This window comes from Mercenaria mercenaria, chromosome 12 (assembly GCF_021730395.1).
Source record: "Mercenaria mercenaria strain notata chromosome 12, MADL_Memer_1, whole genome shotgun sequence".
Lineage (NCBI taxonomy): Eukaryota > Metazoa > Mollusca > Bivalvia > Venerida > Veneridae > Mercenaria > Mercenaria mercenaria.
Window position 1 is genome coordinate 8,513,378 of NC_069372.1, and position 144,179 is coordinate 8,657,556.

At 34.0% G+C, this 144,179-nt stretch overlaps 2 protein-coding genes across 7 annotated transcripts; one reads left to right on the forward strand and one right to left on the reverse strand.

Annotated features, from left to right (window-relative positions):
- The first annotated feature begins 4,307 nt into the window (after positions 1–4,307).
- On the forward strand, positions 4,308–82,783 carry LOC123533809 (cGMP-gated cation channel alpha-1-like). 2 transcript variants are annotated; one of them, XM_053519138.1, is made up of 15 exons: positions 4,308–4,390; positions 36,948–37,947; positions 40,813–40,833; positions 45,098–45,156; positions 45,576–45,637; positions 49,659–49,747; positions 56,564–56,663; positions 74,304–74,458; positions 76,198–76,284; positions 76,671–76,767; positions 79,130–79,941; positions 80,280–80,411; positions 80,766–80,910; positions 81,528–81,638; positions 82,195–82,783. In XM_053519138.1, the coding sequence occupies exons 2-15, from the start codon at positions 36,977–36,979 to the stop codon at positions 82,690–82,692; spliced, it is 3,339 nt and encodes a 1,112-aa protein (XP_053375113.1). In that variant the 5' UTR covers positions 4,308–4,390; positions 36,948–36,976; the 3' UTR covers positions 82,693–82,783. The 2 variants fall into 2 exon arrangements, with proteins under 2 accessions (XP_053375113.1, XP_053375115.1); XM_053519140.1 differs by lacking the exon at positions 40,813–40,833.
- Positions 82,784–99,041: 16,258 nt separating this feature from the next.
- LOC123554108 (uncharacterized) lies at positions 99,042–107,419 on the reverse strand. 5 transcript variants are annotated; one of them, XM_053519143.1, is made up of 5 exons: positions 107,261–107,419; positions 106,699–106,798; positions 106,145–106,194; positions 105,605–105,689; positions 99,042–104,991 (listed from the first exon to the last, which is right to left on the reverse strand). In XM_053519143.1, exon 5 carries the CDS (start codon positions 101,439–101,441, stop codon positions 99,573–99,575), a length of 1,869 nt encoding a protein of 622 aa, XP_053375118.1. In that variant the 5' UTR covers positions 101,442–104,991; positions 105,605–105,689; positions 106,145–106,194; positions 106,699–106,798; positions 107,261–107,419; the 3' UTR covers positions 99,042–99,572. The 5 variants fall into 5 exon arrangements, with proteins under 5 accessions (XP_053375118.1, XP_053375119.1, XP_053375117.1 ...); XM_053519144.1 differs by having other exon boundaries at positions 106,135–106,194; XM_053519142.1 differs by having other exon boundaries at positions 106,096–106,194.
- Positions 107,420–144,179: the final 36,760 nt, after the last annotated feature.

Sequence of the window (144,179 nt, forward strand, 5' to 3'; positions counted from 1 at the left end):
ACTGCGCATACACAAATAAGAACACGTATATCAACATAAAATAAACATCTAAATGTCGTTTCTAAAATGATGTATAGAATTTTTATATTCCGTCCACAATTTTTTCTGTGTAACCCTTACTTGCTTTCATGTAAATTTTTAAAAGCGAAACTATCTGACAGTTTGTAAAATCAAATTAATCATAAAGTTAAACCAACGTCTATTGAAATGACGTCATTAATATGATGTAAACATTTGGAGTACCATTCACAAGACTAACGTAAATTATTTTTTCTATATATATAGCTTCTTTTTATAAATAGATATTGTGTGTTGCATTTTGTTTATAGTTTCTAACGAATGGAAACATTTCTAAATATATTTATCAGTATTAAAGTTGTTCGCCACAATCACTTAATTTATGTAGAAAGAAAAGAGCTGCCAAAGAGTCATTTATAAATCTTTAGTTGGCAAAAGGAACTTTACTGCCAGCAAACGACTTATTATGCCAATTTATCGTCTGGAATTTTGTTACCGTTTCGTTCCTTGTAATTACAGCGTGCTTTAAAGTCTCGAGAAATGTCACTTTGGCGAGACTCAAAAGATATTTTTGGTGGGAAATATTTATTTCAAGAAAAGTTCCATAGTGCAATGCATATCTTGTCATTTTAGTTCACAAACTAATTTCCGAATAGAATATTTCCGACTGCAGTTTCTTGCTTTTTATTGGCAATAAAATCAATCAATTTGCTCATTCCATAGATCAATGTTCTTTAAAAAGTGTGAAATCTTAAGATAGCGTGGGTATTTGTAGAAATATAACTTTAGAGTATCGACCAGTTAAGCAATAAATAATTAGTGTTTTTCTTGTCATCAAATATTGTCGACAATGATCCTATTTGCAGCCTCTAAAATAAAATCCTAGTGCTTCTCAGTGCCACTACTGTTACCCGCTGAGAATTTTGACAGCGAATATTCGCCAAAATATTTTTTGTAATTTTGTTTTGTAAATCCAGTAAACTACCTATTGCCATTATACGAAATTTATCTGGGACACTTTGTTGCCCTCTACGATAAAACGATACTTAACGACACTGCAATATTTATGCGGACAAATGAAGTAATAGTAGCATTATTTGACTGTTATATCGTAAAAACACAGACGGTATACATTTAATTCTCCCGTAAAATATTCAGAAGATTTTTGTCCGTTGAGAATAAAGTTACATAAGAAAATATGTAATCTTAAAAATAAAAGGCAGTCGACATCATTTTGCGAAAAAAAAAACAACAATTTACCTTATGTTTTCATTGAGAATTCTTAAAAAAATATATTGGTGTGAGAAGATTATATTTCTGTTTCAAATACCTAGATTTAGCCATAATACTAAATTTTTGCAAATTATACCGAACAAAACCCGCCATTTGCTATTTTGCCAGTATGCATAGAACTATTTAAATTGCATTTTTTTTTTAATTTGGCATACATTTAGATTAATATATTCTTATGATATAACAAAATTTTAAAATTTTCTTATCATATCTATAGATATAATTTTATTCATTTTACTACTAACCCCACTTGAAAAAAGGTCACAAAACTACACGAGGAAGTACGAGTGAATATCATCTAGTATTCGAATACAAAGGGTGCAAATTTTGATTTCATACAAATCATACAAATATTAAACGTTCATTTTAAACAGGGCATAACAACAACGTTTTTGCTTTCGTTGTCATTTCTTCCTAACAATGTTTTCCGCTAGTTTGTAATTTCTGGATATTTTAGTGTTTTTTATAACTTTCCAAAAATAGATTGAAGTCTTTAAACGATGGTATTATTTGATTTTTATTAAAATTTTGAAGTGTCATGGGCTTCATATTGCTCTGAGCTTCAGCTAACTCAAATAGAAGTACTTTAAGAGAATCGTTTTAAGATATTGGTAAAATAACAGATGGCGGTTAAACTGTTGTGTACATTATGTATTTATAGGAGATATTACACGAGTTGAATAAAATAATAAAATGCGAGACTCTGCCGAGCACTTTATCAGTTTTATTCAGCGAGTTTAATAAATTCAGTGTGGAAAGATACAAATGTAATCATTCTTTTTATCACATGTAACTTTTCCCCTCTGAAATATCAAAATTTGATCTGTTTAACCGATTATAAATCACGTAAATTCGAACGTCTCCCATACTTAAAACGAATTCAACGTCAACTAGTTTATTTTATGCTAATTTGTGAAATACTGAAAATTATCAGTGAAATATTTCCCTATATCACTCACAGTGCCGAACTTTTTTTTCAGGAGAAATATCTCTCTTGAAATATAATCTTTAGTTACCTTCCTTTGCAGCCTTTAGAAATAATAGGTACATGTAGTAATGTTACCTTAGTTGTTTGAACTTGCCATTCATGCATGTGCATTCATCTGTTTGTTATCGTTAGGAAGATTATACTGGCGACGGCACATTTAGTTGGTTGTTGTCTTAGTTAAATATCAGAAGACATCAACTCAACCTTACGTAATATGCCATCATTTTCGTCGAAGTATTTTCCCAGCCAGTTGTCAGTTGTGTTCTATCCCATTTTCGAGACATAATTTGTTATGCTATGCAGTTTCTAGATCAATATTTCCTAGTTATTTTTGTTGAATCCATGATAATATTTAGTTCTACAGCTTGATCTTCCTTGGCCATTCGGTTATTCCACAGATGTTCATGTTTTTCGTAAATCTGACCTTCGGCATGTGCTTGAGTGCTAAAAAAAGCAAGTTTCCGTTCCGGCATTGACCCGTAAAAATGGAAATATTCATACATTTCTATTGACATTTGCCATTATCTGTTAGCAGTGGATGATGTTTTTTAAACAAAATATTCAAACGCAGTTTTTGTTTCTTTTTAAACCAAATGGCGTCGTGTTGATTTCACGGACCTAATCACCAACATTCGATATCAGGATATTGGATATTTAGCGGATGCATCATTATGTAACATAGTAGCCTAAACAAAGCCGAATTTTGACACTAAGTATCGGTCTCATTTGAATAAGTAAACATGTAATAAACAGAAAACTTGTTGATATTCACCAGTTAGTATAAAATAAAAGGAACATTTATTTGTTTTCAATGAGAAATCGAAATATATCTTCACCGATAAGGGAGACAATTCTGATATTTTCATTCAGGCTCCGCCTTCGAGAAAATACTGAATTGTCTTCCTTATCGGTGAAGATATATTTCGATTTCTCATTGCAAACAAACAAATATCCTGTATGTAATACCAAAACTATTTAAAGGCTTTGTTTCCCTCCAACGACGTCAAACATGTGCTTTAGTACTGTACAGTTTATCATGAGAACTCGTTACGAACAAACTGGCAGAAATTATAATTTTACCTATACGATTTTCCAAATATTTTTTAGATTCGAATTGATACTTTCGTTCATCTTTTGTAGAAGAATTAAAAATTTCAGTTTTTCTCTCTCTCAAAAATATTACCGTATGAGCGAAGTCACATTAATTCATTTACCTCTGCATCGAACAGCTGATATTTGATTCTGATTTAACAATATAAAATTGACATTAGTAAAAACATTGCAAATTTTAATGTTTACAATACATAAATGAAAATTAGAAAATTACATGGTTATTAATAACAGTCCATTATCAAAGTGCACATATAAATGTGTTTTAGCTCTTGGGACCACAAAAAATTAAAACGAATATCAGGTATCAAAGTGAACACAAAAATTATTTTCTGGCACTTTATGTCACGGACCTTTGAGTATTAAGATTGCAAGACGTTATTTATTTGCATTACGGAGTCATTAGAGTTTATTCAAATTAAGTTCTGCTTTGACATTATTTTTGCAGAGGAACCCGTTTAAGTTTCATAATATGCAATTGGTTGAAGACATCTTAATGCATTTCTGTAATGAATAAAAACTATTTGCATTAAGCTAACCGTTTAACGTTAAGTGTATTTGTACCATATCAATTATTACCTCGCTAGCTTGAAATTATAGCACTTTTTGACGTTAATCGAAAAAAGCAGCCTCCGTAGTCATTTATTTCTTCTTTTGGTAATTTTGTTTTTTTAAAAAGCGTGACGTCGTACATTCAATATGCACTTCATAGTTCAAAATACTAACATACTTTTACAAATGAAAATATTCAGAACATATTTAAAGTCGTGCTTGCTCAATACTTTTAAATATTTTTGTCAAAGTGATTGGGTCAGAAAAGGAATACGGAGTGAGTAAATACGATTAAAGTATTTTATCAATAACAACAAAACCTATCAAAATTTGTATTATACAGATGATTCGACAAATAAACAAATTTCATCAGCCAAAAAGAAAGCACGATACAGACTGGGGACTACCTGATTTTGAAGACAGAAAAACGTACATCATAGTTTAAAATGATAAATCCATTCGAGCCAAGTTTTATTACTTTCCTTGTGTTATGCAAACGATATATGGTACAGCTATAAGACACTTGTATGATCCGTACTTGACTAAAGCCCTGCAGATTATTAACCCCCAATTTTACAGACTATATTATCTCACTTTTAGATTTTAGAACATGGTTAACAATTTGCCTTATTCGCCGCCCTAACTGAAAAAGGCGAAATTTCAAGTTTCTTCTAAAGCACATTAAACAGCTTGTAAGCTTACCAAAACTTTCAATGCCCCTTCGATAGCTTGATTGATATCGTTCATAATTCTACTTGTACATTTGTCAAATTTTCTAGCCATTTAGACAAGCCTCATGTAATGAACATATGGAAATTTCAACAAAATCAATTTTTGCAAAGGTGCAAGGACACCATTTCTTTCATATTACAACCTCTACCATTTATAAGGAATCAGAGGTGTAGATATTGAATTTTCACATATATTTGTTCAAATATTAAACCAAATGTAAATTTTAATCAAAAGGAATAAAAAACAAGAGATTGTTTTGTACCTGTCATGACTTTCCTTCCTTGAAATGAAATGTGCTAATTTTTAAATATGATATATGTATTATATGTCATATGTATGTATTTGTTTGACTTTCTAAAGCTGCTCTGAAAGATATTGCCAATAATATCGCGGGACGTTAGAAGTTTGGATTAATATATTACACGAGCACGCTTTTTGGAAATCATTAAAAATAGGATGGGGTCTCAGAATTAGTATTTCTGACAATGCCATTTCAGTTGTAGACATCTTTAATCAAACTCCTGCTCAGAATGTAATTTGTAGACGTATGAATAACTTATAGTCAATATCATGGGCAATTTGACTTTGGTTCAATTAACACTCGCATAATATTCAAACATTTTCAAAAATCCTGTTTTCCCTCATCTGATAAAAAAGAGACCCCTGTTCATCAGACTAGTCAAGCGCTTTTAGGTTTCTAAATGCCTTGAGATTATATAGCCACAGTATTAATGATTTCATTGTTGCCACATAACACCACTTTCCTATCATATTTTATGTTGAATGCGCTAAAAATCATAGTTTTCGAAATGTACCCATTAAATGCGTATTGCACGATATTGTATGAATTTGCCATATAAAAGCAAGACTAAACACTGATTGTTTTTGTTTTATTAAGTGATACCTGAATTACAAAGATATTCTTTTATCGTAAAAACGAGTGAATAAGTGAATTTTTGCGAGTATTTATTATCCTATTTGTTCTGATTTTAACAAAGTAAACTGAAACTGTGACAAGTTTATGCAACAAAATCACCGTTTGTCATCAAATGTTATTACGTCATGGCGTCAAACATCATTTCGACGCGATAGAAAAGAAGACCTCACAACACAGTCAAATTTTTGGTGAATGTCGTCAGGAATATACATGTATAAATATTGCTTGGTTTCGTGTTAGAATCAAATTAATGTAACTGTTAACATTTTCATTTTTAATATTTTTTTCTTGTCGCTCAGGTGCGTAATTATAATTATATCACTCGTGTTGATCTCTCGTCCGAAACTTATTCAAAGATGAAACCAATAAATCAATGGCTGGTATATAACATTTCGTAAATTAAACACCCATGTTGTCTGTAAAATATGTAGACTTTAATCATACAGTTGAAATGTGAAGTAGAAGAATATGTAGTTGTTATCATGTCGCTATATGTTGTTTTGTTTTCTTTGAAATTGTACGCTGCTGTGGTTTTCCGTGATGCATATTTATCGTTGTTATTTCCACTTTACAGAACATCCTCACCCTTTCATATATCCCTTACTCATTTTTGTATTTTGCATATAAGTAAAATATACTTGTTGTTAGATTTTCGAAGCAACCCCTCTGCTATATTTTTCCGCTACAGTTTCTTTTTGTTGCGGGTCTGCTGTGATGCTTCCTTCCGGGAAATCTACCCTTGCCTCCTTTTTTTACATCTTTAGGCATATCCAGATAACTAATGTAAAATGTGACAGAAAGATACATCCCATATTTTTGAGTCACTTGGTTTTCTGGTTAATTAAGTGAAACGGAAGTTGTCGGTATCCTCATTTGATTGGTCAATATCGGAAGCTCATTAATATGGACCTCTTTACTGCTTTCGGAGTCTGTGACTGTGTGACAGGTACTGAAGAATAAGAAAAAGTAGAACCTTATTTCATGGAATTTTCGAGAATGTTTGCGATTATTTATCAAATGGACATACATCTAAGAATGAGAGCATCCAAAAGTTTTCTGCATTTATAGTTGTATCTGAACAAGAAAAGTTATTGTAAGCTGCGTGGAATAAAAGGAAATATTTATTTATTTTGTCCAGGCCTTCAAGTATGCATTGCTAAAAGCCAGCAAATAAAGGTGGGAAATACTTTATCTAGGACAAATATAGATTGAAAATACTCTATCTAGGACAAATATAGATGGAAAATACTTTATCTAGAACAAATGTAGATAAGAAATACTTTATCTATGCGCAAACAAAAGTCCCAGTAGGAAAGTTTCAATGCAAGTTTTTAACACCTGTTGAACATGTAAAAAAATAAAAAAGAATAAAGGTTTTCGATTGGGTATTTTGACCTTTTTGACGGGTTTGATGAACTTGACTTTGTTGGATTTCAATTAATGATTGTGGAGACCCCTATCAAAAATGGCAAGAATATTGAAAATGTGCGTTCGAACTCGACCATCGAGCTCAGAGTCGACATCTTCAGCCTTTTGATACAGATAATGAATTCTTGAATATGATTGTAGACGAGACAAATACTTATACCCGAAACAACAAAAATGACCTCTGAAAACGGACACTAGACGATGAATAAATAGTGTGCTTATGTTGGCTTTGATATGTATTATTCACGTTAGAATTAATGTTTCTTTTCTGAAAATAAGAATTGATGTTAATTGAGGCATTCAGACGTCTGGTTGCCAATTTCTATAAATGTACATTAGTCAGGCGTCGACCAGACATCTAAAGAAAGCACAGAAATGGCATTCTGAGCTAAGAATATATTTCGAAACAGACTTTTGAACATTCTAAGTGAATATAAACTCTCTAATACTACTGATCACGGATATCCTCTCAGGATGATGGGTTTGGCAACATATATACGTGCAGGTAGACTTAAACTTAAGTATATGACTGTACGCCTTGACATTGTTGCTCCATTACAAATAAGCATTGCTTACTTTGCACTGCATATTCCTAAAAAAGCCCGCATACTCTTTCACAACTATGAAAACGTCCTTAGGACATTCTTGGTCCTTTGATTATGTAATTTAACTGCTGATGATGTATCAAAATGTCCAACTACCCAGTTGCTAGCTTGCTGATTAACACTTTTATTGTTCATCTGCCAAAGAACATGTTAAGGGTAGAAAGTTTCCTTTTTCCACATAAAAGTCACACAACGCACGCACGAACATTATGTGCGTGAAGATGATATTACTAAACATTCAGATCATTTTCTTGAAACGTATTTTGAATTTGATGGTATAGCAAATCGTAAATCTGAAAAAGCAAATGTTTTTTCTCTCTCCAAACATTACTACATTAAACAAAGTATATGTCTGTGCTGGTGTTTCTTTTTCATTATATATTTACGTTTGTATTTTTTTTTAATATAGAGATCACGACTGTCTTTTATAACTTTTAAGATATACAATAAGACGATACTTTATTATCTGTATCCGTGAGAGAATCATCTGACAACGTGAAACAATGGCATCCTGTTACAGAAAAGCTTGCGTGACTGAGCTTACTTGTTTGAAATACGAAACTACCATTTATACCTGCTGAAATGGCTTTTGATTAATAACAAATCTGATATTCAGTTCACGCTTTGGCGTTAATGTATTTCCTCTGTTTCTCTAAGGTAAAAATGTGTAAAATTACCCAAATGTAAATGGATTTATTTCACTGACTACCTGCGTCTCCCTTTTGATAATTAACCCTTGTAAAAAGTGGAGGGAAACACATGTACAGTGGCATTTATTATTTATGTTTTCAATAATTCCGCGGTAATAACTCTAGAGAACAAAATAAAATGCATTAGAAAAACATGCAAACACATCTGTGCTTATGTAGTGTGTTATGAGAAAATGAATTTAATGGACAATTCTTTTCAAATTTTGAAAAACAACTCTAAAGAACAAACCCCTAATCATTTTGTCGTTATATTGATAAAAAAACATTCCAAAGAACATATTGCTGATGTTGGTGGTACAGAAAACGAATACCCACATTAACACATGATATGATGATAGAGCATAAACACATGATAAATGATACAGCGTAAAGAAGATTGAGTAGAAAAAAATAGTTTTTGATCTGATTGAAATGTCATATTTGAAAGAATAAACAAGTTTTATATTAAATCTATGTAAATACTAACTATATAAAAAAACTGTCACATTTTAAATATACAGCAGAAATTTCTCAAACCACTAAAAACTAGAAGTTTTTTTTTTTTAACAAACTGGTGTTACTAGGTATCACATTTAAATGTTATTGCAGTTCTACATGCAAAGTAATTTATATATTTAGCATAGTTAGATATATTTTCATGATTTTTTTTTCTAGATATGAAATAATATCAAATGAAAAATATACTACGGGAAACAGTGATCATAGAGCACCTGTTAAAGAACCAACATCTGAGCCGCGCCATGAGAAAACCAACATAGTGGGTTTGCGACCAGCATGGATCCAGACCAGCCTGCGCATCCGCGCAGTCTGGTCAGGATCCATGCTGTTCGCTAACAGTTTCTCTAACTGCAATAGGCTTTGAAAGCGAACAGCATGGATCCTGACCAGACTGCGCGGATGCACAGGCTTGTCTGGATCCATGCTGGTCGCAAAGCCACTATGTTGGTTTTCACATGGCACGGCTCACTTATTCTTATTGGCGAATAACCGTTTTCCCAGACATGTTTGAGACTCCGACTTGATCAGCAGGCGCACTATATGTCAATTAATATCTTTAGATTAAGGAAAGCTCGAAGTGAAATGACCAGGGTTGCTTTTTAATGATTAAGTTTGGTTTGGATATCCTGAGTATTGCAATAGAACGTTTCAAGTCTAATGCAGTGTGTCATAAAAACAGTTTAGTACGGAAGAAAGAAAATATTAGAATGAATGATGTGTCTGGAACACTCTTTTGTTCCTTTTGCTTCAGAGGTACAGAAATAAAGTATGTTTTTGTAATTGTTAAAATCTGTTCAGAAATTCTTTTTATGTTTTTGTGAATTCGATTACTTTGATTTAACGAGTCCTAATGGAATAGAAACGTTGGATATTAATCATTTTTCAATGTAAGTTACACATCCGAGGAAACAGAAGGCACGGACTTATTTTATTGATATTTCTTTCCAATACGAAGACCACACCATTTCATATTAGACACAGAAACAAAAATATAAAAAAATACTATAAATGTGTTTCGAATAGTAAAACTGCTTAACGTCATGATGTCTCTCGGAGTTTGTTGATAAGTCTTGGAAGTTATAGCTGTTTTACTGGATCTTACGTCTACAGGACAAAGGCCATATGTCGTCTGTCCAGCATTTGGTGGTGTAGGTTGACTCAAGGTGTCCGTATGGACATTGTTTCAGGCAGTAGTTTATACCTGGGCAGAACCTACAAGCTGAATGACTGTTTCATTCAAGCGACTTTAACCATCCGGGTACGGAGGCATTTAATAATGAATTTGTCAATACATATTTTTCTGGACTTATTTATTGATTTGATCAGCAGGCGCCTAATACGTCAATTTACATCTTATACAAGCATGACTGCCTTGTTAATGTCAAACATCTATTTATCTTTTTCGGCGACGCCGTCTAAATTCGTTTTCGTTACTTATGCCACGTGACTTCAGTTTGCAAATCAAACTACTTTATAGATAATTTATCAAAATGGAAGATTTATGCAACACTCTGTCTGATTGGACGAGAGTGTCAATTTCTTTCACTCTGTTGATTGTGCTACGCTGAGTGAAATGTAGACAAAGCGTTTATCCTAAACGACGCTGTTCACAGTTTTAAAGCTTACTTTGGCTCAGTATATTTAGCAAGAATATTGATATATCTCAAAATGATAAGTAAGTTTAATAAATAAGATAAAAACCTGTTCAAATACCAACATATATCAAATTAAAGAAAGAGCTGAATACGGTCTGCGTATCACATGAATAAGGTTGTGATAAGAGTCTTTTATATGCTTTTAAAAAGATTTTCCTTGTTACAATTGTCGTCTGTATATGAAAAGGTTTCTTGCTTTTGTGACTTATTCAGATTGCATATTAAAATGAGTACTTGTTTGCTTTGATATATTTGTTATAAATTATTTAACTGATTTATTATATATGAATATTTTTCTTTAGTATGGTATGCAAATATTGAACTCAGTTGAAATCTGTTTCATTATATATATGCTATATAATGACTGAATCTCATGACACTGAAATGAAGGTACGTTGCATACAGTTTATCTATGTGATATGACTACGGTCAAACTTTGCTTATGAAACAGAAATATTGAAATAATTACAATTGTATGTTTTGCTTGACCTTCACTTTTTATAGGTGTGACGTCATTGTCCAAAGATTCATGAATAGCGAATATGCATTTGTTAAAGCGGGATCAGTTGGCCTATTTTAGAAATAAATAAAAATAATAAATAAAAAAATCCTTTAATTGTTTTTTTCTCATGTATTCTAATCAAACTTGATTTGTAGCATCTTTATTAGGCCCGCAGCCAACTTTGTTCAGCTGGGACATTTGACACCATTTAGGGGCTGCTAGAGCTAAAACTAGAAATGCCTTTATACAGCGTCTCATGAACAATTTGGTGGATCTTTGTCATACTTGGTCTGGAGCATCATTATAAGGTCCTCTTCCAAATTTATTTATATAGGAACTTGGGCCCTATTAGGGACCACTATAGCTAAAAGTAGATATGCCTTTCTTCGCATTAACCACTAAAATGTAATGGATTTTTATCAAACTCGATGTGTAACAATATCGTAAGGTCTCCTGCTATTTTGTTACAAATGGGGATAGGGACCAATTTAGCTAAAATATAAACACGTTTAATGACCTCTTCTCATGAACCGCTTCATGAATCTTCATCAAACTACTGCTGTAATTATTCGTCTAAGGATAAACGAAACAAAATTGCAACCTTAGAAACCTTTGCGAAAAATTAAAAGAGAACCATTTAAATTGTTAAAGTGTGGTGTTTAGTTTTGCCATTTGAAAAATGTTAGATGAAAGATGTATGTTAGATGAAAAATTCGTAAACTTTTTTCCTTATTACAATTCGCCGACCATCATTTTTAAAAATATTTCTTGTTATGATTATCTTCAATCGAGATATGCGGTTCTTTATTCCTTTTAACCTTAAGTGTATGTTGCTGAATGAAACAGACTGGAGCCTGAGTCAGAAAATATTAGTAAGAATAAATTGTCTAAAAGCAGATGTAATATCTTGGAGTCTTTGAAAAATAGATCCATGGTACAAAGTCATTACAAAGTAATTTGCAGGGACCGTTAGCATAAAATTACGTGGTTTTGAACAAAACGATCATTTCGTGTGCGGCTTAAATGCATTAAATATTAAAATGCTAAAAATATTCGCTAAACTTAACCAGGGGCGGAGGAGAGTGGAATGGGTGGTGAGTTCTGACCCCAAGTGTCAGTGTTCTGTCATATTTTCGATTCCGAAATGTATTCCAGGTAAAATAGTAGCACTCCTTTTCCACACCGGTATACCTGGCGCTAAATAATATGTCGACAAGACGTCAGTACTGTTGTGTTTTAATAAAAAATGCATGGTTGTTTTCATTTTAGAATCTGTTAAAACTGAATATATTAATTCATCTTATTTCTCATGCAAAACATATGTTAATACCATGGAAACACGATAATAAAGTGGCATTATTTCCTTGGAATTAAAAAGATAATTCATGAATCGTAGAATAACTACTTGTATATAAATGTACTAATATATATATCTCAAAACTACATGAACACAGTGAAAATTTGTAAAACATAATAGTTTTATTTTCAACTGTTCCTTAAGTTTTAGATGCAAATCAGACAACTTCTTTCTTTCCAGTTTTGAACAGTAAAGGAATATCTAGAAACAAATCTAATCCGCCGTTATGTTTTTCGTCGTCATGGGAACAACATCGCTGCCAGTTTCATTAAATATTAAAATTTTCATAAGTCTTTTACAGTTAATCCGATTTTGAAAATTCTGTTATTGCCTTAAATTATTTAAGAAGAACTAGTAGCGAAATTAAACATAAGAATGCCATTATCTTACTTCTCCTTTAAATTTCAACTATTAATTTGCCTTTTAAAGGTTAACTATAGTTTTGAAAATCAGTGTTAGGAATACAAGTTAAGCTCTCACTCCTTAAGATATTTGTTGCTGATAAAAATGCGAACGTGAGGAAGAAACTGTTAAAAAGCTAATGTGTCCGGAATCGAATATATATGTACAGCATAAGAATTGTCTTGCTAAAATTGACCGCAGAAAGTGGGCCTACACTTGATAATATTGCTCATTAATTTCAAATGTTTCGGGATGAGAAAAATGTCTTCTGTTTTGAAATACATTTCCACGATACATTGGCATAGCGAATGAACATCTACGTTACATATTTGAAATGCGTTCAGAAATACATGTAGTTATATAAAATTCCGTATGACTTGGATAGCATCGTAAAAAACTTCATTTTCTAAAATTTTCTGATCAGAAAATATGGATAGCAAACTGTAACTTTAGACCGAGTTCGGCACGATAAGCTATGGCTGTATAAGCTTATCTGAGGGTAAGATACTGCGATCACTCGCCGACCGGCATCCGTCCGACGAAGGTCTATCGTCAGTACTTTTCTTCGAACATTTGTAGCTTTAAAATCTAGTATTAGGGATACAATTTAAGCCTCTTAGTCCTTAAAAATGTGTTTTGCTTACAAATCGAGAAAAAAAAACGTAAGGAGGAAATTATTGAAAAGCTAATGTGCCCAGTATTGAAAGTAGTTCGGCCAGTACAGGATTACATTTACTTCGTTATGAAGGTTCCAGAGTGCCAAACGAACGCAAATATGATAATATCATTCTGTATTATTTGGTCAGAAGCCTTCAGTACCAAGGTTTTGCTTTAATATCTAAGCTTTGAAGAAAGAAAGAAAAGTGTTAAAAAACCCCAACACATTTGTGCTCGTAAGATTAAAGGAATGACTTACTCTTTGATCATTTATTATTGTCGTTAGATTTCTAGACATGTTTGAAGTTCATATTTCATCAGCAGGCGCACTGTAAGTCTGTTTATATCTTTATGCTGTCTACCACTCGAAAGTTGCTCTTTAATGATTATGTTAAGTTTGGATATGAAGAATTCTGTAATTGAAGACTGAGTTCGGCCTTTTTGTCCTGAGTAAATGTAAAGTAATCTAATCTATGATAGATTATACCACATTGAAAATGGGAACAACTTTTGTTCTTGTTCTTGGGTTTAACGTCACACCGACACAATCATAGTTCATTTTGCGACTTTCAAGTTTTTCATGGTACAAGAAGACACAAGAGGTGTATTTTTTTTGCTGCACATGTTTTTTTTTTGTATTTCAAATCGTCAATTAAATGATGGGCGAATATTTGTATTAACGTCATTTCAGTATATTTTATGGTGTTGAATCAACTGGGCTCGTACATAGCAGAAATAACCCATATTCGCCTCATCCAAATGTCGAGATTCGTCCAAATATTATTAATTACACTGCTTGTTATCCTGTCACCAACAAGCTGTGTAACGATTTTATCTTGCCGACTACCCTTTACTTACATGCTATAATCTAATATTTTGTAAATTAACAAAGCGGCAGCCATTTTTTAAAATCAAAATTCATATCTGAAATGTACTAGCAGGATATGGAATATATCCTGTCTCCACGTGACGTCTATTGACCAATAGAAATGCAAGAAACTTGTAGGAGGCAAGATAACTATACATATTAATACTGTGTACTCGTCCAGTAGAACTCACTATTGTACTGAATATTGTTAAATAACCTAATAATATCTGTTCAAGTGATTACTTCATGGTCTTGAACCAGTATCTTGAGATATAAAAATGAAATTTCTAACGACAGATGACGCAGATTTACATATTTGAATAAGAAGTACTACAAAAAATTGCTATACATTGATGACATATCATTTTAGACATGCAGTAAATAAATATATAAAGATTAAATCCACTTCTATTCTGATGTTTTATTGAATTACTCAATGAATGAATACCAACAATGTTTATTTCTGTATATGTATTTTCTAGACATGTTTGCATTTCTTATTTGATCAGCTGTTGTATGTGCACTATATGTCAATTTACCTTAATTTACGTCAAAACGCAGACAAAGTAAAGAAAATGCGGACGTATGTTAACCTTTTAAGATTATCTTTAACAAAGATATATTGTGTTATTAATCAATTCAACCTTTTAGACTCCAGAAAGTGGATATGACTGATAGAAACAGTCAATTTTTAGTAAGAAAAGTGTCTGGTGTCTTGCCTCTTTGAAAATAAATCTGTGTTACAAAGCCGTTAACTATAATAAACGTTTATCACATACTAGTATATGAGGTCGCGGAAGTGTAGATAAAGCCATTATGAACAATTTGAGTAATAACATATTGACGTTGACGTCGTTTTCTTAGGCATGTCTCATTTACTGTCTAATTTGCCAGAAGCCCGCCAATTGTAAGAATTTCTTACAATGGACATTAAAACTAAAAATCAATGGCGAGTTGTTAACCCTTACCATACTGGACACGATCGATTCTGCAGTCTGATCATGGTCTGCACTGTTCGCTATTCAGGCAGTAAATTTCAGTAAAAAACCCTTCAAATGATAAATGGTACTGCCCAAATTGGAAGATGGACAAGTCCATTATTGAAATTTAGCATGGCAAGGGTTAAAGCAGACTCAGGATCAGCGGTCACGATTCTGAAGGGGATTGTAAGTAATTCTTACAATATATTGGTTCCTGGCAAACTGGACAGAACATGGGTCATATATGTCGTTTTTAGCACTGAACTGACTTTTTCTATAATAGATAAAGGAAGAAGAAAATTGATGTTTCATTTTATTTTATTTTATTCAACGAGTACATACGCATCGCCCTGGGGGATCGAACTCGCGACCCCGCCATCCGAATGCGCTGTAACGTGTACTATTATGTGTCCCATGGACAGTCACCAACTTCGTCGTTATTTCCCTAGTGTGTCGCAGTTTGAAATGCTTAAAATAATTTTTAAAGAAGTCGTCAGCTGTCACACTATCATCTATTGGTTTATTCCCATTTTTTCTTTTCCAAAATCCTCTTGATGTTTTACATCGCATTTCATTAATACGTTATATATATTTTTTTTGTTTTGTTTTTTTCTAATAAAAAAAAAATATATATAACAAAAAAAAAACAAAAAAAGTAGTTGTGTATGTCAGTTTACGTCGATTGATATACAAATAGATCTTAAATACTAGTCAGGCATTTTGGAAGTATAGGACACAACCAAGTATAATCATAGACTCAGTCTGACTAAGCATGTTCATAGTAGGTTATGGAAAGTGAACACGCACTCGAGCGCCTGTTAAAAACAAATACAAAGACCCCGAAGAATAACAAGCAGAACTCTTTCATAAAGGAATATTGATTGTACTCCCAAATACGAAGGGACCCGATAATGATAATACATCGTAAACTTGATTTGTCTTTTAATGGCTGTCTTTAGTTTCTAAAACTCGCTTGCAGGATTACGATTTAAGCCTCGTAGCCTTAAAACCAGACACGAACGTGAGGAAAAAAATATTAACAAGCTAATGTGTCCGGAGTTTTAGTACTTACAGTAAAGGGATTTTTTTTCGATTTGTTAGATGATAGTAACACTTACAAATTTTATAAAAGAGTCTGAGTTAGTTAGTTTGGTCTAAAGCCTTCAGTATCAAATTTTTCCTTAATTTTTTAGAATTTTATATCAAAAAGAGAAAGTTTGAAACATAGCAAAAGTCATGTTTGCTAATAAGTGTGTTATCAGAATTATGGGCAGGGGTATGTTCTCCGTGACGGTTTGATAAAAGACATTGTGTCTGAAATCAATCGTCCTCCACCTCTGATTCATGTAGGTAAGTTTGCAGTTACTTGCGGAGAACAGGTTTATACTGGTACAGAATCCATGAAAATGCCTGCCGTTGCATAACTGAAATAATGTTGAAAAACGGCGTTAAACCCAAAAACAAACAAACGATAAACTATATTGGTGAGGAGACTGTAGAATTTATCCGAATTTACACTTATTTTACTCATTGTAAAATAAAGAGCCTAATTCAGATTTAGTGTAACTATATTTTGCTTATATTTTACTTATAACCTTCGTTTGAAAACGTTATGTGATGGATTTTCATTTTCTAGACATGTTTGATGTTTTTGTTTGATCAGCAAGCGCACCATATGGCATTTGATGTCTTTGCTTATCTACAAACGCTCGAAAGTAATGATTCTTGGATTGTCTTCTAAATCCTTCAATACAAGGTTTCAAGCATTATGTATTGAAACGAAACCTGGTTTATGAAGATATATAATAAGAAACTTTAAACAAACAGAAGATTGTTTGAAATAAAAATTGCCTTTTTGGCTTCCAAAATACACAAATGTAATATTTCTATGTAACTGTAAATTCAGTTCAGAATTCTTTCGAAAAATAAAAACAATCTTATGAAAATGACAAATTTGTATTAATGACACATTAGCAAATATTTATTATCCAGATTAGATTAAAACAGAGGCATAAAATAACTTTACAGATTTCATAAGATTAATAAATGCAACGCGATACGAGAAGCTCTCATGTTTCTTCATCTTAAGGAAATAAATCAGCATACAGCTGTTCTTTTCCTTTAATGTAATAAAATACTCTTACAGGTAATGGAAAAAATGATAAAAGCAATCTATTCCCCTTTCAAAGAAGACGGGGTATATTGTCTTGCTCATTGTAGGTCTGTATATATGTTAGGCTGTCGGTCTGTCAGTTCGCCGTCAGTAGTTATTTGGTTTGCGATCAATACCTTATGAATGCTTGGTCTCATTTAATAAAACTTCACAGGATGATTGTCTGTTGTACGTAAATGACACCTATTGTTTTGGGAGTCAGTAGGTCCAAAGTTGAGGTCAAAGTAACATCGAGTCCGAAAACGCTTCCTGTTCAATAACTATAAAACGCTTTACAGTTGTTAAACTTCCTCGTCGTAAAAGTAAATACATGTGTCATCACCCAGCCCTTCAATATTGCCACTATAATATAAAATGACCAGAAAATATAGAAGAAACTGAATCATCCTTACAGATGATAAACAGTTATGTCTAGACTTTCAATTGGAATCTGTAATAATAAACTTGATACTTTATTTTGCAATTTCCTCGGGCATGCAAAGCATGTATTTTTACCGTTATGGGAACGCAATAAAATACCGCTATTTTGTTCTTGGATTTGAGAAGTGAATGGCCCTTTTTATACAGTTTGTACGCAAGTATTTGATATCATATAATTATAATAATCTGCCGATGCATGATTTTTCGGATACTAATTTACATTTACTATAATATGTACGTTACAAGATAATTTAGTACTTTTTGTATTTTATTGTCATATGCATAGATATAATTGTCTATGTTGTTCTTGTTGTTTGGTTTAACGTCACACCGACACAATCATAGGTCATATGGCGACTTTCAAGCTTTTCATGGTAGAGGAAGACACAAGAGGCGTATTTTTTTGCTGTACATTTTTTTTTTTGTATTTTTGTCAATTCGTCAATTAAAATGATGTGCGAATATTTGTATTTACGTCATTTCAGTATATTTTATGGTGTTGAATGCAGTACCGAATTCAACTGGGCTCGTACACAGCAGAAATAACCCATATTCGCCTCATCCAAATATCTGTACATATTAATACTGTGTACTCGTAACAGAGGACGCAAGTTTACATATTTGAATATGAAATACTAGAAACAATTGCTACCATATATTTTCGCTTATAAGACGCACCCCGAAATCGGACATGCGGTCTGGGGTTTCTTTTTCCTTTTCATTTCACAAACAAACAAACAAACAAACGATAAACTATATTGGTGAGGAGACTCTAGAATTTATCCGAATTTACACTTATTTTACTCATTGTAAAATAAAGAGCCTTATTCAGATTTAGTATAACTATATTTTGCTTATATTTTACTCATTGTAAAATAAAGAGCCTTATTCAGATTTAGTATAACTATATTTTGCTTATATTTTACTTGTAACCTTCGTTTGAAACCGTTATGTGATGGATTTTCATTTTCTAGACATCTAGACATGTTTGATGTTTTTGTTTGATCAGCAGGCGCACTATATGGCATTTGATGTCTTTGCTTAACTACAAACACTGGAAAGTAATGATTCTTGGGTTGTCTTCTAAATCCTTCAATACAAGGTTTCAAGCATTATGTATTGAAACGAAACCTGGTTTATGAAGATATATAATAAGAAACTTTAAACAAACAGAAGATTGTTTGAAAATAAATATTGCCTTTTTGGCTTCCATAATGCACAAACGTAATATTTCTATATAATTGTAAATTCAATTCAGAATTCTTTCGAAAAATAAAAACAATCTTATGAAAATGACAAATTTGTATTAATGACACATTAGCAAATATTTATTATCTTCAACTATATCTACAGATTAGATTTAAGCAGAAGCATAAGATAACTTTATGGATAAGAAAAAGGAATCTGTTTTGATGAAAACTTTCTTTTTTTTCAACTGCAGAGGAAACCAGATTTCATAAGATTTATAAATGCCACTCGAGTTTCTTCGTCTCCAGAAAAAAAATCAGCATACAACTATTCTTTTCCTTTAATGTAATAAAATACTCTTGCAAGAATGGAAAAAATGATAAAAGCGATTCTTTTTCTCATATTTATTCGCCTTTCAAAGAAGACGGAGTATATTGTCTTGCTCATTTTAGGTCTGTCTATACGTTGGATTATAGGTCCGTTGGTCCGCCGTCGGCAGTCAATATACCTTATGAATGCTTGGTCTCGCATAATCAAACTTCACAGGATGATTGTCTGTTGTACGTAAATGACACCTATTGTTTTGGAAATCAGTAGAGCCAAAGTCGAGGCCAAAGTAACATCGAGTCCAAAGACGCCTTCTGTTCAATAACTATAAAACGCTGTTGAACTTCATCGTCATAGAAGTAGATATACGTGTTATCACCCAGCACGAGTTGAAGGTGAATTCAATATTGACTCTATGATAGCAAATAACCAGAAAATACAGAAACAAGAAATATCCTTAAAAATGATGGTCGGCGAATTGTAATAAGGAAAGAAGTTTATGAATTTTTCATCTAACATTCATCTTTCATCTAACATTTTTCAAATTGCAAAACTTAACACCGCACTTTAACCATTTAAATGGTTCTCTTTTAATTTTTCGCAAAGGTTTCATAGGGTTGCAATTTTGTTTCGTTTATCCTTAGACGAATAATTACAGCAGTAGTTTGATGAAGATTCATGAAGCGGTTCATGAGAAGAGGTCTTTAAACGTGTTTATATTTTAAGCTAAATTGGTCCCTATCCCTATTTGTAACAAAATTACGATATTGTTACACATCGAGTTTGATAAAAATCCATTACCTTTTAGTGGTTAATGCGAAGAAAGGCATATCTACTTTTAGCTATAGTGGTCTCTAATAGGGCCCAAGTTCCTATATAAATAAATTTGGAAGAGGACCTTATAATGAAGCTCCAGACCAAGTATGACAAAGATCCACCAAGCTGTCCATGAGACGCTGTATAAAGGCATTTCTAGTTTTAGCTCTAGCAGCCCCGAAAAGGGGTCAAATGTCCCAGCTGAACAAAGTTGGCTGCGGGCCTAACAAAGATGCTACCAATCAAGTTTGATTGGAATACATGAGAAAAAAATAAATTAAAGGATTTTTTTATTTATTATTTTTATTTATTTCTAAAATAGGACAACTGATCACGCTTTAACAAATGCATATTCGCTATTCGTGAATTTTTGGACAATGGCGTCACACCTATAAAAAAGTGAAGGTCAAGCAAAACATACAATTGTAATTATTTCAATATTTCTGTTTCATAAGCAAAGTTTGACCGTAGTCATCTCACATAGATAAACTGTATGCAACGTACCTTCATTTCCGTGTAATGAGATTCAATCATTATATAGCATATATATAATGAAACAGATTTCAACTGAGTTCAATATTTGCATACCATACTAAAGAAAAATATTCATAATTTATAACAAATATATCAAAGCAAACAAGTACTCATTTTAATATGCAATCCGAATGTCACAAAAGCAAGGAAAATCTTTTAAAAAGCACTTCTCTACATAAAAGACTCTTATCACACCCTTATTCATGTGATACGCAGACCGTATTCAGCTCTTTCTTTAATTTGATATATGTTGGTATTTGAACAGGTTTTTATCACATTTATTAAACTTACTTTTCATTTTGGAGATATATCAATATTCTTGCTAAATATACTGAGCCAAAGTTAGCTTTAAAACTGTGAACAGCGTCGTTTAGGATAAACGCTTTGTCTATATTTCACTCAGCGTAGCACAATCAACAGAGTGAAAGAAATTGACACTCTCGTCCAATCAGGCAGAGTGTTGCATAAATCTTCCATATTGATAAATTATCTATAATGCGTTATCAAGTAGTTTGATTTGCAAACTGAAGTCACGTGGCATAGGTAACGAAAACGAATTTAGACGGCGTCGCCGAAAAACTGAGTCATTCTTACAGATAATAAACAGTGATGTCTAGACTTCCAACTGGAATCTGTAATAACAGACTAGATACTTTATTTGGTAATTTTCTCATGCATGCAGAGCAGGTATTATTATCGTCAGGCACGTGTCCAGGTGGGGGGCCAGGGGGCCCAGCCCCCTCCCCACAGCTGGCTGGCTAGTTACGATTTTTATTACTATGGGCCCCTCAGTTAACAAATTTATACACCAGCGCAACTGGCTTGATTTGACAGCAAAACACAGGCTAAAGAGCCATAAAACGGTGTCCAGTAGTGGAAATTAGCCCCAGGCATGTCACAGGTAAAAGTTTATCTGTGCATGCTTCATTGTTCGCTTGATCGGTACTTGATTGGGTAGTGGAGAAACTATTATGTTTTTTACTCTTTGGAAGTGTTATAAAGTGTGATCATTACATTGTTGGTTTTGTTAAGTAAATCATAAAATGAATCTGAAAATTGAAACATTATGATGGTTGTATTTTGTTTTTACATTAAGGCTGTCATTCCCCAAATTTATTAAATTGATAGATATTTATCCTATCTTTTTATTAAACAACAATTATGAATTTGAAACTACTGTATCAATTTTACTCTTTTGGGTCCAATAACCTTACTTAAAAACTCTCATAGTTTTAAAAGTAGTTTCTCAGTAAATCTTACAAAACGCATCTAAAACTCGTTATTTATGAGGGGTTTTATACATAAAAATATCATTTAATATGTGCTGTGATGTTATAGTTTGTACAGTCAAAGAAGTATAAAATACACATCTATTTAATTTTCTTTCTTAGATCTTTGGTACAGTTAAGAGTTCATTGTCATTTGAAATCTGTGATGTAAATAGTAATTGTCATAATACTTCGTTTGTTTTGTTGGAAATCTAAAAACATTTGGCCATTTTGCAAATAGGATACCCTTAATAATTAGACTAGCCACTAGACTGATAATTACGATATTTCTATGATTTTTTTTCTTTTTTATGTTCATAGAGACAAAAGCCAGTCTATTCTAGAGATTTTCTAAGAGGACTGATGTTAAAATTGTAATAATTATTGGACATAGTATATAGACTGGCTCAGTTCACTACATGAAATCATAAAAATGTGAAAAAAAATTGTCATAGTCTAGGAGCTAGTCTACTTAATAATCATCTTAAAACTTCAACATTTTTTTCAACTGGGTATCATACAGAAAAAAAGTCCATACACTGTGACTGTACAATCATATATACATTGAAAAGGCTTGATAAAATCAAAGAACTATAAAATACATTATTTTATAGCTCTTTGATGAAATGATTAAAAAGTAGACTTTTCCTTAAATATATAATACATTCATGCATCCTTAAAGGTGTTTCAGGTAGCAGGAAAATGCATCTATTCATGTGCCAATATTAAAAAATTTTCACAATCAGGAGGGGATACCTCTCCCGAACCCACCCCAGGTTGGCCCCCCCCCCCCCCCCCAGCAAACAAATCCGGCACACGGACCTGACCGTTATGGGAATGCAATAAAATACCGTTATTTTGTTCTTGGATTTGGGAGTTGAAGTTCATGGGTCATGTAATAAACATCGCTATTTTTATGCGGTTAGTACACAAGTATTTAATATCATAAAAAACGAACTGCCGTTACATGTGTTTTTTTTCAAATACTCATTTATTATTATATGTACGTAATGAGAATGAGTATTTTTCATATTACAGGGACAACTTTCATATATATTTACTCCAAATTCGCATATTGTAAATAAAAAAGACTTTAAGCAGAAACACCTGCATTACAAACATTTTGTACAGAAGTATGTCGAAAACTTTGTCATAATCAAAGAATGCTTGATATAATTTAGTCTACGATAAGGTATAAAAAGTAAAAAACAGATGGATATTTGTACACATCTTATCCCTGACACCGAACTCTGCGTTACTAAAACATAGTGTTGTCCTTGGCATCATTTAATGTCTTTCTTGGAGATAATGAGCGTATTTTACAAGACTTTGTATACTCAACAAAGGCAAGTTTCAGGAATGGTTATATTCCATACAGAAACCTTCACCCGGCATACATCCTTGTAAAATATAACCTCTTTGTCGTGTATAGACACGTTTTTGGTTGCGGGTTTATCCCGCTACCAAAGTTAAAGTGTATTTCTGACAATCATAGCATCTTTATTTTATTCCGAATCACATCCAAAGGATGTTCACGTGCTACACAAAATAGTCCCATTCATGAACAATGCGGATGAATTATCAATGAACAAGTTGTTCTTATTCAACCTGTATCCACTCACACTGACCATTTAGATTATATAAGATCTATCAATGATAAGGTATTCCAGCCTATGGTTACATCACAAGCTGGGTCAGGTAGAGTTCATCTTAGATATGAGGCACATCAAATTTGTATTTGTGGATCATTCATGTATATTTATAGACTGGCATTTAAACAGAAAATAAATCTACCAAAACCCGCAACCATTAGACATTTCAAGGCTTTGATTACATAATAGGGTTATTATGATAGTAGCAGCTTGATCTGGGATGCTGTATTCGGCTCCAATGATTTTTTTTGCCAGGTCGGATAACACGAGGTGCGCAAGCGCTAAGTGTTATCCGACCTTGCCAAATCCACGAGAGCCGAATACAAAACCCCAGACCTAGCTACTGTTATAATGACCCAGTTATTATACACATTCATCTGTTTGTTTGTCGGTTTTATTCGAATGTTAAAATAAAACTGAAATCAATGTATTTTTTTTGTGTGCGCCATTTATAGAACTTTGTCAGGTCATGCATATTAAATGGAAGTTGTCCGGCGACATGCAATACAAAAGATACATTACGGATTTTTCTGTCTGTTCGTATTTACTTGTAAAATGCATGCCGTATTTTTGAAAGAACTTATATAGGTATATAATAAAAAGTATTTCTTAACAATAGTGCTTACTCCAGGACTTACATGAAGTCGACTTCAGAATATTCATTTTTTTTTCTCCGGCATTGATCGTGTTATTTTCCATTACAGATATTAAGAAGGTAAATTATTTTAATAATAAAAGTTGAAATTCTCATAACATTGTTCACAAAAATAAAGTCGTTTTTGCTTTCCTGTAGCACTGGTTTATTTATAGACATCGGTTTCATCTTGACATTTAATCTTAGCATAAAGTATACTGTGTGTCAGATACAGCATCTGAAAACACACAAGACGTCTTAAAATGCCAAAACCTCAATTTGTCTTTTAATTGAAAACTTTAGTTTGGAAATAGAGCTTAAGTCCCGCACTCCTTAGAGAATGTTACTGAGATAAACGTGCGGAGGAAAATGTTAAAAAGCTTATGTTTCCAGAATTGTATGTAGTACGGGCAGTGTATGATTGAGTGAAGATGTACGCCTATAATTATGAAAGTAAACCTAGTTAATTTATGACACGTTCGTATGCTCAAAGCCATCACTATCGTCTTTCATGGATGCGAGTGTCCTAGATTTGATTGTAAAAAGTCTAACAAGAGAAGAAAGAAAATGTAAAACGTTTAATAAGATATGAAGAAAGAAAGCTGAAAATTCCCAGCGAGATACAAATAAAAAACAAGATGAACATTCCCTTTCCTATCACACTTACACCATACACCAGTGCATTAATTAAAATATACACCATGGAAACACATAGTAAGTTAAACATATAGACAGCGTTGGCAAAACAAACGAAGTTAGAATAGTAGGACAATATAAGTGGGGTGTTTATACCAGTTGTGTCGCAAACCCAACATCTTCCAAACTAACATGACAGTGTAATTTTTAGGCAAATCCCTTACAAACGTAAACGCCTTATTCAGAGAATAAAGGTGTCAAGGTTTCAGCTTGCAAATATTCTTTGAATAATGATCTTTGAACAGGAGTCAGTATAGTATAACCAACTGAGGTATTGTTAGGATTAGATTCAGTGAGGTTATCTTTGTTATAATAATTGAATATAACTGTAACTCATACAAAGGGCCTCCGTGGCCGGATGGGGAAAGACATAGACTTCGAAACACTTGCTCCTCATCGATGTGTGTTCAAAGCCTCGTTTCGGATGTACAGTTCTTCTTTTGAAAAAGTCACTCAACAGGCGTACAGGAGATCGGTGGTTTCACCCAGGTGTGCGTTCATGAATGAAGTGGTGCGCAAAGGGGATACTTGGGATCTTTCTCTCCTATGAAAAGCCGGAAAAGTCACAAATATTGCGCGCCTCTAAGCCCAGCCAAAATAATCTACCTCATACAACTTTATGACAACAGTAACAGGTCAGTCTAAATACGATATATATCCAATAACTTCGTGTAGAATACACTCCGATAAAGACTTCTCATGAACATTATCCACGACCGATTTACATTTTATTACTTTCAGTAGACAATGGTTTACTTAAAGACATTTTTATGCTTTCGACATCTATACTGACTCTGTGTACAAAATCCCCAAACAACTTATAAAAACGTCAAAATCTGATGGGTTTCACTGATGAGTTCTGTGTATAAATGGGTCGTATGAGAGAAATAATTTTACATCTCCAAGTTTTGACATGAACATAAATTTGATTGAATTTCATTTTATGGATAAAATTACTGTCCCTTGTTTTACACAAATATCTTAGGATTAATGCTTTGAGATACAATACCTTAGCCATTTCTTTCTCGACATTTCAAAGCGTATATAATTTGCTGTTTTCTTTACCATTTATTTATTTTTTTTGGGTTTTACGGCGCACCAACACAGTATAGGTTATATGACGCCAAACAGGACTACAAATTTTGGTTTCACATCTCATTTACATGGAATGAAAAAATGAGGTATGGAATCAAAATTTGCATACCTGCTGGAATCACAGAGTTACAACAAAACCAAGTGTTAAAATCCTATTAGTCGCCTCTTACGATCATGCAAGGGTAAGGCAGTGGTTCCAGTTCTTTTCATACACAGATCGTCCCAGAACCAAATATATAAAAACTGCAGATCGAAACAAGAAATATCTTTAAAAATGATGGTCGGCGAATTGTAATAAGGAAAGAAGTTTATGAATTTTTCATCTAACATTCATCTTTCATCTAACATTTTTCAAATTGCAAAACTAAACTCCGCACTTTAACAATTTAAATGGTTCTCTTTTAATTTTTCGCAAAGGTTTCGTAGGGTTGCAATTTTGTTTCGTCTATCCTTAGACGAATAATTACAGCAGTAGTTTGATGAAGATTCATGAAGCGGTTCATGAGAAGAGGTCATTAAACGTGTTTATATTTTTAGCTAAATTGGTCCCTATCCCCATTTGTAACAAAATAGCAGGAGACCTTACGATATTGTTACACATGGAGTTTGATAAAAATCCATTACATTTTAGTGGTTAATGCGAAGAAAGGCATATCTACTTTTAGCTACAGTAGTCCCTAATAGGGCCCAAGTTCCTATATAAATAAATTTGGAAGAGGACCTTATAATGATGCTCCAAACCAAGTATGACAAAGATCCACCAAGCTGTTCATGAGACGCTGTATAAAGGCATTTCTAGTTTTAGCTCTAGCAGCCCCTAAAAGGGGTCAAATGTCCCAGCTGAACAAAGCTGGCTGCGGGCCTAATAAAGATGCTACAAATCAAGTTTGATTAGAATACATGAGAAAAAATCAATTAAAGGATTTTTTTATTTATTTCTAAAATAGGCCAGCTGATCCCGCTTTAACAAATGCATATTCGCTATTCATGAATCTTTGGACAATGACGTCACACCAATAAAAAAGTGAAGGTCAAGCAAAACATACAATGTAATTACTTCAATATTTCTGTTTCATAAGCAAAGTTTGACCGTAGTCATATCACATAGATAAACTGTATGCAGCGTACCTTCATTTCAGTGTCATGAGATTCAGTCATTATATAGCATATACATAATAAAACAGATTTCAACTGAGTTCAATATTTGCATACCATACTAAAGAAAAATATTCATATATAATAAATCAGTTAAATAATTTATGACAAATATATCAAAGCAAACAAGTACTCATTTTAATATGCAATCTGAATAAGTCACAAATGCAAGAAACCTTTTCATATACAGACGACAATTGTAACAAGGAAAATCTTTTAAAAAGCACTTCTCTACATAAAAGACTCTTATCACACCCTTATTCATGTGATACGCAGACCGTATTCAGCTCTTTCTTTAATTTGATATATGTTGGTATTTGAACAGGTTTTTATCATATTTATTAAACTTACTTATCATTTTGAGATATATCAATATTCTTGCTAAATATACTGAGCCAAAGTTAGCTTTAAAACTGTGAACAGCGTCGTTTAGGATAAACGCTTTGTCTACATTTCACTCAGCGTAGCACAATCAACAGAGTGAAAGAAATTGACACTCTCGTCCAATCAGGCAGAGTGTTGCATAAATCTTCCATTTTGATAAATTTTCTATAATGCGTTATCAAGTAGTTTGATTTGCAAACTGAAGTCACGTGGCATAGGTAACGAATTCTTTCTTAGACGGCGTTCGCCGAAAAAAGTCATTTTTAAGCAGCGACGCCCATTTAGAGAACAGAGACATCAACGTTTTCCATTATATGGTCATAACCATATATGGGGAAATTACCATGTATAGGAAATTGATTGATAACCGTTGACGTAATCATATTTAGTAGGTCAGCATATAACTTGAACTGTAACTTAAATATAAAAGCGTTTACTTAGGTTTATATATAATTCACATAAAGTTACAAATATGGAGAAAAGGGTGCTGCCGCCTTCCTTTTTTTGCTTGCATTTCTGTTACATTCATTTATAGATATATTCTATTGAAAAACATTGTATAATTCCTTTTAAAGTTGAAAGGTCGCCATTTTACCTTAAATGCTCCGATTTCGTCATAAAACTATTCCAAAAAACAAACACAAACACATACATGCTTGCGTACGACTAAGTACAATAGTAGGTACATACGTCATGTGCACCTGCTTCGAAGATATCGTTTACACCAATTTTAAAACTATACTTAGCCATGTTGAAGTTAGTTAGAACACCCCGAAAAAACAAAAAACGAATTAATACAGCTCGAAGCGGTGTAAAATTTTGTAAACGAGATTCACACAGCAGATCCGCAAGACATATGAACCTATCCTAGAAGTAGTATCTACAGATATTTTGGAAAAGGACCCATGGACAGAACAAATATTGTATATGCACTAAAATTACAAATAAAGTAATCATGTCCTATTGGAAAGGTGCTGCATTTGTAGTAAAATAGGAAAAGTGGAAACTCCACAGGTCGCTCATCACGACAAAAACGAAAATGTTGCAGGCTCTGTTTGAATGAGCCTGTTCACAGACGGTAGTGGAAATGCATGCTACCGTCCACGCCCTCTAGCCCCGGGTTGAGCAGAACTCAACATTTACACATGCAACAATCTAGAGACATCCGCAGATGTATTCATACGGCGGTGCACATGGAACCTCCAGTGATACACTAGCGTGTAATTCCATGAAAAGCGGCGTATGGTCCCAAATTAAAAACTGGGTTAGTCACATTAGTCAGGGACAGACTGACGTCGCGCAAGAAGTTAAGGAAAGTAAGCCAGTGGCTCTAAGGTTAAAGATCACTGTTGAAAATCCTTTGTTTAAGATAACAAACAACCACTTCAGATCTAATTTTGAATTAATCGAATCTTAGAGAAGATCACTTTTCCTACTCCTACTATTTACGTTCTATCAAAAATTGATAAAAAAAACAAAAGAAAATAGGTAGTTTAATAGTTCATTTTGTAATGCCAGCCTGTGGATATATGCTACCTTAAAAATGACGCACATTTTGCTCTTGTCCGCATATTAAACCACTGATTTTGGTTTCAGTGCACAAAACTTGCAATCTTTTGAATAAAAGCATGAAAACAGTCTACACACAAATTCACATGTAATTGAAAAAATAAAAAGAAATTATTTACAAGGGACTTCTTTTGGTTTCACGACGGAAGCATATTCGTCGACCGAATTACTCACCTTATTTCTCTATTGAAGATATGTTTGTTGAAATCGCATGACACATGTGCAACCGGATTGCGAAATTAAGATGATGAAAATCGAAACTACTTTGATGACGGTCGAACCCCTTATCGTAAACTTCTATGGACATATATAGGGTCAGTGTGTGTGTTTTGGGTGCGAGTGTGTGTGAGGAACGTTGAAGGTCAATAACATACCCACTAAATGATACATACATACCTTTAACCTAACCTGACATAAAAGTAACCCTCCATAGAACCATAGCGTTTATCATGTGGCCACCTTTAACGAAAGAAAATGCTATAATCGTGTTTATGGTAAAGCAACATCAAATGTGTCGTGACGATTTAAAGAATAGATGCGAAACGATCAGTTACGGCGTTTTTATCACAGCTGAAATGTAAACATGTTTTCAATGATTGAGACAGTATCTGCCACAGAGCTTTGTATCATATTTGAAAACGCCAATATCTAATGGGTTTTTCTGAAGCACAACGGCGTGCCGTGTTTTAGATGACACTATTTGCATTAGTGAAAACCATATTTCTTGCATACCGGACGGGAGTTTCCGGTGTTTACGCCGGTAATGGATAACTGCGTCTTGTACCCGGGAATGTAAGATGATCAGTTTATAACGAACTACATCTTTTTACTAGATTCGAGGAGTAATTATGACTTTTGAATGTCAAACGGGATAAAAGTCAGGCACATTGATTATACATCTTTGAGTATAAAACTGGACTCAGTAAATGTTATTTTATGAAAAATTCATAACGTTTCACTGCAGATGTTAAAACAAAACCGGAACTCTTACGTCATTAAAAACCTACGTCATGACGTATTTTCGGTTTTGGTCAGAGACCACCAATTCAAAAATTATAAGGAGCTTACTGGGAATAAGTTAATTGTTGATCAGGGAATAAGGTAATGTTTAGTTCGTTTTGATTGGCCATTAATGTAAACAAATCCAAGAAGTGATTTTATTAGAAGTTGAAGCTTTTTCGTGCGTTAAGAGTATTTGATTATATATTCTAGCAATATTTGCTACAGCGGATGGGTATTGTAAAAAGTTTCATAAACATTTTCTCCCGCAGTGCCAACGATGCAAACAGGGTATCATATTCACTCGAAATACCCAAATAAATTATATCATATTTATATGTTTTAAGTCTTAAGATTTTGGCCATACTAAGATAGTTGTATACAGAAATACATGTTTCGATTTATGGAAGGTCGTACACGCCATAATGCCATGGCTTTGTTTTTTTTTAATACGCTACTTTGTGAGAAAAAGCAGTATATACAAGATCTGTTAGAAGATCATTTCAAGTACAGAAATTCATTTGTTTGATTATATTTTTCAATATCATTTGTTGAATATCGCTTTGAAGATAAACGATTCTATCAGTGCTTAAAGATACAGACGGAAATATCAAAGATAACTGTTTAAACGACAACGAAGTCTTGATATGCAAGAAAAAGATTTAGTCACTGGATGTAGATGCAAATGGAAATGTCCAATGCTCTGCAGAGACTTGTTATTGCCTAAACGGTATATTCCCACTGCACCTACAAGCAGTGTGAAATATTCTTATAATTTTTCACCGAGTGAATACCGGACGCAATGCCATGAGTATTCTGCATAAAGCAAGCAAATATATATATTCATGCCTTATATTTTGTTTGTTGTTCCCTATCAGTGAAAAACAAGTTGGTATTTTCTCTGACCGTTTTAACTATGGCATTCCAATAATTCATTCAAAGTATGTATATCATGCAGCATCTAAACACCAGTGCAAATTTTTACAGGCTTTTACACATAAAAAATCTCTTCCTAAACTAAAAGAAAGAAGAGGAATAGATCGGAATATCTATACTTGTAAATTGTTTTCATTTCAACTTCATCTTCTCCGTCTAGTTTTTAATAAAGCCATTTCTAATTACGCTAAATATATGTTTGACTGACTGTTTTAGTCGCAAAAGGTTACTGTTTTTTCCTCATGTTCATTTTTTTAAAGACAAAGAAAATGCGGTTTTAAATGGAAATAAGACAACATTACGTTTTAATTTTGTTCGTATAAGAATGGTCATCATCTGTCTAATCAAACATTTATGATTTACTTCTATCTACATTTGAGCCGTGCCATGAGAAAACCAACATAATGGGTTTGCGACCAGCATGGATCCAGACCAGCCTGCGCATCCGCACAGTCTGGTCAGGATCCATGCTGTTCGCTTTCAGATCCTATTGCAATTAGAGAAACTGTTAGCGAACAGCACGGATCCTGACCAGACTGCGCGGATGCGCAGGCTGGTCTGGATCCATGCTGGTCGCAAACCCACTATGTTGGTTTTCTCATGGCACGGCTCATTTATATATTTTGCACGTGTATTTCCTTATATTTATGAGGACTATAATGTAACTAGTTAGGACGCACCTTTAACCAAGTCTTCCAGCGTTTGGAAACTATAATATTTTAATATACAGTCAAACTAGTATATACGATCCCGTCTCAAGATAAATCCAGTGTTTAAAGCCGGCAATTTCTTCGTATATTGAGCACCTTTTCCTGTTTTATGAAATTACCCATCAACAAAAGCCATTATTTTTAGATTTGAGCTACAAAGAAGAGAGCACTGTTATTCAAACTATACGCATGTGCATACATATTTCATGTATCTTTTTAATATCTTAGAAGGGTCTTTAGAGTTCTATGATAATTCTAATTAAATGTTAAAAACAGATAAATCACATGTCAATAAAGAAAATTTGCATGATTCCGTAGTTATAAATTGCACTTCTTTCAAAATTGCACATGAATTGGCACAGCTAGAGTTATAAAGGGAGGTAATAAGAATCAACGGATTCAAGAATACTTTCTTATATGTTAATCAAATATTCGAGCCTAAGAGACTCATTTGAGAAAACAGCAATCGAAAAATAAAATTTGAGAATAATGGATATATTTTATGTTCGTGACAAAACTGTAACAGCCACTCATTACAAAAGGTTTAACAGTATTTGTAAAAAAATAAAACGACACTAATACTGGTCAATGCAAATGATTAGTATATTTAGGATTGGAGGTGACATATTTCACCTTTGATATATATAAGGTCATGCTAGATAAGACATGCAAATAAGAGGAGATCTCAGAGATTGTCACAAGTCGTTAACACTTATTTTAATATATGGCTTCTATAATTAGGAGTTCGCACCACGGGCTATATAGTATATATGCATATAACACATATATCATACGTGGCCAGATTTGAATAAATTTGATAATTTGATGATGTCAAAAAATTAGAAAGAAATATAAAATCTGTCAAAAAGTATATGATTTGCTTTGTAAACAAACTATGTAAAGAATTGGATTGACGAATTAAAATTATCATTTATTTCATTTTTATGCATAAGATTTGTTAATAGAATAATAAATGAATAAAATGGCTTCTCTATATAAATAATAAAACAATGATCTTTTCTTCACGAAGAACCGGAAATGCTCATATCTCAAGTATTATTACTACATTAAAAAAAAAATTATTTTGTAGGATAGAGGCTTAAATGCGGAATAAATGTTATTGTTGTATATACGAGTGCATCATGTCGTCTTCTTTTATAATAGACCAGCAAATAAATCATCCATATTATTTGAATAATCAAGATAAAAACTGTACTGTCTGCCAACATTGCAACCTTTGCCTGATCTGTCCATTTATGTTTGTTTAATATCATATAGAACTGACAAGTTATGTTTTTACTGATGACAGCTTGCCCGCTAGGAATAGATTAATACATTTGTTTAGTATCTAATCGTTATGTTTGTGTATCAGATGTGATATGTTTCATGTAAAGTGAAGTTTTCGTCGTACCTTTTTACGTTATTGGAAACATATCACTAGTTACCGTGATTCCAATACATATTTATCGAATTTTCATGGAAAATACTTATTGTCATTTATGATTTGAATATCCGTTTATTGTTACCTTGTTTATGTATTGGATATGCCATTTTTAACCGCTACGTGGAGCACTGAACGACATTATGGACTTAACGGATATTTGGGAGTACGAAATTACAATTATTCAAGAATTTATCGTTTTAATGAGCAGTGTATCAAAACAAATGTTTCAAATTTATCTGTTTTTTTATGCAAGTAATATTTTGTTTGACATTAAAATGGAATTTTTGTTGCCTATGTAGATAACTGCGAACAAAACGTGACATTACGATATTTTAACAGTGTGTCATCGTATTGACTAATGGTTGCAAAGTACTTTTAGGACAGGAAGTTGTGCAAAAAAGATACGACATGGTACTAATAATGTTATTTATTTATTTTGTTGGGTTTAACGTCACATCAACAAAGTTATAGGTCATGTGGCTCTCTTCCAGAGGAAGACCCCAGGTGCCACTCCGGGCCTTACTGAAGGCATCAGCGAGCACCCTTTTGGAACCGCCGATCTTCTCACATAAAAAACTTATGAGAGGATAACAGTTTTATTGCAATACAAGTAGTGCTTAATACGACCGTAATGACATACATGTATTATTCTACGTATCATGATAAATTGCATAGTGTATATTTCGTTTAGGCAAATACTTCCTAATTTAGAACACAAACAGCTATTTACATATATTGGTGAACGCTCCTGCAGGCATTTTAGGTGCAAAATTGTATCATCTTGTATGAAAAATGAAAATGTTATAATATCTCTAGAATGCAGCTTAGTTACAAATGTATGTTTTGGAAACAGTTTGTTGCTCAGGAATACCAATTATAATTTCAGATGAAAATGCCCACTGCCCCTTGTAGAGTATTTTGCATTTATTCCATATTTTCAGTCATTATCGAAATATTAGAGTGAAATATTTCTGGATATTTCTGGTATTTTCGCAGTGAAAAATATCAAGTATATTTTTCACTTGTTAGAAACTATAAAATCGATAAATTTAGGCAACACATGAAATAAAAAGAAAATTTGTTTGTTTTACATTTATTTATTTTATTAATGTCTCATCACATGTACAACATATATTAACTCACATAGTAAAACAATAATGTACATACACTTATTTTAATATATGGCTTCTATAATTAGGAGTTCGCACCACGGGCTATATAGTATATATGCATATAACACATAATATCATACGTGGCCAGATTTGAATAGATTTGATAATTTGATGATGTCAAAAAATTAGAAAGAAATATAAAATCTGTCAAAAAGTATATGATTTGCTTTGTAAACAAACTATGTAAAGAATTGGATTGACGAATTAAAATTATCATTTATTTCATTTTTATGCATAAGATTTGTTAATAGAATGATAAATGAATAAAATGGCTTCTCTATATAAATAATAAAACAATGATCTTTTCTTCACGAAGAACCGGAAATGCTCATATCTCAAGTATTATTACTACATTAAAAAAAAAAATTATTTTGTAGGATAGAGGCTTAAATGCGGAATAAATGTTATTGTTGTATATACGAGTGCATCATGTCGTCTTCTTTTATAATAGACCAGCAAATAAATCATCCATATTATTTGAATAATCAAGATAAAAACTGTACTGTCTGCCAACATTGCAACCTTTGCCTGATCTGTCCATTTATGTTTGTTTAATATCATATAGAACTGACAAGTTATGTTTTTACTGATGACAGCTTGCCCGCTAGGAATAGATTAATACATTTGTTTAGTATCTAATCGTTATGTTTGTGTATCAGATGTGATATGTTTCATGTAAAGTGAAGTTTTCGTCGTACCTTTTTACGTTATTGGAAACATATCACTAGTTACCGTGATTCCAATACATATTTATCGAATTTTCATGGAAAATACTTATTGTCATTTATGATTTGAATATCCGTTTATTGTTACCTTGTTTATGTATTGGATATGCCATTTTTAACCGCTACATGGAGCACTGAACGACATTATGGACTTAACGGATATTTGGGAGTACGAAATTACAATTATTCAAGAATTTATCGTTTTAATGAGCAGTGTAACAAAACAAATGTTTCAAATTTATCTGTTTTTTTATGCAAGTAATATTTTGTTTGACATTAAAATGGAATTTTTGTTGCCTATGTAGATAACTGCGAACAAAACGTGACATTACGATATTTTAACAGTGTGTCATCGTATTGACTAATGGTTGCAAAGTACTTTTAGGACAGGAAGTTGTGCAAAAAAGATACGACATGGTACTGATAATGTTGTTTATTTATTTTGTTGGGTTTAACGTCACATCAACAAAGTTATAGGTCATGTGGCTCTCTTCCAGAGGAAGACCCCAGGTGCCACTCCGGGCCTTACTGAAGGCATCAGCGAGCACCCTTTTGGAACCGCCGATCTTCTCACATAAAAAACTTATGAGAGGATAACAGTTTTATTGCAATACAAGTAGTGCTTAATACGACCGTAATGACATACATGTATTATTCTACGTATCATGATAAATTGCATAGTGTATATTTCGTTTAGGCAAATACTTCCTAATTTAGAACACAAACAGCTATTTACATATATTGGTGAACGCTCCTGCAGGCATTTTAGGTGCAAAATTGTATCATCTTGTATGAAAAATGAAAATGTTATAATATCTCTAGAATGCAGCTTAGTTACAAATGTATTTTTTGGAAACAGTTTGTTGTCCAGGAATACCAATTATAATTTCAGATGAAAATGCCCACTGCCCCTTGTAGAGTATTTTGCATTTATTCCATATTTTCAGTCATTATCGAAATATTAGAGTGAAATATTTCTGGATATTTCTGGTATTTTCGCAGTGAAAAATATCAAGTATATTTTTCACTTGTTAGAAACTATAAAATCGATAAATTTAGGCAACACATGAAATAAAAAGAAAATTTGTTTGTTTTACATTTATTTATTTTATTAATGTCTCATCACATGTACAACATATATTAACTCACATAGTAAAACAATAATGTACATATGCCGCTCTATACAGAGCTATAAAGACAGAATACATATATACATATTAACAATGTTCCAAATCTTTATATTAAACACTGACTTAAAACATCACTCTTTATAAAAAGGGATGAATACTTACACTAGACTAAAATAAACTAAAACCTAGTCACATTGTATACCAGAATTTATAAATATTGTTTTAGGGTTCTTTAAAACATGTAAGAGCAAAATATCTTTCACGAGTGAACACCATCACCATCTCGTGGCTACGCCACTCGTGGAAGATATTTTAAATCTTACACTGAAACAAACGAATCTCCTCGATATACATAAAATTTATTCATATTAAGTTTAAATTTAATTTCCATATGAGAAATATATGTTTCATGTCACATTGTAAGAATATGGAAATATTGAAAATTTCATTTATATGCAAATGGGTACCTTTAAAACACGATACAAGTGCGCGCAACATGATGCATACACTACATGTATATCTTATTCACAATAATAAATTGTTAAACATCTTTCGGCATCACGAAAATAGAATTAATGTGTACTTTACTCTTTAAAAACCTCAGTTGTGTTTTTTTTTTAAATTTCAGGTTGAAACAACGTTTGGTTTAATTCACTAATGGAACTGAATCGAGAACAACAAAAAATGGAATCTAATCACGTAACAGACAATACAACAAATAATAATTCAGAAGAAAGGTCAGAAAAAATGGGACAGACTCCTACCAATGTACACAGCGCCAAAGACAGGTGGGGTAAACTTAAAACAACAATGACGGTTACTAGTCAAATTCAAAATAAAAAACAGCGCCGCTTAGACAGAGGGGACTCCTTTCTGAGAAAGTTTTCAACTAGAAACCAGGCGGAACTGGACACGTCAGAAGAAAGTGAGGATAAATATCCATCCGGTTTTCATAATCCGAAACACAAAACATTGAAATCGTGTGTGATTCACCCCTCTGGCGGTTTAATGTTCTATTGGTTAGGGGTGGTAACTCTTACGGTACTTTACAATTTATGGACCTGTATTGCAAGGGAAGCTTTTAGAGAGATCCAGAAAGGTTACATGGCTATGTGGTTTTGTTTGGACGGAATGTGTGACTGTATTTACTTGTGTGATATATTTGTGCAGTTTCGAACTGGATATTTACAACAAGGTCTGATGGTGTACGACTCATCAAAATTGTGCAAGAATTATTTAAAAGACAAATGTTTTATTGTGGACCTCATGTCTTTACTTCCGTTAGATTTTCTGCAGTTTTATGCAGGTGTACATCCAATGTTACGGTTTCCGCGGTTTCTGAAAATATATCGAACTGTTCGATTCATGCACATGTACGAATCCAGAACAGCCTATCCGAATCTACTACGGGTTGCAAGCCTTTCTCATATACTGTTTCTTGGATCTCACTGGTTTGCAGCTTTTTATTACCTCATTTCGGAAGCAGAGGGGTTCGAGGGTGACTGGTCTTATCCGAAACCCGTGGGTCATTATGCCGCAGTAACACGCAAGTATTTGGCCTCCTTGTATTGGTCGACCTTGACATTGACGACTATCGGTGATCTTCCACCGCCAGATACAAATTGGCAGTAAGTGCTATATTTAACTTTAATACATTATTATAAGGTGTTTGTCATTTGACTGAAAACATATGCAAATAATAAGACTGACAGTATAAAAATCATCCACAAAGTAAAAGAAAATAAGATGATAGGATAAATGGTGTAAAAACTGTCTGCTTTTTTTTATTACAACTTATTAAAGTTGAAGGTCAGTTTAAAATACAAAAGGTTTTTCTCTTTTTTTTTCTTTTCATAAAATAATTTCTTTTGCGAGCTTGGCATAAATCACACAGCAGCTCTTCTGTCAAGTCCTTATAATTTGAACAGAATTCGGAGACATAGTGACTAATGACAAATATAGTTATTAAAAATACCAGTATATGCTTATTATGTTGCAAGAATGACATTAATATAGTTAATCCATACACCAATAGGTTATCATAACATGATTTCGTTTATATTCTCAGTTTTGTAACAAATTCACCTATGTTTTGTATACGGGACATACAAATGCACAGCTAGTTTTAATCCGCAGTTAATATGGTCAGTAGTTATTCATATTTTTATTATTGACCAGTAAACTACCTATATAGCATATGCAATATTATATCATTTTTTATCGCTGGACATTAGGACATTTAGTCAGTTTATTAGTTTTTATGGCGTTTTCATTTGCTCTGGTTACGTATTTACAGTTGTACTTATGGAAAACTCAGTTTTCTTTTCATGAAATAGATTCGTAATTTGTTTATGTTATTTTAATAGATGCATAAAGAGGCTGTTTTATCGTTTGAAATCGCTTTTGTGCATTTTAATTTTATATTTCTATTTTTACGGTATTTTGGGATGGGGGGGGGGGGGGGGGCGGGGGAGTATTTAGGGTTGCATCTCGTCCGTTTGTCCGTCCATCCCACATTTATGTAGAGCATATACAAAAAATCATCTAGAGTCATGAAATATTAGAGATGTATTATTTTGCGTATGAAGTTACGCACCTTGTGTTTTGTTGAGGATTTCACTCAGTAAGACCAGAGTAATTGCTGTAATTGCTATTGACTCAGTAAAATATACATAAAGGGCCTGTGTACGTTAACGACGCAGGAAATGTTGTTCAAATCTGGGTATTTATTCTGGAATTTCTTAACCCCCCCCCCACCCCCACGGCATCTCCCACCCCTCTTTCAGTTTCTTGCTCCTTGTTCACTGGTAATATCATCTTCTATACATAAAACTTTTCCAGTCAGTAAAGATTATATGAAAGTTTACCTGGCCTTACATTGTCAATATGTAACATATGGCTATACAGTGACAGTAAGTGGAAAGGTCGCGGGAAGGGCACATTTTGTCCTATGGCCATACGTCTAGTTTACTTTGTGAGAAGTCGCAAAACTGTGACAATCTGTCGTTATTTTGTTTCGTCGGTGATTGAAATATGTAAGATAAGGAAAAAGATTCTGAGTAGAATGGGATAACATGACAGTTTTCATGAAGTATCCAACCAGACATACGTTGGTCGGGTTAACAAAATCATAAAAGCTGAGTACGCATGTCCGCAAAGTACGAGGTTATTCATCGTTTTTAATAATGCAAGAGAATTATCAATTCCATTATAGTTAAAAGTATTTAGATATTTTATCTAGTATTTCACCTTCATACCTCTTTTATTGTACATCATAGGTAAAAAGTGTTAAAATCTATTTGAAAATGTTTTTTCAATAAATACATGAAGAATTGCATTTTTGTTTTTCAAATTTCTGAACGGAGTTGCAATATTTCTATTTTTCATTCGTAAACATTCTTCCATTTGATTAATATTTCTCGATTTTGTGATTTCACCATTATGTCAAAGCCAAATACGGTCTCCATAAAGGAGATTTTATTGTGCAAAATTTATTTGAAAATTACATTGGAAAATATCAAATTATCTAAACGATTAAAAAAAAAGTAAGTACGTGTCATTAATGCTTTCATGTCTTTAAAAGGACGTGTAGTTAATGGCGCTATCAGGTATCAAAAGAAAAACAGAAATCATCAAGGAATAGGTACAAAAAATGTACACCTTCTGAACTCGATGACAGAAGTTTTTTTTAACAGATACATTACGCAAAGTGTTTATTTGACACTGTTGCGAACGCAAAAATGACTTTTGAAAAGCTGAATGTTCAAACACATCACACAGCTGTTTGCATCCATTCCCACTGGGGATAATCTGCTTCAGAGTTTGATACTGATTTAATGGGATTTCAGTTGTCAATTTATTTGATTCATTGTTTGAAAACGCTTTGTTTGTAATCGGATTTCATAATACATGACACGATTACACCATTTTTGAGGGATTTTGCAAGAACAGAAATTGATTAAAAAAAATAATAATACAAAGTTGATTTGAAACTTTGAGTGGTAGTAATCAGGTTAGCAGCAGAATACAGGGTTACTGTAGTTAATGTAGAAAGAAATCTATTTCTATCCAATCTAGAAAAAAATATTTTTTTCCAATTTTCACCGACATAACTTAATTTTGAAAATTAGAAATTACGTGTCTAAATATCCAAAAATCCTTTGTGACGTCACATAAGTTTGATTGACATTTGCAATATATTTGAAAATATGACCCTTATTCATTTCAAATAATTGTATTTAATTCGTATATTTTCTCTCGGGAACAGATAGATAGATGGTCCAGCAGCGTCTGTCTTCATAGTACTGTTGTATCAGAAGTATAATTTTTAATTGAAAAACAAATAAAAAAAAAAAAAAAAAAAAAAAAAAGACAGACAAAAAATGAAGTACACAGCACACTTAATGTCAATTTGGTAACTTTGAATAAAACCAAAATGCAATGACTTAAATTCGCATATAATGCTACAATTATTGCTTTACAACATTTTACAGAGCTATGATGTCGTACGCCTCGTGAGTATTTAGTTTCGAATTCCTTACGTCAGTATTTTTGATACCATTTATCACAAAAAGCCATGCATGTATCTTTTAATTTGCAAATTGCACATCCATATACAACAACATAGTAAGAAGTAACCCTGTATTTTGTTGGAAGAACAAAACTCACCGTTTATCACAAAAGGGCCAGTCAATTTTAAGTTGAAAATATATAAAAATTGCGCTCAAAACTAGATTTTGTTTATAAAAATTATACTTCATTTTTTGTATCGGGTTAATAAAAATAGATACAGACAAAATTGCAACAGGTGAGTTTTGTGCATTTTTAGTTTATTTTGAGTTCTTAGAGAATTGTTTTTCCATGTTGTATGTTTAATATGATTTTGTTGTCTTTTATTTTTGGTCTATATGTTACAGTTTATAGATTATAAATTCAATCTAACATCATTGTCATTGTCATTAGAAAAAGATGTTGTTTTTTTTCCACTAAATTAGGCAACTAAATACCTTCTTATTCAACTTTACCGTTAATTCTATGTCTGTCTGGATAAATATATGCGAAAATATTAAACGTCTTACAGCATTTTAATGTTTTTTTTTGTGAAAACATTTAGAAATTTAAGTTATCAAATATTGACAAAAATGGCAATATAACTTGATTGCGTTATTAAAGAACAAAAATACACAATTATGCAAATGCGTGGTGTTTCAAAATAACATAAATTAAGAACTTTAAGAATCTGAGAATGTCAGAATGTTTTTTTTTCTGCCATACCTAATATTTTCAGCTAATATACATGTGATTCTTTGAGTATGCTTTTCAGACGTTAAATATGCCTTTAAATCAAAATTAATGGGCATTCTAACACGATCCGCAGCAATTGCTAAATAAACATAAAGCGAAATTGCCTATTATGAATCTACGATAAAATATGGTTGGCTGTTACATTTCATCCCCTATGGTTGTGGCATAAGAGATTCTACTTCAGTTCCATTAGAAACGAACTATTTAAGGGCCAAACGGTTGAAAAACAGCATTTCAAAAACATAATATGATATAAAGTCATACTGAATTATGTGTAGGACCGTAAAACACGTTCTGATCTCTACGAGAGAATTCAATTAGCTCAATTATGATTCAGCGGTGACGTCATAAATGTATGACATAAAATATGACGTCATATAAACGTTTAGCTCGTAACTGGTAACACAGGGTCAACTCGCCTAATTTGATGATTCTGTTCATAATTAGTTTGCGAGCTGTTAGATTACTAATTGATAAATACTTCTCAAAATTCTGATAAAAAAGAAACAAATATCTATAAGTTCCATTGGCTATGCAACACTTTCCAACCATAGGGGGTAAATTGTAACAGCATATGACCCGAATGACGTATTGCGCAGAACATGTAGAACTGTAAAATGCGAATTATTTGCGGTGTTAGAATCTAAATAATAAATATGTTCCAATAATTTTATCAATTAATTAAACATGGACAGTCGTTTGGATGCGAATAGTTAAATCACTCGTGCTACGCACTCGTGATTTAATTATTACTTATCCAAACTCCTACCCATATTTGATTAACTGATAAAATATAGGAACAGATTTATTATTTCTTAATTTACGTTTTTCACTAAAATGACGTCTTGACGTTTAAAAACGAACAAATAGAATAATTCGACTCAGTTACTTTATCTGTAACGTAACGTAATAATAATAATAAAACGAACTTCGTGATCAGACGCTGGCTAAGGATAAGGTGCACTTCCCTTATAGTAGCCTAATACTGTCAGATACTGACCTTTTGACTCTGAAATTGTTTGATGAAACAGTAATTACTTTCATCTACCGGAGCCTTTCCTCGAATCCATGTCTATTTCAGTTATATTTTGTTCTAAATACGTTCCTACAAAAATAAGGAAAAGCTTGAATAAATTTTGTCTAGAGTTCACGAGACTATCAAATAAACATCGTAAAATATGACAGATAACGGGAATATTTAAATATTTCCTTGAACTATCTGACTGTTTGACGACTATTTGACGATGATTAGACAAAACGCAACAAAAGTATGTCTTCTCTGTAAACTTCGATAAAATAAGCGGCAACCAAAATTGAAATCATTTGATTTCCCTCTGTGTCTTTAAATAGACATTTACATAACACTTAAAATAAGCGACAACCAAAATTGAAATCATTAGATTTCCCTCTTTATAAAAGTAAGTGTCTTTAAAATTTTATAAACATTAACATAATACTTAGAATAAGCGAGTCATTTGAGTTCCCTCTTTATTAAAATTAGTCTGTCTTTAAACACACATTTTACATCTACATCATTTACATACATATTTAAGAGATTACAAATAGATATTTACATGCATATTGTGTGTAATTATCTGGAATTTATGACGGAAAGCACCTTCACATCTGGATGCTGCTGTTTTATCAGCGCCATAAATATTATGTTGCATACTGTACCACTAGTCTTTATAGTTGTAGCATATTTAAATTTTGGATTCTAACACGGCTCAATTTGATTAGTTTAAACATATTTTATTCCCAGTAATACATGTACAAATTAAATACATACATCATAGTTTGAACAAGATAAGTAGGAAAGTAGGAAAGGATAAGAATGAAAGACACATAGTCTTATAGAATTCTTCTCCTTGCTCAATTTGATTGCCAGTGAAACAAAGAAAAAGGTAAGAAAGCATTATGACGTCAGTTCAAGATTAATTTTCGTTTCTTTATTAAGTACTGTTTTTCGATTTAAAAAAATAACGGTTAAACAAAGCCAAAATATACATATTTGACCTTCGCAAATAATTACGTGACCAGGAATCGATTGACGTTTAAAATAAAAATTAAACTATGAAATTTACTATCCCAGTAAACTCAAACTTTCATTTTTTAACGGAAAAAGTAGTTCATATTAAAACATTTAGTCATTGATGGTCACATTGCCTTTGATGTCAATATGAGCCGCGCCATGAGAAAACCAACATAGTGGGTTTGTGATCAGCATGGATCCAGACCAGCCTGCGCATCCGTTGTATGGTCAGGATCCATGCTGTTCGCTATTAGTTTCTCTAATTCCATTAGACTTTGAAAGCGAACAGCATGGATCCTGACCAGACTGCGCGGATGCGCAGGCTGGTCTAGATCCATGCTGGTCGCAAAGCCACTATATTGGTTTTCTCATGGCACGGCTCACATTATGACATTGTAGTGATTAAGTTCGTGCAAAACCATCTGTAAGTCATAACTTGAAATAAGGGTAAAACTTTCGCACAGATGCCAACAGACACAAAATACGCAAAATTGTTTGTATCCTTGTTGCAAATTGAAGTGTCTCACTTTCAGTGACTAAGTACTCCGCAAATTGACATGATAGCTACATTAAAGAAAGGTTAATAGCTCATCAGAGCGAGACTGACCATTTGAGGGTTATAATTTTCTTGTATAATACTACATCCAGGCTTAAATGATACCCTATGAAACAATACCAATAATGAATGAGCTTATGTTAAACGTTATAATTTGCCTATATATACAACATCTAGGCTAAATGATACCTTAAGATACAATGACAGTGGTAAATGTGGTTAACTATAGGAACAGGACGCATATTTCTAACACATTTATGAGACCCCCATGGCCAAGTGGTAACTGACTTCAAATCACGTGCCCCTGACCGATGTAGGTTCGAGCCTCACTTGGGTCGTTGAATTTTTCGTAGAGGAAGTCATCAAGCTTTCGACCGGCCGGTGGTTCTGTCAAGGTATCAACCCGTGATAAAATAATGCACGGAGGGGCACCTTGGGTCATCCTCAACCACTAAAGCTCGAAAGTCGCCAGATGAGCTATAATTCTGTCGGTGCGACGCTTTAACTAACACATTTATCGCAAAAATCAGAACATTATTCCATCAGATATATTTAAATGACCAACATTTCTTATTTTCTCTCGGAAAAATGCCAGCAGATTGCATTATTTTTATTCTTATGTAATAAAAGATGCCGTTCTTCTCTGTTAAAGACAACCTCGTTTAAGATTATGATCTTCTAGAATATAAACTAATGTCCTGTTTATGCAGAATAAAGTCGGCACTCGGAGCAAATGTCATACCTCTAAGAGAAAGCCATGTTAACAACAACGATACTCACCCAAAGCTAAAAGCATAACAGCATAATCGGTTTATCTAATAAATCATTTCTCTAGACTATTTATGAATTCCATTTGTTTTCTGATAAAATAATGTTTTATTTGCAGATATGTGTTTGTGATTGTGAGCTATTTGATTGGTGTATTCATTTTTGCTACAATCGTTGGTAAGATTCCTCTTATCGTCCATTAATTTCACATGATGACTTTGTTATAATATTATCAATTACATCTCTTGTCGTTCATTTGTTTCTCATTATTCATCTGTAAAAATATTATCAATTCACTGTGATGGTTCCCCTATTGGCGAGTTTATTTACATATCATGATTTGGAATGAGGCATATTTCTTTTCTACGTAGCATTAGGTGCCGGGGACCAGGAAACCAAAACGTTCCGTTCTGGAGCTAAGACTTTTTGCTCTTTTATCTCGGCTTTATTTTAGTATATACGAGTTTAAAAGGAAAACAATCTCTTATTACACCCGCCTTAGTTTTATTTTATGTCTTTAAATATTTAAAACAGGTTGGTGAAAATAACTGAATCAGTTGAACAAGATCCAAATTAGGCATCATTATTCCTTGCAGGTCAAGTTGGAAGCGTGATAACTAACAGAAATGCCAGCAGACAGGAGTTTGAGAGGTTACTGGTAAGTCTTTAAGCTAAAATAAAAAAGAGTAGTTATAAAGGAAAGCAAAACAGTTTAAGGATCGAAGTTATTTATGTTTTAAAAAGTAAAAGATAGACTCCATGGAAGCATTGAGTACAGTAAATACAGCGAGGTCAAAGAAATCCACAAATAGAAACTGCACTGGAAAGGTGTAGCGTACGGGTTAAGTCAAATATTCATCAGCAAGAACATTTTAATTGTATAAAAGGGAGTAGGGAAGAGGGTAAGTAAAATGCTGTATAAAAGTGAGGTGGGGAGGGGATTAAAAAGCAGGGTCAAAGTATCGCTGCTTACAAATAGGATAATAAACATAACATATAAAATGAAAATGGACTCAAAACAAGTTGAAAAAAGGTACGATATATAGATTCCCTAGAGTAAACTGATGATCTGAATAAAAACAGTATATTGCAAAAAGTAAAGCTGGTGGTCATATATTACAGCCTTTTTTAAAACTCTTGTGAGGCACATAGTAAACTTCCACTGACTTGGACTGAGATACTTCCAGTTTGATTTTCGGACTATTATAGGTAGTTCTACAAGGTTAACAAACTCTCTAGGAAAATCTTTTTGGAGCATAGAACGTATCCAAGCCAAATGATACCCTGATTGAGTCTGTTCAGAAGAAGGTTATTAGATGTGCAACGCTTCGCACGCCCCAAAGCACCGACGCAAGCGAAATTGGGTGGTATAAGCGTAGATTAATTAAGTTACAATTTGTCACAAAAAAATCTTTTTTGGTGATGAATTTTAGCCAGTTTGGAGCATTAGTTTGTCGGTTACTTAATCGTCATTACATATTGAAACTCTGTTATCACTATTGTAGAATAATCACAAGTTTTTGAAATGGATTCAAACATGTTGTCGCAGAATAAAACTCTTTATAAGACTAATCTACTGCAGATTGTTTTGAAGAGGTCTCTGAATTGATCAATGACTTTTATCTGGTTCATGGAAAATTAGCAAATTAAGAAATAAATCACTTTAACAGATTAGGCGAGTCACGAAATATTAGCAGTTTTCAACAGATAAGTGAGCATTATGAAATTCAACTTTCTGAGAGGCATTCACAACAATTTCGCACTGCTTTGCACTGTTTTCTTAATACTGAATCTTATAAATACTTGTACTTTGAATAAAAAGAACTTGAGCGAATACTTAAATAGAAAATATTTTCATAAAATGTAAACATGCTTTAGCAGTTTGCGGACAAACATGTGCCTGGTAGGTTTCCAGAAGATTTCCAACAGGTTTCTCTTAAAAACTTTATGTATATAAACGGAATCTGAACTGTCTTAACACTGGAAAAGTCAATTTTTATGACACTCGAGGAATGGAATCCACGGTCTCTGTAAGCATCCCCAATTGTCTATTTGGTATATGGGTAATTCTGAAGAGACGCACTTTTAGACCCTAAAAAGATTCTCTCCGTACTTGGATTTAGTGTTGTTGTATTATATGGTTCTTTGGGATCATGAATCCATTTAATAGATGTGTAATAGAGTTCCGTTTTGGCGTGAGACGTGTTGCACATTTTATCACCTCTCATGAACAGACTCAGTCAAACCGAGATTTGGTAGCATTCTACGATTCCAGAGCAGAGTCTTTTTACAGATTTTATTAAAATTGATTACAAAGTAAATCGACGGAACTTTATCAATCAGCTATTAATACAACATTGCCGTCATTGTCTAAGCATTTCAGAATGATTTATTACTGTAATTGATCTTAAATAGAATATTTGCTGCAGTGAACTGAATCTGTACGGCTATAAGACAACTATTTAGTGTCAGTATAAAATTCGAATAGTTTGCAGATGCCACAGAATCATTTAAGTCCGGAAAAATATAATTGAGCTGGATTTCTCCCTAAGAAAGAAACTTTAAAATATTCCGGTTAACTAGCATAAAGTTTTGCTTTCATTACCCTGATACTACGATTGATATACAACCTCTTGGCTATCGAGGCGGTTAAGGTGAGCACCCGATTCGATTGCGAAAAGTCGTGGTACCAGTAACTCCCTTGCTTGGCGCTCAGTTTTAAAAGGCAATCTGGCCTTACTTCTCTAATACCCTCATGGCAATGGATTAAATCAGGAATGAGATGCTGAGAGTGATTAATATCTGTTGAAGAGCTTGCTTCATAATCGAATGAAATAAATTAGAGTAAACTATTTCTTGGTATAACTGAGCAAAACACATTGAATGATAATGCATGCTTAACATGGCATTCCATGTTTGATATTTTCCTTGTTTTTTTATGCGCGCAACTGTGTTGTTTGTGCCGTGTGGCGGCCGTAAAAAGTCTCCTCGTACATTCAGTCAATGTTGTTATATTTTCATCCTTCAGGGATTGTTATTCGTTGTAAACTCTCGGCCTTCCTGCAAAGGCATTGAGTACATACGGTTTTTGTTCTTAAGGTTTGCTTTTTATATATTTATACACGAGCATGTTTGTGTTTTACATGCCAGAGATTTCCATGCGTGTGGGATTTACTTTTTATTTACACTGTCCCGATGTCTTTGGAACATGGTGGGGATAAGAGTGAGGTTGGGTGCGCACCATAAACCGGTTTAAGTTCCCCAGTGGTGTTTTTGCCACTCACCGTTCCAAGGCGGTGCCCCACTGTGTTCCTTTTTTTTTGTTCGTTTTGTCCTCGCCGTGTGTTTGCTTTGTATGCAAAGGTGTGTGTGTTTTGGTGCGTGCGGCGCGTCTGCGTGCTGGTGTGGTGTTATCGTTTTTGGGGGAGGCTGCGTTTTTGAACAATGGCATTCCCTGTTTGATATTTTCCTTGTTTTTTTTGCATGAATTGCCTAACAAACGGTATGGCTCTCATTAATGTATAGGACGGCGATATATTCCATAAAAGCGACTGATGGACGTGTTTTCCTTATCAGATACTTCATGATTACAGTAGAGAAGACTGTTGAAATAACAATTATGTTGCTCCTCTTGACAAATGATCAGATTAGAGAAAACAAGATACCAAACCGTATAGGATCACACAATCAGCTGTAGAGACAATGCTTGATGACGATGCACTGACTACAATTTCTTTTACCAGACGTTATACAATCAAGCCTAATAATTCATAGTATATCGGATCACATACTTAAACTTAAAATCAATACATAGGCTTAGGTGCAAGGGGGAGAGGGTTAGGGGCAGGCCCTTCCAATTTTGAGAGTTGGGGCGGTATATGATTTGACCATCCTAATTTTTGACCCCAAAACGGTTTTGTTTTCTTAAAAATAACACTAGGTAAAGGAAAATGCCAATTGTAGAGAGTATATAGATGTACTGACTTTGTTCTGTTTGTCAAAAAAAAAAATCAGGGAAAATAAGGGAAGGTTTAGCTGGCCGCACCTCCTCCCCATTTGTCCCCGCCAACTTCACTTCTTTCTCTCCTACGCCAATGCAGTATTAGTATTTCATATTAAATTTGTCATTCATGCTCTTGCTATTGCTGGTAAAATGCTAAATTATCTCTGATCTAGCTTCATTATGTTAGTGCTGTATTTCTGTTTGTTATTTTTAGCGTGTGTCCGAAATGCTGTATGTTTTGTTATTGTTGTCTTCTTGTTTTGTATTTTCGTTTCAACAGAAACCATCCTCCTTCTGTTTCGTTATTTTTGCAAAGCTTAAACGTTTTTATTGGAAGAATAGTGCTAAACTCTTCCTAGGTTCTTAGTGCTTTTTTCAGTTTTGATATCAATATGATGATAGTACACAATTGTTCAAGATTTGTTTTCCTTACATATGAGCGCTTTAGATTTCATCTCTACTTAAGATGTTGCGAATATTGGTTTGGTTTTTCCTGTTTTGTTTTTGTTATACGTGTGCTAAATTCAGTTTGTTTTGCTACCCAAGGACGCTTTACTTGTCATGCCTTTTGTAAGTTATACTTGTGCTGAATGTTTTGTTACCGATAGGACGGATTTTTCATAATGCTTTGTTTTCGTTAATTGGTGTATAATTCTATTTGTTTTGGATTTTATAGGACGGGGCTAAGTTCTACATGCAGATGCACAATGTTCCACCTGACCTACAGAAGCGAGTCCAGCGATGGTATGACTATGTTTGGACTAGGTTTGTATATTTACTACATTCTTAATGATATAACTGATACAGCAGTAACAAATATACGGATTTAGAATAGATAATTTCTGTCTCTGAGATGGGGTTATTAGTTGAGCCCATAAAGCATATATTACTAAGCTGTAGGTTTGTAATTTGTAGATATCTGTTCACATAATATTTGATATAATGCACTTGCAGCCAATGCAAATCCATAGACGCGTTCTACCGTTTTGGTGCAATTTTGCATTTTCTAATTTGATCAGTGATTCTGGAGGCAACATTCTCTATAGAAATTGCTGTTTGTCGAATTTCATTTGTGAATTCTTCATCTCGGCGCCAGAGTTTTGTCCGGTATATAAAGATGTAAAGAGTGTATCCTAAATCACTGTAAACATGATAAATACCAATGATATATATTCATATTATGATATGTATATATTGTATGCGATATCGTTACATACACATTTATAGAGATCATTGTTTCTGTCGACGCCGATGCCTTTAAGTGTTGCCATATAGTGTGAGCAACACATCTTGGTGAACACCATAAATTTGGAACGTTTGAAATGGATAGCATCGTTTAAAAAATAAAAGACTTTGTTTGTTCCAGTGCCATGATAGGGACTGTGAGGGGAGTTGCACATTCCAATATCTGTCATGAACAGACTCAAACCAAACCTGCTATTATTTTGCACGGTTGCATTCTCTGCTTTCAGAGGATCTTTTTGTAGATTTTATTTTCTGCCATTGTCACACGACAGGGTTTCCCCAAAAGATTGCAGTGTAAACGAGTTTCCTTATAAATAAATGAGCCGCGCCATGAGAAAACCAACATAGTGCCTTTGCGACCAGCATGGATCCAGACCAGCCTGCGCATCCGCGCAGTCTGGTCAGGATCCATGCTGTCCGCTTTCAAAGCCTATTGCAATTAGAGAAATCGTTAGCGAACAGCATGGATCCTGACCAGACTGCGCGGATGCACAAGCACTACATTGGTTTTCTCATGGCGCGGCTCAAATACTCATTAGAAGTCATACTAGGATCGACAGTTGATTATCCTTATTCCAGTCGTTTTAAAATCTAAGAAATATCACGCCGAATGTCGATGTAACTCATAATATACAAATTCACACACATACTATTTCGACTCTAATTTTTCACAGTATATCATTTAGTTATATTAGTTAGTCATCTTAGGGGAACTAATATGTTGCAAGAATAAAGACTTTCACGACACTGTATAGCAGACAGAAACAAAGCAGAAAGATGTACCAGATGTGACCGCCTAGCTTATTATATTGCAATTTTAGGTGATTTTCAGATATCTCTGCCACAAAAACTTACAAAACTGTGAAAGTTATTAGTCTGCATATTGTTTAAAATTTTATTTGTTCAGGCAGACATTATTTCTATAAGTATTTTTTTTGCTTAAATATTTGAAATGTTTCTTATTACAAAATTTTTCTGTTATAATGCTGGAGTTTACATCTTATTAGGTTAGCTCAATAGGGAGAGCGCAGATCTACGGATCTCGTGGTTGCGAGTTCCATCCCCGGGCGAGGCATATTTTCTCCGTGACGATTTGATAAAAGACATTGTGTCTGACATCATTTTTCTTCCACCTCTGATTCATATGGGTAAGTTGGCAGTTACTTGCGGAGAACAGGTTTGTACTGGTACAGAATCTAGGAACACCGGTTAGGTTAACTGCCCGCCGTTACGTAACTGAAATACTGTTGAAAAACGGCGTTAAACCCAAAACAAAGAAAACAAACATATTGTTCACGGGATATATTTTCAGCAAAACGATTGTTTTGAGAACGTAGAGGGTTTAATCTCGGGCCAATGTATCAAAACCTTTTCGTTGCCCTACTTTGTTCCTTCTTCTTCTATGTGTACCCAGCACATATACTTTTGCATGTTTCTGTTATGGCATGTTGTCTGGATGGCGGTGTTCCTTTAATGAATGTGACTTTTTGCTGTAGTTATGTCATAAGCAACGCAAATTACAGGTCGTTTAATTGTTTAGAGAGTAGTTTATAAAGAGAATATTAGTTACAGTAAGTTAAAATTGCAAACATCAACAATAACACAACTTAAATACACCTGTGTAGATTCAGTCTTTTCTATTGCAAGACCATGATACATAAGTACATAAACATTCAAATGTAGCATTGCCAATGTTACACCGTTGCGCAGTCGCTAATTGTGTATTCCAAGAAGACACTGAGGTATGAAACACCAGACTTTGCTCTTCCGTCTTCCATTTGACTTTAATTCTAGACACTATTGCATTATCTACTTGGGTAATTGCTCTGTTTTCCGATGTGCAGTAGATTTGTCCGTAAAATGCAATTCTGTATGCTATTAGTAATCACCTTTCTGTTCGTAGACTTTTCTTTCACGGGATTGAAGTCACAGAAGAAACAGAAAATTGAATTTCAGACCACTTTGTCATGACCCGTTTCAAATAATCCAAGTTGATTTCCTATTGACATTGTTTCTAACTCCTGTCATTTGATGTCATTTGATTCAAACTTGAAATAAATCAAATCACTCGAGGCTAGGTGATGTTATTTATTTAGGAACGTACGTCCTTTAAAGAACTAAAACACTAATGGTAAAAACAGTTGAAGAAAGCTTTCCCTAAAATGAATATTTCGAGTTTAAACAGACTGATTTTGTGATAAAGACATATATCCTACAGGAAATGTCACGTTACAACAAACTGCAACCCCGTACCAGTAAATCAGTGTGTGTATGGGTTTGTACATGATAAACATCTACACAAAATTACGTAGACAAAATAAAACATATAACACAATTACTAATTCTAGAGATGGATTGTCATAAAACGTCCGTGCAGGCTGACTATGGTCTACCCTGTTCGCTGTTCAGTCAGTAAATTTTCAGTGAAGATCCCTTCGAATAATAAATGGTATTGCCCAAACTGAATGATGGACCAGTCCATTTTAGAAATTTAGCAGGCTGAAGGCTAAGACATTGGCAAAATAGCATATGACGGTTAGCTGTTTTTGTTCAATATATATATTGGTTCCATTCAGTTTGTATGATCTGTTGCTATATAAACGATTTAGGATGTAAAATATGGATTAGCCATATTTATCAGTGTGGTCAAGTTTGTCACTAAATTTAGGCAGCAATGATAAATTCGGAAGTTGATGACCTAAGTACAACGTTTAGCAACTTTTCATTTAGCGATACATTGAACAACCTCTACTGAATAGAATAAGATGTGTATATCAGTTAATGATATGCAGAATTGTATAATTGGGCTTTATTTAACACTATTTTGGCTTTTATTTGCTACTTGCCCCCAAAAAGTGCCAAAATGTATTTTTATGTCGACATTTAATGCACTGTTTTGACAAGACCAGATGAAACAGATGAAATAAATCTAAAATGATGAGGATATAAATGTCGGAATAAAAAGCCTAACTTCTATGTGTGTTGAGATTGTACTTATAACTATAAAAAGCATTCTTTTGCATCTTGCGCCAACAAGACTTATCTAACAATACAATTTTAAACTTTTTTTCTGGTATGAAAAAATGCTTCTTGTTTGGATGCCATTTTTTTCCTTCTCAAAAAGGTTTGTGCGTGTTAAGGTTATAACACACTAAATAGTTGTTGTTCTTTATTCTATATAAAATTGACCTAATTCCAATGACCGCAGCACACATCAGGATCCATTTTAAATTTCTGTAACCTACATTTTCTTGAAGAATATTGTCATTACTAACTAAAAATTAAAAGAAAAGTGGGGGTCATGTTTGCAAAATCAGCTAAAAAATGAGACCCCAAATTATACTGGTGGTGTATGATCTACGTTTCCATGAAAATTTTTGTAATGTTGTTATTTCATTATGAAAATGCTACCTACATGTCAAGCATAGATCTGTCATGTGATTTTAGCAAAAAAATTGCAAAGAAAATAAGGAAAATAGCTCTACAGAGCAAAAAAAACTGAGGACTATTTGTATCCGCCATTATGCGGCTACCATTTTTTTTGCGCCATTTTTCTTTTTAGTGTCTGTATGCCTTAAGGGGTGTGAGGTGAGTGTGGTCGTGTTGTCAGAGAATGATTTTTTTTTCATATTGTATGTATTCGTGTTTGTATGTACATGGCAATTATCTTTCTGTCGTTATTAATTAAATTACTTGTATTGCATATAAAACTTTTGCGCCGGAACAACGACACACTTTGCTTACCAGAGGCAAATATAAGAAAATTTCTTTTTTTAATAAATCAACTTAAAGAGTTATACTAAAATGAATAATCCAGAGTATTTTTAAAAAGCAACGTGGCGTTTCTTTTTGGATATTTGTTTAAGAAATTAAGAATACAATTTTGATTTCTTCTTCTTCTTTATTTTCAGATACAATTATAATTTTCTTGTCGGCATAGAAGACGTTTTATCTTAGAAATAAAAGGTTGACAATGTTCTAATACACTAGAGATGTAGGTTAGATGTTATTGAAAATGAGAGTACGTGTACTGCTACTGGCAATATTAAATTTAAAGTGAAACATTAAGAGCAAAAATGTGCGAACTGGAATTATTCTTTTGGGAGGTATTAAACGAGGTTTAAATTTTTAACGAATTGCAATTCAACAGTTAATTCATTAAACTAGTCAACTTGGGAACAATATGTCACTTAAGTATTTCAAAAATATTAATAATGATTGTTTGAAAAACTCTCTTTTATTTCATTTCCTCACGATATTTACACGATCATCACTAAATGGTTTTTCGGTCGCACTTCGTGATAAACTGTAATAAGCTAATGACATTTTCTCCTTTTTTTACACAATTGTCATCTCCAAGAAAAGATATAAAGAAAATAAATTGAAGAACATTATGTGGCACTTTACTCCCGCAAAAAGATAGAAAGCATTCAGAAAAAATCGTGAAAATTCAACATGTCACTGTGGAGCCATATGCGAAGATGCTGAGCATTACTTTTTTCAATGTCCAACTTTTAACGAATAACGCATAAATCAATTTAGGTTGACACGACATTTTCATCCTTTGAACTTGGACTGTTTGTTACTGGGAAAACATGTGTGGTACCAGAGGAAAATGAAGAACTATTCATCGAAGTTCAAAATTATATTAAACATACTAGTCGTTTTGAATAGTGATTGGATGTGTATCATTAATAGTCCTTAATTACATCCCTCGTGACTCTAAAACTCGTTTTTAATCCTTGCGGAAACTGGCATCAACTTCTTCAATCTGTCCGAGCTATTTTCTTCTTTCTTATAAGGTCTTTAAAAAATCAAAACATAAATGTTGCCCATTTACATTGTATTTTGCTCCTTTGGGTTATGATTGTCAGTCGATCAACTTTTATAAGTTTTTTGTTAGGGGAGGGCATTCATTAATGTTGCAAGAACTTGTTGCTCAACCCTTTTTGCTTTACTTCTTTATGCTGTGTATATGTTCTGTTATTGTAAATATGTATAGAGCAAATAAAATATGATTAAACTAAATTTAGACAAAAAAAAAAAAAAAACAGCAGGAAGTGAAGCTGTGATAGAAGCGTTAATAAGCATTTTATTTCTTTCGGACACTTTATTGTCTTAAAAGCTATTGTCTGTACTTGTATTTAAGTATAGATACGCGAGAATGGGTATGAGATTTCAGACACAATAATGCAGCATTACTGAAAAGTCTGTGCTGTTGCTCTCTGGTAAGTCGTAAGTCACGGCTTTATTTCATATGCTAGCAAATAAGTAATAACGAACCTGTTATTGATGTTATTACATACTCATCTAAAAAATTTCAATTGTATCGGGTGTGTGACGTCATTTGTGACGTCAGTTTCATGTATGCCGTCGCGTTTAAAAGTTATCTAACGACGATATTTTTAAATTCCCTCAGGCTTAATAATAAACTTGAATCATTTATGTAATGATTTTAAGTGTAGATGCGTATGTAATAAAAATATTATTAGATTTGCATCGAGAAATATGCACTCGTTCTTTCGCGGAATAAAGTCGCGCAATATTTCCGCTGCAGAACTCATGCATATTTCTCGAACCTAGTCCCAATCCGTGACTCTAGTTACCTCCCCTGACGGTCCGTCCACAGAATGAAATGAAAGTGATAATTACGTCACGAGTTGGACTATCTCGAACCTATGATTATAACCAGCCGTACTTTGATCATATACTATCGAGATTAGTCTACCACGTGAGCCAACCTCAATTTTTAATATTGCAAACTTTGTACCTCATGAAAAAGTTCCAAATTTATTGTAAAAGTGTTTTTATTTATGCTTAATGTTAAGGGATTATTTATAACCGATATACTCTCTGCAGCAAAAGCAAAGGCAGGCAGACAACAACTTTGAAATTAATCGCAAAAGTTATATATTTTTCAAACTATCTCAATTGTTTGATATATCCATTTAGTGTTTTAGAAATCGAAACTTTGAATCGTATATTATGCAGTCTGTCCGAACTGCATGATTTATCAATTTAATTTATCCGAAATCATGTCAGTTATAACAAATGAATCTATTTTCAATATTTTTTTCAGGCAATATTAATATTTCGTTCCATTTTTCAGGGCTCTTCTGAACTGTATCAATATTATTTTTTATATCCTGATTTCAGGTTCGTTTCAGTAGTTTTGTATTTTCTTATCTTGTTTCAGGGTGGTCGTCTCAACTGTATCGATATTGATATTTTAGGGATTTTCTCAACTGTAACGATATTGAAATTTAAAAAAAGTTGTTTTCAGGACTTGTTTAATCTTCAGTTATTTCAAAATTAATTTTTGTATAATTTTTTCAGGGGTCGTCTCAACTGCAACGATATCAACTCTTTAGGCTTGCTACCCGATAAACTCAAAACAGAACTTGCTCTTCATGTAAATCTAGGTACACTCAAAAAGGTAATCTTCATTTCTTGAATTTTATGAATGTTTGGTTTTCATTTCATCCTATATTAGAAATATCTTTACAAATTTTTTTAAAAAAAACAGTTATATCTTTTGCTGTTTTGAAATGCATGAACTAACATTTAGAATGTTAACTCAGTAGTTAATTTCTCTTATGTATATGCATGTATTATATATCGTTTTTATGGTTATAATGTTGATTGGTTGTGTTCCATTCTTCCAAGGGATCTTCTGTATTGTATAGATTTGATTTCATTAATCTACATAATAAAACCCTATGTGTCGCGCGGCAGCCATGAAAAGTCGAGATAGGCTCATCGTTGTTAGTTTACCGTACCAAGTTTTGATGGTGTGCAGTTGGCGGTTGTTGCTTCGGGATTACTGCTTTGTCCGTCCGTCCGTTCGTCCTTTCCCGTCCGTCCCGAGCTGTTTTCCGTTAAAACATATATCGTTTTGAAACCGAAAACAAATTACATTTGACTTCTGTTTTGACAAAATTATATCCTTTTGTTACGTGAAAAAATCCTAAAATCAACATGTTTATTTAACGTTGCATACTGAAAGATGTCAGTAAATTAAAATGAGGAGCTGAAGAATCATCATAATCATTGTTTAGTAATTTTTTTTTGTTGGATTTAACGTCGCACCGACACATGATAGGTCATATGGCGACTTTCCAGCTTTAATGGTGGAGGAAGGCCGCAGGTGCCCCTCCGTGCGTTATTTCGTCACGAGCGGGCACCTGGGTAGAACCACCGACCTTCCGTAAGCCAGCTGGATGGCTTCCTCACATGAAGAATTCAACGCCCCGAGTGAGGCTCGAACCCACATCGATGAGTAAATAGTTATAAATATACATACCCTTTCTATACTTATTTTTCATATGTTTTAACGTATTTGATTCAAGATTAGATCAGAAAAAACTCACTTTTTGAATGTATACTGTATAGTGAATATTTTTTAAAGCACACAATAGGCGTCATTTGCTTCTGGTCGTGGAGTTAGTTAAATGTTTTTAATCACTGAGTTAAGCTTAAAGGCCTAGATTTTGGCAGTGGGCCAAGGGATTTCTGTCTTCACCAGCACAGTTGGGGGCTAATGACCATCACAGTATGGTTCCAATAAACAAGGGTCAATGTTTATTGGAGAGTCAGTCTACCTTACAAGTGTATCAATTAGTGAGAAGGGCAAACAATGAAATTTATTTTAAATTGATATATAATTGATAACTTTTAAAGTTATATTAGTTTTTTTTTTTTGGGGGGGGGGGGCATTTCTATGTGAAGAAAAGTATTTGTTGATCAAACACAATAATAAGATAATCAGAAACTTATTTTCACAATAATGAAATAATGATAAACTTACTTAAAAAGTTTTATTTTTTCAAGGTCTGTCTGGAGAATTGTGATATTTCAGAAAAATGTGACTTTCACTCATCTATGTAAATAGCATTTGTCTAAAAATTGAAAACAGTATGTGCATTTCTAAGTTACAAAGCAAAGCATAAAAAAGTCACTTTTGGCAACCTACTGAAAAGAAAATTCAGTATAGATGGAACACAATAATTTGAAGTTCAAATAATGTTGATTACATGAATACAAGAAATCCAGTTTCCAATTAGAAAAATATTGTTTGTCAGCACAAAGAACTCATGAAGTTTTCACTATACTTGTATTTTATTATCATTATTATTTTCAATATTATTACTGTATCATCCTTTATGTAATATAATAATAATAATAATTATTTTTTATTATTTTTATTATTATTATTATTATAACATTTAAGTAATAGTTATTATCATTTATATAATATCAAAATAATAATTAATATTCTTCCACATTTCACTGAAGAAAAATTAATTTTTTTCAACTCCACTGCACACATCTTCATAGTCTAGGGGTCCCTGCTGTGCTAATTGCCCTCTAATCAGTTACGGTTACATAATTGCTGATAAGCAGAACAGAACAGAACATATCTTTTATTGTTGAAACTGAAGTACATGCTCTATTTCATTGCCACATTTACAATGATATAAGACAGGTCCTGTTTACTAAGGCAATATCAATAGAAGCAAATTTTACCAACTTTTCTGATGTGGAAAAGATAATTTTTATTATGTCCAACCAGGAAATGATAAGGTGTACAGCCAAAACCTGTCATGATATTTTACAAAGAAGAATTTTATGTCTTTGTAAATAAGTAGTCATTTCTTAATACATTGATGTTTTCACTTAATTTTATTTAACCCTGAATACATTTTGCTAATCAAACCAACATTAATCTGATTAATGTTGGACCAGATTTCTTACACACATTTTCTAACTGTTGCATAGTAATGCCTGTTTTGCGTTTTCAGTAAATGGGGGATGTTGGTAGCGGTAGGTGGTCATAGCATGTAGCCAATTGTCAGGTTATTAAGAATCATCGTTTCATTTGTTTTATTTCCCAGTGATTACTGGAAGCAAACATGACCATCCATTTCCAGCTTGACCATCTGGCCTGCTGTGATTATCTCTCAGTCAGGAACATGTACTATACATGTATACTATATATTTGCAATGAACAACAAAGTACATTAATATACTTACTGGTAATTGTCAAAGTAGCCAGTATGTACCCAGCCAGAACACATGGGATCAAGGACCAAACTGTTCACTAATATGTGAGATATTTCCATTTTATGTTATGGATTTCAAGAACAATTTCTACAGAGACGAATATTTAGGTTTTTCAGGGTTGCCACTTAGTTGAGAAAATGAAATTCCCTGACTTTTCACTGACTTTTCCCTGACTAAACCGTACTTTTCACTGACCGATACCACAATATTTTTTCAGCCTCTTCCTCCCCTACAGGTATCCAATCCATGCTTTTATATTCATTTTTCTTCAGATATAACAAACTTTAATTAACGAATACAAAAATAACTTAATAACAAAATTGATTAAACACATTTAAATTATGTTTGTACACAATTACACCAAAATGTGTTTGGAAATACATATAAATACTGATTGAAGACAACCATAGCCACTGAATATTTTAAAAAGCGACTCAGAATTTCATTTTTCCCTGACTTTTCACTGACTTTTCTAAAATTTCATTTTTCACTTACCATTATCAAGATTTCCCTGACAATTCACTGACCTTGAAAAAAAATCATTTTTCCCCGACTTTTCAAGGTAGGTGGCAACCCTGTTTTTACCAGAAATAGTTTGTTCTCATTATTGTTTATTTGACAGTTTATTCATCTTTTTTTCAATTAATACCCAGTTTTGAAAATTCCAAATTGACCTACGGAGTTGCCATTAATAATCCAGTACATGTAACGCTGTAATTAATACAGCTACAAGAATAAAATGTGAAATGACCTCTTTTGAGGTGCATAATGACACTATTTTGAGAGCAAGAATATGTGACTGTTACATTGGTCTTTTACATATTCAAGTATAGTTCAGTACATTGTAATTATATAGTATAACTGTAATTTACCAGAGTCTGAGTGCAGAATGTGGCTCTCAGTTTGAATAATTACATCTGGACACCTCATGACTAGTAAACCAAGCAAAAAGGTACCAAAATTTATTTTCAGTACACTTATAACATTTCCATAGGTCTTTCTTATCTACATTTGCAATAGCGCATTTTGTATATTTTAAATTCGAGTGTTGAGTGAGAGTAATTTTTGTTGTAATCCCAGGCCAGGTTTCATACCAACACATTACATGGTGTCCACTTTGAGTGTACAATGTATTGAATTCATTCTATGGATTTTATTCTGCAAATTTATTCTAAAATAAAATTCATAAGAACTCACTTAATTATAAAGATACAAAATTTGCCATCATAATATTGTAAAAAGGAATACCAAATAGTATTGCATTATTAACATGGACACGGAATCAAATGCCTACCAGTCGGTGTGATTCCACTTCAAAGGTTGAACCGCCCCGTCTCATCCTCAAAAGTATACGTCGACTTATTTATTTATTTTATTTTGTTGGGTTTAACGTCGCACCGACACAATTTTAGGTCATATGGCGACTTTCCAGCTTTAATGGTGGGGGAAGACCCCAGGTGCCCCTCCGTGCACAATTCCATCACGAGCGGGCACCTGGGTAGAACCACCGACCTTCCGTAAGCCAGCTGGATGGCTTCCTCACGTGAAGAATTCTACGCCCCAAAGAGGTTTCGAACCTACATCGATGAGGGGCAAATGGTTTGAAGTCAACGACTCTAACCACTCGGCCACGGAGGCCCCCACGTCGACTTATGATCTAGTACGATATTTTGATTTAACTTAAAAAATGGTATAAACGGAACATTTGCAGACAGCGCACATAACATTTACGATTTGATATTGACCAGCGTAAACACACGACCGCAAAGAATTCATAGCGAGAATGATATTGCAAAGAAAATATTACAGCAGCAAAAATCATCGTTTCCTTAATCTCTTTTTATCTTGAAAAAAGAAAGGACAGATAATATCAAGTCAAACCATAAAACACATGTAATGGTAATTAATATGCAAGATAAATATATCTGGCTGACCACTAACTGAGTATCCAATTTGCAGATGACTATTAATTATTGACATGCTGGAGTGCTAATATGTTTCCCTGGGAAATGAACATCCCCCTTTAAGCTAAATTTTATGGCAGTTTTTATCTACAAAAGATAAGCGAAATGGATTCAAGTTTTAATTATGTAAAATATATCAAATATGTATAGATTTAGATTACAATAGTAGATGTAAATATCACATAGGGGATTGAATTTGAGGGTATATGTTTATCCTTTAATATAATAGTAATAACCCTTTTGTGATAGCATACAATATGGGTTTTTTTATAAGTGCAATATAATGTGGAGTTTGTTTTATATGATATAATCTCTGATATAAATTATATCATGATATATAGTCTCAAGTAACTCAGTATTGAGTGGCAGCATTAAATATGTTTTAAGATATTATATGTAATACAAATATGTACTGTGATTTTATTTATGTATGCTGATGAGACTTGAATTAAATAAAAAAAAAATTTATTTCACCCAGGCATTTTCCAATACAACAAGGGGAATATAACACAATGTTGATATAACAAAAATCTGAATGGTTCCGGTACAGGAAAATATACAAATGTAGCAGTTATGACATAACATATAACAAGAATTTCAACATTGAGTAAAATAAACATACACTCAATATTACTGATGGTGAGCAGGGGTACATTTACTATTAGACGGTAAGGAAACCAAAAATAAATTACATTTAGTTTACTTTTGACAGAAAGATTTAATATCTAGAATGGATGTCTATTTGGGATGAGAGTGGGACAATGCAATAGAGCGCTTGATACGCACCTGCATTATATCCCTTCGCTGCGAGAAGTAGTTCATACATGATAGTGAAATGTATTATCAATAATAATAAAAACTCAAGAAAAAGGGAACATTTTAAACATAGAACAGTTTTGGAAATATTTATATTTATATCCAGTTTAAATAAGGAAATGGGTTTTTATTATAAATGTGTTAGGAGAATTGATCGGTGCTGCATGTGAATATCGATTATTTCATGCGTAAAAATTTTTACAACCCAAAGAAATGTCATTCATTAATTTGGGCAGTATTATAAATGACAAACATTACCGGTACTAGTAATAATACACTTTTGTAGTACTTCAACGTTTAATTACTTAGAACTGTGGAGATATACGGGAGAATTAACAGTTGATATTTAGCAATCATTAACATTGTTAATTTAGGTAAATGGGGAGTACTTTAGGGTTTTTAATTATAAATAAAATGGGTAGGGAGAATTAACCATTTTGCGCATGAATACCGTGGATTTAATTTTCCGTGTCTTACAACTCAGAAGATTGTCATTCATAGACTAGATTAATGAAACAAACACGTGTTGACAAATGCGATACAAGAAGGATTAACATTTCCAAGGAATATCTTAAAAACAGTAACATTATTATCTGAAAAACAGTAACAGTATTATGGGATAAGTTCCCTGATAGGTAAGACATTTTTTCAGTTGTAAATGTTGGAGTTATTGTTGAACCCGCTACAACCCTTACAATGGACTAATATAAAGTATATAATAACTTACCAACTTTGTCGAGCGCTGAATACCTTCTAGAATGAAGTAATTTGTGTAACGTTCTGCCAATAGTTTTTCCAATATGGCGGCCTCCTAGTAAGAGGGCGATCCCAGCATCCTTTACGTCAGCCAGCAGTTTCGCGGGCGACACACATGAGTGATCCGCGTCTACTACACTCCTCCCAACCCTATAAGGGAGTGCCTCTATGTCAACTGTATCAGCCTCTCGGAAATGTCTGAGCCTGCCATGTTTGATGTTCCAACCAAACGTTGTAGGTTGGATGTCCTGGGTTCAAACCAGTACTAGCACTAGGTTGTCCGCATATTTTTTCTACCCTGGGCAACCTGGAGTCTCCCGGCAAGGCCGCACCTTCCTTGACCAGGAACCAGCCTTCACAGTTTAGGTGAAGCCTAGTCGATATTAGGCCCTGCTTAGGCCAACTCTGGAGGCATCTTTCTGACATAGAGCCGTTCCGTGTTGGTGGCGGCTCTTTGAAGAAGATCTCTCCATGGCTCACTGCGGATCTTGGCTACCTCAGCCGCGGTGTACCCCAAGGCAGCTGGTGTCGACCTTCGAAGGGCTGCACCAGGAACCGGAAAGTATGGAGCATCAGTCTCTAGGAGAATTCGTCCCGGATCAACATGCCTTATCCAATCCAACCTGTCATGGTCCCCAGGCTCCTTATATTTGGAAACCACCGAAGTGAACCGAAGTACGTGCTTGGGTACTCCGCAATCCATCTCTCTGCTAGTGAGCGACTGCCCGTAAAGCAATGGCAGTGGATAAGGTGTTCCCGTCCCACTGACCGATGCGCCTTCAGAATCATGAGGACAGTCAGCCATGCTTCGTCGGATTCCGTCCCACACTCCTGCAATGTAACACTAGACATGGTTTGGTCCTAAGCAATCTAACGCCTTCTCCAGATTCAACATCTGGGTATACCACTGATTTGGGCTCATGCGCTCCAAGCCAACTTCCCTAGAGCAACCACTTCGGGCATATTCAGGCGATCCCTGAACCGTCTCCAGTCCTCTTCAGTCCCTGAGTTTTTCCGGGATGCCATCCAATAGCAGGACAAACTCCTTGGCTGACCCAGTTCTTTATGTCTGTTTTAGAAGGGTAAGTTTCTGGGTCCACAAAACACGCCAATGACCCTTGGTACCTCAATCTCATATTCTGGTAAAGTTGACGAGCCATCCAGAATACTGGAGAGATTCTTCTCTCTTTCCCTAGTTTTCTCCATTGTCCGGTCTAAATGACAATGGCTGTCAAATCCAACTGCGAGTTTAGGCAGTAGAAGTTGTTCCTCTTCAGACGGTTCGAATAGCTCCCTGAAGTGTCCCGCTGTTCCGGCCTTAGCAACGAAACCAAAGAAATGAGCCTGCTCCACTCGATTAAGGAAAGAACACTGCTTCCATGATTACGGAGCGTCAAATCCTCCTCACGCTTGTTCAGCACCTCTCCCAGCTCACGCATGCCCTGCTGTAGGTCAGTTACAGGAGTTTTAGTTTCAGAAAACTCCCCAATACTTTCAGCCAGCGTCACCAAACTATTCAGCGTCTTGTGAGCTCCCACCAGCATTCGCTGGAGATGGACAAGAGCCGTCCTCCTCCTCTCAGCAACTTCCGTGCCATTCAGCGCAGGATGAAATAGCAATGGCAGATGTTTTTTGAAGGCATGTTTTTCCTCCATTCTGTCACTACATCCTTGAATTGGGCATCTAGACAGCGCCGATTTAGGACGCTTGCCAGACTCCTGGCCTGCCTGCTGCGAGGGGCTCCGTTTTCTCAGCTGCTCCTCCCTATGCCTGTGGCTGTCATCTCGTTGACGCTGCCTGTCTGACATACCATGACCTCGGTTATCGGGGTCTCGTCTGATTGGGCCCGAGTTGCCCTATTGCCTGATGAATGCCCTTGCTTATGGGCTGCTTAGGTTTCCCCTACTCTTCTGACCTCGGTCAAACATGCTTGTCCTTCCGGGATTCTCTCCGGCTCTCTTCATGCCCTTCTTTGTGGGCCTCACAGGTACTATCTCGTAATCCTGACGTTTGGGGATTCCCTAGACTTTTCCTTGGTTTAGGCTGTTCAGAAGAAGCTTTGCCCTTTGGAACATCCTTCACCCATGGCTTAACTGGCTGACAGGTTTAGTGCCAGCTGGCGTACGTTCCGGAGTCCTAGGTTCTGTCTGGCGCGTTTCACCAACTGGACATCATCTCAACAGACGAACTCAATCTTCCTCGGTCAAATCCAACTCCATCTCTTCCTCCCCCTCCAACAGAGACGATGCTGCTTTCCCTGATACCAGCTGCTCAATCCTTTCGATTTCAGGATTTGATTCAATCTTATATCCTGGCTGGGGCCCTGGACTACCTCACTCCAAGTGCGTTGCTTCGGCGGAGGAGTGGTGCCACATTAGCTTCCAGCCATGACCTGTTATGGAAGTTGAGCTCCAAGAGGTCCCTTGACAGTTTTTAAGCCAAGCTTTCTTTGGAATTTCTGGACTTTGCCAGTTCGACCTGGCTCAGCAATGTAGCCTCGGCTGCGACGGAATCTGGTGGCACATAGTTAGTGTGGTCACCAGTGTCGGTTGGAGACAGCCTACCAACCTTGGAAAGTCTGTATCTCCTTGAGATATTTGCTCATGATTTGCCATCTTATCTGCAAATAGAAAGAAGAGAATTTAAATAACTTACCACGTCCCTGATTATGTTCTACCCTTACAATCCGCGCACTGGTACATGCCATGTTCAAGGCATCTGTCGGAGTAATATCCACACATGATCCATGAACCATTCCTCGCAATGATCACATTGTATCATGAATCTACCCTGCCATTGTTTTCTGCAAAAGCAATAGACTCGGTCGTCCCCTCTGGCAGTTTTAGTGCCCTGCGGGTTAGCCTTCCAGTGTTTGATCCAGCTTGGCAACTGTCTGTCTCGACATGGTTTAATCGATCATGATTAGCGACAAACACTACATTCCTAAGCTTCACCCTGAAAAGATAAGACGACAATCTTGTGACGATTACCCCGGGCCCTTTCCAAGGCGGACATAGCTTTTTTACACTTACCCTTTACGGCCGCTGTGTCAAGGACATAGACTGCATCACCTACCTGGTAAGATCTTTCAAATAATCTCAAATCATGGTCACGTTTCATTCTCTTTGTGCTAGTTTTTAGTGTTTTCCTAGCAACTTCATGAGCCTGCTGTAGACTTGTTACCAGCGAAGTAACATGTTCATCTGGACTTACCTGTTTATTTTGACCCTGTGGGAACATCAAACTAGCTGGAGTATTTACTTCCCTACCCAACATCATCTTATTTGGTGTAAACCCTGTCATACGATTGACCGAAGCACGAAGAGCGCCGGCCAATTGTGGCAAGTACTGGTCCCATTTTTGGGATTGCCTATGAAACAACGCACAGCGTCCATTAAGGTTCTGTTATACCTCTCCACTTGTCCATACTAGAGGGTCGGTATGGTGTGGTTCGTGCTTTGTGAATTTCTAGAACAGAGCATACTTCAGTGAATAGTTTAGATTCAAAGTTTCGCCCTGGTCTGAAAAAATTCAAAAGGTACACCAAATCTCACAAAAAAATGATTAACCGCACCTCTAGCTGTATCCTCTGCTGACTGAGTTGGTAAGGTATACACTCGACCCATTTGGTGAACTGTCCACCATCATCAAGACATACTCATTACCTTGAGAAGTTTTTAGGAGAGGCCCCAAGAAATCAAAGTGCACCCGTTCCATGGGCACCCCTGCCTGGTGTTCGGACAAAGGGCTACGGCCATGCCTGCTTGTCTTCTTGTTTTGATTACAAACAGCACACCCTGATACATACCTGGTCACATCATCCTTGAGCCCATACCATGTGTACTTTTCTCTAAGTCTTTCTTTAGTTCTCCCTACCCTTTGAATGACTGAAGAGGGGAGGTCCATGATTTAACCCTATTGCAATCTCTCGTAGCTCTTTTGGCAAGACAAGTCTGTGTCATCTGTATCTGGGTCATTTAGGTACAAAACCCCCTGGATAAACAAGAATCTTCCCTGTTCAGCCAATAAGATTTAAGCGCGGGACTAGCTCGGAACAATTCAGATGGATCTGGCTCCCGAATATCGTCTAACCATTCAATTATAACCCGAAGGTCTTCGTCAGACCATTGAGCCTGTTTAGCTCATCTAAAGAAAAGCCCCAGCTATATAAGGTTCGATTGCTTACACCGGTAAGTCTGTGTCATTATCTTTATCCGACTCACCACTGTCGTCGTCTGTCTGAGTCACAAGAGGTTTGTTTAGATCTGACTGGCAAAGGCCCTGTTTTCGACCTATTGTCAGCGGTATCACCATCCACTGGCTTAGCGGAGCGTCGGAGTCTGTTTTCGGCACATCCGATCCACCCTGGTCTACTGCTGCATTATCCCTTGCCTTACCCCGGGTAGTAACCATGTTAACACCTACCACTACATAGCAACCTGCAGGTTCTTCAGTTTGCCATGGAATGTTGTCGATACAGACTGCAAACTTCTATGTCGTCTTGACATACTGCACCAGATTCTAAATGCTGCTGAGTTGTGCAACAGCCAAGAATCTCTGATTCTGAGTTATCTAGATGAAACCCTTTTTGGTTTGAGACTGGCTTGCACTGTCGCTGTTCAGGCTGTTTGAATTTCCCCAATCAATCCCGTAGATGTTTTCACCTGTGCCCCCATGGGTCCTCACAGTTTGACCATCGCTGGAGTGGCCAACAACAGCGGAAACCGTCAAAGCTGATCTGTCACCAATGCACTGCATCATCTACTTTCTCTGGAAGACTGCCCAATTTGTTTCATGAGCCCTAACACAAATTGGCACCCACCGCATGGTAAATTACCAGGTCGCACCCCGGCACTGTGACTTCGCATGTCCCCTCTACAGCCGCATTCTGACAATGCATCCGCGTTACCGTGCTCACGACCTGCCCGGTGTTTCAACACCATATTATATTGAGATAGCTGTTCCAACCATCTCGCCAACTGACCTTGCGGTTCCCGGAAGTTCATAAGCCATCTTAAGCTTGAATGTCAGTCCTAACCGTAAATGGTTTGCCTAGTAAATAGTGCCTGAACTGTCTTGTAAAACGCACCACCGCAGAAGTTCTTCCTGGTTGTACAATACCGACGTTGCCCTTTGTTAGAGCAAAGCTGCCATAGGCGATGACTTTTCCATGCCTTGCTGCACTTGAATGAGTTCAGCTCCGATTGCATAATTAGAGGCATCAGTGTCTAGAATGAATTCATCTTTGAAATTCGGCAACGCTAATACAGGTGGTGAAATGAGAGCTTGTTTTAGAAACTCAAATGCTTCCGCCTGTTTCTCAGTCCACTCGAATTGTTTTTTCCGAGTGACAGCATAAAGAGGTTCGGCAATTTGTGAAAAGTTTTTCACAAATCCCTGTGGTAATTGCCAGCCCATGAATCTCATCTACCTCCTTGGCTGATTTTGGAGTGGCCATCTTTCACTACTTGGATGTCAGTGTCGGACATCTGCAAGGAATCACCTGTAACTCTACGTCCCAGAAACTCAACCTCCTTCTGAAACAATGAACAATTCTTGGGTTTTAGTTTTAACCTATACTGTTTGAACCTCTCCAGGACCTCCCTCAAGTTTGGAGGTGATCCTGGAAGCTCGACCCTAGCACTAAAATATCATCTAGGAATGCCAAGACGATCTTCCATGACAACCACGCAATACAAGATTCATGACACGCGCATATGTGCTGGAGCTCCGCAAAGTCCAAAACCCATACGCACATGTTCATACAATCCGTACTTAGTGATGAATGCCGTTTTCTTCCGGTCTTCTTCCCGATAGGCACTTGCCAGTACGCAGAATTGGCATCTAGTTTAAGAAACCAAACACACCAGCCAGCGTATCTAGCAGTCATCCACTAGAGGTAATGGGAAGACATCTTTGGTTGAGGATGCATTCAAAGCTCTGAAGTCCAGCACCAACGAACTGAGCCATCGCGCTTTCTGATGAGAACTGGTGTCGATGCCCTATCAGATGTGACTCTTGAATAACTCCAGCTTTGAGCATTTTTTGCAAGTGAGCTTCCTCTTCCCCCGCAAAACATGCAGGTGTGCGGCGCAACCTTTGTTTTGTAGGTTTAGCATCACCTGTATCTATTGTGTGCTCAATAGCATCAAAATGACCTAGATCAAATCGTCTTTGGCAAAGACATCCTGATATTCAATCAGGATTCCTCAAGTTCTGAACTTTGTTCCTTGTTTAAGCGTTGGCTTGCTTCTTCCCAGACGGATTTTAAATGCTCTGGATACCAGTTTTGATATCCTGTTCTACACCTTGGTGTTTATCTGTCTCATTTTCTGAGACCTTACCTACCTGATAGACCCGTACCCCCTCTGCAGACTCCTCAGCCAGAGTGTCAGATATGGCATATGCCTTGCCTAAATCCTTTCCCTTTTGACTAATCGATACCTGTCTCCCGATTAATTAAACATACCATGGGATCTGATTTTCCATTTCTACAACTCTAGGGGCAAGAAATCCCAAGTTTTCATCTGGTTCAATGACATAATCAGGTAGTGGTGTTTCCATTTTACACTGTACTCGTACTACAGAAATGAGGAGGTACCACCACGCGCTTAGCAACAGTAACTCTAGCAACACTGGGGCTTGTCCCCATATGATGCCTCATCAAGCGCTATCCTCATGCCATCAAAATGCAGCACACCCCTACCCATATCAAGAACAGCTTGACCCTTCTTAAGATGTCGATACCAAATAGCATATCTTGCTCAATGGGACCTACGTATAAGGTCTCTTTGTACCAACGTGTCCCATCCTGATTTTGAAAGGACCCGCAATGAAACCAGACATAGCCATTTCTCTCCCAGCAGTTAGAATGTTTCACACCTTAATTTTTGGTGGAGGATTTTTCAGGGAATGTAAACAAAGTCAGATATTATAGTGACTTGGCAGCAGTATCTACAACTGCCGAAAGTTGACGGTCGTTGATTGAATTGGCATGGAAAATTCAGATGCTGACTTTATTTGACATACAAGTACTTCTTCTACCCTTGACCACCATTAGGAACTGAAAGTCCCTTTTTGGCACTTGGTTTTGTTGGGGACCATGGTGTCGAGTATCAACTGTACTGGTCAAAACCGGATTTCGGATGCCATGTCGTCGGTTTTCCCTTATTGCTTTGTTTTGCAATTGATCACTTGGGTACCATGCTGTCGGGGGTTGTCTGTATTCTTAAGAATGCTATTGTCTGATACCAAACTACTTTGAGTCGGTGGAGAACCTGTTTGGCCAAGTTTTGGCACTGGTTGTTGAAGGTACCATACTCTTGAGTGTTGACTGTAGCTGAAAAAATGTTATGATTTGGTGTGTCCTTGCTGTTAAGATGAATAGGACTTAGTTTTTGACCTTGGTCTTCAAGATGGCCATGATGTTGAGGTGCTACTGTATCAAAAAAAATTATCTACGTATGTATCCGTATTGATAAAATGATCATTGCATGGTTTTTGCAATGAGTCCCCCTCGTACCAAGCTCCCGAAGTCAACTGTACTGTTTTTTAACTGTTCCCTGTTAACTGACACTTGGACCTGCATGTGAGCGGATTGGACAGGCCTAATTCTGAGGATTGGGTCGGGGTCGGCCGTACTGCCCGACCCCTTGGAGTTTAACTGTACATTGCGTTTTGGGCAATTTCGTCTAAAATGACCTTGTTCACCACAGTAAAAACAACCACTTGACCGCGATGGTCGACCTCTCCCTCGCCCCTGTTTTCCAGGATTGATTTCTGGAGACGTTCCTCCAGATCCTTAAGGGCCTTCATAAATTCTGGCTCTTGCGGTGGCTTGGAAGGTTTTTGAAAAACTGGTTTACAGTAAACAGGTCATCATCTGATTCGGTACGCCGTTTTTGGCGATCAGCCTTAGACTACCGTACAAGCTGTGTGTACTTGCTGATACTTACGGACCAGCTGGATAGCATGTTGCACGGTATGCGGTTCTTGCATACAGACATGGTGCCCTGCATCTTTATCAACCATACCCTGGCAAAAACGATTAACGGCCTGTTCAGTGCAGAACTATCCGGAAGATCCTTGTACGCTCGGGCAGCCAAAGTCAAACTCGTCTGCCCAGTCTTCCAATGACTCACCCTGGTTTTGGGTGGCTTGCTGAAATCTTACCTGAGCAGCAGCCGGCACTTCGCGTTCACCAAAGCGGTCTCCCAGCTTTTTCAATAAAGCACCAAAAGTCAAAGGTTCTGACCTATCGCTGATATCGCATAGTAATCAAGCGCTTTTCCCTTTAGGCTCCAGCAGAGGCAGTTTAGGCACTCTTGCTCGGTCCAGTCATACGCCATTTGCATACCTGGTAAATTGCATTTTAAAAGCCTTCCAGTTACCTTTCCCATCATAGGTTAGATTCTTTGGAAAGTAACAACTGAACGTTTCGGCTTTTGTTTAACCGAACCTTCAGTGTTTTGGCTTGCGTGATGGCTTGGAGCGGTGCAATTCCTTGAGCTGTCATCATCAGAGCTACTTTGATCAGTTTCAGTAAAATCATCAGAAGGAAAATCACTTACCTTATCCGGGCCAGTAGTAGTTGGTAATATGAGAGGATTTAGCCGAGGAGACCTTTTGTTTCACAGTCAGATTGTTACCTGTTCTGGCCCGCCAGTTTAGACAAATCTTCCATCATGCCCTCTTTCCCTCCTTCAAAAAGTTTACGGCTGAAGCGAGAACTGTCAGTATATCCCGTAAAGGTGTGGGTACCTTTAGACCCCGGCGGGGAATGGACATGCATTTCCCCCTTGAAAATTCATCAGAATCCTCAAGGTCTGAGCTTTCCGCCTTAATTTGGGCTAGTTTAGCATTTTTGGTAAAATCTATTTGCTCAATACCTCTTCTGAAAAAGACCTACGGGCAATTGTTTCTAATACCTCTTTATTTAGGTTGCCGCTACTCTCCCGTAACAGCAACAATTGCTGAAGCCAACTTGAATTTTATACCAGGTATTTGTATTAATTGTTCCACAGAACAAAGTTTAATTGCCACTGGCCCCCAAGGAAGATTACTAGCTGATTGTCCATGTTTTAGGACATTCGTAAACTTACACAAATAAATTTAAACAATTGAAAGTGCTGTATTTCCACGAAACGGATGTTTACACTTTGCAAACTATCGGAAAAAGGTTAGTTTCCGGTGAGCATGCGCAGACGTTTCACCAAACAAAAATTGCCTAAAATCGTTTAATTTAGACAAATCTACGATGAAACCAATCCTACAATGATGTTGTAACACTGCTCGAGCGATCCAAATCAGGTTCGAAGTACTACAGGGTTTTTTTGAATGCACTGGTGCTGCGCTGTATTGCGCAATAGGGAACGTGGTAGCGTCTTCGAAGATCGGCGATTCTGAGCTTTTTAACCGCTGCCACCAGTGTTGAACCCGCTACAACCCTTACAATGGACTAATATAAAGTATATAATAACTTACCACTTTGTCGAGCGCTGAATACCTTCTAGAATGAAGTAATTTGTGTAACGTTCTGCCAATAGTTTTCCAATATGGCGGCCCTCCTAGTAAGAGGGCGATCCCAGCATCCTTTACGTCAGCCAGCAGTTTCGCGGGCGACACACATGAGTGATCCGCGTCTACTACATTATGTTTGTTACAAGAAGCAATTAAGTTAAGTGTATATATTTGCTACGTAGGTATATTATTAAATGAATTATGTTAAAATTGGAGGCGTTGGGATTATCTTATAAAATGTTTCATGATAACATCAACAAATTTAACAAGATTTCTCAATACGGGAACGTTATTAGATCCGAGTAGTGATTTAAGCGTAATGTCGCGACTATGATTTAACGTTACACTTTGCAGAAACTGTTCTCTTTTTTTGCTCGAAAAAAATACAGTGTAATAGATAGTGTTGTTCAGTACCAAGTTGGTCCGCAGGGCACAGTGTGCACTTCCTTTCATAAAAAGGGGTACCGTCATAGCGCCCAACTTCTACAGGGAATTTATGATTTGCCGTTCTGAATTTGAACAGAGTAAGGGATTCTTGGTTGTGTAAAATTCTAAAGTATTCTTCAAAATTAGAATCTTCCTTAAAAACTTTTATAAATGAGACCTTTGTTCGATTGACAGAGCTGCGCATGCCATGACTGTTTATACTGGTCAATTTATGTTTGTTTTATTTGTTTATGGATAAACGCGTGACTGATTTGTGATTGATTCTGCCAAAGATCCGGCCGCCCGACAGAATTCAAAATTTCTTTTATTTTAGTTATCCACTTAAATTCATAGTTAGGCTCGTTGATCATGTATTTATAAATTTGTGAAGATATTTTATTTTCTTTCCCGGTCAGTAGACGGTTCCAGAATGATATCATTCGAGATTTTACAATGACTGATATCGGAAATCGACCAAGCTCGCCCATTAACATATACAGGGGAGTAGATTTTTGGGATTTAGTTATTTTGCGTAAAAACTCATTGTGGACTTTTTCTAACAGATCTAAATTTTCGAATCCGAATATTTCTGAACCGTACGTTAAAACTGGTAAAACGGTATGGTCAAATAGTTTGATAATCAGGTCTATTGGTAAATCTGAATTATTTGACTTAGTGAATAATAGGTACATTGCTTTAGTTGCTTGTTGTACTACATGCTTCCTGGCTTTAAGGAAGGAACCGTTGCTAGAGAATGTTACACCTAGATAGTGGTAATTATCTGTTATCTCAAGGTTCTCGTTACCTAAATGAAAACTGAAATTTCCTAATTGTCGAGCTCCAAAAACAACTATTTTGGTTTTGTTTAAGTTAACTTTTAAATGCCAGTTAGTGCAATAATCATTAAATGCATTCAGTGAATTTTGAAGGTCAGTGGGTGAGTTCGAGATAAGAATGGTGTCATCTGCATAGAGTAGGACTAAGAGTTTAAGCCATAGTGTTAGATCTTGTGGATCGAATAATTCTACTCCAGCAATGCCACTATTCTGTTAATATGTTAAATAAGCAGCAGATAAGATGGGAGTTGTATATTGGATTGGGGGGGGGGGGGGACACTTATATAGTAGTGAATCTAGGCCTTTAAGCTAGAGCAAGGGGATATGGGAAATATATCATTTTTCGTAACCTCTGTTGAACAGACTCAATCAAAATAAGTAGCTGTCAATTATTTACTGGAGTGCATTCTACGCTTCTAGTTGAGCTTGTAATGTATCCGTTAGTATTTTTCCTATGTACGAAACTTCATGTCAAACTTCATGTAACATACATGGGTATCTATTTTCCTCAAATCCACTTACGTGTTGCTTGAATTCAGTTTTATTTTGAAAAATCATGTAATTTTGTTACATTTTGTTGTAGAAGCTCTCATGATTAGTTTCAAGCTATTAATTATTGATCAAATATAACCCAGTTTTATTATAGATTTTGATCTTTGGTTGATAATCAAACAGTTTATTTTTTTTTTTGAACAGGTGACGATATTTCAAAAATGTCGTCCAGAATTTCTACATGATCTGATGTTGAAGATGAGAGCGTATATCTTCACGCCGGGTGACTTAATATGCCGCCGCGGAGAAGTTGCCAGGGAGATGTTTATTATTGCCGACGGCGTCGTTGAAATATTAGGGTAAACAATTGAGCTTTTTCTCTTTACTCTGCATAAGTATCAGTCTATAGATATAAATTTAGATTTGACAGGCAGGCTAGGGAAAGCGTCTTGTCAATACTACGTCTTGTTAATACTTCAAGAAATTCATCAAAGTTACATAATTGTCTGGGTGTCTCTAGAAGGTTGAAGGGAATATAATGACCTACTTGGTCGAGTGGTTAAAATTGCTGTAGTCCGGAAATGACATTATTCAATTTTATGTCCAGCATGTCTCAACTTCACACTACAGGATAACTGATACGAAATACATCTCATTAGCGAACAAATTGGTAGCGAAATATCTTTTTTTTCCCTTATCAATCAAATGTCTAGTGTCAACGGAATCTGTAGACAATAATAAATTTCCTGCAATTATCCATAGAATGGCTCGATAAATTTATATTATGATAAATTTACTATTAAATAGGTATATCTTCAAAGCGTGGGTGTATTGACATATACATTTATATTAAGACTCGTTACTAAAGTAGTACACTACACATTTTAAATACAAAAGTATAGGTGGATAATACATGTCCAACATGGATAAGCACGCTTCATAAACACATTTGATACCTTGTACTGAAGACCGTTAAAGTAACTTTTAACTAGAACAGCAAATTTACCAGTCACGGTTAAATACATGTATACCGATATGTTAGATTATTCACTTATTGAAAAGACCAGTTTTGACTCTTGATTAAAGTTTAATACAGAACTGTTTTTTCCTCAAGTTTATGTTAATCTATGTTAATCTATAGGCCGTCCAATATAGTGCATAATAACTATAGATCGGCAATTCATATAAGGAGTCATGTAATAATAGTTTATAAAAATGTTAGACTGTGAAGCCTAATCCCTTCTTTATTGCAAAATATAGCATGAAAACAGGAAAATGTTAGAATCATCAAAAGTGTACGGTGCCCGTAAAGTGACATGTGAAACTTCTTTTGTTTCGTAAAAACGAAATAAGATTTCGTAAAAACGAATTATTATTTCGTAAAAACGAATTTTTATTTCGTAAAAATGAAATTTTATTTCGTAAAAACGAAACGTATTACGTAAAAACGGAATGAAAAAAGTTTCACATGTCACTTTACGGTCACCGTAGTACGGTGCCAGTTTCTCATGGGAAATATTACTGTGAAATATTATAAACAGTTTTGTTCTTTTTATTTCGAGAAATCCTTCAGCTTATTTATCAACAGATATATTTCGTTATAATGTCATATATAATTACAAATGAAATGTAGATATACGACATCTTGTCATAATATATATACGACATCTTGTCATACAATATTCTGCTTCTAATGGACAGACGCCATTAAGAGATCATATAATTGACTTTAATAACAGGAACTAACATAAAAAGTTATTTATATGAAGTTCCAAAGCCACTAAAATACTGCCAGTCGTATTTTGAAAGACAATGCTTATTGTCTGTTTATAGCTTCTCTTGTCTATAACCTTCCGTTTCTGAAGGTTAAGTGACTGCACTAACAAGAAAATAAAACTAACGTACTAAATGAGTATTCTCTTAACAGTTTCGAGCAAAATATTTTCTATATGAGCAGAAAATGAATTTCTAGAACTTTCTTTTCAGTATCAGTTACGACTGACAGACAGAAATGTGAAAAAAAAATGTTATTGACACAAACAAATATATACGTACCTGATAGCCTATACCTGATATTCTGATAATGACTTTATTTCAGGGACAGCGGCACGGTGTTAACACAGATGAGTACTGGTGATTTCTTTGGTGAAATTGGTATTCTGAATCTAGATGGCGGCATCAACAGGTTAATATTAAACCATTATATCATGGAATTGCCTAATTATTCGAATAAAGTGCTGGTAGCCTAACGGCATATTCAAACAATATTAACTTTTTCCCCCTTAAAGCTGCTTAAAGCTGGCATATTCAAATTAGATTAACTTTTGTTTTTTTAGCTTAAAGCTGCACTTTTAGAGTTTTTGTGATAAGATAATGATTGTCATTTAAAATAGTTAGATACAAAAAATGTACAAAACATTGATACGCCAGTAAAATCAGGGTGCAATAAAATATTTAAAAAATCATCTAGCAATTGTAAAGACCTTTTCTTTCTTGCATACTAGATCTGACTTGAAATTGTTTGCACTGAAATCAAGTTTTTCTTTGATACTTTCTTGTTTTTTTTTGTAGGAGAACGGCTGATGTACGGTCTGTTGGGTATTCCGAGCTGTTCGTGTTGTCACGTGAAGACGTTCTTGCTGCTCTGAAAGATCACCCTGACGCTGAGGTAATTAACACTTCTTTGCTACATAATGTATAAATAGCACTCCCTTGTAGATCTCAAGACAATTTGCAAATAATGCTTGAGTGTCTGTTTTTTATGTCTTTGTTTCTTTTAAAACATTTATTTCAGTGACGCTTCTCAGTTACTCTTCGTACTACTTGTAAAGATTATGTCCTAATGTCAGAATAATTTGTAAAAGTAATACTTCGATACATTTGTAAAATATACCTGCCTTGTCGGATTGGTTAGAAAGGATGTTATTTGTTTTAAATTCTTGACAGTTTGTATGAATCAGTCTCCATACAAATTTCCAAACAATTTTTCCATTCCGATTCCTTGTTGATTTAAGAAAAAAATAAAGTGATGTCTGTTTCTAGTATAAATATTACATATCTGACAAAAACAATCCTTTTCCGACGACGAACTAATTGTTATGAGTTATTACATAACAGTACTGAGAGCTATGTCCAGTCTAAAGTTAATGTCTAGCAATTTATACGTTGACAAAGTATAAAAACTCAAGATTCCTCGTATTTAAAAAATCTTCTTTAACTGTGTACGTTTTGTTAATATGATTTATAGTATTTCATTTTGAAAAACATGAAGTGGTTCTCGTAGAAATCACAATTTATTTAAGTCCATCGGTGCGTGAAAAATTAAATTTATATCATGCTACGTACTTGCTTTGCTTCTATTTTTCTTGTTTCTCAGCATCGGCATATAAAAAATATATATCATATTTTTGAACGTGTTGTGCTAACTACATCAAAACGTCTCAGCATCTGCATGCGAAAACTGAATGTCATGTTTTGTGCATATTGTGTTTACATTTCTGTTGTTTTACATAAAATTGTCTCAGCCTCGTCATATAGAAAATGTGTATTATGTTATGTACATGCTGTGCTTATATTTTTGTTGTATCTACAGAATTGGCCTTGAATATGTAACATGCGCATATCATTAATCATTTCGCTTGCCATATTTTATTTACAGTTATATTATGTTATTCATAATTGAAACATTTGTGAAAATCAGGAGATATTAACTACATATGCACGTATTAGACTGAACCAGTTGCTATCACAGAGGTCACCAGTAGGTACAACAGAGCCGTCTCTTAATTCTTCACATAACTCTTCATATGCTAGCATTGAGCAATACACGAACGAAGCGTTAAGTAGCAGGTATCTTCATTTATATTAAAATAGCTTCTGTTTGGTTTTACAAGTAGACAATATTATTTCTTAGCTAGCTGCACTGAATTCCCATTCATAAGTAGAATAGTTATTGTTTTTGCTGTAGCTGTTTATAGTAGTATTTCTATGGTATATCTCATGTAAGAGCAATAGATCCGTTTTAATTATATCTTCTTTCTCTGTTTATTGGTGTTTTGTTTTGCCGCTTCACAATTTCTTACATCTTTACTCTTTCTATAATTCACTTTTCTACATTTTACACATACAATGCTAGATATATTACGTTCAGGATCCAGAGTAGTGATTTACACCTGTCTATTTGATTACACAAGTTGACAAAAAAGAAAGCTTAATAATAGAAAATTTAATGTATTTTCTATCGCTGTATATTTACATTGTGAAAATCCCGTTTGAGTTAATCTAAATTGATAAAACAAATTTCCTTACTATGAAATTTTCTGCTTCTTCTTAAACTGTGGTCCTACAGAAAACAGTGGTGCATCAACTGTTCAGCAGTAAGAAGAACCCCGAATTTATATCCAAAACATAGTTTTTGTTCAATAAATCGTAGGCAAAATTAATTTGTACAGGCTGATCTGCTTCCGTTGACTACTATTATTTTGATTATGCTAACTTTGACAAATCGGTTTGTTTTGTTGCATTGAAATGTAAGATAAATACCTGTCGTTAATGGAACATTGAACGCTAATAAGTAATTTCTTTATTGATAAAAAACATTACAAATTTCAGGCTCAAAAATACTATTTGCATGGGACTTCGAAATACGATCTAAACTTAGATTCGTAGCACAGATCTTGACTAAATCAAAGTGTACATATATCTTAAAAAATGTCTTTAACCAAACTACCGTGTAAAAAGGCAAGTCAGTAAGAATAATATTATTAATAATTAAAACTAAATTAATTAGTTCCTTTTAAAATTGTTTGATATCTGTTAACAAAATATCTATTACCCAAGGAAGCATGTGTAAAATGTAATTTGCGAGCTCGAGCGTTTCTAACCTTTCTCTCTTTCTAGTATAGTAATTTTAACATGTGTGTGTGCTTATAGAATTTGGCCTTGTTTGATTACTAGATATGTATTTAGCTTTTAGTTTCAAATACTAAAACATTACTTAAACTCTAACATACTGAATGTGCACTTTTTAGAATATAATTCGAGAATACGGCCAAAGGAGACTGAAGGAAACAGAAGAACATAGAAAAATGCTAAGAAGCGCACCAAGCTCACCAGATCCTTCCGCTTTCAGAGGAAACAGGGGGCCAAATGGAGTTCATACTGAAAATGCAAGTCCAGGAATGATACATTTCCCACAAGTGAAGTGTTTACAAAAGCTACCACAAATGTCGCCAAAACTGAGGAAATTCTTCACTTTTAGGAACAAACGAATGAAACGAAGAGACATTCGAAGAAATTCCGTGACGTCAGAAAACAGTTCTTTAAATCTTTCAAGTAATACTTCAAACCAAGATGCTGTGACTTTAGAAAGAATTCATCCAAATAAAACCGATAATGGAATGAGGTTGCCAGTCTCTAATTTAGATATAATTCAGGAGAAAGACATTTCTGATACGGAGACGGAGATAAAGTCTGAACAGGTTAACAGTACCGGTAGTACCAGGCTAGCTGATCTGGTCCTAAATTTGCTAAAAAGTCGACGGCAACTTGGCTACAAGACAGTAAATTCAGATGATGCGGATGCTGAGACACCGTTTCAAGAAATACAAATGGATAACATTAATGTGAGTCCAGAAGACAAAAATGCTTCCAGTAAAGTGAACTATGCATATAATGATAAATTTGAAGACTGTATAACAAGAACCACACCTGGAAGGGGATCTCAACACCATGTCTTAATGAGAGAAAATGCTGTAGACTCTAGGTTAGATTCCAACGATAGTAATACCTCTACTCCTAAAATTATACTTACACCAGATACTGATGGTGTTATAATCTCAAGGTAATTAACATGTTGTACTAACATCACCACACTAATATATACTAACATTTTATTCACAAATAGATTTAATAGTAACCTTCAGACATATTTTAGTTAAGTGAATGAAAGAACATTTCGTTAATTTATCTATATCGTCTTAAGGTGGTATTTCATACGCTTACTTAAGTTTTTGAAAAGAGAACATCAAGGATTAAAAATAATTCCAATATGGCAAAACCAACATGTTAAATAAAGAACAGCAAGTCAAACATACAAAGGCTGTCTTAGGCTGTGAACAGCTATTATTCTATTTTTAACATGAAGTATTTATCAATTTTGTTTACTTATAATGGGCACAGTAGCAACAGCGACGATGACAGCGATAATGGCAACAGCGCACCTTTATCCGTGCCATATCTGCCAATTAGAAACCACCTTTCTCGGAAAAGTAGTCCGTGTATTCTTCCATTACCAACAACACTAAACGACAGGTAAAATTGAAATAATGAACTTAAATGAATCTTACCACAATGTTAGTTTTCGCTACCTACATTGCATTTCTGACAGGAGTCTTTTTCCAAGTTTGAAAATGGCTGCAGCTATAATGAAATACCTTATCAATTTCAGACATCATTAAATACATTTTATTCATAAAGTCTATATCAAGATCCATTGGAAACAAAGAATAAAACTAAGCAACATAATAGAAAACTCGGTTTAGTTGAATCTGAGAATTAGTGTTAATACCTCTCGCGAACTATTGTACCGGTTATCATCTTTAATATAATGCCAAAATACAGTTTTCTTTATGTATTTCAAGTGAAGCTGTATCCTATTATTTTCAGAACGGGGAGAAAATTCAGCTGTGCTCCACCTCTAGATCTTCCAATAGAAGTGCCATCTTTCTCCAACTTCAGGGGCTTATCCGGCAATACGAAAGAAATTTCTTCCTCTCTAGACCGATTTAAATCTCAGATTATGCAACGACTGGTAAAAGCTTCAATTATTAACAGGAAGTTTGCATAAAACATAGATAATTAAATTCAGAAATATGCAAACGTTGCATTTAATTCAGATTACTAAAAAAGCAGTGTTTCCAAGAAAGAAAAAAAAACTGATGATAAAATATAATTAGTGTCAGCCAATGACGAATCTTTCAGGCTAATTGGATGCATTTCATTCACTTAAATTTTAATTTGACAATTTATACATAAATCTAAATATGACGCTCTAAACAAGACAAACGTCTGCATTTACAAAAAAATCACATTTAGTAACAATGGTATTATATATTCTCCAACGTTTGAATTCATGATGTATTTAACAATGTGCAATTTTATCCTAAGTATTTTTGTTTGTCTATTATATAATACAAGTTACCTTTAGCCTGCTAATGTACTGATCCATCATTGACGTTTGGCAGTACAATTTATTATTCAAAATGGCTGTTCAATAAAAATTTACTGACTGAATAGCGAACAGTGCAGACCATGATCAGCCTGCATGGACTTGGTCTGCACTGGTCGCAAAGGCAGAATCATTTGCCGTCAGCAGACTTAAGGTTATTATATAGCAAGTCCTTCATATTTATAACATCTGTCTTTTAGGACACTATGGAGTCCACAAATAAGGAAACTCAACTTCGTCTACAGGAAACACTGATGTTTCAGGAAAAAATGATGAAGAATTTACTAAAGAAATTATCATCAAAAGAAAATGTAAATTCATACTGGTAACATAAGTACTTTTAAAATTGTTATATGACTGTATATTTTTTCACGCTTTCAAGGGGATGTATACAAGTCACACGATCAAAACTGCATTAATGAAGAAGAGAAGATCAATATACTGGTGTAACAAAATGGGAGGGGATTGAAACAAAACTACGATTTTCTCTGTATTGATGTTTGCTGTATACTTTCCCAAGTACATATTGGTCATTACTTAACGGTTTACAATCTCTCCTCGAATGATATTATCTCATGGTAAAATGATGTTGATTTAGAAGGGATATGCAAACAAATCAATGTCACTGTAATTACATTTAATGACCATACTCAAAAACATAAGTTAAATGCCAATTTTGAACAATATTTAGATGTTTTTTCTTTGTAAAATTTGGTAAAGTCATCGTTCAGTATTATATTTGATCTTTAACGTCTTATTTGTAATCGGTCCAAAGCTATGAGATAAGTTTGTATTGCCTATTTATTTTGTGGATGGCGCAGTACTTGCATGTTTATATATACCATCTGTTTACGTTTATTCCTGCAGATAAAAGAAGAGACTGTCAGTATTAAGTCAGATACAACGATTGAAAACAGTTTAAAGAGACACAACAGTGCCAATGTACCAATACAAAAAACTAACGAATGTCTTCTAAATCTACCACAAACTTCATTTGAAGCCGCATCTTGCATGCCAGCGGGTACGCTATCCACCACAAACAGCGACAGAAAATTACCTAACAGAAGCTGTGAACTGTCTAGTTATACTAGTATTGAACCGTCCGCTTCCGTTATGATAAATTCTTCACCCAGTCAAGGTCAGGATGCATCGGAAACAAAACGCGCGCATGAAGTGAAGAAGGAGCTTCGTATAGATGTAGGCAAAATAGACGAAGCCACGCCCTGTGATAATCCTGTAAGAAACAATAGTGAATCAAGAACACGTATTAACCTTGTTAAAGATGAATCTGTTCATAACACAAACCAATCGACACCAACTGAGAGCGTTGATGAAAATTTAGAGTATAAGGTGACACATTTATGACATACACAAATGACATTTACAAGTCAATTTGTTAAACATTTGCGTATTTAAAATATGCAGCTCCGAAGTCAAATAAAGCAGTTTCAAACTGGGTTCTAGTTTCTATCAGTGCTGATTATGCAGAGGATAATGTTCATTTGGATACTTCTCTACAAAGTATGCCTAACTGCGTTTTGTAGTGATGCTGTCATAGCATTAAAAATATGTTGATTATTGTTATCCAGGGTACAATGTTCTTAAAGGAGTTGAAGCTATGCTATAACATAAATCAAGAGTTCTGCCAATCAAACTAGAATATTTTATCAGATTCCTGTGATAAATACTCATTTTGTACGAAACTGAATGCAAATATATTACTGAGTAATGGATATCAACGTAACAGAGATATCATGATACTTTCGTTGCTAATGTAGTTTGCCACAGAAACCGAGAAAAATATTCATCCAATGCATATCTTATATCAAAATTTGATTGAAGTTATACCATAATTTTACCACTTTATGTGATTTCTTATTTGAAAATACGGAGCTAGCATTCAGACCTCTGTATATTAGTCTTCATTTATTTCACAATACATACAAATATTGCTACGCATTGCAGTCATAAATCCAAAAACCAAGAATCCATAAAACCTAAATTGATGTCAATTTATATTTTGTAGACAGACTTTGTATCATACTTAGAAATGGAAATTTAATTATTTGATATTTCTCTAAATTTAAGAGATTGTGACTGACATCCTTGAGACGCAATTCTTTATCATTATATCCAAATACACATTTCCAACTGACATCATTAAATGGACTTTTTGTACCATATTATCTGCGTGTGAATAACAGTGAAAGATAGCTTTTTGCTTAGGGTCCAAATAAACGTGATGCTAAGATGTTTGACCAAACCTACAATTATTAATTAGTTTTTACACCAGTCACATTCCTTGTTTTTTCTAGAACTTTGCACGGTACAAGTAATGATACAAACACAAACCGCCTTTGTGTCCGTGAAATATATAAATGTCTCAGACGCTAAAAGCTGCAAATAAATAAAATTATTCTCAACAAATGGGAGTGCAAATTGGCTGACGTGATCTCAGATAAGTCCTGTTTTGCAGTTTCTGTTTTTTGCTGTCATTTATTCCCCTTAATTAAGATGTCATATAACACTTTGGGTAACTAAATTCACTAAAATGTAGAAAGGTTTGTATTTTTGACTGTTATATTTAGAGGCTAAAATGTCTTTTACTCAACAATTGCTGGACAAGGCTTATATCTAGATGTATTTCTTATAACTAGACTATGCTTATGGGAACTGTGTTACATTTTTCTTAAGAGAATAGTTTGTTTCAATTCTATGGCCTTTGTATGGCTCAGGGGCTGCTTAAAATGATCTTGGTCACCATCACAGCAACATGAGCAAACCGATCTATTTCTATTGTGAATTTGTGAATATTGTGCAAATACAAAGTTCACGTTCCAGCCCTCAAGGTTTTAGAACGTCTCAGTTAATTTTCATTGGTAGTAATTTAATGACGTAATATGATAATTTGTGACGTGTTTTCAGTTTGTAAGCATGTAAACAACAAGAACCAATAGCCAACAGAAACAGCCACGTTCGAATAGGTCGCCTAGGTTTTCTTTCAAAGAACGAAATTCAGATAAAAAAAGGGATGGCGTATTTTAAATGTAAAATCTGTGCAAACCGGGCATTCGTGTATAAATCAAGCAGACACAATTTCGTGCAAGGAGCTTGCCCTGTTCAGGAAGTAAATACCAGTTTAGTTTTCCACTTTTCTACGAAGACTTTGTTGCCACCAGTGGAACTGTCAGAATAATTTGTATATTTAAAATATTACCAGTGTAACAAATAAGTACATATAGTGATTGACTCCTTTTTCATTGTATCATTGATATAATTATAGTTGAGTTGTTGTTAATAATAGGATTTGGACTCGTACGTAGTTGCTCAAAGACATTTTCGAACGGGAACTTCGACAAAAAGACCAGTCAAGTATAGTATCTCCAGCCTATAGAAGTTTGAGCTGATATCATTAGTTGAAGGTTGATAGTTGAAACATTGAATGATTTTTTGCCTGATCCCTGAAATCATCTAGCTCATAATTGAAATCATTTACGAATCATTAGTACACGGATCATTTAGTCAAGGTAGCCAGAGGAAAATTTTATATAAGAGATATTTGGTCTCACCAGCTATACGTTTTAACAAAGGACATTCTACATCTTTTATCAGCTAGCCGAAGTCATAGTCACCTTAGCGATTGGACCCATTTCATTGTTCAAGATACTAAAGGCGTAGGCACTCCCCTGGGTCATATAACACGTATCCTGACAAGAACCTAAAATGTAAGGTCCGCATATTGCAGTACTTAAATGCTCAGAAAGTGACTGGACACTCATTTTAAACAATGATGTGCCATTGGAAGCAGGGAAATGAAAACAATATGACAAGCGACTATCAAAGGTAAGTGGAAGTCATGCGGGTATTAGTATGCTGGTTCTATGCTTCCAAAGGATCTTCTTATTCACTCAGTCAAACCGATATTATTTACGTAGTTGCGTTCTAATTCCAACGGATTTCGTACAAATTTTATTAACTATCACTACAGCAGTGAGGTCTTCCCATATTTGGACGCAAGATAAGAAATATTTTCTCGTATTGGATCATAGACTTCATTCAATATCTATGAAATAGAATTCCACTTAACCAGGCGCCAGGCGGGCGCGAGAGTTATTGCACATTTCATAACCGCTCAAGACCAGACACAGACCAAGTTTGTTTTTATGTTCTTGGTTGTACATTACACTTCCAAACGATTCTGGACTATAAATGTCGTATGCAGAGCGTCAAACTTTGATTTGTTCTTGGACGCCGTGTTGTGCATTTGTAACGATGGAAGTGTTCATTCATAAACGAGGCCTGCTTAAACCGCTGCTTGAGTCGTAGCAATTTTCATGACCTCTCATGCACAGGCGCAACTGAAACCACTTTGCTATTAAATTGCTTGGTAGTGTTGTGTGCTGTATTTTAGCTGTTTTGATCAGGGTATGTTGGTTTTGATAGATAAGGATTAATGCGTTTGTTTTCTGAATTTAAAATATCAAAATTCAAAATGTGCAGATTTTAAAGCATGCCCCTCTCCAAAAATTTAATAACGAGTCCTCTGGAACACCAAAAACTTCTTTTGGAGGTTTAATACAACATGCCACATAACAACAAAGAATAATAACCTCACTAGAAAAACAACAGAACACAAATTTTCGAGAAACGAAACAAAATACACGGGGGCATCGGCTTTTTAGCAATCTGCTTCGAGTGCCATCGGATGATTAATTGATTAGTGAAAGTTATACCAATATGGTACCAATATGATTGCATTTTTACTGGGAGATCAGTACCATTTTTCAATCTATTATCTATTACCCAGAGTCATTGCATCAATAGCATCAACTTCCGTCTGCCTCGTAAATAAATTATTTTCTCAGATTCAGATCCCTTCCAGTCCCAAATCGGGTAAAAGCGCCCCTCGTGCGTTTTGTTACTGATACAACTAAAAGCATATTAGGATACATTTTAAGTCGCTATTAACATAGCAAATATTATCCTATAAAGAAACAAAACTGGCTTTGTTTCTTTCATTTAAAACAAGAGTTGCAAATCATTTCTTTTATTGACCATTTGATTTTGAACTTAAGCATTTTTTGTGTATCTTTAAGAATACTATAAACGTTTACGTGCATAAGTAATTATCTATGTGTATTTTGTAAATGAAAATCTGAAATACATAAATGAAGCTACGTTTACAATGCGACGCTCCGCTAGTATCACTAGCGTGGTTACCGACTGATTGTAGATTGACGCTCTAAGAAATGGAGAGAGTAAACTTTATGGTTTTAAATCACGTTGCGTACCGGAAGACATTTTATAAACTTCCAATACGTCCCATCTGAAGGCTTACAGCTGAAAACAATGTCTAATATATAATCACATTTTCACGATTAAGATCAGAAGCCTAAGATTAAAGCATTGATCCATACTGTAGTCTAATACAAGTTACTTCAAAAATGCATATGAAAGTGGTTGTAAAAGTACCAGATTTCAGAGATGTTAAATGAAGACCCTTTCGTTATCTTTAAACTTTTCAAAATCGTTAGTTTTGCAATAACAAGACAAGACGAAATGCAATTTACAACTTCTCAGAATAAAAGATTTTGATGGACGTTACAAAACACTATCGAATATCGACGTTAACTTATATAATCATACTGACTCAGTAACGCGTTTTTTACTTTAGAAACTAGTTTAGGCGAACATTGTTTAAAGATGACGAAAAGCCAAAAATACTCCGAGTTGACTGTAATGACTTGACTATTTGTCTCAGCATTTAGCAAGCAAATTTAATGGCCATATTAGTGAAAGATTAATAGTTCACCTTGATGAACCTGAATGTCAGAACGTTATAACTTGCCCCTATATAGTACTACAAGACTTTAGCGATACCTATGAGTCACTGTCAATAATATACGTTGCCGCGTCTAGGACAAGATGCATAATAATAATCACAAATAACAGATTTACAAAAATATTCCACTTTATTTTTCCAACCAATCTGGTGATGATCGGTTGTATTTTTTTTGCACATAGCAAGTATGTTACGAGAATACACATTTTCTCAAAGCCATGTTTACATTTTATAGTGTAATATTAGAATATTCTAAAATGCCGCATCTCCATTGGTAAAAGTCAGTCTTGTTTAAGAATAAGGCCTGTTAAAAGTATACATTGAATGCCTTATTTATAGACAATATAATCGCCTCTTGCGGCAAATGTCATACCTCAGAAAGAACAAACGAATGTTAACCATAACGATACAACAGATTGATTCAAAAAGCAAAAATGATTTTGATAAAGCATTTCTTTTGTAAATAATTCATATTAAACAAATATTTGTTTTTGTGTTCGTGATAGTGACCGTTTTCATTGGTGTGTTCATTTAGCCGCCGCTGTCGGTAAAATATCTCTTATCGTTTACTAGTGTTTGTTTCCTTCAGTCATTTGTTAGAATATCGTTAATTACATCTCTTGTCGCTCATTTATTTCTCATCATTTATCTTGTAGAATATGATTACTAGTAATTACATAATGATTGGGATTCGAAAAAGACTTACGCAGGCGAAAGAAACGGGGACCAGATAACTATCGTTCTTTGAGAGAGCTTATATGTTTTCTTCCCTCTCATGCCATTTGCATAAAAACGTTCTATAATAAGTGGAACTGGTGTCAGACTCCACAGTTTTCTTTCATTAAATACGAAAGAAAGTGTTATAACTTATTAAAATGTGTATAAATAGTTCGGTGTACTTTACTGAACCAGTGTGACCATATGGTAACAAGGTATGTGTCATACATGTCATATTTGAAACGTAGTGATCCACTTCCATATAGGCAAACAGGAGATCGAGAAGTTGCTGGTTAGGTAAAAAGATAGAGTTAAAATAAGATTAAATAGGGTTCAAATGTGAATATAATAGATCTAACTTCTTTAAAAGATATGATACTTAACGAATATGAAAGGTCCTACCTTGTACAGGTTATCAGTAAGAAAACCAACAGGAAAGCAAATGGTCAAATTATGTTAGATTGTTTGGAAGATTTTCAGAACTCTGATAACTAAATTTAAACAATATTGTTTACCTAGTTTTTTGCGAAACAAACGTGTAACATATAACCAGAGTAAAGGCAAAACAGCATGTTGAACTTCATTGATCTAATCATATGAAATCATTACAGTCAAAAAAGGTTTTCGTTTTATAAGATCTTATGTAGGTTATATGTGTTTTAATGCTGTAATCTATGTTTCACTACGGACACCAGGTTTACAACGTGCACGTTTCTTAAAAAATGTTAGTGAGGATGTCTACGATCAAAGGGATAACTCTTCGTTGATAAAAAAATGCAAGAAAATTCTTTGAAAAACTGGCATGCAAACAAGCAAAAAATAAGAATTTTTTAAAAAATAGCAGAACACTGAATTCATGTACATGGAGATGTCCTTTACTTGGCATTTCTATGCAATGTTAACAGACAATAACACAAAATACATATGCTTTGAATTGTTTTTAAAAAGAGTTTTAATCATGCATTATCTGTATCGAATATCCTGTAATTGCCCAAATACGGAAATTGTTATCTATTTATCTGTCATTTGCCTTTGATAAAAGAAAACATAAAACTGTGTTACCAAAGTTTACCTTGGCTTGCATAAAGGACCTTTCAAGACCAAGTGGTATCTGGCCTTTAACTGTTTTGGGTTCGAATCCTGACTTTTACTGACTAAAGATTGCTAGCATGCGAGGAAGTCATCCAGCCGGCGTACGGAAGGTTGGTAGCTCTATCAGTTGGGGAGGTGCCCACCAATGCTTGAGCTAATGCTCGGATGGGCACACAGGATCTTCTACTAAAAGCATATTCTTGAAAGTCACTATATTACCTTTAATTGTGTCGGTATAACGTTAAACCCCCCACAAAGAAAATAAAACAACACAATTTTCTTGCATAAGAATTAATTTATGCTCGATGCGCATTCGATGCGATTCCTTTGCAGAATAATTTGCATTTCTTACTGTCTCTGTTGATATACGTTGTTTTTTTTTTTAAAAAAAATCAAGTGAGTTGCCTTTTAATCATATAAGTACGAATAAATTTGAAAAAGTTACAATTAAGTTTAGTATAATTGTATAAGCAAAAAACTAACATTAAAGATATTTTTTACAAATTAATTCAAGATCGCATGAATTAACCTTTCTCGCCGTATGGCTTCCTCCAGTGCTCAGGATGGCAATGTCATCTGTTAGGCAACTGTGGAATACACATGGTTGAGTTTGCATGCATGCCTGCGTGTGTGCTCGTGTATGTTATGTGTGTGTTCGTGTTCCGGTAAATCGTCTTGTAGCAGTCAGAAACATTTCCGCCTGTATAATTCTGCGTAACGCAAGTGCTGTAGGTACATGACATAAGATACGCGATATCATACATATACTGGGCAGAATATGGCTAAAAAAATCTTCTACCACCTTAGCCCCAAACAATTTTTTATAGTCTTTGGTATGATCCTATATCCCACACCTCGACCTCCTGCTTGCATAGAGGACACTCTACCGACGAGCCGTCGCTGAGGTAGTAAAATGACCAAACAGTCTGTAACCACAATAGAACAGATTCTGGAAAAAATATCTCATTCGGCTCTTTTAGTAAACGATCGTATTATGGCTTTGATAAACGCAAAACAAGTATCCATTTAATATAGGAACACAATTCAATTTAGCTAGCGGTTAACATAATAAGGACGATATACTGACTAAAATTTCTTTACCAGATATTAAAGCATCAAGCCGGAGAATTCTGAGGCTTATCGAATTGCGTATTGCTTTACTTCATAACATCATTATCATTTTATATGGAATTTGTCACTGATGCTTTAATATTTTTCTCTTATGATCGATGGGATGGTTCCAAATTACTTTTTGCTCGACTTCATTTTATATATGCTTGATTATTTTACCAACTGCTTTAATACTTTAAGTTTTATTGTTTAGTACTAGTAACATACGGTTCAAAATTCTTTCTGTTTTTTTTTCTTCTTGTTTTTGTTACATCTGTGCTAAATTCTTGCTTCTCTGTTATTTGAATTTAATTTTTGTAATTGGTATTATTTCTATTTTGGGTTTTCATTATGCTGTTGCCTAATTTGCCTTTGTTTTGTTATGAATAGGATTGTGCATAATCTGTTGTGTTTTGTCTTTCGACACAACTTTACTTAATTGTCTTTATTCAATTATCGTTAAAACTGTGCTTAATTCATCAAGTGGTGGTTTTGTGTACAATTTTGCAGGATCCGCTTTGTTTTGTTACAAGCAAGTTTATGTTTATTTCGTCATGCCTTGTTTGTGTCATATTCCTGCTTCATTTTCTGTGTTTTGTTACCGGTGGGATGGTGCTTGAAATAATCATGCAATGTTTTTCTTGTAATGTTAGTGAATAACTCTTTTATTGTTTTATTATATAAGTTGGTGCTAAATTCAACTCTGTGGCTGGCTGTATTTGAGGTGCTCTGTTCTACTGAGAAATCTACTTTTACCCTTTACTTTCTTTTGCGGGGAGCGGTGGTCTAGTGGTTAGTGTGTCGGCCGCCCAAAATCACGTTTAAATTTCCAGTTTACTATAATGGCCCAGTGTCCCTATTTTCAACATATCCGAACCCTTTAATAAGTTATACATCATGTCTTATGTTGTTGGCAGTACTCTTATTCCCTATTTTTACGCCCCCTTTTTCACATAACCGTTTCATCCCAAACCTTTTACCTGAACATTTTTATTGTTTTCATATAACTACAATACGTCTTGTTCATGGATAGGTGAAACACACCGTCATACAGTATGCAGTTTCTGTTTGTGGCTGGCCTTCTTTTAGATTTATAGTTCTGTCTGTGATTGCTCTGTTCAATGTGTCTTTTCCTGTTGAACTACGATAGGTGTCGCACGTTAACCTTTCATGAACAGGCTTTATCAATAATAAAATCTGTAAAAAGATCCTTTGGAAGCAAAAAATACAACCAATAAGAATAATAGCAGACTCGGTTTGATTGAGTCTGTTCATGAGAGGTAATGAAATGTGCAACACCTCTCACGCTCCCTAGCACCGGCTTAAGCGGAACTCTATTACACATATGTTGAATGGACTCCATGATCCCAAAGGAACAGAAAATGTAACAACACTGGATCCAAAGCGAGTTATACTGTATGTTGCTTGTTTGCGGTTAATGTTTCCATTTTTGTGAATTTATTGTAAACTTCGGGAATTTAAGTTTCTATCCACTGCAAGCAATCCTAGTTAAAAATATGAAATGGTTTAATTGCTTCTTGTTTCTGTTTCCAGGAGAAAATTGTTTTCAGCGATTTCATATTTTTGTCTTTTGTTAAATAATTATCACTGAACATCCGTTGCAAAGCTAGCGGCAATTTTCAAATTGAGACACTTCCTAAGTATTTCTACAATGGGTCAAATATTAAACGGATTGCTTCATACACCCATATATCAGAGATTTCTAACAGAAAATGCGTCATTGTAATATAATCTATATAAAAAAGGGGGTTATCAGCTAGATCGTTAAAAAAGAATAAACAATATCGTAAAACAGGACAGAAATATGGTGTCAAGACAATGTGTCTCCTTCTGGCCATTTCTTCTCTGGAAATTGTTCATTTCTTCTTCTCTAAAGCTTGCAAATGTTAAGCCTTTTTTTTTGGTCAACAATTACTTTTTTTCTGAAATTTGGGCTTGTAATATGTTTTGTCTTTTGTCACAAAATCTTTGAAGAATGAAAACATCAATAACCATGTCTTGCAGCTAATACAATTAGAGTTATTATAACAATAGCTTGATCTTGGATGATCTTGGATGATCGTGGATGTTGTATTTTGCACGAGTGCATTTTGACAGCCCTAGATCAAGAACTCAGTGTGAAATTTGTCCAAGTAAAACCTATCAAAGCCGAATACAACATCCCAGATAAAGCTACTATGGTGATAATTCGTTTATTATATATCTCCATACACTAAAAGTATTACAAAATCATCGTAATATTACAAATAGACGTTCTTTCAGATATATAACTTAAAAACGTTTCTGAAACATCATGGCGTTTTGTTTACACACACTGTATTTTCGAGCTTCGTTTACATACGACATTTATAGATCGAAAAGCATCATGAAAATCAGAAAAAAATCATTTTCAGTAATTTTACAGTTTTAATTTGGAAGGGTCTTGACGGAGAGTTTATGAGACTCGCCTGTCAATTGTTTAGGTTTTTTTTGTTCGAACTATTTATAGAACCGTGTCAGGAAGTCCGCACGCGTGATGCGGGGTTGCATTTCAAATTAGTGAAGTACGGACATTTTCTGCCTGTTTGTGCTTACTTGTTATATACAAGTCGTGTTTGTACAGTATTCATCGAGTAGTATAAATAATTCTATACTCAGGCTGCCCTTTAAGTGCACTTTTGTATTTTCTTTTCTTATTTGATCTGCAATGTCGGTTGAAATATTTACTATAGGAATAGCACTTCGTCAAATTTTATTGAAAATTGATGGCTTTATCTTGGCGCCATTGTTGCTTGTTATATAAAGGAAATGATTCGTGTATCACAAATCTCCGTATACAAGCTAGGAAGCAGTATTAAATATGTTTATCCAAATACGCATATACTGTATGAGATATTATTCTAGACTCATTCATATAGTTCATAGGTTCTAATATCATCATTGTCATAAAATGTAGCGATTAATTGTACAAGGCACATCTCTAGGATTACGTCATAATATCTAAACATTTAGAACAGGATGTAAGGTCTGCAACGTTACTTCGTATAAGAGTTAAAACATATGAGCATCGAACGGATCAGAGCAACATGATAACAGACTCAGTCAGTTACATTGAGTCTGTTCATGACAGGTAATGAAATGTGAAACATCCCAAGCCTCCCCTAGCACCGGCTTGAGAGGAATTCTATGCTGGTAAGACTAAATGTCAGATCTCCATGATCCCAAAGAACCAGAAAATATAAACAACTTTGAATCTAAGCTTTTTTGCTGTCGTTTTCCAGCGAATTGTTAGAAAAACAGACAGAAAACAAATCATTTAAATATACAGGAGACATCAGGTTCGAAAGCATTGCTGTATAAATTGTTGTTACAAAGTCTATTTCGTAGCGGCGTCGCTGATTGCCAATGTCATTTCGTACTAAATATAAAAGGGTAAGGGTAGACTTCCCGGAAGCACAGAGCGCTCCAAACACAGCCATAGAGAAAAACATTGTAAAAACTGAAAACGTTGCGGCATAAATGTGAAGAAGTGTTGTTTCATCACCAGTATCTCGATTGTATTATCTACCTACGTGGTTATTACTGTTCTTCTTTGTATGTCTTGAACTTCAGTTTCATTAGACCACTTGGTAATACCTGCCATTTTCAATAACCTTTGCGAATAAGCTGTTTCATGGACGGTCTTTAATCACAACAGAATAGAAAGTAGAAAAAATATTTCAGACCAATTTATCATAAGACTTCTCATATAATGCATGTCGATTTCTCTTTACATCGCTTGTGATTTCTGTCAGAACCTTAGACATTCCTGAAAGAAAACTGCGAAACTAATCACTTGGGACGAGTTGATGTTATTGTCTTCGGCGCTTACTGTTCTTTTGCAGTGCTTTCAAATTCAACTTGAGTTGTCTATTTGTCATAGATGTCAAGTTCAATATTTTATTTATCGTGAAAGCCAGTCTTTATTGCAAGGGTGCGTCAATACGCACATGTTGTAAAGATTAATACCGGTTCAAATATCAGTTTCAAAAATACAATAAATATTCGTTTATTCCTACCATGAAATCCAAATCACTGAGGACTCTTTGATGCTTTTATCTTCACATTCGACTTGCGAAGTCTTGTCTGTTACAGATGACACTTTTAATAAGGTTATATGTAATTTGTAGCTTAGCACAATGACGTTCGGAGACTGACTTTCACTTTGACATATAATTTTTTTCAATCCATTGAATATGTCTTTTATATACTTTAATTGTTTCAGAATTTTTAGGTTATGCGGACCATATGACCTTGAAGTATTTTATCGAAATGCTGTTTTGTACTTGTTCAATTTTTATACCAGTATATATATATATATATGTCGAGCATATCAGCATATTATTTGCAGACGTATTTTGATTAGTTTGATTCCGGTCAGAATCCAGTTATAGAACTGAGATTCCCCAGATGCCCGTGGGAGTGTTCATAAGATACGACACATTGAAAGAACCATCAACCATACCTAAGCCAGCTTGATGGCTTTCTCAAATGAATGAATGCTATACCGTAAGCAGTGAGGGGCAAGTGTTTCGAAATCACCGACCTTAATCACTATCCCATGGATGCCACTAGGTCTTTATTTGAGTAAAATAATGAAGATAATTATTTAGAAGGCAAATGTTCCAAATACTTTTATTTTGTTTAGCCCGCTTTTACAGAAACAGTTTAGGTGCATTATGTTTACATGTACATGCAAGTCTGTCAATTTTTCTAGTAGAAGACAAAAGTTGGAATTATTGAAACGTTCTTGAGCCGAGCCAGAACTTATAATGATCAGTAACGAAAGCAAGTATTAATTTATCATTTATTTTTAAAACGCAAGGAGATTTTAACGTCAACGTGCACGTGTCCACATGTTGATCTCTACAACCTTCTCAGTTATATGTTTGTCAATTTGCTTTCTACTACACTTCTTTATAAGACGCAGTAAGTGACAACCTTGATGTAACCAATTTGTCTTTTCAAGTAAAGTAATTCAATTAAGTATCACAATCTTGTAAATCAGCGACAGGATTCTAGAATGGCTGAAACTAAAAACGTCTCGGAGGACAGTGAAACATAGCTGATGCTTGTTGCTTGAAGTTTTTTTAAACATTAGTAAATTAATCTTATTGCCGTAGTCATCTTATTGCTGAGAAATTCGAGTCACATAGATGTAAAAATGCTTCCTTTTTTACGTACGCTCGTAGTTGAAAATAATTTCTTTTCATGTGTTCTTACATTTTTTCTTTTTAAGAATGGAAGAACTACAAGCAAACTCCATTGTTTTCAACGTTTGGACAATTTATTTTGTCTTCATCAGGAAGTCAACAAATATGAAATAAACAACGTCATTAATATATAACGTCATAAAAGATAACGTCATATTACATTTTTATTCTGTAAGACAACAGAGGACAGAATCGAAAAACAAGTTATGAGCTGAAACTTAAACATTTAAAAAAAACCTTCCTAAAATACAGATGGACTATATTTTACAGTTCACTTGCAACAAAGACTTTGTTGGTCTTTAAGTGAATTAAATGGATTTGCGTGCTAACACGCATTAAATGAACCGGTCAGAAATAGAACCCATTTTCTTACATGCAAATGTCGTACAATTCACCACAATTCCTGCTTGAAGTAAGCAAGGTCGTTAACTATGGATAAGATTCTTATGAAATAATGAAATTACAATTGTTTGTTTATTGACATCAAGAAACAGTCAATGGGATAACTATATAAACTGATGGTTAGGTTGACAGAAGAAGGTTTCAACACAAGAGAAATTTTCATTTAAAGACACTTTTATTGCCCTGTTCAGATAACTTTGGTAAACGTTTAACGCAGTTTTGTCCGAACATACTTTCATAACCTCTGAATTATGATTTGATTTTCATGGGGAATATCGAAAATAAAACACGTTACATATACTTAAAAGAAATCAAAGGTAAGGTTAGATTTCCCGGAAGCACAGAGCACTTCAAACTGCTGCTGCTACTACTACTGCTACTGCTACTGCTACTTCTACTTCTACTTCTTCTGCTGCTGCTGCTGCTGCTACTGCTGCTGCTGCTACTGCTACTGCTACTGCTACTTCTGCTGCTGTTGCTGCTGCTGCTACTACTACTGTTACTGCTGCTGCTGCTGCTGCTGCTGCTGCTGTTACTGCTACTGCTACTGCTGCTGATCTTGCAGAAGCGAGAACACAAAAGGAGACACCATTATGAGTACGACAAAGCTGGACTCGGGACAACATTATCAAGCCAGTACGCCCCTAAACGGGGATTTAAGATCTCGTTGCCATGGTGTCCACCATCTGTCCCATCATCGCACAAAGAGGAAAGAGTAGTGACACAAAACATGCAGTGTATTCGAGCATAATACCATACTAGCCTCTTGTGATAAGACGTTTGATAAGTTTGATAAACGGTCGATAATTGTGATGTGCGTTGTCGGATTTTGAAATTACAGATAACAATTATTAATAATTACAAGCAATGACCATAAAAAGTAAAATCAAGACCCCCTAGCTCAAAGATCGATGTCATACTAAGAGACGAAAGACTAAAGATAATTTTCTTGTCTGTTCTATAACTGGTGTATATATGCATGATATTCAAGTAACTTGACAAAACCATTCAAGATAAAAAGACCAATATGGCTACTTTAAAGGTCAAGGTCACTAAACATCATTTTTTCTATGAATGGATGAATATAAGAAAACGACCTGTTTAAATTACAAATCAAATGTTTTATTTATGCATAATTGGACACTTACGGTAAACGTCATACCCATGAATAAACATTACCATGTTAACAACAACGATACAATCATTTAAAGCTAAATGGTTCAACTGATAAGTAATTTTCTGAATTATTTATGATTTTCCTTTGTTTTCTGTCAAAATAAGGTTTAATTTCCATATGTGTGGTCGCGATCGAAAGCTATGTAATTGATGCATTCACCTTTGCCACAGTTGTTGTAAGATATGTCTTATCGTCCACCCATTAATTTGTTAGAAAATTATCAAATACTTGTCAAATACTTCATTTTTTCTTAGTTATCGACAGTCTGTAAGAATGTAAAAATGTGGTCATTTGAATTGTTAGTGTACTCCTTTATAGGACGGGATTCAGAATCAATTCAGATTGTATTTGTACGGGGAAAACGAGGGGCAACGTTCAAATCGGAAACTAACATGATACGTTCCTTTGTGCAATTTTATTCATAAGCGAAAACTATACAAACGGCATTAATTTGCCTTTATTTAGGCATTGTACCTAATTTAAAGAATATTTAAAAAATGAAATAAAAAAGTAAATATTGTCATATGTGATGCCATTGCATGATACAACAACTTTTATTTTCAATGTTCTGTCATCAGTAATGGAATAATGTTCAAAAGATGATCAACAACAAATAGTCCTACCTGTGTAAAGGGAAGGTAACTGTGTAACTAAATATTGGTTACTTAAGACAGTACTAGTTATCTCCCTTATCAATTTGCATATAAAGTGTCAGAATTGACCCTAAATTGACCTATGGTCTGTTTCATGTAGCAATCAAAGAAAACACTGATGTTCTTAAATATTTATTTAATTCTGTTTATATGAAATATAATGATTTATATAATGTTTTATGAAAATAGTACAAGTATTTTAATAAAGTGATAAGTATGTGGTATTGCACTTTGTTGACAGTAAAAAATATGAATTATATAAAAATTGACATTTTCATGAGAAAAAGAACATATAGCTACAATTCATTAAAAACATAAGATCATAAAAAATAAGCCAACCAATTTCTAGGAAAAGGCAACTTCATAGTAACAGAAAAATCAAAAAGTACTGGACAAGAGGTCAAATGTTGCCTTGTAGTACTACTTCTTAATGTTTGAATAATTTTCAATTCAATTCAATTCAATGTTTTATTAGGCATATGAACATATATACAGTTCTTCGCCTATGCATTCATTCATAAGCGGTGACAGAGAAACATGAGAAGAGTATGGACAATATACAATGAATGATGAAACATAATAATTTTCAACACTGTACAATGATAACTTTAAACGATACATGAATTCGTACGCACACAACCTTATCTGCATACGGCTAAATTTAGATTGGATCATGAATGACGGATTACTAGTAATTGAAAAGAGGTCAAATATATATCGGGCAAATATTTATAGCACATCGCTAATCCAAAAAATTGGATAAGGCCAAGCAAAATAAAGTTGTATGTTGCGTTTAAACAAATGAACAGTATATGTAATAATCGCAGTGAACTGTACAATTAATCGGTATAAGCTGCACGTTTTATGTTTGCTAAATATATAAACTTGGCTAATTTATTTAAAACACTTGATTGTTGAGTAGTTAATAGTGTTTTAAATTTCTGTGTTGTAGGCCAATGGCAGTAGTATTTAGGAAGACATGCATTTCTTATTTCTCGGTAATGCGGACATACAAGTACAAAGTGAAACTCATTTTCTATTGCATTCATGTTACAATATATACATTTTCTGTTTTCTTGTTCTACATTTCTAAAACGGCCTTCTTCAATTGCCAGTCTATGAGCAGAGCATCTTAGTCTGGTTAATGCTATACGATATGCGTCTGTTTTGACACATGATAAATATTTTTCAAAGCCTATACAATCTTTTACAATTTTATAAGTTCTCAGTTTTGGCATAGTATCAACCTTAGCATAAAAGTCTTGATAATATTGACAATACAGTCTTTCAATTACAATATTTAATTGATGCTTATTAATAGCCATTTCGTTCCATAAATATGCAAAACCTAAATTATCAAGTAGGGACTTAACATCTAAAGCCCATGAATTACTAACATTTTTCAGTTTACTATCTAATAAACATTTATACTCTAAAGTATCTGGAGAATTAACAATTTTACACCAGTACGTAAGAATACGCTCTTTTCTGATAATATCAAGGGGGACTTTTCCAAGTTCAGCATATACAGTAACATTTGTTGTCTGTTGTCTAACATGTAATATTTGTTTAAGAAACTTAATATATACTTTCTCAATATCTGGAGCTTTATGAAATCCCCATATTTCACAACCGTAGTTTAAAATTGGTAAAATCATAGCATCGAACAATTTCAATTTTTCAGAAACAGCTATAGATACTACATCAAATAAAGAATTAAGTGTAAATAAAGCATGTAATGCCTGGCCAGATAATGTTCTCTGAGCATTATAAAACCTTCCGTTGCTTGATAACATCATACCTAAATAACAAAATTTATTGACAACATTAAGTTTAACATTGTTATAATATACATCGAAGTTTTCAAGTCTATTTCCTTGTTTGCAACCATTGCTACGGTTTTAGAAGTATTAACAGTAATGTTCCATTTTGAACAATACACATGTAATTTATTAAGCAACGTCTGCAAACCAGCTAAAGAATATGAAAACAACACAGTGTCATCTGCAAAAAAGCAGCATAAAAATCTGCATCTCATCTAGCGTTACTAGATCAGCATTAACATCTTTGACATTTTCTTCAATATCATTAATAAACAATATAAACAGTAAGGGAGATAACGTCTCACCTTGTTTAACACCCATGTAACTGTCAAAATAATTGGACATATTGCCATTTGATCGCACACATGATTTAACAGATTGATATATTGTTTTCAACATGTTTATAAATTTAGATGATAATTGATACTTTAGCAGTTTAAACCAAATTCCATTTCTGTAAACTAGGTCAAATGCCTTCTTGAAATCAACAAAGGCACAATATAACCTCCTTTTTTCATGCCGAATAACTCTATTTAATAATGACTGCAATACATATATACAATCTACAGTACTACGTTTCTGCCTGAATCCATACTGGCAATCACTTAAAACATTATTATTTTCAACAAAAGTACGTGCTCTAGTGTCTAGAATTTGCGAAAATATCTTTGAGAAAATACTAGTTAACATAATACCCCGATAATTGTCAACATTGTTCAAGTCACCCTTTTTTGGTACAGGTACAATAATACCTTTTGTCCAATTTTCTGGGTAAACACAATTAGTATACATAAAGTTAAACAATTTACACAATAATGGGGCTAAAATATGTTTCGAATCTAAAAATATTTCAGGAATTAACATATCCACCCCCGCACTTTTTTGGCGTTTCAAAGTACCAATAGCTTTAGCAACTTCTTCGATAGTAAAATCACAATCTAGCATTTCTACAACATTGGTATTTAAAGTATCATCATTAATAGTACTTTCAACATCTTGATCCATAAAGACATCATTATCAGAAAATAGAGACTTAAAATGCTCATAAAAGTCATTCGCTGACAGGTTTGAATTATTTTTACATTTTTTCTTGTATTTACGTACTAAATCCCAAAACTTTTTGGGGTTATTTTTTGATGCAATATGTAACTCAGACCTTTGCTTACGTGCATATGCATATTTAGCTTTACGTTGAACATTCCTATAAAATCTACGTTTATTGATAACCACAAAATAATTTTCATTTGTCCTGGTTTTACGATATATTTTGTTTGCCCTGTTTAATTCATGCTTAGCGGTATAACAATCCCCCGTGAACCACGGATTTTCATGCTTTCTATTATGCGATATTGAATACACAGTTTTATTTACACCAAATACCTGATATGCTATATTGTACAGTTCGTTTGCAAAAGACTTTACACCATCACTAATAGATACATTTGACGACGTGATTTGAGAAACAATATCGTTCAATTTGTCACAATCGTTTAACAATATGTTATTATAAACATCTACTTTGTTAACATCCCATACAAGCTTTTGTACATTATCCAATTTGACATTATCAGTTTTATTGGAAGATTCAACTTTAAAGTTGACTTGAATTGGAACATGTGCAGAATACGTAAAACTGTCATGAACAATAAAATCAGATATAATTGGGAATAAGTGGTAAGATGCTATTACATAATCTATTACACTTCTACCAAGTGTCGACTGGAAAGTAAACCTGCCAATATCAGCATCGTCACCCTTACGACCATTTATAATTTTCAAATCAGAGCTACGACATATATCAAGTAGCTTTAAACCAGATGCATTACAAACATGATCTTCACTTTTTCTGTCAGATAAATCAAATGGGCACTCCACATAGTTAGTGTCAATAGTTTGCACATATCTGTCAAATAAAGTACTCGATTCAATAATATCTGAACGATCTGCTGTTCTGGCATTAAGATCGCCAATTACACAAACTCTGTATGAATCATTATATTTTCTTACATAATTTTCTAATACTTCAAAGTAACCAACATCATGCATTCTAAAATATACAGAATCGTTAGGTGGTATATAGGTAAAGCAAATACAGATATCATGCTCAAGATGAAAGAAACCTTTTGATAGTTTAATCAAAATAAAACCACTATCATCCTTTTCTAATACATTGATTCCTTGATAAATTTTATCTCTAACAAATAAACAAACGCCGCCATGACCTCTAAAACTTCTTCGATTTACTGAAATACTCTCAGGTCTAGGTACAGAGATAGTCGTGTAGCCTTGAAGCTCAAAAACATCAGATTTACATTGCCAAGTTTCACTACAAAAAATTAAATCAAAACTTGACACAAAATCAATAAAATCATTATCAGTAAGACAGTTTTTTAACCCTTCGACATTCCAAGATAAAATAGTCAGTTCACACTCTTCTCCCCCGTCCTACGTAGAAGAGGGATCGGGGTCAGGACAATAAAGTACATTGTTTATGTACAACTTATCTCGGACGAGATAGGCCGTGTGTCCGTCAGCACGAGCTTGTACCATCTTCGGAACGAGTTCTTTCCTGCGGGCTTGAACATCTTTTGGAAGCTGATCAAAGACTGCAAAATTTGAAGATTTGAGAGACACATTTTTGAGTGCTTGCTTTATCACTTGTTTCGAATCAGTGTCAAAGTTACAGATAATGGGCCTAGTCTTTCCTGGGATTCGGTTGGTTGGTGAACGATGTGCACGGTTAATATGAATACGGGATCTGGCGTTTGTAATTTTAAGTATTTTCTCACAGAACACATACACTTTCTCAGCACAATCTTCAGGGGCAGCCGCTGCTGCATACGAGCCCGTGGTGGGATCCGATACAGATGGACTGCCTGCAGTAGCGGCTGTCCCAGTCCCTGTAGTTATGAGAGGGGTTGTTGCTGGGCTGCCAGTTGCTGAAGATGAAGTGTCCATGCTGCTGCCACCAGAAGGCTCTGAAGGTTGGTGTAGGGGAACTGATGGTGCACCGCCAGTCGAATCTTGTAACAAGAATGGATGCTCAGAGATACCCAACATTACTAAATTGTCTCTCATAGAACGGCAACGGACATCAGTTACATCTTCCTGAAGCTGTTTATTTTGTTTATGTAATTTTTTATTATCTTCTGTCAAAACTTTTAGCTCACCCTGTAGTTTTTTCAAGTTTTTCTCGTGCGAGTCAGTTGTTTTCAACATATCATCAACTCTACCACATACGAATGTTTGACTGTTAGTAACGTCTTGGATTTGTGATTTGGTTTCAGATATTTGTGATCTATTTGTTGCAATGTCTGCCTCTATGGTAGTGAGTCTTGATAAAATCAGTGTTTGTTGTGATTCTATTGTTTCAAGTTTGGATAATTTGCTAAGAACATTGTCAAGTTTTAACGAAAGATCTTGATTCGAATGTTGTGTTGGATTACTTGATGGGGATTGGATCACGCCAAACGGGTTCGGGGGTACACTGCTCATGGGGAACACGAACGATGCTGCATGCGGGCTCATGGTAGAATTCAGTGGAGAATTAGCACTGGTTTTGGAATTAGACACAGTTTTTACACCTGGAGGAACACTATTTGGTACCGAGGTAGGTGGTTTTGATCCCTTTTTCGATCCTTTTTTATTGTTTACATCGGCGCTGGCCGCCATTGTTATCACAGGATCCTCGGTATCACTTGAATTTGAACCTTTTTGGACCTTCTGACGTTTTCTATTCTGCTTCGTTGACATACGTGATATACCATGTACTCGTTATTGTTACATTCAGTTCATAATAACCCTGATTTACCACATTTTACCACTTTTTAGAGCAATTTTACACGCCACAATTTCAAATTTTAAACGTCGACCGCCATTGTTGTTGTTGTTCGCTTATAACGAATAATGCCAGTTCAAATCAAAATACAACATTATTGGAAACTTTCATGAGTTTTTTATAAGTTTTATGAAGGCTGCTAAAGACCAGTAGCCTGTAATGTGATATAAAATCTGAAATACAAAACGTTTGACTAGTACAGTGGTGACATCACTTTTAAAGTAACCATGCCACTATCAGAGTTGACAGGGAACTTAAGGAAATTAACCTGCAAAGTTTCGTGAAGACTAATTAATAATATATTGTCCAGACAAACAAATCAGGACAGGCACAGGCACACCATTTGGACAACTAAGTCTTCATTTCCGTAAACTCGCACAACAAAAAGTAATGACAATATAAAATACTGAAAACATACTCATGACAAGTACAAAAGGGCTAACATTTCTGAGTCATAGAACTTTATGATCGTATGATGCTTAATGAGGTAACATGTTACACAAAATATTGCTATGGTAAGAAAAGGGCAATAATTATGAAAAAAGCCAAATGCAGTTATGTAACTGTGCATTTAATGTCAGATTATTACAGTTTGCAATTGTAAGAAGTTTAATACATTTTTCATTTACAAAGTGGAAGGTGTTTTAGGTATTTTTATGACAAAACATGTCTCCCACCTATGTATACCTTTATGCTATGGCGACTATTTTGTGCAGCAAAATGGACAGTGTCGCTGATATGCAAAAATATACTTGATACTGATCACTCCTGTGAAGTTTCATCAAAATCTGTTAAGTAGTTTTGACCTGTGAAAGCCGACAAGATTTTTCTACTTTTAGCTCTGGCTGCAATTTAGTGCATCGAAACGAAACGTGCAATCGATATACACAACACTATGCTTGGTACTGTTCAGTCCTGTGAAGTTTTATCAAAATCTGGCCAGCAACTTGTCCTCTTAAAGCCAGACAGGCTTAATGCGGATAGACGAGAAAGCATAAACAATACCTCTCCCCACCTTTAGATGAGACATAATTCCGAGATAAAACCTTACATACAACACTTTACAAAATCAGGATGCTAAAAAATGGATGTGCAATACTTCTACCTATCCTTCAGTGAAACGAAAAAGGACAAAACACAAGTAATATGGAGGAGTTATGGGCCATGACATGTACGATAAACATATGTTTTAAGACTGAAGAAAATGCATTGAATAGTTCAAAAATTTACATTAGCGTTTCGGTTCAATATAAACTTTGTCACACTAAAATGATACTGCAATTATAATGACCAATCACTTTTTAGATTAATGAAGGAGAAAAACAATTTATGCCAACTTTAAACTTACAACTTTAAAAACGAAAATTATCAAACGTTTTACTGTGGTATTGCATGAAATTAAATTTTGTCACCATACAAATAATTAATGATTTTAATAATATTGATAACTATGATCTTAAGTTTGATTTGTGAACATACTGTGCTATAAACTGAGACAAAACAGTACTGATACACTACAAGACACAGTATTTTGTAAATTATAACAGTGTAATGTTTACATATTCTCAAAGTTTCTGAATCACATTTACATGCACAGTTGGACAGGACTTGTTGCTCTCTACATGTGCGTCCTACAATAACAGCAAATATGTAACAAAATTGATTCAGAAGCTTCTTCTATACTAAACTGTGCAAGCTGCAGACACTGATCTTGAACAATAGCCGAACGCTGACACTGAAGATTTCACAGGTATATATCTGAAGAAAGAAATGCATAATGTAGTAACTCTGTATTCGAGGTGTCTGCAGCTCTTTAATATTCAAAATATGTATATTTCTGAATAACAGGTAGAATAAAAGTGTTACTGGATTAATAAACCTTCAACATATCTTATGCATAAGACAGACCCATTTAAATAGAATATATCAAGAGGCCAATAGTGACCCTAAGTCACTCACTTGACCTTACTATTTGACCTAAAATATATGTATGACACACTATGTATTTTAGAATATTATGATGGCAGGCTATATTTTATTCTATATCTTAAATACTTTGAAAATAACACACCTTATACTTGACATTTCATAAGTTATATCTTACATTCACCTTTTTAAGCTTATAACAGTAGAATTGTGTTTACCTTTTTAATTAATTTTAGGAGGAAAATGTAAGATATTTGGAAAGTTACATTCATAAGTCTGTAATTATTTGGTACTGTATAATTTCTTTTTGTAAGTATAAAGTTTATATATCATACTTGACCCTTGGTCTCATGTGAAACAAACTTTACACAAGCCTCTTGAAGTGATATATGCCAAATCAATAACTGAATTACATTGTAACTCTTTGAATATTGTAAACAATTACCTGAAGGTATAAATATCTGTGTTTAATTAAGTCATACAGATCAACATTGGCATTCTCATCATATGAATCCACAGAACATTTTACACTGAAATAAAGAAACAACTTTCTACAAATTTTGTACTTCCATTACTGAAATTTACAGACTTTACATTAAATTAGGACTCTAATCCATTGAAAACATGAAGTGACAGATATCAAGAAAACATTGCATTAAAGATATTTAAACAAAATGGTTATTGCTATACTGTGTTTAAAAGCTTTGAAACGTGGTTAGTGGCCGACAATAGTAGTTCTTTATCTCTGTATCATATGAAAGGCTAAGAGTTAAGGAGTCTGAATAGATATCTTTACCTAAGTCAAAATTTCTTGATTCAAAATGGTTGGCTGTACCATCCTTCATGAAACTTCATAAAATCTTTTTAATTACATTTACAATGTGTATCTGTTAAATTTTTATGGGAGTGTAATTTTAATAACTGGCATTATATTACCTTTGATATGTTAAAGTTGTTAAAGAGTATTATTTGTACATCATTGTACCATCAGACCATCTTTCACTTCTGTCAACCTGACTAGACATGCTGGACACCCTGAAATATATAAATGATAAAATCTGTGAAAAGACTCATCATGCAAAAACCATAACACCATCTTTATAAAATCACCTTAACCTTAAAAAAATATCATTATTTCAAATTATTATTGTCCATAAAAGTATAATGTATCCCATCCATAATCATTACATGACTCCATATATAATTTACCAGTTCATAGTTTGGAATGGCTTCCAGTCTAAATCCAGAAGTTGGAAGAAAAACAAATTATGACAGTTTATTTATGGTGTCATTTAAAAGAATGACCTGCCTGTTAATTGTCAACTGTTTGCTCTTTTTAATATTGATAGGCAATTGCATTTTATCAAATGCTGTCTAATATATATATCAACTGTCAATAGTTTACAAGTGTTAATTAGATGTCACTGAATTGTTTACTTGTTTCAACATCATAAAGAGAGATAAAACTACATGTAAATTGTAAAATATTGTATGAGATACCCTTCCATCCTGTATAAATTGCCTTTAAAAAGAAAATACATAGAAGTATTATCCCACAGTTTTGACTGTCCCTGCTCTATCTAACTTTTCAAGCTTCTGCAGCCACTTTAATGTGTCATCTGTTCGCTTGTACTTCTGTCTGAAATGAGGTAACTATAATATTTCAATAACTTATAATTATAAATATATGATGTTATTCTTTTCCTACAATTTGCAACAGTTTATTTTGAAAATTCATTTTATCTCAATTACATTCTGTTCTGACTACAGCTAAAATACATAGAACAGACTATAAGCTATTATAAGGTCAAAGATCACCCTAAAAGGAAAAATCGGTAAACTTAGGCCCAGTTAATCACAGATGCTTTAAATAAGCTGTCATTTCACACAATAATTTGCTATAGGGTTATGTATCTACAAACAAAAAAACAAGAAAAAACAAATTAATAGAAAGAACATTTTTGGGCAATTTAAAAAGCGACAATGAAAGTGAAAGTAGAAAGTTAATATTTTCTTATCGACTTTTCTTTCATAATTTCCATTTAAAGCGGAACAGTTTACTTTCATACTGTATTGAATAATCCATAAACATTATACTTACCGTTTAAATGCATGAAAAATCCTCATGGTACCCGTAAACTTATAATTTGTTGATAACCTCTCAGTTTTCGGCCGATTTCACGTGAAAATACAAAACCGGTGTTGACATAAATGTTCTACTTCCGGCGGTATTCGATTGCGTAAATCGGCTCTAGTACTATGTCTACTTTATTTCATGCAAATGGAGTATTTTTACTTCTTAATGTTTAAAAAAAGTCATTTATTGAATCGGTGACACCAGGTGCTAAGAAGGCGTCTTTATACCTTGAGGTCAAGTTCGAAACTTGATTACCAGTAGGTCAGGACAGGAATTAGAAGACAGTTGGTAAATTATAAGGACCTTATATGACTGCCTGTGTAAGACACGGTTTTCCCAAACTCTCGGGACAGAGTGGAATGGAAAACCGAGCGCTAGCGAGGTTTTTATCCACGCTGTCCCGAGTGTTGGAAAAACAACTGCTTTACTCAGGCAGACATGTAAGATAGTTTTTCTAGCCTACCATTGATATCACTGCAATATTTTCAAAGATAATGTAAATTAAAAATCGCGGATACACTAAGACGTAATAATATGACGTCAGATTATGGCGTCGGTATGCGCATGTGAGGCGTATCTTTTCCCTAATCTCCTATCCGGATAACCTTGTCTTTCTTCATGAGGTAGGCAACAGTTTGCTATCTGAACATGATGATCTCTATGGATGTAAAAGACAATTGATAATGATATATATGGTCCATTGAACATTTTTAACGATGACGATCCAAATGATTATTTAGGAAACAGCAATTCTGAAATAACGGTAACGTTATGGTTTTGTCATTGTCAGAAATTGCAATACATGACTGAAACAATCAGTTTAATTCACATTTTTCGGTGCCTTGCAATTTTAAAATGATGTTTTAGCCAGGAAATAAATTAGGTTTTACGCATATCCATTTTCCTGACTGAGTTGGCATACACGAGTTCATATAATTGTAGAACATATTATTTTTTGTTCAAAGTGGAAATAGGATCTTCTGAAAAATTAAATATGTCAAGAAGTTAAAAATATTCATGATAACCTTTGTACATGAATAGTGTTTCACTATCAATTTCAGCTAGTTTGGATCAAGAACTTACAAATTAGTCGCTTATACTGGTTTTGTTTTGACAACATTTTGATAATTGTTTAGTAATTACAATAATACTGTAAATTTACTAGAAGATTTATTTATAAATTCTTAGATTATGTCGGCAAAAGAAATTTTTGCCATAAGATAAGAATCTTCAAAAGCGAAAACTATTCAATGCAGCTTTACTAAGGTCTTTGGAATGATCGATGACTTAAATAAGGTTCTTGGAAAATTAGCATAATGTCAAATGCGGTTCAATCAATACCTAACTCAGCATCGCTGTCAAAGATTATGTCTGAAATGGGTTTTAGTAGCTTAAAGCCTCAATTGAAGTGTGTAAAGGTAATTTTTTTTAGAAAACCAGGTACTTATTTTATTAAACACAGATATCAATTTAGACCAAAAACATGGTCGCCGGGATCTCTATTTATTTACGCTCAAGCTATTATCAGAATATTTTTCAATGAAACAACAAAGTTTTCACTTTTTCTTCGACCAGTAAAGTTAACAGTGTTTGTTTACATTTATATGACCTGTGACAAAGGCTGTTCACATATTTATTGGAGATTGATATATCTTTAACTATAGGTAGACTGTATGTGATTACAAGATTAGCCGTTTCATTGATACACATAAAGGAACATCATGCTCCCACTAACTAGATAAATGACCTTTGCTTCTCTTGGCAAATGATCATATTATGGCTGCGACAAAGACGAAACAAGACATCAAACAACATAGGAGTACACAATTCACTTGAGACAGTAGTTAACATTAATGAAGACGATGTGCACTGACTATAAATTATTTTTACAAGAAATTATAGCATCAAGCCGGGGAACTTTTTTTAGGCAAACGATTTTGATTTATCGAACGACATCTTGCTTCGCTTCGTAATAGCATTAATGGTTCATGTTAAATGTTTTCGCTTTTGTCCTTTGAATCATGAAAGTCATACTCTTGTTCTGTCACTTCAGAAAAGTCAATAAGGACATTTCGGACTGACCACGTTTATATGATTTACTTTGTAAAATCGGGCACTTTCTGTTATGTAAGATTTGTTTCGGGCTAAACGCCGTTTTAAACGGTATTTCGCTTATGTAACGGCGGGCAGTTAACCTAATCAGTGTTCCTTGACTCTTTTATCAAATCGTCACGGAGAACATATGCCCCGCTCAGCATTCGAACTCACGACCTCGCGATCCGTAGATATGAGCTCTTCGTATCGAGCTAAGCGGAGCACTTGTGTAAGAGCTTTTCTTTGCCGGGAGTTATTCTATTTACGCTGTTTGGTGTGGCGAGTTAAAATAGGTAAAGCTGAATATGCCATACTCTAAGCGTGAATCCCGTGCGAAAAAGGAACAGGAAATCCTGGGATTATCCAAGGAAGTCCCAGGACTATCCTGGGATAATGTCCTGAAAATATCTCAGGAATTCCTGGGATAGTCCTGGGACTTTTCACGCCGTTAAATGGGAATGGGACAATCCCAGGATTTTCCTGTGAACAGGAAAAAAACAGGACACCAGAACACCAAGAAACCTATGCTGTCCTGCTATCCTGAAAATCCCAGGAATGTCCTGGGATTTCCTGATGTCATGAAATAAAAGTATATTTTGTCCTGTTCTCAGGAAATCCCAGGAATGTCTTGAGAATTCTTGAAGTCAGCATATCCCAGGACAATTGTCCTGTCTTCAGGAAATCCCAGGAATTCCTGATGTCAGGAAATTTCAGGAGAATTGTCCTGTCTTCAGGAAATCCCAGGAATTCCTGTTGTAAGGAAATCTCAGGACAATTGTCCTGTCTTCAGGAAAGTTTCCAGGACATGTAATTGAATACGCTGTAAACACGATTTGAAATTCTCTTTGGCGGGAAATACAGTTAACAAATTGAATGAATGTTAAATTTCAATTGTATTTACAGTAAGAATAATAATTAAGGATTATCATTTCCAAATATTAAAAATATTTTCTAGTTAAAAAGTATACATCATGTACATTGAAACATAGAACCTGTCATAGCAGAAATATCAATTTATCAGTTCAAATATGCGCAAAAAAACTAGGTGTAATATTTAGTCTAGAAACATCAAATTATGAGCTTCATATTGAGCAAAAAGCTCTTATCATTCTATGATCTGTTTACTTTTAAGAGTGAAACTGCCTTTGATCAAGCATGTACAGATAATCTAAACAGTACTAACATATTTCACTCTTCAACGCTCTGATTGATTTTAAAAAAAAAATACTTTTCTAAATAACTTACTGGTATTGTTTTGTAAAATCATTAAATGTAGGTATATATTTAGTATTATTTCTAAAAGTTCAATACAGAAATAATTTGCTAACTTACCACAGATATAGAATATATTCTTGTTACTCCAACAACACAACAGCACAAGTGCTTAATGATACAAAACATGGGTCTTCAACACCAGGATGTAATTAACTAACTAGACCATTACAAGATCATGTTTCAAATTAATTACCATCTTTCAGTCTGTATCTTTTAGAAAAAGTCCTGTCTTTTTCCTGTGAACAGGACAATTTCCATCAAAAGTCCTGTCTTTTTCCTGTGAACAGGACAGTTTCCATCAAAAGTCCTGTCTTTTTCCTGTGAACAGGACAATTTCTATCAAAAGTCCTGTCTTTTAGTGTTAAAGTCCTGTCTTTATGCAGCCTTGCTAAAAGAATCTCAGGATATCCCAGGATAATCCTGGGATTTCCTGAGAACAGGAAAATATTTCTGCACGGGATAGTTGATATCTAAACATATGAAAGTATACAAAGGTATTTAAGATATTTTAACAGATAATGCAAAACTAATCCAACTGTTAAGCTGAAATTATGTTTGCGCATAGTCATCCGCAATATACATATCTAAGTTGGAATACTTAATGACTGCACTGTCTTTATCGAAGTTTCCTTTTGTCGTCGTTTTTGTTTCCTCTGCATATTAAAAATCTTATTTGAAATGTATTTTTGTTTTCAATATCTTCTGTATATTAACTCGTACGGTTTTTCTCATGAGCAGACTGATCATATCAAAATGAGTTTGTTACTATTCTGCGTGGATGCATTGTCGAATTGTTTTCTTATACAGCAAAACAGCGGTTACTAAAGGTGGCAAGGGGATTAGCAAAATGTTCGAGAGATCAAAACATAGAAATTACCATGCTGAGAAATTGGTTATCACGTGAATTGTGCGACCGAATACACGTGATTGAGTCAAACTTCAGCTATTAAAATCTTTATGTGACGTTTGGCGACCTTAAAAAGTCTTTTTATTTTTGACTCAACTTTGTCATATTATGTGGTCCTTTAAGATTATGGAGTTCATTCAATATATCTGAATAATGGGATAAGGCTCCACACTAGCCAAAGAACATGAGAGATATCGCATATTTCGTAATATATAAGAAACAAACAGACTCAGTGAAACCGTGTTTGATATTACTGTTCTTAGATGCATTTTATTCTTCAAAAGGATTTTTCCATGGATTTTATTGTTAATTTTTTTAAATGCAATTTTCTGTCTATTGCACATTTTGGAACAAATACATGAAATGGTTTAATTATTTCTTGCTTATTTGTCCAAGAAAATTTGTTTCAGCGATCTTTATATTTTTAAAATTTCATATATCAAACAATGTATATCTACTGCGAAATTAGTGCCAACTTTGAAACTACCGAAAGAAAAACCAAGGAACCACAGAATACTCAGTCAGCTCATTCTCAGACAAGTTGTCCTTGTTTTAGTTTTTCGTCTGTGAATTCGTCATGTTTTCCCCTATAAACTGTTAAGCCAATTTTTGTCCCACTTCCATTTTTTGTCTTAGTTTTGGGCATGATATATGTAGGTTTTTTCTTGTAACCTTCGAAAAATGCAGAATCAGTCAAAATCAATACCGTTGTCGTGTAGCAAATAAGTAACCATTTACTCACATTGCCCTTCGAGTGCACTTATACATTTATTGTCTAACTTACTGAGCGATGTTTTGGGCAATATTCGATTCAGGAATAGCACATTTCCTAATATCATTTGAGCAGATGAAATTTATTACTCCCTCTTGGCGCCAAAGTTTTGCTCGTAATATAAGAAAAAAAAAATAATTTTTTATATATTATATGCGATATCGTTGCAGGCTGATTCGTATATATCAATATACATCATTGTAGGTGTCTTACAAAAATGTTGTAAATTCTGAGAGTCAAATCTCTGGGGGTTCACCATACCACCAACAGCGTTCTAACGGATTATAATCAAGACTTACCGGTTAGTAACACTTCGCTTACTTCCTTACGCTGGCTTTACATTTCAAGTGATATTCAAATCTTTTTGCCATGAAGACTTATATTACGGATAAAGCAATAAATTTTTGCAAGTGCTTCTATTAGAACGGGAAGCTTCCTCATACAAAGCACAAAACAGTTCAATTATAATACTGTCTGTATCCAAACCACTTGAGACCCGATGATATTATCTGCTTGGGTGCTTACTGTTTTGTTCCGGTGTCTTCAAATTCAATTTGAGTAGACCTGCCTGTCACACTGTCACATTCAATAAGGTCGCACATCATCTTATGGTTCGCAGGATTTCTTTTCAGCAGAATGATTTCTTAGAAATAGACATTTAAATGTCAGACCAATATATCAAACACTTTTAATGTAAGAAATTCATGCATGTTGAGACCTGACTGATTGAAGTAATATAGTAATGAACATCTATCAGTTAGTTATGTTCAAGGTCTAAACGAATCAATGAAGTCATTTTCCCCCGTTGAAGAGTAACGCAAAATAAGTACATCATCAATAGATACAGCATTAATAAAAGAAGTAGAAATTCGAATGTCATGCCTTTTCATATATCGGTTATAATATCTGTTCAAGCTTTAGGCCTTTTAACACAAAACGCAATATTAGCACAGCCTTAATCTCTTCTAAAATCCAATTTAAGTTTATCAGTCCGTTACTTGCGTTCATATAGTTTCTTTTTTTCCTAGTGTTTATTGTCATTCTTTTCAGAGTTTCTTCTTTTAAAGAGGCAGATATGGAAAACACCGGAATTTTCTCGCACAAATACACAAAAATTAAATCAGATTCAGGTCGGAAACTATTTATTTTCAGAGGATTTAATCTTCAAATGATTCAGTCATATATTCTTTGAAAGAGACTGCAAACTGACCATCCTCACAGATTTCTTTCTGTGAGGAAACAATCCAGCTGGTTCATAGAAACTTCGCTGGTTCTACCCAGGTAGCTCTCCACCACCAAACGCGTAAAAAAACTCGCCAAATGACCTAAATTGTACCAAAGACCCAACCCAAAACCGAACAAGAAGCAAACTGACCAAGCTGATGCAAAGATCATAATACATTTAAATCCATATTGTGTCCCAATTTAGCGAATACAAGATAAACGTGGTCTCATGTCATGTAAGCAAATATAGCAATGGCGATTGCTGAAAAAGGTTAGTCAATAAGTTAAAACTGCAGAAACAAAACATTGTTTGACGATAAAACGGATGCATCCAACTGTTTTAGAAATGCCTTGTCGTTGTAACCGTTCAGCAGATCCCTTGCTCTATTAATATTTTGATATTAAGCCGAACTGAAATTTCAAAATTCAAAATTAAAATAGAAAAATCCGATTTAAAACACAAAACATTTTATATCTAACATTTCTATGCAACACAAATCACTTGAAATGCGATAATGTTATCTGCTTTTTGCGTTTATTTTTTGCACTGGTGTCTTCAAATTCAACTTGAGAAAACACAAAACAATAATAAAAAAGAACAACCCCCCCCCCCCCCCCCCCCCCCCCCCCAATTTACTATCATGTTATATCAACAAACTTTGAATTGAATTTATTTGACACCATGTTATTTTTTGTAACCGTGATTATATTATTGATTTAAACACCACCGTTCTCAAGTAATTACTTAAATAATTTGAAAACAGTTTTTGTATTTAATCTATCAAAACTTTTACGATGAAAAAGGATCACCACATTTTCCTCTCTAATGACAAATAAAAGCAAATACTGTCCTTCACAAAAATACATAGTAATAGTCTCAGTCAATATTTGAACATCAAATCCGCGTAGTTATCAGAAATTTAATCACATTTATTTATGATGCTAATTTTTACAGAAAACTGAACACTTAATGTAAATAAATGTCTTTAATATCTTGTTCTTATAAAATGTATGCATTGCAAATTTCTTTATGTTATAAGATCATTTATTAGAGTCAAAAAAGGAGGTAATCAGAAACAATAAATTCAATAAGACTTTAACTACGTTAATCAATATTCAATAAGTAGTAAAAGATCATCGAAGATGTGTTCCAACAAGAAATTAGTAAACTTTTTTTTCATAACAAAACATGTGGAAAGCTACATTATAAACAAAGGCATTGTGACCTTTCAATGACACACAGTAAATGACGCAACTCGTGCTACGAATTGTATCAGTCATTTGATTTATTCATATTATGATGTTACGTTGTGGCACATAATCAGTTAATGAGACAAGGAAATACTTATATTGGTGTTTTACTAGATTCGTTTACTTACAGAATAAACAGTCAGTAAAGAAAGCAAATTTTCATAATTATGTTATGACCTATATTTCGTTTAAATGTAATTTGTGACCTTTTCTGTGACGCATCTTTGTTTCAATTTATATTTGCAACATCAAAGTTATGTATTGACATACACGTATTCTGGAATATTTGAAAACAGTAAATTACATAAGTTGCAAAACGTTATTGTAGTTATTCAAGTACTTTTTGTCAGGGAAACAAAATACTTATTTTATTTGAATATATTGAAGGAACTGGTTTTGTTTAATTGAAACTGAGAAACATGTTTGACATTGCTGTAAATATGGTGTCGGAAGTCGGAGTTAAACAATGTAATTGGTGAGGAAAAATGTAATATCTCAATCGGGGATAACAAACAAAATTAAAAACTTGAAATAAAATGCAAAAGTCTTTCATTCATACCATTAAAATAGTCAATAAATCAACTTAATGTTTTCGAGAATTCTTCAGTTTGAGTTGAAAGCTGCAAGATGAAAAATCCTGCATGTCAAATCGCATATTATTTGTTCAAGGGCTGACTGCTTCAATTATGAAATTAAATGTGTAAACGCCAGAATGTTTGCGATGACAGTTTCAGATTCTCTAAATCATTCATGGGATTGCCTTTCAACAATTTTTATTCATGAAAAAGTAAGCATTCAAATCAGACAAATTGATCATGAGCGTTTAACTGTAATTCAGTTTGGTTTCCGCCGTTATTTTAACATAACCAAATTACAGTTTAACTGTCCGCTGATGTTCTAATGCTTAATAGTATTGAATTTCAACAACTAATGATTAAGTTAAAAAAATATCTGTTACTAGTACATTTATTTATAGAACCGTTTATAAGTTTAACTTAAATGTTGTATTACATTTAACATTTGTTAATGGTAATTTAGAAATAAAAATATATTTTTTAACTTGAATTTGTCAATTTCCCCATCCTGGACGGAGGTGTCCCTTGAACAACCTCATACAGAGTAAATGCATGAGCCAGCTTAAAGTTAATTATTTTAATTAAATAAATATTTATACTACAATAAAGTTGTTGTAACAGGTATACCACTATCTCATAAACTACGAAAGCAGTTCACTTAATTTCAAAAGATCTTTCAAACTTTTAAGAGATATGACACAAACCTTAAAAGTTGTTCTTAGATTTATCTTACAAACTGTGCACTATGGGGATGTAATTTATAATATGTGTTTTTTAAAAATAAATTATTTGTAAAATCTTTAAGGAATTTAAGTTTTTAGAAGAGGATCTCTCCACGGTTAATTATCACTCTTTCCTATTTGACGGTGCGATGACTACTCAAATGTAAGACTATATGAGTACTTTTCTACTAAATCCTACGTAAACGGATAGAGTGGGTGGATTTTGGACTGTTTTTGCCAATAAAAGATATACTCATAATGCACTTTATTGAGAACATTCAGTACTGATACCTAGGACTGACCCTTATATATATTTTACTGTATGCAGTAAGACATTTTGTTACCAATGCTAGATCTTATCTCAGCCTGGAATAGTCTTGTGTCCAACTAAAAATCATGTAAATAGGGAAAGTGCGAGACTGCATACCCAAGACTTGTTTAAACTTCAGTTTCTTTTATACAGGTTACCGACTATTCCAAGGTGGTGCCACTATTTTATCTTGCTTTTTGTCTATTTCATTTTCATGTTGAATGTTGTTGGTTTTGCTTCCCTTCAACCTTTTAAGCTCCCGACGTTTTGTTCCCCGCCTATTTTAATTAAATAAATATTTATACTACAAGGAAGTTGTTGTAACAGGTATACCACTATCTCATAAAATACGAAAGCAGTTCACTTAATTTGAAAAGAAATAAGAATAAGCACGCTCGAAGAAGGCTACCTCCTCTAAACGAGTTTGTGTAACCCTCCCCCCTTTAACCATATCCCTATTTTTAAACCGTTCATACAATCAAAACGTTCGTGTCAATGGGTATTTTAAGCAACCCTTTCTGCTATATCCACTGCAGTTTCTATTTGTGGTTGGTCTACTTTGCGAAACATAGCTCTGGCTGTTGATGTTCGGCTTTGGCTGTAAATGCTATATTCAGTGGGTAAAGTCTGTTTTTATCTTTTGTATCAGGAACAGAAAAATTTTCAGTAGAAAATTCAATTGAATTCAATAGTCTTACCCTAAACTTATATGTAAGCAAAATAACTCGTGATTTGATGATGTTGTTATCATCAGCGACAAAAATATTTTCGCTTCGATAGCCTAGTGGTAGAGCATCAACTTCGAGTGCTGGAGGTCGAGGGTTCTATCCCCGACCATGTTATACTAAAGAAATGAAATGGGAAACTGGCTTCTCCTCACTCATACCATTGTGGCGAAGGATTCTATCTTTTAAATTTTAGAACTTGCTTCACAATCAACCTAAAATAAATTTGAAAAACAATCAGTTTTTTTCCGACGTTGTCAAATGAATTAGAATTTCCCCCTTTGTAGCTTTCAGTTAGGTAGCATATCAATACCTTTCATAGAATATTTGTTGAATACTGATAAACTGCAATTAGAAATATAAAATGTAATATTATTTTTTTCTAAACGATTTGTCTCATATTTTCATAACATTCACCTTTTTTCGTAAAACAAATAGCTACGTATATCATTTTGAATAGCACTGCTTAGTTTGTAAGTGAGGCTCTTACGGCCGTCAACAAAAACACAATTTGTAGCAAAAGTGTTTCGATCGATGGAAATCTACATCCGAATGAGTACGACAAAGATAAAAGGAATAAGCACGCTCGAAGAAGGCTACCTCCTCTAAACGAGTTTGTGTAACAATTAATGGTACAACAAACATTAGACTAACTTATATTACCTATACTTAATTATGCTTCTGAAGTATGGGGATTCAACAAAGGGTCACAAGTTGAACGTATACACTTAGGTTTTTGTAAAAGGTTACTTGGTGTTAAAGTCACAACCCAGAACTCTTTCATTTATGGAGATACGGGTAGAATGAATCTCCAAAATGGCAGAAATTTAAACATTATAAAATGCTGGTTGAAAATCTGTAACTCTAATGAAGACAAATATATTAAACAGGTCTATAATTGTTTAAAAAGTTATGTCGAGTTAAATCCAGAGAAAATAAATTGGGTTTCACAGGTAAAACATATATTATCAAGGTTAAGTTATTATGATGTCTGGTTTTCACAGGGAGTAGGGGATGTCAACATCTTTCTGCGTCAGTTGAAACAACGTATTAAGGACATATACGTACAAGACTTAAGAACAAGTTTACATGAATCGAGTACAGCTATATTTTATAGAAATATATTTGACTTCAAATTTAATGAGTATCTGGATATTGTAACTCTAAAAAAATTTCGGTTTGCACTGTCTGGATTAAGACTAGCCTCTCATAGACTTGCAGTGGAAACAGGCAGATGTAGAAAACCAGAGAGTATCCCTTATGACGACCGTAAATGTACAAGGTGTAATGCACTCGAGGACGAATATCATTTCGTTATAGAATGCCAGGATTTCTTAAGCCTCCGAAAACAGTATATTAGAAATTATTTCTGGCGCCATCCTAGCTTTTTTAAGTTTTTACAGTTACTTAAAAGTGATAATATCACTGATGTACGTAATTTATCCGTTTATATATACAGAGCTTTTGAAGTAAGAAATAATACAAATAGGGTCTAAAGGTATGTAGACGTACACTTGTGCTATACATATAGCTGTCGTCTTAATTTTCAGCTTTCTAATTTTGTACAATATAAATGCATATTAACACTAACTATGTTAAAACAACTATTCCAAACACTATTTGATCTAATACATGCTGTCTCTCCCGTTTAACAATCTATTTAGACAGTGAAACTTGTATCACATTTGTACTTTTTGTCATCTTGCCATACCATGTTTTAGATTATGAATTGTATATGATGCTATGCTCATGAATCTTGTCAGGCTTATTGCATAATAAAACTATTCTATTCTATTCTATTCTATTCTATTCTATTCTATTCTATTCTGTTCTATTCTATTCTATTCTATTCATTACTCTTAATTTTTTACCAGGTTCCAAAGCCACAGATGGGTTACAAGCCAAGAGTTGAACTTGTTAGTTATTGTCTTTAGAAGCTGGAAAAGTGTACTTTAGCTGATGTTTTCACATTTCTATTTAAACTAAACACATTCTTTTATAAAAGATTAAACGTAAATGTAGAACACAAAATTGTGCAATATAACACCTGTCGGTTAAATTGGTTTTGGTGCTCATTGATAGTTCCAATGCTTTCAAATTCAAAAGGTCCTTTCTGTCAAAGTGTTGTGTTTTCAGTTTGGTTGTATCTCACAATTTTATTCAAGGATTTTCTTTTCAGCAGATTTTATTCATGGAGGAAGCAAAATTATCCGTTTTATTAAGTCTATGACCCATGATCACTTTTATAAAGTCTATGATTCATGATATATAATCTATGATCCCTATCATAAAGTCTTTGACCCTTTTTGTCAAGCCTAGTATCCGTTTTATATTTAGTATATGATTAGTTTGTCTGTTGATTTCGAAGAATCTGTACATGCTGTTATGTTTGGACACTGTACAATAATCAAATAGGCAAATTTGTCCTGACTGATTAAAAAATTATGCGAGGTCTGCTTGATAGTTTTATTAATTGATACTCGCATGTTGAATCCACTGTCAGATTAGGTATTACAAATTGTATCGTTGTAGTTGTATTGTACGTGTATATCTATCGTATTATACATTGTATCGTATAAAATACACGCTATGTATGATGAATACAATGTTAGTAGTTGTTGGATTTACACCCTCTCTCCATCCCAAAATCCTGGATCCGCGCCTGCACGCTGTTGCATTTGGACACTGTAGAATAATGAAATAGACAAATTTGTCATGACTGATTAAATAATTATACGAGGACTGATTTGTTTCTTTTAATTTACAGTTTTATTAACTGATACTCGCATGTTGAATCAATAATTTGTCGAAACGGAGCTCATTCGAAACTGGTTTGATTTATTGAAAAGGGAAATAATGAGAAAATGTGTAATTGAATTGATTTTGCCATCAAATGATATGGAATTTATTTGAGATAATTACTGATTACACGCTACTGTTTTTACATATACATAAAATACAGGTTTATCAAATTTGCCTTTATATTCTTTGAGTGTTTCTTTTTTTGCATTGTCATAATGAACTAGCTAATATGCATAAATGACACCAGTTAAAGGTAAAACCAATGCCGAGATTTTCAATGTAATGTACTGATGTCTATATTTTATTAAAGTGAGACCAGATGGTATACTTTATGGATTCTTTTCAAGTTTTAGATTATACGCCGACTTGCAAAATTACTTTTCTGTAAAACTTTTGAAAAATGTTCCAATAAAGTATTTGATTAATTTGCCTGTCAGTTCCCTCCACAATTATAATAATTATAAAACCTCATCTGAAAGTCATTGTCAATACAATGCCATTTCAACGTAGCCATGATGGACCTTAAATGCTTATTAAATGCATTTGTGGGACAAAACTTAATCACTTTGTGTAAAACATTAGGTTACTGAAGAAATGTCCTTCCGTTCCATGCAAGCATCCCATCATTCATTTCGTTGTTTCTATAAGCATGCAAATTTTGTAAGTTATGGATAAGATTTTATATAAAATGGCAATTGTCTGTTTATTCATGTCAGATATCGTGCATAATAAGTCAGTAGGATAGGGGAAAATATTTATATTTATGCAGATTTCTCTTGAAAGATTAGATTTACAGAAGAAATTGTCAAGATAAGAAGTCACATGTCTTCTTTATAAAAAAATTTCAATCAAACCGAGTTTCCTATTAATTTACTTGTTTGCATTTTATGCTTCTGAATGTTCTTTTTTAGTACAAACAAAGTTCCGCTAAAGCCGTACTGGGGAAAGGCAGGAGGTGGAGGGATGGGGAGGGGGCGGGGCGGGCGGGGATATAGGAATCTTTCACTGGTTGAAGGTGTGGATGGAAATATCTGGCGCTAAGGTAACTGATTAGGCGATGACGAGACTCCGCCGAGTTACCGCAAAACAGTTACTCGAGAGCCAGATATTTCCATCCACACCTCCAACTAGAGATAAATTCTTTTTTTTCCATACCGTACTTTTCAGTTAATAAAAGAAATAAATAAAACAAATACTTTTCTTTGAAGCTCTATTTTATTATAGTAGCGTATGAATTTAAGCATTCATTCATAAATTTCAGCATGTGAGTCATCTTACATCCCGGTGAGTAATTCCAGCACTGACAAAAAAATACAACAGGAAAATCCTGTCTGGCATGCAAGAAGTGTTGCACTTTACTTCTCATTAATATACTCAATCTGAACTTGTTTATTTATTTTCTTGGTTGCATCCTATGCTTCTGAAAGATCACCAGACTGTAAATGACTGAGAAAATTCTATTGCAGTTTTGTTAGGACATACTTTTTAATGTGAGACTTTTGTTTTTATTAATATCTGAAACTTTTAGAATAAAACAATCTGTCAAATACTAACATAGAAAAAGTTGAAACTCCACAGGTCGCTCAACACAACAAAAACGAAAATGTTGCAGGCTCGGTTTGATTGAGCCTGTTCATGGACGGTAGTGGAAATGCATGCTACCGTCCACGCCCTCTAGCCCCGGGTTGAGCAGAACTCAACATTTACACATGTTAAAAGTACAAAAAACAATTTAGAGACATCCGCAGATGTGTTCATACGGCGATGCACATCGAACCTTCAATGCTACACTAGTGTGTAATTCCATGAAGAGCGGCGTATGGTCCTCAGTTAAAATAACGGGTTTGCCCTAAACGAGAAACGCTGTTTGTATGCGCAAGAGTACCATCCGCGTGCAAAATTTGTGCCCGCGTAAAAATGTAAACTAAATATTCCTTTAGTTTGCGTTGAGTGTATTTTGTAGGCATATGAATCATAGATAGAACTGATAGAACTATAGAATGATTTTCAGTTTCAATTTAGGGAGACGTTAAAAATCCTGATCAATCATGTGCTGGTATATAAGCTATCAATGAAGCATTCATTTTTTGTGAATGTGACATTGGTAGTGTAGTATGCCGGTCCATCTGTATAGCTAGGCGCCCTGCCGTAATTGGATACTAACCTTACAGTGCATATTAATTTAAATTGTTTTTTTCCGGCCACAGGCCGGTATTGTATTCGCCTTTACTACCTGGAAATATCTGGGGTGAAGGTCATAAAAACTGTACATTTTGATTGGTGGATGAAAAATTCCATAGGGGTTCGAATGGAATAGATAATAATTTCTTAAGTGGTAGCTGTATTGTTACACAGTATAATCCGTTGCAAGACCCCTGTGGAATAGCTTAACTTCTGATACGGAGTGATCTCCCGTAAACGATTTACAGTCAACTCGTCCCCATTTTGGTCATTTGGTATCCCTTGACGATTTCAAATTGGTTATTTCCTCAACCACTTTTCGGCTCCAACCTTTTCATGAGTCTTATTTTTTTGTCCTAGATTATGATTAGTATAATTATGATGTAAAATATGTGTTCTGTAAAATATATATTCTAGATAAAAAACATGGAAAATTTTACTTTGAAAACTACATTTTGTTTTGCTTTATAAATACCCGATCGTATGTAAAGTGCAGAGTGCATGCACGTTTCGTAGCTTAAAGTGTGCATTGGCTAGTGCGGCCATGTATCTTTTTTAAAGATACTTCTTGTTTTCTTACTGTCTGACAGTAAGTCGCACGTAACATTATTACAAAACCTTTCAACAGTTAGATTTAGATGAGAAGGAATTTTCTATTCGACTTATCTACGGACAATCATTCTAAACAAATCATAAAATAAAACATTTATATTTTAAGGAGATCAAAAACTTAAAACTTTCAGCATAACTGCAAATGACATATAGTTCTAAATATTTGTTAATAAAACATATAATATCAGTTTGCGTCATAACCGGATAAGATTGATATTCATGCGTAGAATTTCATGTAAAACAAACTCATTTTCTTCCTATACTTATTCGATACTTCGATACTCATTGTATAGATTCTTACCAGTGAAAATATATTTAATACTTTCACTTTTGAACACACAAGATATATTCCACTTTTATGAAATAGATAATACACTGAAAAAAAATGTAATAAAACTGCGTTATTATAAGCCCTAACCTTAAATAAGTAGGAACTGTACAATACTTACCGATGTAATGCATAGCTAACAATTTAATCATTTGCACATGGGCTTAGAGGATACTTGCTCTTTATGGATGCATGTAGTTGTTTAGATTAGATTAAGAGATGTTTTATTTTTTAGAAATAAGGTTTTGATAATTGTTTAAAAATAATGTAATGAGGTGTTATGTTTAATTTATGAAAAATAAGGGAATGTGTCGATATTGTATTTAAAGTAGAAAATTTAAGAGCAAAAAAGTGCGAATTAGAGCAAAATAATATTACACTACTCTCGGGAATAACAAACGAAGCCAATATTATGAAAAAATGCAGTAAATTTAAAGTTATTTCATTAAAATATTTCAAGTCAAGTTCATCTAATGGGAATTATTAGTCACCACGTTTAAAATATTCTTTTATAACATAACTTTTATTTCTTTTCTGCACGATATTCACATGAACATCATCAGTTTTAAAAATATGATTTCTTTCACATTTTACGACAGATCTGGTGAAACAATGAGCTCCCCAAGCATTTTAGCATTGATGTTGGCCAACTGGCGATATATTAAATCACCCGACGACATGTCAAGGCACCCTGACGGCATGTCAAGTCACCCCAGCAGAATCCACCTCACACACGTCCCGTACATTCTAATTTGATTTTATTCCTAGAATGTAACAAATAACATGTGTAACAATTCACATGTCCCTGATTGACTTTGTGTATCTATAATTTTAAAATGATTATATTGTTATATTGTTAAGTTGTTAAGATTACTGTAAGTAGAAAACAGCATTATTCAAATTTCAAATCAACAATGTCCCAATTACACTTAACGAGGTAAAGTACACTGGCACCAAAATAACACTTTGTCTTTATTTGTTGAAATATCCTTATGTCCTGGTTGTTGATAGGTTCTGTTTTCTGTTGCATGTTGTTACCTTCTACTTACCCGTTTTACCGTTTTTTGATTTCACTTTGGCTTTGATAACTGCGTGTAAATGGCATATTTCGTCTTCTAAAGCCAACACATAATAATTTGTCCTGTACGATGCACGCAATAACCGTGCAATTATTGTTATTTTTATCATTTTTTATTCATACGATGTAGTGGTATGCTAACTGATTTCTAGAAAAGTTATTACATGAAGACATTATCGCATAACAATCTTAATGTTCCTGTCTAGACAGTATGTATTAACTTACTTAACGTGTGCTTTGTTGTGTTGAATAATGAAGTTTGGGGTTCAAGTAATAATTGCGCGTTATTATTCAGACTTTTAGGTTTGCAGTATATTATTATCCTGTCTGCAGAATATGATATATCATATTTGTCTCATTATTTAGTTGTGGGCCTACTTTTCTATGCATGGTCATATTACTTCTTTTAGAATAAAAACTGTTACAATGTATAAAAGACTCTACGTGTATAGTTAAAGCCACTAGAATGATGTCAGTCGTATTTTGAATGAAAATGATTCCTGTCTGTTTAGACTTCCCTGTTTCTGAAAGCCCGAGTTATTGAACTAGCAAAAACTTCCGAGAAAGAAAATAAAACCAACGAATAGAATGAGCATTCCCCTAATAGTTCTGAGAAAAATAGTTCCCATATGAGCAATAAACGATCTGCTAGATACACTATGTCAATTCAAAGTACAGTTAAAGGCTTTATTTCATCTTCTCGGCTTTTATTTGTTCCACAAGGAAATAGGTATTAAGTCACATATACGAAGAATAAGTATGACATATTTATTGCTCCATAACTGTATATCTATTTACTGTTTCACAAAAGCTCATAATTTCGTTGATATCATTGTTCATAAAGAAGAAACTTTTTCATTCTTTTTTTTTCAGATGTGATAATTAAACGGTCATAAATGCTGTTAGTTGTGAGTAAAATATACAACAGAACTATGTTTCCCCGTACTTGTATTTTGTTTTGTTATACAATTTTTGGACCTTTGGGATCATGGAGTCCATTCACTATCTATGTCATAGAGCCCGCTTAAACCGTTGCTTTGGGGCGTAAGGGGCGTTGCACTTTCCATTACCTCCCATGAACAGAATCGATCAAACTGTTTATACTATTATTTTGCTTGGTTGCATTCTATGCTTCTCAGGGATCTTCTCACAGATTTTATTAATTTATCGATTATCGTTATATCGTTATACTCATTCGTAATATTTTTTTCAAGTGCTTCCCGAAGTGGTCGTATAACCGATTCGGAGTGTTCATATAATTGTATTAAAATAAGGTCTTGCTATATTTCATTTCTATTCTGATACGTCCATTATGTAAACAAGTAGATGAAACAGGAAAGCGCTGTTTTATGGCCAATGTATGGCGCCAAATACAGTAGGTGGACCTGATGTCAACGCGTTACCGTATTTCAATAATGGTGACATACGGGAGAGACATGTTCCGATATGCGTAGACGTCTAGTGAGTTGTTCCGGGCTTCTAAAAATCGAATCAGTGTGAAACATATTTTATATGAAGCAGTAGATAAGATTTGGTAGCACTAGTTATCGGCGTGTACAAGACGCCAAATATTTGTCGACCTGACGTCAATATTGCCGTGATTTAAAGAAATCATTCTTATTAGAATAATACATACATCAATAAATTAAACAGAAGAGGTTGCAAGTTAATTTTTTCTGCACGCATTCTTCTATGAAAAACGATAAGAATATTATGCTTCACTTGGGGAATGATGTGTTTAAAAATAAAAACTATGGTTTAGGTTTTAATGATAATGCGCAGTATTAGCACCAAGAATATAATGTAATTTTATTTCCAATCAAAAGCAAGAACGCTTGCGTTTTACCCATACACCCTATTCTTGTACTGTATGTACCTCTAGGCGATGGATGCAACAAGGCAAATATTCCAAATACTTTTATTTTGTTTAGCCTGCTTTTACAAAACCAGTTAGAGGTGCATTTGTTTACATGTACATGCAACAGGTCTGACAGTTTTCTATTTGAAGACAAAAGTGGGAGAGAATCAATTTAAACCTTCTTTGGCCGAGCCAGAATTTATAATGATCAGTAACGAAAGCAAGTAATAATTTATCATTTATTTTTAAAACACAGGGAAATTTTAAATTCTATGTGCACTTGTCCACATGTTGATCTCTACAACCATCGCGATTTTTATTTTTGTCAATTTGCTTTCTACTAAACTCCTTTATAAGACGCAGTAAGTGAAACTCCTGGTGCAACCAATTCGCCTTTTCAAGTAAGATAATTGAATAAAGTATCACAATCTTGTAAATCAGCGACAGGATGCTAAAATAGCTGACACTAAAAGCGTCTCGGAGAACAGTGCAGCATAGCTGATGCTTGTTGCATGAAGTTTTATTTAAACATTAGTGAACAAATCTAATCGCTGTAGTTATTTTACTGCTAAGAAATTCGAGTCACATAGATGTAAAAAGTTTTCTTTTAATAATTTCTTTTCAGGTGTTGTTACATATAACAGAGGATTGAATCGGAAAATAAGTTATTTGCTGAAACTTAAACATTTAAAAAACCTTTCTAAAATACAGGCTGACTATATTTTACAGTGCACTTGCTAAAAAGACATTGTTGGTCTTTAAGGCAATTAAATAGATTTGCGCGCTAACACTTATTAAAGGAACCGGTTAGAAATAGATCACATTTACTTCCATGTATTCACCTCAATTCCTGCAAGTCGTTATATATGGATAAGATTCTTATGAAATAATGAAATAACAATTGTTTTTATATTGACATCAGAAAACAGTCAGTGGGATAACTATATAAACTGATGGTTAGGTTGACAGAAGACATTTTCAACACAGACGCAAATTTCATTTAAAGACACTTTTATTGTCCTGTTCAGATAACTTTTGCAAACTTTTAACGCAGTTTTGTTCGAACATACTTTCAGAACCTCTGAATTATAATGTGCTTCATATTTGGAATATTGAAAATAATACACGTTGCATATACTTAAAAGAAATCAAAAGTATGTGTAGATTTTCCGGAAGCACAGAGCACTTGAAACACAACCAGAGAGCCCACGCATCGCAAAGTACGCCACATTGTATAAATCTTGAGAAACCTTTCCTATAAACACAGGTTTCTGACTAATATAATCGAAACCAAGCAAACTAATAGTAGACGACTTGTCCATGTGAAGAAATGAAATATATAATACTCGTACCTGTCACGCTCTGCCAGCACCGATTTATGCAGAATTCTGTTATCAGAAATATTGAATGCACTCCATGATCCCAAAGGACGAGGAAATATGAGAGCACTGAATCCAAACTGATAAACAGATAGGGTGGCAATAGTTAAACGACCTCCGTTGCCAAGCAGTAACGATTACCAATCATGTTTCTCAAAAGTAGTGAGTTCGAAACCTCACTTTGGGTGTAGAATTCTTTCACGTGATGAAATAAAATCTGTAAGAAGACCCTTTGGAAGTATAAACGCAAACAAACAAAATAACAGCAGTCCGAGTCTATCTATTAGAGGTCATGAAATGTGCAAAAGCCCTCACGCCCCTAACTCCGGCTTAAGCGAGACCCTATCATCTCAAAGGACAAGAAAATGTATCAAAACTGGCTGCAAAAAGTCGCTGGTTCAACCCTATAATGCCCAACAGTTTTGAAATAATGTCCAGAGGAGCAACTTGGCTCTTCATCTTTCATCAAAAGCTAGAGAATGTAGTTATAAGACCTATGATTATATTTGTGTGACGTTAAACTTATGTTTTTACTGAACGATCTGAAGAGATTGAAATATAACAGCCCTGATTGAAAGTTCGGGGAGACCTTTTACGCCCGCCACACGGTACAGACAACTCAAATATCCTTGGACGTAAAGGAACTATATTTGCGTTATCAAAAAAGGCTGATATTGTAGCTTATTGAAATGTATCTGTTTCCTGGTAGACTTTGTAACTTTCAAATTACACTAATTTTTATTTTTAGCTCATATTTTTGCAAAGATATTTGCGTGTCAAGTGCTTATTTAGGCTTTTGAAGCCGATACAATTTGCTTGAAAAATGTGCGCGATAGAAAATTATTGCGATAACGGTGATATTATTGCTACTTTGATCATATATAGCGGAGTGATACGTGACGACATCGTATATATAACCTTAATGTGCTTGTCTCAACAATATGCATTAGCTGACTTAACGCTGGTGAACAGGGCTTCTCTATTATTCTGCCGATTTTCACATAGATTTTTATCTTGCTCGTGATTGTAAATGCGTCTGCTCTATGCTGTGATGTATCAATATAGAGCGGTAAGGCATTGTTATCCTTAATAATGTGTTTTAAAAGTTTTTCGGGTATTCATATTGTTCGAGAAAGCATATATTCTTTTTTAATATTGAGCAAAGAAACAAGAGATTATAAAGAGATCAAGAGAAAACTTTGTTTTGAAACGCGCTTTCTGAAACAAAGGATTTGCCTTTGAAACGACTTGTGATTATTTCAATACTATTGATCCTACAGAACAACGAATCGGTGGTATTTTTCGTCATTCGGATATATAAAATTACAGAAGAACTCTTGATATATGACACATTGTCAAAAATAGTCCACCTTTAATGGACACAATCCATTAGAGGATCATGTAACTGACATAAAGAATAGAAACTGACATAAAAAGCTATTAATATACAGTTCTAAAGCCATTATCATTTGGAAAATGATTATTCCTTTTTTTTCTTAATAGTGTCTTGGTTATGAAAGCTAAGTGATTAAACTAACGAACCCCTATAAAACCAAAATTAATCTAACTCATGGTACGAGCATTCTCTTAATTATTTCCCAAATAAGCTATAAACGATTTGCCAGATACTTAATCTGATGTCAAGAAAACAAAATTTTAATATATTTGTAATTGCTTTAAATTTGCATAGTGAAAATTACCTTCGATTTTATCAAAATAGTGTTATAACTTTCCTCATAATGTAATTTTCCTTCTTCCTCGGAATTTTATGTGACACTATTTAGGCTTTATACAGAAAGTGATGGTGCATTAGCTCTTCATCGGTAAAAAGAAGCCAAATTTAATAGCAAAAAGAGGTTTTGTTCATTATGTTGTATGCAAAATTAGTTTTGTACAAATTGATTTATTAATTTTTTTGCATGCAAATATTTAGAAGTAGATTTGTTTTATGGAATTAAATTGTTAGATAATTGCAAAGTTTAGATTGAAAAGAAGTGTTTGTGCGGTACTTTGCTTTCCAAACTAAGGCTAGGAGCAGATATTTATACTTAATCAAAATATGCAAGATATGTTATAGTGCATATTTTCTGACCTGGCAGATATATTTATAGAAAGGTCATCAGTGGGCCATTCTATCGTTTAGTTTAGGGTAATCGGCTACATCGTTAGATTTAAGTTCATTCCGTACGAATAAATCCGATTGCACCAAGTTACCTATTGATTTTAATGGTACAGCCTGTACTAAAAATACCTCCGCCAGGTCAGAAAATATGCACTATAACACTAGTCCTAAGTCAAAGTCCTACAGGAAAGCCAAATTAAGAGGTGAAAGACTGAAGATCATTTTTGTCTGTTCCATAACTTGTGTATACATGCATGCTATTCAAGTAACTCGACAAAACCATTCATTAAAGATAATGAGAACAATATGGCTACTTTAAAGGTCAAGGTCACAAAAACATCATTTTTCTCGACGGTTTATAATTTTCTATGAATGGATGAATATAAGTAAATAGCCTGTTTAAATTACAAATCAAATGTTTTATTTATGCATAATTGGACACTTGCGGTAAATGTAATACCCATGTAATACCCATGAATAAACGTTGCCATGAAAACAACAACGATACTATCATTTAAAGTTAAAATGCATTACCGGTTCAACTGATAAACAATTGTCTGAATTATTTATGATTTTCATTTGTTTTCTATCAAAATAAGGTTTAATTTCCATATGTGTGATCGCGATGGAGAGCTATGTAATTGATGCATTCACTTTTGCCACAACTGTTGTTTTGTCGTCCATCCATTAATTTGTCCGAATATTATCAATTACATGTCAAATACTTCATCTTTTTTCTTACTAATCGGCAGTCAATGTGGTCATTAAAATTGTGAGTGAATTCCTATTCAGGAGTATATAAATATACCGGAATTTAGAATCAACCCAGATTGTATTTGTACGAGGAATATAAGGGGTAACGTTCAGATCGGAAGCTAACATGATATGCTCTTTTACGTTTGATCTAATGTGCAATTTTATTCATAAGTGAAAACTACAAAAAATAATATGACGTCGAATTATGACGTCAGTATGCACACTTGTAGTTTTTGTTTTCCCAAGGGTACTCTTACCCGGATAACATTGTCTTTCCCCGCGAGGTAGGCAAGTATACGCTATCTGAACATAATGATCTTTGTAGAAATAAAAGACAGTTAATATTGAAACTTCTGATCCATGGACCATTTTAGACACCAAATGATTATTCAGGAAACAGCAATTCTGAAATAACAGTTAAAATTATGTCATAAACTTTAGTAGTGGCGGTTATAATAGAATAACTGATTTGTTGTTAATCATGTTTTATATATTTATTGACAATCAAACAGTTTTTACATTGGTATTAGTCAGAAATTGCAATAAAAGATTGTAACAAACAGTTCAGTTCACATTTTCGATGACTTGATATTTTAGAAAATATGTTTTAGGTGGGAATTAAATTAGGTTTTACGAATATCCATTTCAAGACTGAATTGTCATGAACGGGTTCACATATATATAGGGTAGCAGGATAATTTTGCTCTTTTGAAATAAAACATAGATTTTCAAAATATAAAGCGGTAATAAGATTTTCTGAAAAAAAAATATAGCAGGTAGTTCAAAAACATTCACTAAAATCTATTTGCATGAATATTGTTTTCATTATTAATTTAAGCAAGTTTTGATCAAGAATTTACAAATCTGTTGCCAACACTGGTCCAATTTTGACAACATTTTGATAATTGTTTAGTAAGTACAATAATACTGTGGAAAAAAAACTTTAAGAGTTATTTGTAATGTTTTAGATTATGTCTGCTAAAAGCATGCAAATACACATAAAGCATGATGCAAAATGCAATAACTTTGCCATAAGATAACGAAACTTGCTTTTGAATCCAATGTACATTGTAGCTAACATTTATAAATGTTATTAAAAGTCTCAGTTATGTTGCAGAAAAATGTGCACATCAAGCATAATGAAAAATTAAATATTTTTCCGTAAGATAAAAATCTTCAGAAGCAAAAAGTACTCAATGAAGCTTTAATAGATGTTTTTGAATGATAGAGGTCTTTAATAAGGTTCTTAGAAAATTAGCATAATGCCAAATAGGATTCTATCAATAGCTAAATCAACATCGCTGTCATAGATTCATGTAGCTGTAGATACAGTTGAAATGGTTTCCACTTTTTCTACTTTATTGTCACAGCAGCGTTGTTTGTGCCGTGTTGGGGCCTTAAAAAGTCTCCCCGTACACTCAATCAGGGCTGTTATATTTCGATCTTCTCAGATCGTTCAGCACGACTTTTATGTCGTGTTACTGGTACTGTTTATTTTCTCAGCATGAATATTTCGGCCTGGGTGGTTCCAATACTCCCGCTTTCATGGCTTTGGGTATTGTTTAATCACCCCTTGGATATTGTGCCTGCTTTTTAATTTTGTCTTTTGGCAGTTCCTGTGATACGCAGGCTCCATAACCTCAGATCCACTTTCTAAGTTCCAGTTTGTTTAGTTCTGCTCATTGTTTTCTCGTTTAGGGCAAACCCATTATTTTAACTGGGGACCATACGCCGCTCTTCATGGAATTACACGCTAGTGTAGCATTGAAGGTTCCTTGTGCACCGCCGTATGAACACATCTGCGGACGTCTCTAAATTTATTTTTGTACTTTTAGCATGTGTAAATGTTGAGTTCTGCCCAACCCGAGGCTAGAGGGCGTGGACGGTAGCATGCATTTTAACTACCGTCCATGAACAGGCTCAATCAAACCGAGCCTGCAACATTCGTTTTTGTTGTGTTGAGCGACCTGTTGAGTTTCCACTTTTTCTACTTTAATAGCTTAAGTTTTAATTTGACCTCTATTTTTTTCTAATGAACTCAAAATGCCAAACATGTTGGTACTGCCTACGCACGGTACTTGTCATTTAGTTTGTTATCTAATATATAATTTATATATGATTGCATAATTGACGACATTGTAGAAAAAATGTAATTGAGCCCAACTTTACCTATGTGTTTATGTGCAAGCAGTAGATCTAATACCTTTCTAACAAAGTAATTATACATACCTTTTCTGGACAGCTATTTTATCTGTTTCGCCTTTAATTGAAAGCACTTTTGAACTGTAATTATAGATTGTGTAATACATGTACCACGTTAAAATATATCAAAATATATTGAATGTCCTTTCGAAGCATAGGGGCTCCTTTTAGATTATTTCTCACAGACACTATAGTGATAGTGGTTCTTTTACGATACTGTTCGCTATAAGATCCTCCAAACTATTCATGAATAAGGTTGATATCTATGTTTGCAACACATTTACATTTACAATTATTTAAACTTTGGATCAAAACCGGATCAAAATATTAACGAACATGTATTAATAAAATCTGTAGAAAGAACCTTTAGAAGCATATAACGCACCAAAGAATCATGACAGCAGAATCAGTTTGATAGAGTCTGTTCATGAGAGATAATGAAATGTTCAAAACCCCTCATGCCTCACAGCATCGGCCGAAGCTGAATTTTATGATAGTAAAAATAAGTGTACTCTGTCATCCCAAAGGACCAGAAAATAAAACAACATTGAGTACAAGCACTACATGACGAAACTGCTATGCATTGACTGCACTCGTGATTTAGCTCCATATGCAGCGGTGAAAAATGTAAATGATGGATTTTCTTTTCACTTTTGTTTTACTTTTATTTCATGTAGTTCAAAATCACAATAGTAAATACATATAGACTGTGAAAATGACAATTATTTTGCTTCTCTTGGCAAATGATCTTATTATGGCTGCGACAAAGACGAAACAAGACATGAAACAACATAGGAGCACACAATTCACTTGAGACATTAATTAACATTAATAAAGACTATAAAATTTCTTTTACATGAAATAATAGCAAGCCGGGGGAGTTTTTAGGCAAACTATTTTGATTTATCGAACGACATCTTGCTTCGCTTCGTAATAGCATTAATGTTTCATGTTCCTATCGAGCTAAGCGGAACACTGATGTAAGAGCTTTTCTTTGCCGGTAGTTTTCTATTTACGCTGTTTGGTATAGCGAATTAAAATAGGATAAAGCTGAATATGTCATACCCTAAGCGTGTTTCACTTGCTTAACTTTTCAAAAGGCTTGTATGTTTTGACATGTATAGTTGATATCTAAACATATACAAGTATTCAAAGGTCTTTAAGATATTTTAACAGATGAAACAAAACTAATCCAACTGTTAAGCTGAAATTATGTTTGCTCATAGTCATCCGCAATATACATATCTAAGTTGGAATACTTGATGACTGCACTGCTTTTTACAGAAGTTTGCTTTTGTCGTCGTTTTTGTTTCCTCTGCATATTAAAAGTCTTGTTTGAAATGTATTTTTGTTTTCAATATCTTCTATATATTGACTCGAACGTTTTATTTTTCATGACCAGACTGATCAAATCAAAACAAAACGAGTTTGTTACTATTTTGCGTGGATGAATTCTCAAGAGTCGAATTGTTTCCTTATACAGCAAAACAGCAATTACTAAAGGTGGCAAGGGGATTAGCAAAATGATGCAGAGAAAATGGTGATCACGTGAATTGTGCGAGCGAATACACGTGATTGAGTCATTGAAGCTCCAGCATGAAAATTATTATGCGACGATTGGCGAACTGTAAAAGTCTTGGTATTTTGACTCAAGGTTATAATATTATCTGACCCTTTAAGACCATGGAGTTCATTCAATATATCTCAATAATAGAATTAGGCTCTACACAAGCCAAAGGACATGAGAGATATCGCATATTTCATAATATTTAAGGAACAGACGGACTCAGTCAAAGCGTGTTTGCTATTACTGTCCTTAGATGCATTCTATTCTTCAAAAGGATTTTTGCATGGATTTTATTGTTAAATATTTAAATGCAATTTTCTGTCCATTGCATATGTTAGAAGAAATACCTGAAATGGTTTATTTACTTCTTGCTCATTTGTCCAAGAAAATGTTTTTCAGCGATCAGTTTAGGTTTATATTTTCATATATAACAAACAATGTATATCTACTGCGAAACTAGTGCCTTTGATACGACCATAAGAAAAACTAAGGAAGCACAGAATACTCAGTCAACTCATTCTCAGACAAGTTGTCCCTATTTCGGTTTTTCGTCTGCCATTTCGTCATATTTTAAGCTGTTAAGCTAATTTTTGTCCCACTTCCATTTATTGTCTTAGTTTGGCATGATATATAGATTTTTTCTTGAAACCTTCGAAAATGCAGAGTCAGTCAAAACCAGTACCCTTGTCCTGTGTTAAATAAGTAACCATTTGCTTACACTGCCCTTTAAGTGTACTTATTCATTTATTGTCTAACTTATTGATTGTTTGGGCAACATTCAGTTCAGGAATAGCACTTCTCTCAATTTCATTTGTGCAAGTGAAATTTATTGCTCTATCTTGGCCCCAAAGTTTCGTACGTAATATAAAGAAAACGATGATATATATTATATGCGATGTCGTTGCAGGCTCATCCATATATATCAATATACATCATTGTATGTGTCTTAAAATACTGTTGTAAATTGTGAGAGGCAAATCTCTAGGGATTCACCATACCACCGACAGAGTTCTAACGGATTATAATCAAGACTTACCAATTAGTAACACCTCGATTACTACCTTACACTGGCTTTACATTTCAAGTGATATTCAAATCGTTTTGCCATGAATTCTTATATCACGGGCAAAGCAATAAAGGTTTGCAAGTGCTTCTATTAGAACGGGAAGATTTCTCGTACAAAGCACAAAACAGTTCAATTATATTACTGTCTGTAACCGAACCACTCGAGACCCGAAGATATTATCTGCTTGGGCGCTTACTGTTTTGTTCCGGTGTCTTCAAATTCAATTTGAGTAGACCTGCCTGTCACACTGTCTCTTTCAATAAGGTCGCACATCATCTTATTGTTCGCAGGATTTCTTTTAAGCAGAATGATTTCTTTGAAGAACTAGACATTTAAATGTCAATACATCAAATACTTTTAATGTAAGAAATTCATGTTGAGACCTGACTGATTGAAGTAATATAGTAATGAACATCTATCAGTTAGTTGTGTTCAAGGTTAAACCGAATCAATGAAGTCATTTTCCCCCGTGGAAGAGTTAAGCAAAATAAGAACATCATCAATAGATAAAGGATTAATAAAAGAAGTAGAAATTCGAATTTTAGGCCAGTTCGTTATGCCTTATCATATAACGCCAGATGGACTACATTTTACAGTTCACTTGCAACAAAGATATTGTTGGCCTTTAAGTGAATTAAATGAATTTGCGCATTAACACTCATTAAACGTTGTATCATTCACCACAAAATCCTGCTTGAAGTAAGAAAAGTTGTTAACTATGGATAAGATTCTTTTGAAATAATGAAATAACAGTTGTTTGTTTATTTATGTCATGATAAGGTCAAAGGTAGATGCACTACTGGATGCACATACAATTAAACATGGCTTTAAACCAAGTAAAATATCCATTAAAATAGGAAAAACTGTTAATTAACCCCATTAATTCTTGCATCACTTTTTTAAAAGGTTTCACAATATTAATAGGCTACATGTTAAAATACCATTTAAAAACAACCATTTTTGACCATGAATCATACCGTTAAAAATTTGGTTTGGTTGCTAAAAAAGTTAATGGCTTTGAAAAAAAATGAAATTCTGTATATTTTGAATTTAACAGGATAATGCATGTCCCTTAACTTTGATTTAATGCCCATTAAATGTTAAGGTTCTGTACTATTACATTTTAGAGTAAAATTAATGGCCCTTAACAGCAATGTGATGCCTATTAAATCCTACATTCTGTAAAATGTGATTTGTATATTTTCAGAAGCTCAAAAAAATTTTTTTTTTGGTTTTTGGCTTGCACTCGTCGCATTGAATGCTTATAACTTCAGTCTCATATTGTTCTAAAATGGACTTTAATCACAATAAATACATACTACGCACACATCGTCTGTAATATATCATGATGTTATATTTAGTTGTATTAAAGTTATTTCCCCTTTGATGCAGTTACGCCATGTTTGCCAAATTGTGTTCCTACATAAAAATCGGATTTATTTCAATGAAAGTCGGATGAAAACATATTAATTTATTTGATAACATCAATCTACATTATTTTGGTAATGGTAAATACGTATTGATGCATGCCACTTTTTCTGTTTTTTTTTGTTGTTGTTGTTTTCCCTGTCCAAATAATCAGCATTTGTATAAGAAAGTGGGTGGGGTAAGGAATTTACATTATGAAATGTGTTCAGACCAGTTTAGATTTTCAAATTTTCCGATCTTTGAGTAGAAACTAAGGTTTACAGAGAAGTGAACAGTACACATGATTGTGAAGATTTACAGTCTGATTTAAATTCATTTGGGGCATGAGCTAATCAATGGCTTCTTCGTGTCAATGAATCAAAGAGTGTGGTACGCTTGATTTAGGGTGGGGGGGGAAGCTACTTGTGATGAAATCCCTCAAACATTTGCTCTTAGCTGTTTAAGTACATGCACCTGAGCACAAAGTACTGAAGGAGAGCTAAATTGTGATCGCCCATTGTTCGCTGACATTGTCATTAACAGTTGCTTTTTGAATACACCTGACGCCTTATGTCTGTACCAATAAAAGCTTGGTCAGAATGTTTGTCAATATAAAAATGTTGGTTAGTTAAAACTACTCACATGGTCACTTGATCTATTTAACCGGTACCTGTAAACCCTTTTCAGTACAACACAATATACATTTAATTTCTCATTTCATATAAACATATGACAGAATGAGGATACAATATGACAAATGTTTGTACGAGGCTGTTACATGTGTTTACATTACAAAATAATGAGAGAGAAAAGAAGAACCAAACATTCTCCTAGCATTTTACAAAACAGTACATATGTATAGATACTATTACATGTGTAGTAATACGTAGTTTAAATCAATACGGCAAAAATCAATATGAAGTTGATTATCTTAAGATGTCTAATTCTGATAGCAAATTTTCATGGCCCTTCATTTGATATACCATTAAAATATTACGAACTCATTAAAATAGAATCTGACATTTTATGAGAACATTAAACAATTTTTAATAATTAACGGCCATTAACAGAGCATTAAAAAATTAATGACCCCATTAGTATTTACTAATTAATGTGGGATTAAGGGGTACTTTTTAATGGCACATTAATTTCATGCCAATTAAAATTTTTCATGGAGTTTTAAGGAGCCAATTAACTTGTTTTAATGGTTTATTTTAAGCAGCTTTTCATCGCCATTTTACCAGGGTTATAATATACTTTTTTCATGGCTTTCTAATATATGGCATTAAACCTATGGTCATGAAAATCCCATTAAATAGTAAGAAGTAATGGGTGAATTTTAATGGTGACCTGTTAAAACTCTGTTAAAAACGTTTAAAAAAATTAAGGTCAATTTCATGACCATTTTAATGGCATGTGCATCCAGTAGTGATGGTAGGTTGACAGAAGAAAGTTTCAACACAAGAGCAAGTTTCATTTCAAATTACTTTTATTGCCCTGTTCAGATAATTTTTTCAATCTTTTAACGCAGTTTTGTTGAAAAAAAAACCTTTCGTAACACTGAATTATGATTTGGTTTATATTGGGAATATTGAAAATAATTCACTTTGCATATACTAAAAAAATAGAAGTTAAGGGTAGATTTCCGGGAAGTACAGAACACACAAAACACAGCCAGAGAGTCATGCGTCACAAAGTACGCCACATTGTATCAATTTTGAGGAACTTTTCGTATAAACACTAGATTCTGACTAATAAAATCGAAACCAAGCAAAGTAATAGCAGACTTTGTTTTACTGGGTCTGGTCATGTCAAGAAATGAAATGTATAATACCTGTCACGCTCTGCTAGCACCGATTTATTCAGAAATCTGTTATTAGAAATATTGACTGCACTCCATGATCCCAAACGACCAGAAAATATGATAGCACCGAGTCCAAACTGATAAACAGATAGTGCGGCAATAGTGCAACGACCTCCGTTGCCAAGCGGTTAAGATTACCAATTATTTTCCTCCAAAGCAGGAGTTCGAAACCTCACTTTGGGTGTAGAATATTTTCATGTGAGGAAACAAAATTTGTAAGAAGATAACGGAAACAAACAAAATTAAAGGAGAAACGGTTTGACCGAGTCTATTCATGGGAGGTCATGAAATGTGCAAAAGTCTCCATGCCCCTAACTCCAGCTTAAGAGGAATTCAATTAAATGGACTCTATCATCTCAAAGGACAATTTTTGTTATCAAAACTGGCCTGCGAAAGTTTGCAGGTTCAACACTAATGCTCACCAGTGCCCACCAGTTTTGAAGTAATGCCTGGAGGATCACCTTGGTTCTTCATCTTCCATCGAAAGCTAGAGAATGTAGTTATACAACCTATTACTGTGTTTGTGTGACGTTAAACCCACATTTTTGCTGAACGCTTTGAAGAGATTGAAATATAACAGCCCTGATTGAAAGTACGGGGATACCTTTTACGGCCGCCACACGGCACAGACAAATGAAATCTTTGGACGCAAAAGAATTATATTCTATTTATAAAGTTCGTTCACACTTAAGAGTTTTTATGAAACAGTTTCCTGGTTTTGGTAAAACACGAAATACTCTTGCCCTTGAATACTGGTATAACTGTAACCATTAATGTTAACAGAACACTTATCAGTCTCCATTTAGTACATAAGCTGACGCCAGTTAATCGTCTAAAGAAGTATCTTGTATACCTTATTATCCTTAATTACGCGTTTTAAAAGTTTTTTTCGGGCATTCACACTGTTCGAGAAAGCATATTTTCTCTTCCAATATTGAGCAAAGAAACAAGATACGAGAAAACTTTGTTTTGAAACGCGCTTTCTGAAACAAATGATTTGCCTTTGTAACGACTTGTTAATACATGTATTTCGATGCTACTGATTGTACAGAACAACGAATCGGTGGTATATTTCGTCATTCGGACATATAAAATTACAGAAGAATTCTTGATAAAATTATATGACACATTGTCAAAAATATTCCAACTTTAATGGTCACAATCCATTAGAGGATCATGTAATTGACATAAAGAATAGAAACTGACATAAAAAACTATTAATATTCCGTTCTAAAGCCATTATCATTTGGAAAATGATTGTTCCATTTTTCTTAATGCGTCTTGGTTATGAAAGCCAAGTGATTAAACTAACGAACCCCTATAAAACCAAAATTAAACTAACGTATGGTATGAGCAATCTCTTAATTATTTCTCAGATGAGCTATAAACGATTTGCCAGATACTTAATCTGATGTCAAGGAAACAAAATTTCAATATATTTGTAATTTCTTTAAATTTGCATAGTGAAAATTACGTTCGATTTTATCTAAATTGGTGTTATAAATTTCCTTATAATGTAATTTTCCTTCTTCCTCGGAATTTTATGTTAAACTGTTTAGGCTTTATACAGAAAGTGATGGTGCATTAGCTCTTCACCGGTAAAAAGAAGTCAAATTTAATAGCAAAAGCAGGTTTTGTTCATTATGTTGTATGCAAAATTAGTTTTGTACAAATTGATCTGGTGCAGTTCATTAATTTTTTGCATGCAAATATTTAGAAGTAGATTTGTTTTATGAAATTAAAATGTTAGATAATTACAAAGTTTAAATTGAAAAGAAGTGCTTGCGCGGAACTTCTTATTGCTTTCCAAACTAAAACTAGGAGCAGATATTTATACTAAATCAAAATATGCAAGATATGTTAACGCTAGTCGTAAACCTAAGTCATACGGGAAAGCCAAATTAAGAAGTGAAAGACTAAAGATCATTTTTCTTGTCTGTTCCATGACTGGTGTATGTGAGGAGGCCATCCATCTGGCTTACGGAAGGTCGGTGGTTCTACCCAGGTGCCCGCTCGTGATGACATAATGCACGGAGGGGCACCTGGGGTCTTCCTCCACCATCAAAGCTGGAAAGTCGCCATATGACCTATCATGTGTCGGTGCGACGTTAAATCAAAAAAAAAAAAAAAAATAAAAAAAATAAATGACTGGTGTATGCATGCATGATATTCAAGTAACTTGACATACTGAGAACAATATGGCTACTTTAAAGGTCAAGGTCACAAAAACATCATTTTTCTCGACTATAACTTTTCTATGGATGGATGAATATAACTAAATGGCCTGTTTAAATTACAAATCAAATGTTTTATTTATGCATAATTGGACACTTGCGGTAAACGTAATACCCATGAATAATCATTACCATGACAACAACAACGATACTATCATTTAAAGCTAAAATGCATTACAACTAATAAGCAATTGTCTGAATTATTTAAGATTTTCTTTTGTTTTCTATCAAAATAAGGTTTTTAAAATTTGTGTGGTCGCAATGGAGGGGCTATGTAACTGATGCATTCACTTTTGCCACAACTGTTGTTTTGTCGTCCATCCATTAATTTGTCCGAATATTATCAATAACATGTCGGATACATCTTTTTTCTTACTAATCGGCAATCAATTTGGTCATTAAATTTGTGAGTGAATTCTTATTCAGGAGTATATAAATATACCGGAATTTAGAATCAACCCGGATTGTATTTGTACGAGAAAAGCAAGGGGTAACGTTCAGATCGGAAGCTAACATGATATGCTCTTTTACGTTTGATCTAATGTGCAATTTTATTCATAAGTGAAAACTACAAAAAATAATATGATGTCGAATTATGACGTCAATATGCACACTTGTAGTTTTTGTTTTCCCAAGGGTACTCTTACCCGGATAACATTGTTTTTCCCCGCGAGGTAGGCAAGACTATGCTATCTGAACAAAATGATCTTTGTAGAAATAAAAGACAGTTAATATTGAAATTTTGATCCATGGATCATTTTAGACACCAAATGATTATTCAGGAAACAGCAATTCTGAAATAACAGTTAAAATTATATCATAAACTTCGATAGTGGCGGTTATAATACAATGACTGATTTGTTGTTAATCATGTTTTAGATATTTATTGACAATCAAACAGTTTTTATATTGGTATTAGTCAGAAATTGCGATAAAAGTTTGTAACAAACAGTTCAATTCACATTTCCAATGACTTGCAATTCTAGAATTATGTTTTAGGTGGGAAATAAATTAGGTTTTACGCATATTCATTTCAAGACTGAATTGTCATGAACGGGTTCACATATCAATAGAGTACAGGTTAATTTTGTTCTTTTGAAATAAAACATAAATTTTCAAAATATAAAGCGGTAATAGGATCTTCTGAAAAAAAATGGCAAGAGTTCAAAAACATTCATTAAAATCTATTTTCATCAATATTGTTTTCATTACTAATTTAAGCAAGTTTTGATCAAGAATTTACAAATCTGTTGCCAACACTGGTCCAATTTTGACAACATTTTGATAATTGTTTAGTAAGTACAATAATACTGTAAAAAAAACTTTAAGATTTATTTATAATGTTTTAGATTATGTCTGCTAAAAGCATGCAAATACACATAAAGCATGATGCAAAATGCAATAACTTTGCCATAAGATAACGTAACTTGCTTTTGAATCCAATGTACATTGTAGCTAACATTTATAAATGTTATTTAAAGTCTCTACTATGTTGCAAAAAAAATGTGCACATCAAGCATAATGAAAAATTCATTCTATTTTTCCGTAAGATAAAATTCTTCAGAAGCGAAAACTACTCAACGAAGCTTTAATAGATGTTTCTTGAATGATAGAGGACTTTAATAAGGTTCTTGGAAAATTAGCATAATGCCAAACAGGATTCAATCAATAGCTAAACCAACATCGCTGTCATAGATTCATGTAGCTGTAGATACAGTTGAAATGGGTTTTAGTAGCTTAAGTTTTAATTTGACCGCTTGTGTTTTCTAATGAACTCAAAATGCATTAATATTTTGATACTGCCTACGCACGGTACTTGTCATTTAGTTTGTTATCTAATATATAATTTATATATCTTTGCATAAATGAAGACATTGTAGAAAATGTTATTGAGCTCAATATTTCTTTATGTGTTAGATCTAATACTTTCCCAACAAAGTACTTGTACATACCTTTTCTGGACAGCTACTTTATCTGTTTCACCTTTAATTGAAAGCACTTTTGAACTGTAATTGTAGATTGTGTAATACATATACCACGTTATCATTTATTAAAATATATTGAATGTCCTTTCGAAGCACAGGGGCTCCTTTTAGAATATTTGGATATCTAAAGGAGAAATGAATCACATTTGAAAATGTTCCAGCTTGGGACGTTCTGTACACCACAACTAAATAACTAAAAACATTGGTTCATACTGAATAAATCTCACAGACACTATAGTGATAGTGGTTCTTTTACGATACTATGCGCTATAAGATCCTCCAAACTATTCATGAATAAGGTTTATATCTATGTTTGCAACATATTTACAAGTATTTAAACTTGGGATCCAAACCATTTCAAAATATTAACGAAAATGTATTAATAAAATTTGTAGAAAGAACCTTTAGAAGCATAGAACGCGCCAAAGAATCATGACAGTAGAATCGGTTTGATTGAGTCTGTTCATGAGAGATAATGAAATGTTCAAAACCCCTCATGCCTCATAGCATCGGCCGAAGCTGAATTCTATGATAGTAAAAATGAATGTACTCCGTCATCCCAAAGGACCAGAAAATATAACAACATTGAGTACAAGCACTACATGACGTAAATACTATTGTATTGACTGCACCCGTGATTTAGCTCCATATACAGCGATGAAAAATGTAAATGATGGATTTTCTTTTCACTTTTTGTTTTACTTTTATTTCATGTAGTTCAAGATTACAGTAGTTAATATATATACTGTGAAAATGCCAATTATTTTGCTTCTCTTAGCATGATCTCATTATGGCTGCGACAAAGACGAAACAAGACATGAAACAACATAGAAGCACACAATTCACTTGAAACATTAATTAACATTAATAAAGACTATAAATTTCTTTTACAAAAAATAATAGCAAGCCGGGGGAGTTTTTAGGCAAAATATTTTGATTTATCGAATGACATATTGCATCGCTTCGTTAAAACATTAATGTTTTATGTTCCTATCGAGCTAAGCGGAACTCTGATGTAAGAGCTTTTCTTTGCCGGTAGTTATTCTATTTACGCTGTTTGGTATTGCGAATTAAAATAGGATAAAGCTGAATATGTCATACTCTAAGCGTGTTTTACTTGCTTAAATTTTCCAAAGGCTTGTATGTTTTGACATGTATAGTTGATATCTAAACATATACAAGTATTCAAAGGTCTTTAAGATATTTTCACAGATGAAACAAAACTAATCCAACTGTTAAGCTGAAATTATGTTTGCTCATAGTCATCCGCAATATACATATTTAAGTTGGAATACTTGATGACTGCACTGTCTTTATCGAAGCTTGCTTTTGTCGTCGTTTTTGTTTCCTCTGTATATTAAAATCTTGTTTGAAATGTATTTTTGTTTTCAATATCTTCTATATATTAACTCGAACGTTTTATTTTTCATGACCAGACTGATCAAATCAAAACGAGTTTGTTACTATTTTGCGCGGATGAATTCTCAAGTGTCGAATTGTTTTCTTATACAGCAAAACTGCAATTACTAAAGGTGGCAAGGGGATTAGCAAAATGATGCCGAGAAAATGGTGATCACGTGAATTGTG

What these genes read in the sequence shown, in the direction of transcription:
- LOC123533809 (XM_053519138.1), top strand. Translation starts at nt 36,977, where the DNA reads ATGGAACTGAATCGAGAACAACAAAAAATGGAATCTAATCACGTAACA. An exon ending in AAGATCACCCTGACGCTGAG is followed by an intron (nt 76,768 to 79,129) that starts GTAATTAACACT and finishes TGCACTTTTTAG; the next exon opens with AATATAATTCGAGAATACGG. An exon ending in GATGGTGTTATAATCTCAAG is followed by an intron (nt 79,942 to 80,279) that starts GTAATTAACATG and finishes TAATGGGCACAG; the next exon opens with TAGCAACAGCGACGATGACA.
- LOC123554108 (XM_053519143.1), bottom strand. Translation starts at nt 101,441, where the DNA reads ATGCATGATGTTGGTTACTTTGAAGTATTAGAAAATTATGTAAGAAAA.